This window comes from Papio anubis, chromosome 7, assembly GCF_008728515.1.
Source record: "Papio anubis isolate 15944 chromosome 7, Panubis1.0, whole genome shotgun sequence".
NCBI lineage: Eukaryota > Metazoa > Chordata > Mammalia > Primates > Cercopithecidae > Papio > Papio anubis.
This window is the reverse complement of record NC_044982.1, coordinates 37,157,369-37,268,105: the sequence shown is the minus strand read 5'-3', so window position 1 is coordinate 37,268,105 and position 110,737 is coordinate 37,157,369. Positions and strand designations below refer to the sequence as shown.

Sequence of the window (110,737 nt, the reverse complement as noted above, 5' to 3'; positions counted from 1 at the left end):
ACTAGAGAAAGACCTGCTTTTGCAAATAGGCAATGATCACAACCACCTCAGGGACTAGTGGCTCCTGATTAGGAACGGTCTAAAGTTAGCATGACAAAATCAGCTGTCAACTGTCAGCTTGATGAGTCTTCCGACTCCCTGAAGGATCTCTCTAAGGTCCGCCCCCCAGGACAGCTTACTTCCCGACCAGACTGCGGAAGATTGTAGAGATGAGTGGAGAGGCCTGAAATTGGAAATTCAGAAAACACATTTGCTCTTCTCCTTTGGGGATGCCCACACTGAGTGAGGCTGGGCACATTTGGCAGGATTTTACAAACTGGCATTGGAAAGCTGTCAGAGGTGGGAAATGCCCCCTTTTCTATTGGCAATCTTGTGCCCAGTCAGAAGCAGTCTAGGGAGGTGGTTAAGCAAGGGTTGTTAAATTTCACCAGAATTTAGTTTGAAGTACTGATTCTGTTTACATCCCTGGGCGAGCTCATTAGCATGTGTCAGAAATGCAGCTTCAGCGGCTCCAAATATTCCCCACTGCTCCCAGGCTTACAGAATGCCACCCTGACACAGCAGAGCCACTTCAGCTTCCTTGAAAGCTCCCCCTGCCAAGCAACCAGACAAGTCGTCCTCAACAAAGGCTTCTTTTGTGGCCCAAATATGCCCGGCTTTGAGAATGCATCATTCCCTCTTCTGCTCAGGCGGAGGGGAGAGGGTAGGGTAGCACATCCAGGTGGAGTGGAGCAGTGAACGTGCTCTGTGAACAGTAAAGTCCTATGGAGGAGTAAGGGTCATGGATGCATTGCCAGCCTCAGAAGTGTTCCTACTGGCTTTAGCACTATAGCTATGCAGTAGCCAAGACAGGATATAACTTTGTTATTGAATCTTTTTTTTTTTTTAACTTTTCATTATCAAAAATTTCAAGCATATGAAAAAGAAGAGGTGAAAGCCCACCACTCAGGTTATCAATTGATGGCTAATCTTGTTTCATCTACACCCTTCCACTGGATTATCTGAAGCACATCTCATATATGTCATTTTACGTGTAAATATTTCAGTATACACTCTAAAAGAGAACTTGAAAAAATAACCACAATGGCATTATCAAATCTAAAAATCACAGTAATTCCTTAATACTGCTGGAATCTTATACTGGTGGGCAAAGGAGCCTCCTGGTGCTATCTTCTCCTTTGCCCTCCATCTCCAACAGGAACAGTGCGCTGAGTGCAAATCAATGCAAAAGGCAAAGGATCAAGGCAAGGCAAGATCCCACCTATGCCAGGGTCATTACTGCTTTCTGAGCAGCTTTAGCAATTTAAAAATATTTCTTGAAATAGCTTAATAGATACAATTTTAAAAACCTAACAAACAGTCCTTATGTTTTTATCAGATCTTTTGGCCCTTACCAAAGGGCCAAGGACAGCCTATTAGAGAATCAAGAAGTGCCGAAGGTGAACAAGATTCCTTGCCTGAGAAGCTGGTGACTGGACTGCCCTGGGGTCCTTGGCCTCCACTAAGATACAGGGGTAACTTCACGGTAACATGAATGTTTTTAGACTTCTTTCTGGTAGTATTGTATTAATAGCAATTTTTTTTTTTCCCCCAGATGGAGTCTCACTCTGTCGCCAGGCTGGAGTACAGTGGTGCAATCTCAGCTCACTGCAACCTCCAACTCCCTGGTTCAAGCGATTCACCTGCCTCAGCCTCCTCAGTAGCTGGGATTACAGGCATGTGCCACCACACCTGGCTAATTTTTGTATTTTTTTAAGTAGAGACCGGGCTTCACCGTGTTGGCAAGGGTGGTCTTGGTCTCCTGACCTCATGATCTGCCCGCCTCGGCCTCCCAAACTGCTGGGATTACAGGCGTGAGCCACCATGCCCGGCCTAACAGCAATATGAAATATTGATGGGGAATACATTTGATTAAGTATAATGTACATATAGAAGGTGTGCAAAACTCTAAGAGTTTGTTTTATAATAATAGTTATCATTGGCTGGACGCGGTGGCTCATGCCTGTAATTCTAGAACTTTGGGAGGACGACGTGGGTGGATCATGAGGTCAGGAGTTCGAGACCAGCCTGTCCAAAACATGGTGAAACCTTGTCTCTACTAAAAGTACAAAAATTAACTGGGCATGGTGGCGCGAGCCTGTAATCCCAGCTACTCGGGAGGCTGAGGCAGAAGAATTGCTTGAACCTGGGAGGCAGAGGTTGCAGGAAGCCGAGATCGCACCACTGCACTCCAGCCTGGGTGACAGAGCAAGACTCTGTCTCAAATAGTAATAATAATAATAATAAAAAATAATAATAGTTATCATTCACCTGACACTACACTTACCCAAGGATTAAGTTAAACAGTGAAAATGAGGTGGAAACAGCATAACAGTTACTAGGACAGCCAGTCACATAAATGTGGAATTACCTTTATGGATGAGCAGGATAAGTAGGGCATCCCTGTGCAGGAGTGGCCTGCAGCGAGGAGTTAGAGCCCAAGTAGGAAGAGGAGCTTGTCTAGGCAGAGGGTGGCTGGGGGTTGGGGTGGCTATCAAAGCTGGCGATGGGCAGTGGGAGGTGAGGCAGTTGTCCTTGTTGGGAAGCCTGAGTGATCCTCCTATCCACAGGCTCTCGGGGCAACATGCTCTGTGTTGGCTGCAAACACTGACTCACTGATAGGGGGTCTGTTGACACAGAATCTTATACAAACTGTGGAATCCCAATATCTATAATGGTCTGTTGCAGGAATACTGGGTAGTATTTAGAGATGCTCACCATTCACATATAGGTCACAAGGCTCAACTACATAATTGTCTTAGTAGTGATCATTAGCTTTTTTTTTTTTTGAGACAGAGTCTCACTCTGTCATCCAGGTTGAAGTGCAGTGGCACGATCTCAGCTCACTGCAACAGCAACAACTCTGCCTCAGCCTCCCGAGTAGCTGGGATTACAGGCGCGTGCCACCATGCCCGGGATCATTAGTCTTTTATAAGAAGGAAAGAAGTAATTTCTCAATCCAAGTACCTGAAAAGATTCAGAGGGCCTGGCTTAGAGAAGCAAGGGTATCGAGGATACATTGAGGTATCAAGCAGGACTTTAATCTCTAATCAACTTCATTCAAATGAGCATTTGTCCTCAACAGTCTTTCAGTACCAGAACCTTCAAATCTTGTCCTAACACTCTGCAAGAAACATGAGATTTTCTCCTCTGTCATTATACCTGCAACCTCCTGTTGGGATTTGCAAAATAATTGGGATGAACATTGTGGCAATCCTTCCTGAAGTTGCATTGTAGGTGGAAGTTGGTGACCATGCTTCTAACAGGTCTCTGAGCTCACTGACAGTGTCAAGCACAAAGTGATCTCCAGAATGGTCAGGGCCATCACAGGGCAAGGACCCAGAAATGTTGGATACTCTTCAAACTACTCACCATGGAACAGACACTAAAAGACTCAACCATACTCTCTTTCTCGAACGCTAGAGAGGCAATATAGTTGGCCAAGCCCAAGTGTCCTGTAACAGAGTAGGTACTCCACAACAAATGCTTATAGGTGAAGGCGGGAGTTAGTATTACCATGACAACTCCTCCAACCCTGGGCTTCCAAGAAAGAAACAGTGATCTATCCCATTTCTCTTAAATTACAGTCCACACACTTTAACTTCAAACATCTACTGACAAGAACGCAGGGCCTGTCTCAGTTAAGTGATGTCATCAGTTCTTATTAACCTCTTCATACTCTCTTGAAAAGCATAAAGAAAATTACCTCTGGCACAGAAGAGACTTTTAAACCAATCTTTTCACAATATGTCTCAAATTGAACATCCGCTTAAGTGTATAATTACGAAAAAGAAAGGGTATGCTAGATATGTTGACATAGGATCTCTAAATGTAGCTGAAGGGGTTACTATTATCTTCAAAGGCAAAACATCTTTCTTAGGCTTACGAGACAAACTATGTAGTGGAGTAGACAGGAAAGCAAATCACTAAGAGATTATCTCCCTCTCTTTATTTTCTTTTTCTTTTCTTTTTTTCTTTCTTTCTCTTCCTTTTCTTTTCTTTCTCTCCTTTCTCTTTCTCTTTTCTCCCCTTCCTTCCTTTTTTTTCTCTTTCCTTCTTTTCTTTCTCTCTCCCTCCTTCCTTCCCTTCTCCTTCCTTCCTTCCTTCCTTCCTTCCTTCCTTCCTTCCTTCCTTCCCTCCCTCCCTCCTTCCTTCCTTCCTCCCTCCCTCCCTCTCTTCCCTCCCTCCTCTCTCTCTCTTTCTCTTTCTTTTTTGACACAGAGTCTCAATCTGTTGTCCAGGCTGGAGTGCAGTGGCACAATCTTGGCTTGGCTCACTGCAGCTGTGACCTCCTGGGCTTAAGCAATCCTCCCACCTCAGCCTCCTGCATAGCTGGGACTACAGGTATATGCCACCACATCCAGCTAATTTTTGCATTTTCTTGTAGAGATGGGGTTTTGCCACGTTGCCCAGGCTGGTCTCAGATTCCTGACCTCAAGTGATCTGCCCACCTCGGCCTCCCAAAGTGCTGGGATTACAGGCGTGAGCCACCATGCCTGGCCCTCCTCTAAGCTTTCTATCACTGAAATTCCCCTCAGACCATCACCTAGCTTCTTTCAACTTCTCCATCTTTCAAGTGTCCTCATGATTTCAGCCTCTCAGCCCCTCCTATCTCCTAGCCCATCATTCATTTGTCTTAATGTCTAGCCTAGTGTGAGTAGTCTTTCAATATTATGCTTGTTACTTACCTATGATTCCTTGTCAACTTAACAGTCCCCCAGCATTCCCTCCCATAAAAAATGTTATATTGCTCCATGTACTAAAGTTTATGCTCTTCTCTATCCCTACTGCCTAAGATCATTCTTGTTCAACTTTGTAGGCATTTATGTGCCTTGCACTGTTTAGTCAGATTTTATCACTATTTACCGTTCACCTACTATATACCAGGCATTTTCCTATGCTACCTCATGAAAAGCAGTATCATGTAGGATGTCTTGCTAGTCAAAGTGTGGTTACCTGGAAGTTTGTTAAAATTGTATACTGAGTCCACCACAGACCAACCAAATAAAAATCTGTGAGATACTCAGGTGTGCAACATTTTGAACAGTACTGGTATACTGCACATTAGAATGTCCTGAGGTTTTTAATTCATGTATTTTGAAGTTCTGTCATTGAGTGATGTGTTAGTCTGTTTTCTGTTGCCATAACAGAATACTTACTGGGTAATTCTTACAAACAATAGAAACTTATTTGGCTTACAATTCTGGAGCCTGGAAGTCCAAGAGCATAGCAATGGCACCTTGCAGGGGCCTTCGTGTCATCCCATGGTGGAAGGCAGAAAGCAAGAAAGAGAGCAAGAAAGAGAGCAAGAAAGAGAGCAAAGGGGACTGAATTCGCTTTTATGACAAGACCACTCATGATAACTCACTCACTCCTGCGGAAATGACATTAATCTATTTACAAGGCTCATACCCTCATGACCCAGTCACCTCTTATTAGGCCTTACCTCCAACACTGTTGAATGTGGGATTAAGTTTCCAACACATCAACTTTGGGAGACACATTCAAACCATAGCAGGTGCATATATTTCTAGGACTGTTATGTCTCTTGATGAAGTTACACTTTTATCATTACAAAGCATCCCCCTTCATCTCTGGTATTATTCCTTGTTATAAAGTCTCCTTGCCTTATATTAAGTATGGCCACTCCTGCTTCTAATGCTTAGTGTTTGCACGACATATTTTCCCCATCCTTTTCACTTTTATCCTATCTGTCTTAACATGTAAAGTGAATTTCTTATAGACTACATATAGTAGTGCCTTGCTTCATGATCCAGTCTGATAATCCTAGTCTTTTCGTTGATGTGTTTAGACCATTTATATTTAATGAAATTATTAGTGACTGAGTCTGAATTTACCATATTGCTATTTGTTATCTATTTTCCCATCTGTTCTTTGTTCTGGGGTCCTGGCACAGAGTAGATACTCCACAACAAAAGCCTATAGATGAAGGTGGGAGTTAGCATTACCATGGCAACTCCTCCAACCCCAGGTTTCCACATTATCCTGATATCCTACCTTCTTTTGGATTCTTTTTTTTTTTTTTTTTTTTTTAAATAATTTCTCTAGGGTTTACAAATAGAGATCTTTATTTTATTGTGAGGCAAGTTCTCACTCTGTTGCCCATGCTGGAGTGCAATCATAGCTCACAGCTGTGAACTTCTGGGCCTGAGTGGTCCTCCTGCCTCAGTCTCCTGAGTAGTTAGGACTACAGGCACATGCCACCACATCTGGCTAATTTTTAAATTTTTATTTCGTAGAGACAGGGTCTTGCTATGTTGCTGAAGTGCAGTCTAGAATTCCTGGTATCAAGTGATCCTCCTGCCTTGGCCTCCCAAAGTGCTGAGATTATTGGCATTAACCATCATGCTTGGCCCTCAAATAGACAGCTTTAACTTTTCAGTCTACCTTCAACGTTAAAAAACATTTCAACCATGTATTCCATTTCTCCCATTGTCCTTTACACTATTGTTGTCATACTTTTTACTTTTGAGATACTGTCTCACTCTGCTATCCAGGCTGGAGTACGGTGACATGATCACAGCTCACTGCAGCCTCCAACTCCTGGGCTCAAAGTGATCCTCCTGCCTTGGCCCCCCAAACTGCTGGGATTACAGGTGTGAGCCACCACACCTGGCCTAAGATCCATTTTTAAACTTTGCTATGGTAAGTCTATAGTTGCCTTAATTTAAGGGACCATTGGTCTTATTACAAAAGTATAACACTTTTGGAGGCTTCAGTGAATCCCTTGGTGACACAGGACTCTAGTGGTCAGATTATGTTTCCTCACCCTGTATGAGCTCTGAGAATTGTTCTGACTCCCCATTCTATGCCCAGCCTCCTTTCCTCCAAGATAGTAACTCATTTTACCCATTTAATGAGTTAAGAACATTTAACACAAACCTTTTCAACTTTCCATGTCACTTTTTCTTCTGAGGTTAATCATTCCATCAGTATCCTGTTTAGTAATACATTGCACCATTATGTTTCTTCAGGAACAGAGGTAGAAAGTTAACGCAAGGTAACCACTTAGGGGCCATGCTTCTCATAAGCAATCTGGTCTAGTAATACACTGCACTATTATGTAATACACTGACTCGCGGTCAACTTGGGTTAACATTGTAGCTCCGTTCCTGAGGAAACACAATGGTGCAGTGTATTACTAGACAAGACTGTTTATGAGAAACATGGCCCCTACAAGGTATATTATACCTAGACTGGGAGAAACAATGAATACCTGATGGGAAGACAGGGCCTTGTGTTTCTCTGAATACAATGACTCTTGTAAATGGGGCATGTTCCTAGCAGGGACCTAGAAACTATGTCCATGAAGCTATTACAAGAGTTAGTGGCTCCTGTTGTACATGAAGCTTCTAAGTTGGAGTAGCTCTTGCACTTACCTAAGTCTTATCTCCTTCTTCTGAGCTACTGTGCGTTTCCGTGTGTTTGGGGGATAGTACTTGGATGGCTCTGTGAACTGCCATGAGGACTTCTCCCATGGAAGAGAAACCCTTGATGATGCTGGGCGCGCAAGCTGTTTTCTTTTGATTAAATTGGTGCCAAGTGTGACCTCTTCAGGTCTTGTGAATCCAAATATTTGATTGAGCCTAAAAAGGTCCCTTTGACAAGAATTAGAGGTCCATTATTTAGCATAGCTATTCATATTATCAGGCTCCCCTTCAAGGTCTTTGAGGTTAAAACCTTGTCTTTTTCATCTAGCAAAATTTTGGTATTGCTTTGTGATCTGGGTGAATCACTTAGGCAATCTAAATCTTTTTTTTTTTTTTTTACCATTAATATATAATTATTTCCTATCTCAAAGGGTTGTTGTGATGATAAAGATGTAGAAATATTTCCTAGGCAGTAAAATGCTAGGTCTAAGTGTCAATACTAGTATCATTATGCTAACATATAAATTAATATTTCTTCTAATAGTATCCCTAGGTTGGGTGCAGTGGTTCATGCCTGGAATCCCAACACTTTGGGAGGCCAAGGAGGGTGGATCACTTGAGTCCAGGATCTCAAGACCAGCCTGGGCAACGTAAGGAGACCCCATCTCTACAAAAAATAATTTAAATAATTAGCTGGCCATGTTGGTGTGCACCTGTAATCCCAGCTACACGGGAGGCTAAGGTGGATCACCTGAGCCTGGGAGATTGAGGCTGCAGTGAGGCGTGATCGCACCACTGCACTACAGCCTGGGTGACAGAGTGAGACTGTCTCAAAAAATAAAAAATAAATAATAATAAAATGAACATGAACATAAAGGTATCCCTACAAATATAGTAACATTTATTAATCGATTTATGTATTAATCTTGATTTTCATTCCAACCTTCAAATGATTAGTTAAAACAATTTGATAAAGCAAGACCATCCTGATGTAAAGTTGACATCATACTAAGAAAACTACCCTGTCCTCTCTCCCCCAACCCAGCCTGGTCTGCTTTTAGGACAGTACAGAATTATTTGCTCATCCCTTAAGTCATTCTCTTGCTGAAAGTAAAACAGTTCACTACTACTTCTATCCCAACAATGGGAGGTAAGACATATAACCTGTTTAAGCATTTAGTGAGTTGCTGGAAATATTTTAAGCCAGAGAACTGGAAGGGAAATGAGATCATTGAACTCTCCTTTTTATACTCCTGGGACCTCTTAAATCAAGCACTAAAGGACAGAAATGGCCATTATCAAGAAATATTTTAGAAATTCTCAGGTATATAAATTTAGATTATAAATTTGGATTAGAGAATCGGGAATTTTATAATCTGGTAGGTTTCACCTTTATGTAGCAGTATAAAATATCACTTAATAAGCAGAAATCAAACCTGTTTTACTTGTGGTTGGGGAAAGGCCAATCAACACTCTAAATCTAACACAAGGATAGTGGTTGTACCTAGGCCAAACCACAGAAACTTTCATTGCACATGTCACCTTCACAAAAAGGCTACTTTAGGCTCTTTCTTTGTATATTTTGGGACATAGACAAATGCATATTTCTCTGTATTTATTTCAGTTCTATTCTTCCTTAAGCTTTTAATGATTCCAAACACTGCTCCCCTTCTTTTAGTTCTCATCACCCAACCTCTAGGACCCAGATACTTTCTCACATTCTTTCTCATTTTCCTCGAAGCCCAACACCAGAAATGGTACTACATCTGAGAATCAAGGGATCTCATTCCCTTCAGATCTGCTCCAGAGAATTAAAAAAAATAAAAATAAAAATAAAATGAAGCCAAAGATCCTCTATTTGTTAAAGAAATCAAACTATTTTAGCACAACAGGCCAAATGAGAAACAGGACAATCAGATTACTTTTGGAGCTATTTCTTTTTCTGTGAGATTATTTTATTTATTTGTTTTGAGACAGAGTCTCTTTCTGTCACCCAGGCTGGAGTGCAGTGGTATGATCTCGGCTCACTCACTGCAACCTCTGCCTCCCTGGTTCAAGGGATTCTCCTGCTCAGCCTCCTAAGTAGCTGGGACAGTAGAAGCATGAGCCATCATGCCCGGCTAATTTTCGTATTTTTAGTGGAGACAGGGTTTCACCATGCTGGTCTGGCTCATCTCAAACTCCTGACCTCAAGTGATCTGCCCACCTCAACCTCCCAAAGTGCTGGGATTACAGGCGTAAGCCACTACGCCCAGCCTATTTTAGCTTTAAAATTTGGTTGGTTTCACAGTGAAACATTAACTACAACTACACTTAATTTTGTCAGGTACCCTAAAATTGTAATAATCTCTTGGTACAGTGGTAACATTTCATTAACTAGGTTATTCTATAGAAAAACTGAGCACACATGAGTATGTTCTAGGTAAAATTTTGTCTTGCAAAAAACAACAAAACAGTTAAGGCCCTAATGTGCAAGTAGAGGCAGGAACACAGGGATATTAGACCAATCATGAGCCTTCCAAAAAACTTTCAATCTTATGCTGTGTCAAGATATTACTGGCTGTTGGTAAAGTGACAATGGCAGAATCAGAGAGTGCTCATGTACTTGCTGATTGAAAGTACACGATTGACATGATTGAAGTACACTCCAGCCTGGGTACAGAGTGAGACTGTCTCAAAAAAAAAAACAACAAAAAAAGAGACAAGACTATCTTATACTTTTTTGTGGTTTTTCCCTTGCCCTTACAGCTTCCCTACAGTAGTGGGTAACTAGTATCCAACTAAAGGCTCTGAAAAGGGCACAAAGACCGCCTAGAAAGAATACTTGATTTGATTAACACTAAGAAGTTCATCTGTCTGCTGCTGCTGCAGACAAGCTGTATCACCAGAAAGTCATTTATAATGTTTGCATCAATGGTAGGTACAAACCTTGGAGCTATAATTAAGATTCATTTAATTATGCTGGAAAAGTGAGGTAAAAGTATATTAGCTTCACATAAATCACAGCAAAATGTAAGCAAAAATAATTCATTTAAACTTTTCTTCAAATTCCTTTGTAGTAAGCTATTGGTTTTTACACTTACAATGAAAAAATGCTATGCAAGAAAATTCAATGTTCAAAGGCCAAAAAAAAAAAAAAAAAAAAAAGCACTCAGGGAGAAAATATAACTAAAGGACATTTATTTATTTTTACCAAGACTTTATCTTGAGGACATGGCTAAACTGCATTTCCACCCCCCACCCCATCTTGAAGAAGGGTTAGTACATGAATGTTATAAAGTAGATACGAACAGTTGAAGGACTGGAACCAACATTAACTGACGAAGAACCACTTTCATCTAAATCATCATAAAAATGTTTAAGTAAAAAAAAAAAAAAAGAAAAGAAAAGAAAAAAAGAGGGGGTAATGGGGGTTTCTGATTGAACAAGATCCTCACATTTCATCCAATACAGTCAATCTTGGCTAGAGTATAACAAAGTGGAAACAGGATTACTATGATACAAAACTTCCACTACAGCACGCTGTACACACCTGTGTTCCAAGCCCACCCCCACCCCCCCCCCCCAATGCTTCCAACACAATTATTTCCCAGCCTGTTGGGCCTGCCGACGAAGGAGCACGTAGATCTTCTCTTTAATCCAGTCTTTGTTATAAGGCTGGTATGTCTGGGTATCAGCTCGGTAACTGAGGAGAGAAAAAGAATAAGCAAAGTCACAGTGGTCAATCACTGTCAGGTGTTTAAATCCCCAAATTATAACTGCCCAATGATGGCACAGATGTGCACATTTCCAAAACTGAACTTAATGAAAAACTGAAAGAGCTACTTCCACAGCCGTTGAATTTTAAGTGACATGAACTTTGTATCACCTAGTACAATCTTACAGTGGAAAAAGAAAATATGACTTAGAACTTTTAAGCTAAACGCCCAATATGTTACATACCTACTTCTTCACAGAGTATGACCAGAAACCATGTGTTCTGTCTCCTACATAGTTTCTATTTTTATGGTTCCTTTAGTGATTAAAAAACAACAAAAAAATTGGCCAGGCGCAGTGGCTCATGCCTGTAATCCCAGCACTTTGGGAGGCCAAGGCAGCTGGATCACTTGAGGTCAGGAGCTCAAGATCAGCCTGGCCAACATGGTAAAACCTTGCCTCTACTAAAGTACAAAAATTAGCTGGGCATGGTGGCACACATCTGTAGTCCTGGCTACTCGGGAGGCTGAGGCAAGAGAATTGCTTCAACCGGTGGAAGTTGCAGTGAGCCGAGATCGTGCCATGGCACTCCCACGAGTGAGACTCCATTTCAAAAAAACAAAAACAAAAACAAACAAAAAACCAAAGAAACAAAAAACACTAGAACAAACTTTAGATTCGCAAAGTTTATTCCGAGTTAACTAAAAAAACCTTTAAAAAACATGTACTGGCAACAAAGATTTCTTGCTGATTTCCCTCCCCCTGTAAAGTATTAAGGAAATCTTAAACCTATATTTTAGGATTTGCTTTTTAAAATAAATAATGCTAGAGGCCTATGGAGAAGAATTATCAGAAGACATAGGAAGCTCCAAAATCTCTCTAATCAGAAGGGTAAGGAGTACACAGACTAGCATTAGCAGTAAAACTCCAATGAGACTGTGAGTAGTATCTAGTAAGATGTCACAGAGTACTGGGGTTGCTTTAAATTCTTACCTGAATTAACTCTTACAACCCTGTGAGTAGGTACAATTATCCCTGCTCCCCGCCTACCTCCTTTTTTGAGACAGAGTCTCATTCTGTCACTCAGTCTGGAGTGCAGTGGTACCATCTTGGCTCACTACAACCTCTGCCACCTGGGTTTTCATGATTCTCCTGCCTCAGCCTCCTGAGTAGGTAAGACTATAGGCGTGTGCCACCACGTCCGGCTAATTTTTTGTATTTTGTATTTTTAGTAGAGACAAGGTTTCACTATGTTGGCCAGGCTGGTCTTGAACTCCTGACCTCAAGTGATCCAGCCGCCTCGGCCTCCCAAAGTGCTGGGATTACAGACGTGAGCCACTGCACCTGGCCTCCTTTTTCATAAATGAGAAACCAAGGCTTTAAAAGTGAAGCAACTTATTCGCTAGGTAATGCTGGACTGGAGGTAGATTTTAAATACTCCTGAATCCAGAGTCCTCACTGTTAATCACTAAGTTAGAAACCTAACTACAATTTTTGGCAAAGGAAATAAATTCCAAAGTAGGAATGCTTTATACAATTAACATCATATCTTCCTCTGAACAGTATGGTCACAATCTGGTTTATTAAAAATGTACAAGATTCCCATTTTTAAAAATGCATAACCAAATTAAAAAATTATAAACTGTAATTTTTTCTGAAAACTCTGTCAATGCTTCCTAATTAAATAAGCTCTAAGCTAGTCTACTGCACAATGTGGCAGAAGAGACTATAACGTTTATATTAACACTGGAAAAGAACTTAAAAAGGAATAAAATTTCTCACAATTATCATATCTGGGTGGGACAGGCTTTGTTTATACCATTCCCCCCTAACAAAAATCACTCTGGTTTGTGAACATTTAGGAATCCATCAACTTGCATGCAATTTTCCAACTCATCAAATAGTAGGCTGGGTGCCAGCGGCTCATGCCTGTAATCCCAGCACTTTGGGAAGCCAAAGCCGGCGGGTCACTATGTCAAGAGGTCAAGACCATCCTGGCCAACATTGTGAAACCCCGTCTCTACTAAAAAAAAATACAAAAATTAGCTGGGCATGGTGGTGTGCACCTGTAGTCCCAGCTATTCGGGAGGCTGGCAGGACAATGCTTGAACCCGGGAGGCGGGGGTTGCAGTGAGCCGACATGGCACCACTGCACTCCAGCCTGGGCGACAGTGCGAGACTCTATCTCCAAAAAAAAAAAAAAAAAAGTAATAATGCCTTCTTTATGGAAAGCTGTGTGGTTGATGGCTGTTAACCGGTACTGGAAAATGAGACAATTAAATGTTACATACTTTAATAAAATGCCTAGTCATTGGCACAGATGAGTCTTTTAACCTATTGTTATGGTCAATGAATGTAAGTTTATATAAGAACAGAGGCTGTGGGTCTGGGCAGTGAAATCAGCAGCGTCTTCAGTGATACCAACTTCTCTTACTGATCAGGAATACCTCTCGTCATTACAATAACTGACGGTGAAAATGTCCTTTGTCTCTAAGCAAACAAGAAAATACTGCATCATCAAAAGGATATTATTTTCATCTTACAAAAAGCTTTTTTAAAAAACATACAGATCAGAAAACTGAAAAACTCTGACTCTGACTTTAAGTATACGAAATACAAATTTTCCATGCCTACATTTTATTATTAATACATGGTCAGTTTGCTGTGGGTTTAGCCATGTTACAAAGTAGATTCTTATTTATTCCATTTCCACACAAACTGTTCAAAAAAAATTACTTAAAAAAAGTCCTATGTCACTGCCATGTCAATTTAATAGAAGCAATGAGCACACAACCATCTACAAACCAAAAATGGACCCAGTCTCTGGTCTGAGGAGTAACGGCCCAAATCTTAGTCCTTGATGAAACAGAGGAGAGGACGTGCTGTTACAGGATGTGCTGTGGCAGTGGGTGACCTCTTTGGAAACAATACCTGATTTCTTCTGAACATTCAAATAACAAAAAGGACATAACCAAAGTCACCTGGGAAAAGTAGTTTTAAGTCCTAAATTTGATTCTGAAAGTTTTTCAGAGGCCAAAAAGTTTTCAACATTAGAAACAAACATAAATAGGTACAGGTTTTCAAGCTATGATAATTTATGGTTTTTAACAGTCTCTCTGAAACTATTAAAAGTCATAAATTATCATTAACCTCTCTTCTATATTTCTGGAACAACTGTAGGTGGGAAGAACTATCTAGGTAATAAAGCTTCCCCCCATTTTGCTTTAATATAGCAAATACTGTATTAAAAATCAGTTTAGTATGCTAGATATGGTTTCTAGTTTACATTTTAAAGTCCATACAGCCAGGCACAGTTGCTCATGCCTGTAATCTCACCCCTTGGGGAGGCTGAGGGAGCAGGATCACTTGAGCCCAGGAGTTTGAGACCAGCCTGGGTAACATAGCAAGACCCTGTCTCTAAATTTTTCTTTTTATAAAGTCTAGTACAAAGTTAGAAAAGTTATGTTCTGTCATTAATGACATACTTTTACGTTATTAACATGTTACTTATAACTGTTTTACTCTGTTCAATTTTCATATTGTTGAAAAAACCTGAACGCCTTTGAAATCTCACTTGAAATTTATAATTTATCTCACTTGTAGAAATTAAAATTCATATCATTCTACTCCTGGCAAATTTAAAAAACATGCTTGTAATTAAAAATAAAACTCTATCCTGACTTCTTCGATCTAGTTGAAAAGGGAGTTGCGGCATGTCTAATAATGCTGTGCTCAGCAAGCACTTGATCCTCACAAGGAGTCTTGTGAACTAGATTTGTCTCAATTTCACAAATGAGCAAACTGAAGTTTAGCAATACCAAGTGGCCTTGTCAAAGGGAGCTAGCAAATGGTGGAGACAGGATTCAAACCCAGCTATGTCTAATTCTCCGCTCCAGCTAGCTCTTAACCACAGCCTCCCAAGACGAGTAAAACATGATCCTTCGTTTCAAGTTTACTTCCCACTTACTGGGAGTAAGTACGACATCCCAAAAGCATCAGGATTAGATCGTGAATGTTTCAGTAAGGTTCTTTTATAAAATCATAAAGACAACCATTAATTTTTAATCAATGCAGAATATAGCTCTGTAATACAAATAAGGGAAATAGAAAATTATCAATAATTTTAGAAAGCTATGCCTCAAACAACATCATGAATGACGTGCATTTATATAATCAATATTTACTCAGCCCTAATTATGTACCAGAGGTGCAGCAGTGAACAAAAACAAAGCAACTTGTTCTTAAATTCTATCAATTAATATACACATTATTGGTAATTTCATATCCAGTGGATGATTCTGTCAACACCTAGGCCTCCCAATTCCATAAACTCTTTTCCTCTAATGATCTCATCTCCTACCATCTGTTGGCCAGATCCCTAGACCTTGTCATTACTAACAACTTCAATTTCCTAATTTCAAGCATGTCATTCTCTGACCACCACTTCCTAACACTCTAATGTGAGCAATCCTTGATCCAGTGGGACCTACAATTAACTTATCTACCTGTTTCCAGCACCTCCTCCTACACATCCAATTAAAGCTCATGGTCATTCAATCCTTGCTGTTATCCTCATATATGCCCTCAACCTTTAGCAACATCTTTACTCTCTACCTACTCCGCACCTGTAACCATCCAGGTGAAAGAGACTAGGATAAAAATCCCATGATCACAATGACTGATTTCACTTTAAATCATTATCAGATAGGTACATTGGAGGACACTTAATACGTCCCTGAATTAACTGCAGTTCCCTACTTCTTTCACCTTCCTAGCTTATTTCTTACTTTTCCACAAACCTGTAACACCTGTTTCAAATGGTGTCCTTGCTCCCTATCTTTCCGAGATAACTGAAGCATACAGAAGATAATTCCCCCCAGCTCCCAAATTTGCCTGTCCTCCCTTTTTCATGAATGAACTGTCCAAGAACCAATCTGAGCTATCAGTTTCTCCTTCTCTAGTAGATCATCCCATCAGCCTACAAACTTACCATTACTTTTCCCACCTTAAAAAAAGCAATTTCCTTTTCCAGCTACAACCCCATTTTTCTGTTCTTTCAAGCAAAATTCTTTGGGGGGGGGGGGGGAAGCAAGCCTGTAATAGCCACCTATAAATCCTCTCTTTTCATTCCCTTCCATACACTGAAATCTGTAAGCAGTTTTACTCCTGGCACTATACCACAACTGTTTTGGAAGCCATCAAATACTTCCACAGTGTGAAACCCAGAGGTCAATTAAATTCTCAGTCCTTACTTATCTGACCTATCGATGATACGATACACTTCTGCACTGGCTTCCAGGATATCATTGCTCCCTACCCCTCCAATCTCCTAAGACTCTCTCCTTCACTCATTCCTCTGCAGCCTCAAAGGCTTCCTTAATGATTTCAAACATGCCAGGCACCCGTACTTCAGGACTTCTACACAAGCTGTCCACCATCCCCTCTGTCTGGTATGTTTTTCCTATGGATGTCTGCATGGCTTAAAGTACCATGCAACATTCATTTGAATGTTCTGAGTGACCAAAGTGAAATGGCTACAACTGGAACACAATGAAGAAGTACACAAAATAAAACTCAAACATTCCAAGGAAATGCATGTTTTGGAACTTTTGGGGAGACAGCATGGTGCAGTCACATTCCAGGACTGGCTCCAGTGGTGATCCAGGAAGTGCCTATGAGTAAGACTTGTATATTTCTCATCACTGCTCTTTCAACTTCTAGCACAGCACTTGGCATGTAATAAGTATTCAAGTATCTGATGATTGAGTATTGTATCATAAGGTGCTAGTTAAATGAGCTGCATTTACCCTCAATTTCTGTTCACTAATGTAAAAAAGATTAGGTAAGTCTATAGTAATACTTTATGCTACTTGTTAGCAGTTGCAGAAGCAGATTATCAATACAAACTATAACAAATATGTTTAAAAATCTCATTATTACATACCAAAAAATATATATTTACACAGGGTAGGATTGAAATTAAATTCAATTTCAGCCCTACACATATTTAAGTTTTTGAAATGTCATGAAAAAAAGATAATCTTGGTTTTAATCCAAAACCAATGGCTTTAGGACAAAGACTGTAAAGGGAAAAAAATATTAGGTATAAGGAACAAAGAACAGGGACATGGAACGTCTTAATTAGGATCCTTACTGGATACTAACTATATCAATTAGCAAAGTTCTTTTTTTCTGTGCCTTTGGCTGTATGTTGCCAATCTCTTATTTCTGTAAGAGAAATATTAATTACTATACACTATGCAAATGCAAAGATCAGTGTCAGGCACATAGTTAGCTCCCAATACCTTAAATCACCTCAAAGAGACAGAAAAACAATAGAAAATACAAGATAACAGACATGTTGGCCAATACTTACACCAGGCAGCTGAGGTCTGCCAGATCATCGATGAAATCAAACAACTGACTGATGTCATATGTGATAGAGGGACTGTTGGGATTCATTCTTTTCAGATGTTCTTCATACATTTTACAAACACCTAAGAAAGGATAGGAAAAAAAGCAAAATCTTAAAATCGTATACACTTCTAGATATGAGCAGTGCTATATGTTGATATCATATTTACTTTAATAAAGTTGGGCTGGGGAAAAGATGATCGATTGATGGCTTTTGATTATTGCCACTAGCAAATACTTTTTTATTTTATAAATTCACCAGGTCAGGTGCAGCGGCCTCGCAGTTTAAGACCAGCCTGCCTGGGCAACACAGGGAGACCTCATCTCTACAAAAATTAAAAAATTAGCCAGGTGTGATGGCATGTGCCTGTGGTCCCAGCTACTTGGGAAGCTGAGGTGGGAGAATCACTTGGCTGCAGTGAGCCATGATTGCATCACTGCACTCCAGTCTGGGCAGCCGAGAAATTCACCACAATGTTGGTGTAACTATTTTGTGTCTTAATAATAAAATGATTACTTCAAACCATTGGAGCTAAGGGACTTTCAAGACTTGCCATCTGATGGCTCAAACAAATATCACTGTGGGTCTTAACAGGTTTTTCAGTAATTCTTCCTAAAGCCACAGAGCAAAAAAATAAAAAATCCAAAAAAAATAAAAATTAAAATTAAAAATTGGCAACAAGGAAAGAGATTATCCTAACGTGTATTTAAGATCCTGGACTATGGATTCACACAGACTTGAGTTCCAGCTCTGCCCTTGTCAAACCAAGGACAAACAACTCCATTCCCTGAACCACACCTGTCAAACAGAGTTAAGAGTGCCTCTTCATAGAATTGTGAGTTTATTTGAAATAATACATATAAAGCATTAGCACATGAACAAGGATGTAAGTACTGAAATATAATAAAAAAGATAATAAGCAAAATCATTAATAGCAAGCCCACATCACTAATTATAATTAGCTACCGAATACATTACCTATTTAGTTTTTAATCAATGATACTCTCCTTTCTTTTCTTTTTTTTTTTTGAGACAAGAGTTTTGCTCTTGTTGCCCAGGCTGGAGTGCAATGATGCGATCTTGGCTCACTGCAACCTCTGCCTCCTGGGTTCAAGCGATTCTCCTGCCTCAGTCCCTCAAGTAGCTGGGATTACAGGCACCTGCCACCACACCCAGCTAATTTTTTGTATTTTTAGTAGAGATGCAGTTTCACCATGTTGGCCAGGCTGGTCTTGAACTCCTGACCTCAGGTGATCAGCCCGCCTCAGCCTCGCAAGGGGCTGGGATTATAGGCGTGAGCCATCGCGCCTGGCCTGATACTCTCCTTTCTTATTCCCACAAAAGGAGAATATACCTTTTCAGTCTACTCCCACTGTCAACTATTTTAAGACTATTATGATGAATGGATAAGTGACATAAATGCCAGTTATCTAGAAAAAACATGTCCTATACTGTATACATAAGCCTTTTATTAGCTTATGTATTTTTAACTTTATAAATTTAACTTTATAAATTTCCTAGTAAAAATACTATTCAACCACAGAACTACCAAACAACTATCTTAGGGTTTTTGATTGCTACTGGCATACTACATTGTGATCACAGAATATCACCCATGAGTTACTGAATGGAAAGAAAACAAAAACTAGGAAAATAAATTCATGTATCTTAAAAAGGCATTGACCCACAGTTACCATACTTTTTTTTTTTTTTTTGAGATGGAGTTTTCACTCTTGTTACCCAGGCCAGAGTGCAATGGAGCAATCTTGGCTCACTGCAACCTCCACCTCCTAGGTTCAAGCGATTCTCTTGCCTCAGCCTCAGCCTCCAGAGTAGCTGGGATTACAGGTATACGCCACCAAGCCCGGCTAACTTTTGTATTTTTAGTAGAGATGGGGTTTCACCATGTTGGCCAGGCTGGTCTCAAACTCCTGAGCTCAGGTGATCCACCCGGGTTGGCCTCCCAAAGTGCTGGGATTACCGGCATGAGCCACCACGCCCAGCCTCCATTATACTTAATGGTTAAAGACGGAATGCTTTTCTGCTAAGATTACGAAGAATACCAGAATATTTACTGTTGCTACTTATATTCAACATTGTACTAGAAGTTCTAGCCAGGGCAATTAGGCAAGAAAAAGAGATTACAGGCCTTCAGATTGGAAAGGAAGAAATACAGCTATCATTATTTGCAGATGACATTATCTTGTAGATAGAAAATCCTAAGGAAACAATAAAAATCTATTAGAACTAATAAATGAGTACAGCAAGGTTGCAGGATATACGATCAGTATATGAAAATAAATTCTATTTCTATGGCTTAACAACAAATCTGAAAATAAAATTAAGAAAACTCCATTTATAACAGCATAAAAAATAAAACTCTTAGAAATAAACCTAACAAGGCCGGGCGCGGTGGCTCAAGCCTGTAATCCCAGCACTTTGGGAGGCCGAGGCGGGTGGATCACAAGGTCAGGAGATCGAGACTATCCTGGCTAACATGGTGAAACCCCGTCTCCACTAAAAATACAAAAAACTAGCCGGGCGCGGTAGCGGGCGCCTGTAGTCCCAGCTACTTGGGAGGCTGAGGCGGGAGAATGGCGTGAACCCGGGGGGCGGAGCTTGCAGTGAGCCGAGATCGCGCCACTGCACTCCAGCCTGGGAGACACAGTGAGACTCCGTCTCAAAAAAAAAAAAAAAAAAAGAAATAAACCTAACAAAAGAAGTACAAAAAGTGTACACTACACTATAAAATGTCATGGAAAGACTTTTTTTTCCCTTGAGACAATGTTTTATTCTGTTGCCCAGGCTGGAGTGCAGTGGCCCAATTACAGCTCACTGCAGCCTTGACCTCTCAAGTTCAAGTGATCCTCCCAAGGATCTGGGACTACAGGTACACACCACCATGCCAAGCTAATTTTTGTACTTTTTGGAGAGCAGGGGCTTCATCATGTTGCCCAGGCTAGTCTCAAAACTCCTAGGCTCAAGCAATCCGCTCACCTTGTCCTCCCAAAGTCTTGGGATGACAGGTATGAGCCACCATGCCATGCTTAATAAACGGAAAGATATTCCATGTTCATGAGTTGGAAGACCTGATGGCAATACTCCCCCAAATGATCTACAGATTCAATGCAATTCCTGTAAAAATCCAAGCTGCTTTTGCAGAAGGCAACAATCTAATCCTAAATTTGACACAGAAATGCAGGGGACCCAAGACAGCCAAAATAATCTCGAAAAAGAACAACACAGGAGGATTCAAACTTCCCGATTTCAAAACTTACTATGAAACTACTGCAATCAAGACAATATGGTATTGGCATGAGGATAGGTATCTAGATCAATGGAACAGAAATGAGAGCCCAGAAACAAACCCTCACATTTATGGTCAACCGCTTTTTGACTAGCATGCCAAAACAATTCCACAAAGAACAGTCTTTTCAACAAATGACGCTCAGACAAATGGATAGTCACATGTGAAAGAATGAACTTGGACACATCCCTACAACAGACCAGAGACTTAAAAGTAGGAGCCCAAACTATAAGACCCATAGAAAAAAATAAAGGCATTAATATTTGTGACCTTGGATAAAGCAATGGTTTCTTAGATATGACACCAAAAGCACAACAAAAACAAAAATGTGTAAGTTAAAGTTTATAAAAATAAAGAACTTTTGGCTCTAAAAGACACTGTTAGGAAAGTGAGAAGACACCACAAACTGGGAGAAAACCTTTATAAAACATCTATCTGATAAAGGACTAGTGTCCAAAAATATACAAAGAACTCCTAAAACTCAACCATAATCAATGAAAAATGGGCAGAAGATGTGGATACCTCAATAAAGATGTAGACAGCAAATAAGCATATGAAAAGATGACATTATATGTCATTAGGGAATTGCAAATTAAAACAATAAGATACCTTAGAATGGCTAAAATCTAAAACACTGACAACACCAAATGCTGGTAAGGATGTGGAACAGAAACTCATTCACTGCTAGTGGGAATGCAAAATGGTACTGCCATGTCTGAAGACAGTTCAGCAGTTTCTTACAAAGCTAAACATACTCGTACCACATAATCTAGCAATCACTCTCCTACGTATTTACCCAAATGAGCTGAAAACTTAGGTCTACACAAAAACCTACACATAAATGTTTATAGCAGCTTTATTCGTAATTGCCAAAAAATAGAAGCAAACAAGATGTTCTTCAATAAGTGAATGGATAACCAAACTGTAGTACATTCATTCAAGGGAATATTATCCAGCAATAAAAAGAAATGAGCTATACAGCCACACACACAAAAAGAAAGAACCATAAAAGCATACTGCTAGGTCATCCACGCGTGGGGGCTCAAGCCTGTGATCCTCAGACTTTGGGAGGCCAAGGTGGATGGATCACTTGAGGTCAGGAGTTTGAGACCAGCCTGGCCAAAGAGTAAAACCTGTCTCTACTAAAAATACAAAACAACAGGCGTGGTGGCGCAGGCCTGTAATCCCAGCTACTTGGGTGGCTGAGGCAGAAGAATCGCTTGAACCAGGGAGGCAGAGGTTGCAGTGAGCTGAGATTGCATCACAGCACCCCAGCATGGGTGACAGAGTTTAAAAAAAAAAAAAAAAAAAAGCATATTGCTAGGTCAAAGCAGCCAATTTGAAAAGGCTTCATACTCCACTAACTCCAACATGACATTCCAGAAAAGGCAAAACTACAGAGATGGTGAAAAGATCAGGGGTTTGGGGGTGGTGGCAAGGAAGGAGGTATAGGTAGGGCAATGGGGATTTTTGGGAGTGAAACTACTCTGTATGATACAGTAAAAGTAGATACATGTAATTATACATGTCAAAACCCACAGAATGTTCAACACATACAGTAAACCCTAACATAAACTGTGAACTTTAGTTAATAATCATCTATCAATATTAATTCATCAATCGCAACAAGTGTAATCAGACTAACAGAAAATGCACTAATAGGGGAAACTAAGAAGGGGAGGAAAGAAGGCGTATGCTGGAGCTCTGTACTTTCCAAACAATTTTCCCATAAACCTAAAACTGCTCTAAAAACATGGTCTTAAATAATCTTTAACTGCTCTTAAAAAATAGTGAGAGGGGAGGAGAAAAAAGATTCGATCTACAGAAGTTTTTTTCTACAAAAAAAAAAAAAAAAATAGAATAATAAAATTACCATTTGGCAATCACAACATGTGAGAACTTATTTAATAATCATTTTAACTTTTTTTTTGTTTTAGCTTTTTAAATGGGAAATAAATCACCATTTTTAATTTTTAGAATAAGAAAAAGAGCTACTAAGTCATGAAAAGACATGGAGGAAACTTAAATGCACATTGCTAAGTCAAAAAAGCCAGTAAGAAAAAGCCACACACGATAATGGTTCCAACTATATGACATTCTGGAAAAGGCAAAACTATGGAGACAGTGAGAAGAACAATGGTTCCCAGAGGTTGAGGGTGGGGTAGGAAGGGATGAATAGGTAGAGCACAAGCAATATTTAGGGCAGGGCAGTGAAACCATTCTGTGTGACGCTGTAATGGCGGACAAATGACACTGCGCATTTGGGAAAATCCACAGAAATGTAGGACATAAAGAATGAAACCTAGTATAAACTACGAACTTTACTTAATGATAATGTATCAGTAATGAATACTGGTTCATCACTGTTACAAATGTACCACACCAAAGAGATTCGTTAAAAATAGGGGAAATCGTGTAGGGGTGAAGAAAGAGAGTAATATGGGAAAACTGTAGTTTCTGTTCAATTTTTCTACAACCCTGAAACTGCCCTGAGAAATAAAGTATATTAACTTTTTTTTAAGTTAGACTTTATTAAAATCAGCAAAAGTTAATAAAGAGTATTGCAGAATCAAAGACCAAACATGATAATACAGGTTAGGAAACAATTTGCTAAGAGTTTGCATACAAAATCTACATCAATAGCAAGCAGAAATGTCAGCAGAGAAATGGATCTGAAAAGAGATGAAGAAAAAATGCCATGTTCTTCTTTAAGAATTAGTGCAGACGGCCAGGAGTGGTGGCTCCTGCCTGCAATCCTAACACTTTGGGGGGCTGAGGTGGGTGGATCACTTGAGGTCAGGAGTTCAGAACCAGCCTGGTCAACATGGTGAAACCCTGTCTTTACTAAAAATACAAAAATTAGCTGGGTGTGGTGGCACACACCTGTAGTCCCAGCTACTCAGGAGGCTGAGGAAGGAGAATCATTTGAACCTAGGAGGCAGAAGTTGCAGTGAGCTGAGACTGCACCACTGCACTCCAGCCTGGGTGACAGAGTGAGACTCTGTCTCAAAAAACAAAAAGAAACAAAGATAAATGCACTCGTATGTTTACTGCAGTACTATACACAACAGCAAAGTTATGGAATCACCTAAGTGTCCATCAATGGATGACTAGATAAAGGAAATGTGGTGTATGAGTATGCATACATATACATACCATGGATTACTACTCAGCTATTAAAAAAATAAAACCATGTCTTTGTAGCAACATGGATGGAACTGGAGGTCATTACCTCAAGTAAAGTAACTCAGAAAGTCAAACATCTAATGTTCTCATTTATTAGTGGAGGCTAAATAATGTGTGCACATGGACAGAGTGGAATAACTGACACTGGAGACTACAAAAGGTGGGAGAAAGGTGAGGGATGAAAAATCACTACTGTGTACAATGTACACCAGGTGATGGTTACACTAAAAACCCAGACTTGGTTGGGCGCGGTGGCTCACACTTGTAATCCCAGAACTTTGGGTGGCTAAGGCAGGAGAACTGCTTGAGGCTAGAAGTCTGAGACCAACATGTACAACACAGTGACCCCATCTCTATAAAAAAAAGAAACAAAAAATTAGCCAGGTGTGGCAGCAGGTGCCTGTAGTCCCAGCTATTTGGGAGGCTGAGGCAGGAGGACTGCTTGAGCCCAAGAAACTGAGGCTGCAATAGGCCATGATCACCACTGCACCCCAGCCTGGGTGACAGAGCAAGACCCTGTCTCTTAAGGAAAAAAAAAAAGGTCCAGACTTTACTACTTTGCAATATATCTATAGAAGACTGCACTTGTATCCCTTAAATCTATTAAAACAACCTATTAAAAACAGACACGCAAGTCTATAGTGCTTGAATTTAACCAGAATATATAAGGGATACCTGTAAAATATTTCTATACTATAACAAAATAACATGTGACAAATAATATAAGAATATTTATAAAACAAGCAGCTCTGGAAAGTCATTCACTATATACATTAGTTTAAAAAAACAAAACAAAACAAACACCTAATACTTGCAGCAAGGAGGATAGTATATACATAATTAATGTTTAAAATGTTCAACAGGCCAAGACTGGTGGATCACTTGAGGTCAGGAGGTCAGGGCCAACGTGGTGAAACCCCATCTCTACTAAACACATAAAAAATTAGCTGGCTGTGGTGGCCCATGCCTGTAGTCCCAGCAACTAGGGAGGCCGTGGCACAAGAATCGCTTGAACCTGGGGGGTGGAGGTTGCATGAGCCGAGATTGCATTACTGCACTCCAGTCTGGATGACAGAGCAAGACTGTCTCAAATGATAAATAAACAAACAAATAAATAAATAAATAGGATGTTCAATAATTACGGTCCATCCTAAATATCTGCCTTCCCGCCTAAAATTAGCAATTCAAGAAGTCTGGAGGTTTGGAAGTGATAAAGGCAGGGCCTGGGGTGGATGGACTATTAAAAAAAGAAATTTGGAAGGGGAAAACCCAGTTCCTAAATGAGACATTTTTCTACCCCTTGATTAAAAGGCAGGGCCTGGGGTGGATGGACTATTTTAAAAAAAAAAATTTGGTGGGGGAAAACCCAGTTCCTAAATGAGACATTTTTCTACCCCTTGATTAGTGTTAAACTTACCTTCCATGCATTCATTCACAGATTCGTAGTCAGCATAAGTTCTCCCTTCTGGCCTCTTAGTAGGCTGTACCAGCAAAATGGTGTGAGACTGCAGGGGGGAAACATGATTTCAATATAAGTTTCTATTTGAGAAATTCATAGTATGATAAAAAAAAAAAATCCCCATTTGTAATGCAATAATGATTGCTAGTTATTAAAATGTAATTAGAGAGGCCAGGCATGGCATCCCACGCCTGTAATCCTCATCCTCTGGGAGGCTGAGGGGTGGAAAATCACTTGAGGCCAGAAGCCTGAGACCAGCCTGGGCAACATAGCAAGACCCTGTCTCTAAAAAAATAAAATAAAATTTCCTGGGTGCATGCCAATTGTCCCAGCACTTTGGAAGTCTAAGGCAGGAGGATTCCTTGAGCCCAGGAGGCTGAGACTGCAGTGCACCATGATCACACCATTGCATCGAAGAGTGAGACCCTATCTCTTAAAAAAAAAAAAAAGTAATTAGGATACTTTTCCCACAAAAATATTTATGTCTTAGTCCAAGTGTAGGATCTAGCTGGATTCACAACTCTGCTGTAAGGTCTCCCTAAGTCTCCCAGTCCTACTGTATTTACTGCCTACAAGTTATTAGTATAAGCTACCTTGTCTTCCTTTTTCTTTTGTATCTTTTCTTCCCAACTAAATTATAAACCTGCTTAGGTTTTCTGTCTCCAGTGGTCACTTTCCATCTTTAATGCTCTTAAGTCATTAATAAAAACTCAGATGGGCTGATGAAAGGAAACAAAAGGGGAAATAGTGTAATAATCACAAGCATGGTTTCAATTTAAGTTTTTTTGCCAACCTTAGCATAAGAGCAAAGTCACATTTTATCCAGGGGTTAGACTTAACATTAAAGCAGTAGATAAATTAGCAATATAAACCATCATAAGAATTACCCTTAAAAATCCATTGAACTATTCACCTAGTAGATGACTTGCCTTACTGGGCTTTCTCATACCAAAACCAGGTATTAGAATCACACAGAATGTTAGGTTATCACACTACGAGAAATGTGAAATATGCCCGAAAAATAGCAGACAGACTTGTCTTCCACTTCATGCTCACTGGGGAACACGTTTTTGTTAGTGTTCAGTCACTAACAAGTCAATCTCAGTGTTTCTCAACCTGGGCTCTATTACATTTTGAGCTGGCTGATTGTTTGTGACAAATGTCCCTTAGGGAGCAAAAAATCTCATCCAGCTGAGAATTCACTGGTCTGTTGAAAATATGACCCATCCAATTTTTTGCTACCCGTGTACGGTTGATTAATTAAATGCAAGTATGATGCAACTCCACTGTAAACCCAGTCCCAAATCAAACTATTCACTTTTTTCCTTCTCTTCTGCTGTACTAGTATTTTTCAGCCAAAAACCAGAAAACAAAAATTTCCTAACAACAGGAACCCTAAACTGTTTTGGAATGAACATAATTTTTTTTTTTTTTTTTTGAGACAGAGTTCTTGTTGCCCAGGCTGGAGTGCAATGGCACGATCTCAGCTCACCACAACCTCTGCTTCCCGGGTTCAAGAGAATCTTCTGCTTCAGCCTCCCAATACCCGGGATTACAGGCATATGCCACCATGCTCGCTAATTTCGTCTTTTTAGTAGAGACAGGGGTTCTCCATGTTGGTCAGGCTGGTCTCGAACTCCTGACCTCAGGTGATCTGCCCGCCTCGGCCTCCCAAAGTGCTGGGATTACAGGCGTGAGCCACTGCGCCCGGCCAAAATGATCAGAATTTTTAACCATCAAATTGGAGCTGAAATAGCTGAATAAACAATGGAAAAATAGTACATTTAACATGACACGCAAAACAAAGGGTTATACTCTTCTCTCCCCATCAATAATTAAATCACTTTGACTAAAAGTTTGAGAGGGTGTGAGATAAAAACGAAACTTGGTGACAAGAGACGAAGGATTAACTCTCACCTATAACCTGAACAGTCAAAGCCTTTGTTAAATCGATTTAAAAGCCACAGAAAGCATTAGATTATTTGTTACACAGAAGTCTTTGTAAGCTAGCTACTCAAAAAGTTTCAATGAGTCATTTGTTAAGAAAAAATAATTTTGTAGAAACCACCTGCATTCTTGCAACAGAGCTTGCCCCTATACACTAGCTATCTCAACTACTATAATTGTATTCCAATTCTAATGCAAATTAAAGGACTAATTTGAAAGCGTAACAATGGAATAAGCTATACAGCATGTTGCTTTTTATATCTAGTCTTAAAATGAACACTGGGCAAAGTTTACTATTTTCAATACTTACTGCCCAAGGATTAAAAACCACTAAGAACGTAACATGATACATTTTTTAAAATGTGGTCATTTTTAAATGGCATTGCTTTCCTGCTCAAATTCTTTACAGATTATACCACCTCTCAAGCCAGTTTTGGTCACTTTCTTCGAATTGGAGCTTACAGATCATCCTAGTTGGATTCTAATAGAGCTGGTCTCTGAGCTGAGCCTACTTTTCAGTCTCCAGCCCCAAGAGGATATAAATACACATAAGAACAGGATCGAGGGCTGAGGGACGCGCCACATGAACTACCTAGAGGTCTCAGAAATAGGAAAAAAAAAAAAAAAAAAAGGCAGAGCACAGGAAAACGAAAGCTGAGAAAACACTACAAAGTAAATACGACCTCTCCTGGCCCACATGCTGGGTATAGTAAGCTGGATCTGTCAGCTTCGAGAAAAGGTTACACAACCCTGGCCCATTGTTCCTACAGCAGGCTAGAGCATTTGGAGGGAAAAAGCACCATCCCCGGCCGGGCCCGATGGCTCACGCCTGTAATCCCAGCACTTTGGGAGGCCGTGGCGGGTAGACTGCTTGAGGTCAGGAGTTCGAGAGCAGCCTGGCCAACATGATGAAACTCCATCTCTACTAAAATACAAAAATTAGCCGGGCGAGGTGGTGGGCGCCTGTAATCCCAGCTTGGGAAGCTGAGGCAGGAGAATTGCTTGAACCCAGGAAGCGGAGGTTGCAGTGAGCCGAGATCACACCACTGTACTCCAGCCTGTGCGATACAGTGAGACTGTCTCAAAAAACAAACCAAAAAAACCACCATCCCTATGCCTCCCTCTACCGAGTAACAATCGGGAGAGAGCTCATCCTCAGGTCCAAGGCACGCCTGACCCGAGCGAGCAGGCGGCCGCGCAACCGCAGGGCGGACTGGCGCTCCGGGGCCTAGAGTCAGGCCTGGCGTCTCTGCGGCGGGAAGAAGGATCCATCCACCAACTGGAGTGGCGGGGAGCATCACGCCGCGCTGCATGGGGCTCGTGGGGAGAGGAAAATGTATGGGGCTGGGGTCGCTCTGGAGGCCGGGGACTCGGACTCGGGTAGCCGCGGGGGCCTTTCTCACCATCGCGCCAAACTCTCCTCGCTGCAGCTGCTGCCGACACCGCCGCCGTTACACGAGCTTAGCCACAACGCCGCTAACAGCCAATCCCCGCGAGAGGAGCCGCCGGAAGTCGTCGAAAATTCAACGCAAAAGAGCCTTTTGGATCATAGAGGCACAGTCACTTCCGGCAGCTAGAGCAGATACTGACTCTGTTTCAGCCATCTTCGATAAAGGCAAAAAGGTAAGTAAGGGAAAGTTTCCGAGCTTTAGGAAGAACTATTTTCTTTCAAGACGCTGTCTTCCGTACTTTCGTTATTAAATATACGGCTCAAGTGAGCACCGGTGTAGAAAGTGACATCAGACATCTTTAATTAGCCCTACTCAAAAATGGCGGCAACGTAAGTATCGCGGGCCAGAGGTCGGTTGTAACCCGGAAGTGCCCTTGTAAAGGAGGGGGCGGTTAGACAATCCGGAAGTGGATGGAATGAAGAGGTGCCACTTGGCGGCCATGGCAGCTGTAGTATCGGCGACTCCGGGTCAAGGCCCGGCCGAGTGCAGTACCATGGGCAGCACCGGGTATAGGGCAGAGACAGCTTTGTGTCAACTTTGCTGCTGAACCCCTAGGACCCATCGTTAGAGACCTGCAGGACTCCTTTCCTCATCCCAGGCTCAAAGGAGAGTTTGCTGGGACTGGTGGGCTGGTTTCCTGCCCTGGGGGGCGGATCACCTTCGGGGCCGCCTCTTGGAGACAGGGGCGCCTAGGGAACGAACAGGTTCGCTTGAGTCACCCGCCGCCGCGTAAGACGTTGTGCCACTCTCATTCCGACAATCGAAGAAATCGATCATTCGCACATTTTCCCCATTGACTTTTCCCATCTCTGTTAACCCACGAGAATCGAATGACTGGCATCTCAGAACCCAGAGCCTGGGACCTTAGATTGCTGTAAGCTTTCTCTGGTGCTAATATCAGCAACAAGGGTCTGTTTCCGGGTACGTTCAAGAGGAAGGTGCCTCGTGAACACATCTGCTGGTGAGGAGGCCTAAAGAACTGGAAAGCCCACTCTCTTGGAACCACCACACCTGTTTAAAGAACCTAAGCACCTTTTAAAGCCACTGGAAATTTGTTGTCTAGTGGTGGTGGGTGAATAAAGAAGGGCAGAATGGATGATTTCATCTCCATTAGCCTACTGTCTTTGGCTATGTTGGTGGGATGTTACGTGGCTGGAATCATTCCCTTGGCTGTTAATTTCTCAGAGGTAAGAAATTCTCAATTTTCTGTCAGCTGTCGGGATGGCTGTGAGGTAGTAGTTTTAGTTGCAAAGGGAAGCTGCTTCCCTAGTTAAATCTCAAAGCTGAAGGCCTCATTAAGAAAGACTATCTTTTTAAAAAGATACGTAACACTTAATAATAGAAACAAACCTCATATTCAGCAGTGGAATTCTTAACTTAGGGTGGATAGATTTTCCACGGAAGATCCTGGAGTATTCCATAAGCAATTCCCTAGAATCGCTTACAAAAATTTGAGGTTCTGTGCGTTTACCTGGGGAGCGGCACCATAACATTTCTTTTGATTCTCAGAGGTTTCATGGAATCAAGATTCCAGATTGTTATCAAGAAAATAAACAGAGGGCTGGGCGCGGTGGCTCACGCCTGTAATCTCAGCACTTTGGGAGGCTGAGGTGGAAGGATCGCTTGGGCCCAGGAGTTCTAGACCAGCCTGGGCAACGTGGCAAGAACCCGTCCCTACAAAAATTTAAGAATTACCCAAGTGGTGGTGTGCTTCTGTGGTCCCAGCTACTTGGGAGGCTGAAGCAGGAGGATCCCTTGACCGCAGGTAGTTGAGGCTGCAGTGAGCCATGTTTGGGCCACTGCAGTGCAGCCTGGACAGCAGAGTGAGATCGTGTCTCCAAAAAAAAAAAAAGAAAAGAAAAAGAAAAAAAAGAAGGAGAAAGTTATTTGTCCTCATGAACTGAAATCAATATAACTTCTTTTTGAGAAAGTCAAACGCACCTTTCTGAGGAAAGCTGTTTTGTTTTGTTTTTTGGATGCGTGTACTAGAATGAATATAAGAAAAAACTAAATTAGATTGTTCTTAACTCACATTTCCTTTTAAAGAAGGGGAGCCTTGGAATTGATATTCTGAAGCTGTTTCAAATCTATTTGCTTAGCAATTAATTTTTTTTAATATGTTTTGACATTTTCGTTAATTTGATTGGCATTCCTTGAACAAACATTAAGCGAGGGTCCCGGGAAGATAGTCCCGGGAAGAAGAAGCACTGTTCAATGAACATGCCGATAGGTCCTTTAGGTAGGCATAAATGATTCACGAAGTGCACAGTGTTCAAAGATTTAGGGGGAAAATCTACTACAAGATTTCATGAGTTTGTCCTAGAGTTCAGCAGTAAAATAGGCCCTAGTTTCAATGCCATTCCTGAAAGTACTTTCAAAGGAGGCCTGAAGTAGAAAGGAGAAGTATAAATGAAACATTAAGTACACCTTGAAGAAACCTGAGGAAGAGGAGACATTACAGGTGAAAATAGCCTGTGGGTGGGAAAGAAGGTGGGACAAGGTGTTGTCAGTTTGAGGAAAAGTAAAGCCCATAGCCAGATGGAACAGAGGCTTAAATTGTTGCTGCTCTTTTTCTGTTTCCTTTTTAATCTGTACCCCTCCGCATCTAATGATAGCATTTTTAAAAATTATGTGCATTACCTAACCTCACTTAAAAAACTCAAGCTCGGTGCGTTGGCGCGCGCCTATAGTCGTAGCTACTCAAGAGGATAAGGTGGGAGGATTGCTTGAACCCAGGAGTTGGCCTGGGCAACATTGAGACTCCTTCTCTTAAAAAAAAAAAAAAAAGAAAAGAAAAGAAAAGAAAAATCATTGACATAGATGAGGAAACAGAGACTGGATAGGTTCATGAAGTTTATTAGAATCAGAAGAGAGGTATTTTTTCAGTCTAGCTTTTCTAACTCATACCAGTTCGTAGCCACTAAGCATTTTGGCAAAGGTACAAGATACATATACATGGTAGCCTGTGTGCGGAATCCAGCCTGCAGGCTGTTCCATTAGCAGAAAGTTTATTATTGTTGTTCTTTACCAGTATCTCCTCAAGGCAAAGGTTGGGTTGGGCTGAGTAGCAGCTGTTAGGCACAGTCCTCCTTGCCCTTGAAGCCTATTTCACTTATTTGGGTTACCTGCCTGCCCAGTACTTTGTGAACCTGCCGTGTTTCCTTTGACATTATCATATTTTCTTATAATTATATTAGAATTGAATTGACATTAGTAGGGCCAACATGTGTGAGATTTGGGTTGGTTTGTATATTTTTAAACTTATTGAAGTAATATTTATGAATAATTATAGTTCTGATAAGCAACCAGTAAAACTTTTTATTTCTATAAAATGCTTATAACTTTACCAATTTCAGTATTTTTTCAAACTTCCTTGAATGATTATTGCAATATGCAGATATATACTATTTCCTTTTTCACTGGAAGGAAATGTTTACAGGAGTGGTATTATTAACTGGGCCATTATAATGTAATTAGTATGTCATGTCATTTGTGGCTTTCTTAAATTGACGGTCAAGTGGTCTTTTCCAGCTGTAGGTCTTAAAATGCTATAAATCAGCATTCATAATATCTGTTTATTATTAGAGTAGATGCAATGCATTTTGAGCTATTAGAATAAAAAATGAAAGTTATATATAACTTAAAGACATCTTAGAATTCAACTAGAATTTCTGTCTCCTAGGAACTAAATATTTTTTCTAGGTAAAATATGCCGTTATGATGGACCAATGTTATAATGAAACTAGTGAGCTGGTAAATTTGTAAAAGTAAATTTCATTCATGGGGGACTGGAAAGCACAATTTCTTTCCTTAGATAATTCCCCAAACTCCTACACTGGATAAACGACTTGCCTTTTTAAGGAAGTCTGGCTTTCTTAGAGACTAGTATTATTATTTTACAGTTCACTTTCATTTATATCAGCGGTGTCCAATCTTTTGGCTTCCCTGGGCCCCATCAGAAGAAGAATTATCTCAAACCACATATAAAATACACTTAACACTAAGAGAGCTGACGAGCTTAAAAAAAAAAAAAATGCAAAAAACCCTCATAATGTTTTAAGAAAGTGTATGAATTGGTGTAAGGCTTCATTCAAAGTGCTGCTGGGTTGCCTGCGGCCCACGAGCCATGAGTTGGACAAGCTTGATTTACATGAAAAGATATGCTTTTTATTCATGTTTTTAATCTTGCTGCTGCTTTCTCATTCGATGCTTTTTCTTAAGAATTTCTCAGAACAGGAATAAAAGTCAGATGATCAATTATGGCAAGATTAGTATTTAAAAATAAGTTAAAATCAGGTTGTCTGAAATTGCAGTAGTGGTGGGGTCGGTCTGCCTGCCAGATGTGACCACCAAGAGGTTTATGTGACATTGATTTCTCTGTCAGTTTCTCTTCATCCCAAAACTACCTTTCTTGATACTTTTGTGGCCTTCTTCCTTGCACTTTGACCTGGCAACTGTACCTTCATGCCTTAAAAATTTATAAAACAAAGGAAAAAAAATCTGATTCTCAAATGCAATTGTAAGTAACTATGATAATCAGGATGTTAATTTTTTCAGTATACGGGAAAGAGAAACACTTTTAACTTTTAAAGGAGGCCGACCAGGCGCGGTAGCTCACGCCTGTAATCCCAGCACTTTGGGAGGCTGAGGTGGGCGGATCACCGGAGGTCAGGAGTTCGAGACCAGCCTGGCCAACATGGCGAAACCCCGTCTCTTCTAAAAATACAAAAATTAGCTGAGCGTGGTGGCACACGCCTGTAATCCTAGGAGGCTGAGGCAGGAGAATTGCTTGAACCCGGGAGGCGGAGGTTGTAGTGAGCCGAGATCCCACCATTGCACTCCAGCCTGGGGAACAAGAGCGAAACTTCATCTCAGAAAAAAATAAAAAAATAAAGAATAAAAAAAAAAACAAAGGAGGCCAAAGCATACTTTACAGAAATTAAGTCCCGTTTGGTAAGGGAGTGAGACACACTGGTTTACAGTTAACACTATCTTATGTTTTTTCAATTGAATTGCTAATGAGTAGTTTTCTTTCGCTCTAAATAACAATGTTACATAAGTAGGTTGAGAGCCTATATTACCTACTATAAACTCAGTGCTGCTCCAGTTGATAAATGGAGCTGATACAAAAACGGATGGCCCAAGTGGAATTTCAGATTGATTGTCTGAGGGTTGTTAGTCACCTGAGTATGTCTCCTCTTTGTCACAGAGCTGGTAACAGAGAGCAAGCTGTTTTTGGCTCAGAGCTCTACAGCAGTATTCCTCAAACTGCCTGGTAAAGGATCAGTTTTTGTTTTTAATTTTTATTTCAATCCATGCCAATACACTTATAAAAATGAAATAGTAGGAAAATGAAGTAAAAAAAAGACAGAAAATACAAGCCCAAATGTATTGTTGTTCAATTCAACAGATAAAAAATTGCTACTATAATTGTAATAATCATATTGCTCTAAAAATTTCTGAAGGCTTTATCTCAGTTTCCATACTTTTCTTATTGCAGTCCAGTCTGAGTTATAATGCCACATTTTTCATGCATTAAAACAGTAAAGCAGGCCAGGCATGGTGGCTCACGCCTGTAATCCCAGCACTTTGGGAGGCCGAGGCAGGCGAATCACCTGAGGTCGGGAGTTCAAGACCAGCCTGACCAACACAGAGAAACCCCGTCTCTACTGAAAATACAAAATTAGTTGGGCATGGTGACGCATGCCTGTAATCCCAGCTACTTAGGAGGCTGAGGCAGGAGAATCACTTGAACCTGGGAGGCGGAGGTTGCAGTGAACCAAGATTGTGCCATTGCACTCCAGCCTGGGCAGCAAGAGCGAAACTCCCTCTCAAAACAAACAAACAAACAAACAAACAAAACCCAGCAAAGGTGGGGCTAGTGGCGCACACCGGTTAGTCCCAGCTACTCCAAATGCTGATGTGGAAGGATCACTTGAGCCCAGGAGTTCAGGGTTGCAGTGAGCTATGAGTGTGCCTGTGAATAGCCACTGGCAACATAGGGAGATCTACTCCCTAAAATAACCAACAGCATAAATCCGTAAGTTGGCAGATGAAGGTAGTGCTATTCTTAGGGTGATTTTACAGTTGAATATGATTAATAATGCACTAATTTCAAAAGGGACTGTCTGAAACAATATCATTCAAAATCAGTGTTACTACTTGAACAAGCTATTAAAATCCAAGTCTCTTCTGTTAAATGACCTTCTAGAATTGTTGTGAGGTTGAAATAATATAAGCACAGGGTTAACACTATGTCTAGAACATAATAAAAACTTTCAAAAATGTTGAAGCAGATTCTCAATACTGATTAGAAAAACTTTTAAAGATTTCATTTTTATAACTTTGTTCTAATTTATAATTGTTAAACCTTTTATTTGGAAACAGACTTATTAATGGTAAAGCTCCTCCCCCTCCTCCCCTTCTCAGTCATGGAAACTTCTCGGCGATTTGGAATCCGAAGGTCTTCTTTTGGGGTTTGGTTTGCATTACTATTTACCATTCTATTTGGAGAGGCCAGAGCTTTTCCTCTACCCTCCCTGCTTTATAGTATTTTTCTTAGTATTTAACTTTCTTTTCTTCATTATATTTACTCTTATTTTAAGCTTTGTTTTGTTCTTTCATGTTTTAAAGTTTTGTGTCTGTATTAGTCCATTTTCGTACTGCTAATAAAGACATACCTGAGACTGGGTAATTCATAAAGGAAAGAGGTTTAATTGACTCACAATTCAGCATAGCTGGGGAGGCCTAAGGAAACTTACAATCATGGCAGAAGAGGAGGCAAACACATCCTTCTTCATGGGGCGGCAGGATGGAGAAGTGCTGAGTAAAATAGGGAAAGCCCCTTATAAAACCATCAGCTCTCATGAGAACTCACTATCACAAGAACAGCGTGAGGGTAACCATCCCCATGATTAAATTACCTCCCACCACATGGGAACTGCAACTCAAGATGGGATTTGGGTGGGGACCCAACCAAACCATATCAGTGTCTGATTATAATAACTGACTCATTCATAGTAAGTATCTTTAGGGGTTTGAGTTACCCTCAAATCAAAGGTTTATTGTATCTGAAGAACAAATTTGTTCAGTATGCTTCTGCCTCTACAATAGGTTCTCTTTGATGTAGATTTAGCAAAATTACATTTTTAAGGACTTTTATGTTGTCTGGTACATTGCTCTTACCCTCTTATGGTAATACAAGAGATTTTATACCTGTTTGGAATTTCATTTGTAAATTCTAAGATTTGGGCCAGGCGTAGTGGCTTATACCTGTAATTCCAGTGCTTTAGGAGGCTGAAGTTGGAAGATTGCTTGAGGCCAGGAGCTTGAGACCAACCTGGGCAACAAGTGAGACCCTGTCTCAGAAGAATGAACGTAAATTATAAGATTTTAAACTTTGCAATCTCAGTAAATTTATCATATCTGGAAAGAAATCATCAGCTTGTCTTTTCTCAGATTGAACTACAGATTATTGTTTCATAAGGATCTTTGATAAAACTAAGTTTGGATCAAATAAAATCCAGATACAATATGATTCAATATTGTTTTCCTGAAAAACTTTGTTTTCTCCAGGATACTATATTGACAAACGTAATTAAGACCTATCTGCATAATAATATTAATAATGTTTATTGAGCTCTTTCTGTGTACCAGGCACTGACGTACACTATCTAATTAATCCTCAGGACAAGACTGTGAGATACTGTTAAACCTCACTTTACAAATGAACAAGCTCAGGCTTGGAGAGGCCACAGACTGTGATAGAGGTGTGATTTGGAACTAAGTCATTTTGATTCCTATTGCCAAATCAATCACTTTACTACTAAATGTTGCCTTTCCGAATGAACACTGTGTGAAGAAGGAATGAAAATAGGATCTATCTAAATTGATGCCTTTAGCTCCCCAAATTAGGAACATCTTTCATACCTTCCACAGTATGTCTCATGCTTTCTGCCTAGTCAGTGGAGTAGAACTTGAGACTCCAGAGGTAAACAATCTCCAAATACCATTGAAACCTGTAAGAAATAAGTTAATATGTCTTAGATGCCCTTTAAATTAACACCTGCCAATTTGGAATCTGAAGTAGTTCCCATTGTGAACTATCCAAGATCAATTTCACACTTGACATCTTCACAGGTTAGTCATAAATTGTGCTGTTCAAGAAGTGACATCCTTTTCAAGAGAAGATGACCTGAAATGGATTCAGAATGTTTCTGCATATGATAGTCTTAACCTCTCCTCTAATTAAAGAATTTAGTGATGAGACTTTTGTTGAATGGCAAGGTCCCCTTCAGCTCAGTCTGGAATTTCCGGTAACAAGTACTGGCTGGGCGCAGTGGCTCACGCCTGTAATCCCAGCTACTTGGGAGGCTGAGGCAGGAGAATTGCTTGAACCTTGGAGACAGAGATTGTAGTGAGCTGAGACTGTACCATGGCACTGCAGCCTGGGCAACAGAACGAGACTCTGTCTAGAAAAAAAAAAAATAGTACTAAGTATGAGTACTGGTATTTCTTAAAACCTATAATGAAATTATGGAAATCTCAATCCTCCTTAAATACTAATATTCAATTTTTAACTTTATTGAAATAAAATGGAAATAAGTATTAGTTGGGCTGGAAATTCTTTTTTTTTTTTTCTTTTTGAGATAGAGTCTTGCTCTGTTGCCCAGGCTGGAATGCAGTGGCACGATCTCGGCTCACTGCAACCTCCCCCTCCCAGGTTCAAGCGATTCTCCTGCCTCAGACTCGCCAGTAGCTAGGATTACAGGTGCGCACCACCGTAACCAGCTAATTTTTTGTATTTTTAGTAGAGATGAGGTTTCACCGTGTTAGCCAGGATGATCTAGATCTCCTGATCTTGAGATCCACCTGCCTCGGGCTCCCAAAGTTCCGGGATTACAGACGTGAGCCACCACGCCCAGCCCTGGAAATCCCTATATGGAAATTCATTTTTAAATGAAAAGGTCTTGAGGGTAACTAATAGATAATTACATCAAACTATCTGTTGCGAACTCTGTATTTATCTAAGGTTATTCTTTTCCTTTTCCTTTTCCTTTACCTTTTCCTTTTCCTTTTCCTTTCCTTCCCTTTCCCTTTTCCCTTTTCTCTTTCCCTTTCCTGTTTCGCTCTTGCTGCCCAGGCTGCAATCTTGGTTCACTGCAACCTCTGCCTCCGAGGTTCAAGTGATTCTCCTGCCTCAGCCTCCTGAGTAGCTGGAATTACAGGCATGCGCTGCCATGCCCCACCAATTTTGTATTTTTAGTAGAAACAGGGTTTCTCCATGTTGGTCAGGCTGGTCTCAAACTCCTGACCTCAGGTGGTCTGCCTGCCTTGGCCTCCCAAAGTGTTGGGATTACAGGCTTGAGCCATCGCGCCTGGCCAATTGTCTTTTTCTTTTTTTTTTTTGTTTTGAGACAGAATTTCGTTCTTGTTGCCCAGGCTGGAGTGCAATGGCACGATCTCGGCTCACTGCAACTTCCTCGTCTCATGTTCAAGAGATTCTCCTGCCTCAACCTCCCAAGTAGCTGGGTGGTGCCTGCCACCACACCCAGCTAATTTTTGTGTTTTTAGTAGAGACAGAGTTTCACCATATTGGCCAGGCTGGTCTCGAACTCCTCGGGTGATCCACCTGCCTTGGCCTCCCAAAGTGCTGGGATTACAGATGTGAGCTACCACGCCCAGCCTGAGGTTAATTTTCTATTAACCAAAACATTGTACCCTAGCTCCTGCACCTTGTCGTATACTCCTTTCATTAATTATACATTTGACAGAGACAAATTGGGGAAAGAAGACAGATCCTAAAAGCCAAAAACTGAACAATTAAATATGTCTTGTAGAGGAGCAATTTAGCATAGTGTTTAAGATTATATATTCTGGGCCGGGGCAGTGGCTCACGCCTGTAATCCCAGCACTTTGGGAGGCCGAAGTGGGCGGATCATGAGGTCAGGAGATCAAGACCATCCTGGCTAACATGGTGAAACCTCGTGTTTACTAAAAATACAAAAATTAGCTGGGCGTGATGGCACATGCCTGAAGTCCCAGCTACTCGGGAGGCTGAGGCAGGAGAATCACTTGAACCTGGGAGGCGGAGGTTGCAGTGAGCCGAGATTGCACCACTGCACTCCAGCCTGGGCAACAGAGCGAGACTCTGTCTCAAAAAAAAAAAAAAAAAAGATTATATATTCTGGAGCTAGACTACATAGGTTCAGATTATGACTCTGCCATTGCTGGCTGTGTAAACCTGGGCAAATTGAACTTTCTATGTCTCTGTTTCCTTTTCTGTAAAGTGGAGATAATAGAAGTACCTACCTCATAAGATTGTTTTGAGGATGAATGAGCTAATATATGTAAAGTGACTATAATAGAAATGCCTGGCATAGTAAGTACTTAATAAATGTTACTATAATGATGATGAAAGAGAAGAATTTGGTAGCACCTCCCTTGTGTAGAACTTGGCCATCCAGAAGCCACATTAATCTAAAGGACCAGCAAAGTCTCTGATTAGCCAAATAGCCTGAAGAACAAGCATTTTGTTTGCTCTCTACTGTTCCTGGTTCTCATTTGGCTCCTGTGTATCTTTTTTATGTAATTCTGGTAGGCTAGTGAGCCAGTTATCAATTTATTTCCTCTCAGCTTTAAATTCAGTCTTCACTGACTACTCTGCAAAAACGCATCTGGGTCCCATAAATATTTTTCCTCTACCAGCTAGCACAATGTTATGCTTTGTCTGCAAGGGGTACTGGAGAGAAATTGTAAGTGGAAGTGGTTTTCTTTCTTGGTTCTGCCACACTTGCCCGGCGCCAATTCCTGTAGCACAGGCACCCTCCCCTGTGTCCAGTTCCTGCGATGCACCCAGCTTCTTCAGCACAGGTTCCTGCAACACATGTGACTGTGGCTTTCCCAGCCTCTAGCCAGGCTTCCCTGAGACCCAGCTCCTGCACCACCAAAGGCTTCTCCAGCCCCAGGCTCCTGCTGCACACACAGTTCCTCACGCACACAGCAGTTGGTAGTTTCCCCTGGCACTCCCCTTGGGCGGTTTTCTAGTCTTGCCGGTGAGCCGCTTTCCCATGAACAGTTTCCCCAAAACCTCGAGTACAGATTTCCAGCAGGTTCCACCAGCACGGCACTATAGAAACTTCTCTGCCATTCGCGGAGCCCCACCCATCCCCTCTTCACCAGGGTTTGGATCTCAGTTTTTGTGGGGCCTCTTCTTTGAGCACTCTTATCTCAGTGCTAGGATAGTAACTGCCCCATATATCTGCTATTATATTCTTTTTTTGGGAGGGAGATGGAGTTTCGCTCTTGTTGCCCAGGCTGGAGTGCAATGGTGTGATCTTGGCTCACCGCAACTTTCGCCTCCCAGGTTCAAGTGAATGATTCTCCTGCCTCAGCTTCCCAAGTAGCTGGGATTACAGATGCCTGCCACCATGCCTAGCTAATTTTGTATTTTTAGTAGAGACAGGGTTTTTCCGTGTTGGTCAGGCTAGTCTTGAACTCCCGACCTCAGGCGATCCATCTTCTTTGGCCTCCCAAAGTGCTGGGATTACAGGCGTGAGCCACCACGCCCTGCCCTGCTATTATATTCTGTATGGTTCTCTTTTAGTCAATTCCTCATAATTCTAGTCCCCTTTTATGCTTTCATAGGTATTCTTTTCTTTCTTTCTTTCTTTGAGATGGAGTCTTGCTCTGTTGCCCAGGCTGGAGTGCGGTGGTACAATCGTGGCTCACCACAACCTCTGTCTCTGGGTTCAAGCGATTCTCCTGCCTCAGCCTCCCAAGTAGCTGAGATTACGGCTGCCCACCACCATGCCCGGCTAATTTTTGTATTGTTAGTGGAGACAGAGTTTCGCCATGTTGGTCAGGCTGGTCTCAAACTCCTGACCTCAGTTGATCCGCCCACCTTGGCCTCCCAAAGTGCTGGGATTACAAGTATGAGCCACCATGCCCAGATTCCTTTTGTAGGTATTCTTTATGTTAAACTTTCTCTCTTCAAATTATTTTATGCTTTCTCTTTCATGAAAGGACCCTGACTGATACAGGTAGGTAACGGATCATAAATCAAATAAGGCTGAACAGAGAATTAAGCCAGAGTAAAATAAGACAGCCCCGGTGTCATGATATATGGCAGCTGACCTTCACTGTCAGTGCCTGGGAGTCATTAGGGAGAAGTGGGAACTGTGGGCATCTAAAGAGCACATATCATTTGACAACACTAAGTCTTCCTATTTTTCCAAAGCTGGAAATCTGGATTTTTATATTAAGTCTCCTGAATTTTACCCTTTGGCTACTTACTCAAATATTGCATCAGTGCGTGGGCCAAACAACCCATGTTTGTGAGTCGACAAGCCTCTGGACTGCCTGATTTCTAAACTCTCTGCATGTAGAAGGGGTGGGCAAGCAAGTAAAGGAAATAAGTTATAGCATGGTAGTGGGGGTGGGAGAGACTGAAAAAAATTTTGAATTATTACACAATGTTGAAGGGCAGTTGTTTAGAACCGCTTGCTAGAGGGGAAAACATCTCTATGTTCACATTAAAGACACTGTGTTCTTTAATTTGACTGTAGTATAATAATGACTACTTGTCAACTGATATGTCAGGTTCTACGTTAATTTTAACAGTAACCTGGAAAGGGAAGAATTCTTGTCCCACTTGTAGATAAGGAAAGTGGGCCTCAAGTTTAGTAAGTACAAAGCCCCTATTTATATAGCCTCTAATTAAATTAACAATTTTTTAAAAGACACTGTGGAAAATTTAGAAAATATGGTAATGTATAAAAGGAAAATAAAAGTATTATCCTACTGTTCAATTAGAATCACTAATAACATTTTTGTTTCTTTTTTTTTTCTGTTTGTTTGCATTTTTAACATAGTTGATTATGGTTGATATGTGTAATTTACATTCTCCCTTTTATAACCTGGTAGTATATCATAAGCATTTTCCTTTATTCTTAAAAACTTGTTCTAGGCATTTGTTGTTGTTGTTGTTGTTGTTAAGGCAAGGTCTCACTTTGTCACCCAGGCTGGAGTACAGTGGCATGTTTGTTTTGGCTCACTGCAACCTCCACCCCCTGGGCTCAAGCCATCCTTCTACCTCAGCCTCCATTACCTACCTGTATCAGCCAGGGTCCTTTCATGAAAGAGAAAGCATAAAGTAATTTGAAGAGAGAAAGTTTAACATAAAGAATACCTACAAAAGGAATCTGGGCATGGTGGCTCATACCTGTAACCTTGGTAGCTCGGACTCAGGCATGTGCCACCAGGCCCAGCTAATTTTTGTATTTTTTGTAGAGGTGAGGTCTCACTATGTTGCCCAGGCTGGTCTCGAACTCCTGAACTCAAGTAATCCTCTTGCCTTGGCCTCCCAAAGTGCTGAGATTGCAGGTAGGGGACACTGTGCCAAGCCTTGGGCATTTTTTAAAAATGTCGTCATTACATTCAATTACGTACAGAAATTCTTAATATGCATTTAATTTGTTTTTACATTTTTGTCATGATAATAGTGTTGCACGAATATTTTTTTGTCTCAAGTATTGACCATATTTCAGATTATTTTTTCAGGGATAGAATGATAGAGCTAAAGGGCATGAATGTTCTTCAGAAGGTTCTCAATCTATATTACCAGTTTTTAAAAATGCATTTTTCCAACAAATGCAAATAACACTGTATTCTCACAAACTTTATCATTATTCATTTTTAAAACTACTAATTTCATAGAGGAAAAGGTATATTTACTATTTTAGTCTGCTCAGTTCAGTTGAACTTCTTATGCATCAATGATATATTTATTGGCAATGCTTTTCCAGGTTACTTTTCAATGGATTTTTATTTGTTTTGACTTTGTAGTTACATCAAACAATCTTATGGGATTTATATTTAGTTTCTTTTATGTTTAGAAAGGAATTTTATGCAAAAAGAAAAATAAATTAATCTTATTTTCCAAGATTGGGACTACAGGCGCCCGCCACCACGCCTGGCTAATTTTTTTGTGTATTTAGTAGAGATGGGGTTTCACTGTGTTAACTAGGATGGTCTCGATCTCCTGACCTTGTGATCCGCCCACCTCGGCCTCCCAAAGTGCTGGGATACAGGCGTGAGCCACTGCGCCCAGTTATGTTTCTTAATTAAATGTATTTATATGAAATTGTATTATGAGCTTTTATTTTATTTTATTTCTGAGATGGAGTCTCGCTCTGTCACCAGGCTGGAGTGCAGTGGCATGATCTCGGCTCATTGCAACCTCTACCTCCCGGGTCCAAGCAATTCTCCTGCCTCAGCCTCCTGAGTAGCTGGGACTACCGGCACACGCCACCACGCCCATCTCATTTTTGTATTTTTAGTAGAGACGGGGTCTCACCATGTTGGCCAGGATGGTCTTGATCTCTTGACCTCGTGATCTGCCTGCCTCAGCCTCCCATAGTGCTGGGATTACAGGCATGAGCCACTGCGCCCGGCCTATGGCCCTTTATTAAGTATATTTGCATGCCTCTTGAGTGAAACTATCAATTCTGAATCAACTAATCACTGAAAATTCTTGATATAGTTACACTTACAAGGAATATATGAGGTCTATTTCCTGGCACAAATATTCTAAAGATACTCCGCTACATTTGTGTAATTGTTTATATCAGAGCCCAGTGGCCGGTACCAAGTCCCTAGTGCTTTGCATGGTGGTGGGCATTTAATTCCTTCTTTCAATAAATATTTAGGGGAAACTGCTGTGTGCCAGATACTTCCTTATAAATTGAGAATTCAGCAGTAAATTAAAGATCTCTGCCCTGACAGAATTGGTGATTTTGTGGGGAAGGGGTTACAGGGACAAACAATAAACATAGTGTTGAGTGGATGTTTAACTTCATTTGGTAAATAAATGCACTTAATTTCAAAGTGAACTGAAAACAATACAGTAGTTTTACCTCAGGCTGCCTTTCTTCGAAGGAAATACTACAAAGCTAGATGATTCATTCAGATTTACCTTGATGGTCTCTTCCTACAAACTGAAATTCTTTGTTTCTGAATGTTTGATGGTATTATAATTTCATGTTTGCACTTAGATCAGGATTTTCCAGCTTTTGGGTTCCATACATCAGTCATATATTTAAAATTTCAAAGAATCGGCCAGGCGCGGTGGCTCACACCTGTAATCCCAGCACTTTGGGAGGCCAAGGCAGGCGAGACCATCCCGGCTAACACGGTGAAACCCCGTCTCTACTAAAAACACAAAAAATAAGCCGGGCGTGGTGGCAGGCACCTGTAGTCCCAACTACTCTGGAAGCTGAGGCAGGAGAATGGTGTGAACCTGGGAGGCAGAGCTTGCAGTGAGCTGAGATCATGCCACTGCACTCTAGCCTGGGCTACAGAGTGAGACTCCATCTCAAAAAAAAATTTTTTTTTTCAAAGAATCGACACAGGATTACCTCCTTTTAATTTTGCCGTGTAAGGACACTAAAAATAACAAAAACTGGTCACCATAATTTCTTTAAAAAAAGGACATTTTAACCAAAATTAGGTAGGACATAATTTCAGAATAAAAAATAGTTCTTTACATTGAAGAAATAAAGCTTTATGATGTGCTCACTGTGTTGTCCTTATTTTATTTTGTCGTGGACCATTAGAAATTGTCAATAGAGAAGAATTATAACTATTTATAATTTTGTTTCTTCTCTTGATGTTGCTGAGGGATTTTGCTGATTCATACTGTTTTGAAAGGTTGCATGAGTGTCATCTTTTTTGGAGATAAATTTTTTTACAGTGGATTGTATGTATTACGCTATGCAATGAACATTGTCATGGAGTGCAATGCCGAATCTAATCATCCCTGTAACCAGTAACTAGCTTAGTCATGTGATCTTGGGCAAATCACTTCTCATCTTTGGCCTTCGATTCTCCATCTATATACTGAGAGAAAATAATTTTTTATATTTTCTTCCAGTTCTTTAATTTGAATTGATAACTTTGGTAGCTAATATCCCTATTTTTAAAACATGGGTCTAAAGATTAATAAAAATCTTTACTGTGGCTCTCTAAAAATTTCCACCAAACTCCTGTTTATATTTCATATTCTTTTTGTTTGTTTGTTTTGAGACAGGGTATCGGTCTGTCACCCAGGCTGGAGTGCAGTGGCACAGTCTCAGCTCACTGCAACCTCCGCCTCCTGTGTTCAAGTGATTCTGCTCTCTCAGCCTCATGAGTAGCTGGGACTACAGTTGTGCACCATCATACCCGGCTAATTTTTGTATTTTCAGTAGAGACAGGGTTTTGCCATGCTGGCCAGGCTGGTCTCGAATACTTCCTGCTTTTAAAACTTACCTCAATGTAGTTTTTCATGTGACCCCAGAGTAGAGTATTATGAAGCACTTGGTAAGTGCCTAGTAAATTGTGGGTTGATCCAGAATTGTGGACACCACTGGTTTCCCCATGATGTTATTGATATAAAATTGTGGTGAATTATTTTTAAGAAATATCTGAATGGCAGATGAGATTGTTTAAGGAAAATATTTGGAAGTGCCTTTCAGTGTTCGAATTAGATCTCTGACCTTGATTTCAGAGACCTGCCATGAAGAAAGAAGCCTTGTTAAAACTGAATGGTTCTAAAATGAATCCTTTCAGAAATCCTGGCTGACTATATTACTACCCAGTTAATTTTTTTATAAATAGATAATTTTATAGAGTGAAAAGTACATATCTTAATATAGTTTGATGAATTTTAGCAAATGTTTACAAATGTAACTCACATCCCAATCAAGATTTAGAACATATCTATTATTTTTGAAAGTAACCTGATGCCACTTTCCAGTGAATCCCCACTGTGTGGCCACCCTCTCATCCCTGGTCACCAGAGGCAGTCACTGTTCTGATTTCAGTTGTTATAGATTAGTTTGGCCTGTTTTTAAACTTCATATACATTGATTCATACAGTACATATTCTTTTGTGTAAGGCTTCTTTCACGCAAACATCAGGAAAATGTTTATGAGATTTATTCATTTATGTGCTATATGTAGCCGTAGTTTATTCCTTTTTATTGCCAAGTGGTAGTCCATTGTTTAAATATACCACAATTTGTTTATCCATTCTCCTGTCAATGGACATCTCCTCCAGATTGTGGCTATTCTTGATGTAGCTTCTATGAATATTCTTGTACAAGTTTTTTGTGGACATATGTTTTCATTTCTTTTGAGTAAATAATCAAAAGGGGAATGCTAGTTTAACTTTATAAGAGACTGCTGATTTTCCAAAGTAGTTGTACCATTTTATGCTGCCACCAGCAATGTGTGAGTTTTCCAGTTGCTGTATATCTTGTAATTATTTGGAGTTGTCAATCTTTTCAATTTTGGCCATTTTAATGAGTATGAAAAGATATCTTGCATAGTTTTGATTTACATTTTTTCTGATGACTAAATGGTGTTGAGCACCTTTTCATGAGCTTATTAGCCATTAATACATCTTTTGTGAAGTGTCTGTTCAGTGTTTTACCCATTTTTTAATTGGTTGTTTGTCTTTTATTATTGAGTTGTAGACGTTCTTTCTACTTCAAATACAAATCCTTTGTCTGTGTCATGGAGTCTGTTCTGCTTCCCAAGCCAGTACCCCAACCACTAGAATTCTCTCAGTTTACAAGTACCCAATAGCCATTCTGAATGTATAAGGGTTGACCTGGCTGTGTGCTGGGGATCAGGGGGGATTCTCCTCTTGCTATACAGCACATATTGGTTGGTGCTGACATTGCAGCTTTAGTTCCCCCTTTTTCAATAGATACATAGATCCCTTTCTTCCCCTCCAAACAAGGAGGGAGTAATGTTTCAACCAGCCTTTCAGCTAAAAAACTCTTTTCCCATAGAGATAATATTTACAAAAGCTAGTTAGGCTCCCAGCCTCTCAGTCAGAAGTTCCGTAATATATCAGAGATAATAGAGCTACTGTTTTTGCTAACTAACCTCTTTTTTATTGTTATTGTACTTTAAGTTCTAGGGTACATGTGCATAACGTGCAGGTTTGTTACATATGTATACATGTGCTATGTTGGTTTGCTGCACCCATTAACTCGTCATTTACGTTAGGTGTTTCTCCTAATGCTATCCCTCCCTCAGCCCCCACCCCATGACAGGCCCTGGTGTGTGATGTTCCCCGCCCTGTGTCCAAGTGTTTTCATTGTTCAATTCCCACCTATGAGTGAGAATATGCAGTGTTTGGTTTTCTGTCCTTGCAATACTTTGCTCAGAATGATGGTTTCCAGCTTCATCCATGTCCCTATAAAGGACATGAACTCATCCTTTTTTATGGCTGCATAGTATTCCATGGTGTATATGTGCCACATTTTCTTAATCCAGTCTATCGTTGATGGACATTTGGGTTGGTTCCAAGTCTTTGCTGTTGTGAATAGTGCTGCAGCAAACATACATGTGCATGTATCTTTATACTCACATGATTTATAATCCTTTGGGTATATACCCAGTAATGGAATGGCTGGGTCAAATGGTATTTCTAGTTGTAGATCCTTGAGGAATCACCACACTGTCTTCCACAATGGTTGAACTAGTTTACACTTCCACCAACAGTGTAAAACCGTTCCTGTTTCTCCACATCCTCTCCAGCATCTGTTGTTTCCTGACTTTTTAATGATCGCCACTCTAAATGGTGTGAGATGGTATCTCATTGTGGTTTTGATTTGCATTTCTCTGATGACCAGTGATGATGAGCATTTTTTCATGTGTCTGTTGGCTGCATAAATGTCTTCTTTTGAGAAGTGTCTGTTCATATCCTTGGCCCACTTTTTGATGGGGTTGTTTCATTTTTTCTTGTACATTTGTTTAAGTTCTTTGTAGATTCTGGATATTAGCCCTTTGTCAGATGGGTAGATGCAAAAATTTTCTCCCATTCTGTAGGTTGCCTGTTCACTCTGATGGTAGTTTCTTTTGCTGCGCAGAAGCTCTTTAGTTTAATTATTTGTCTATTTTGACTTTTGTTGCCATCGCTTTTGGTGTTTTAGTCATGAAGTCCTTGTTCATGCCTGTGTCCTGAATGGTACTGCCTAGGTTTTCTTCTAGGGTTTTTATGGTTTTAGGTCTAACATTTAAGTCTTTAATCCATCTTGAATTAATTTTTGTATAAGGTGTAAGGCAGGGATCCAGTTTCAGCTCTCTATGTATGGCTAGCCAGTTTTCCCAGCACCATTTATTAAATAGGGAATCCTTTCCCCATTTCTTGTTTTTGTCAGGTTTGTCAAAGATCAGATGGTTGTAGATGTGTGGTGTTATTTCTGAGGCCTCTGTTCTGTTCCATTGGTCTGTCTCTGTTTTGGTACCAATACCATGCTGTTTTGGTTACTATAGCCTTGTAGTGTAGTTTGAAGTCAGGTAGCGTGATGCCTTCAGCTTTATTCTTTTGGCTTAGGATTGTCTTGGCAATGTGGGCTCTTTTTTGGTTCCATATGAACTTTAAAGTAGTTTTTTCCAATTCTGTGAAGAAAGTCATTGGTAGCTTGATGGGGATGGCAGTGAATCTCTAAGTTACCTTGGGCAGTATGGCCATTTTCCCGATATTAATTCTTCCTATCCATGAGCATGGGATGTTCTTTCATTTGTTTGTGTCCTCTTATATTTCGTTGAGCAGTGGTTTGTAGTTCTCCTTGAAGAGGTCCTTCACATCCCTTATAAGTTGGATTCCTAGGTATTTTATTCTCTTTGTAGCCATTGTGAATGAGAGTTCACTCATGATTTGGCTCTCTGTTATTGGTTTAGAGGAATGCTTGTGATTTTTGCACATTGATTTTGTGTCCTGAGACTTTGCTGAAGTTGCTTATCAGCTTAAGGAAATTTTGGGCTGAGACGATGGGATTTTCTAAATATACCATCATGTCATCCGCAGACAGGACAATTTGACTTCCTCTTTTCCTAATTGAATATGCTTTATTTATTTATCTTGCCTGATTGCCCTGGCCAGAACTTCCAACACTATGTTGAATAAGAGTGGTGAGAGAGGGCATCCCTGTCTTGTGCCAGTTTTCAGAGGAAATGCTTACAGTTTTTGCCCATTCAGTATGGTATTGGCTGTAGATTTGTCATAAATAATTTATTATTTTGAGATATGTCCCATCAATACTAGTTTATTGAGAGTTTTTAGCAGGAAGGGCTGTTGAATTTTGTCGAAGGCCTCTTCGGCATCTATTGAGATAATCATGTGGTTTTTGTCTTTGGTTCTGTCTATGTGATGGATTATGTTTATTGATTTGCATATGTTGAACCAGACTTGCATCCCAGAGATGAAGCCAACTTAATCTTGGTGGATAAGCTTTTTGATGTGCTGCTGGATTCAGTTTGCCAGTATTTTACTGAGGATTTTCGCATCGATGTTCATCAGGAATATTTTTCTAAAATTCTCTTTTTATTTTGTTGTGTCTCTGCCAGGCTTTGGTATCAGGATGATGCTGACCTCATAAAATGAGTTAGAGAGGATTCCCTCTTTTTCTATTGATTGGAATAGTTTCAGAAGGAATGGTACCAGCTCCTCTTTGTACCTCTGGTAGAACTCGGCTGTGAATCTGTCTGTTCCTGGACTTTTTTTGGTTGGTAGGCTATTAATTATTGCCTCAATTTCAGAGCCTGTTATTTGTCTATTCAGGGATTCAACTTCTGGTTTAGTCTTGGGAAGGTGTATATGTCCAGGAATTTATCCATTTCTTCTAGATTTTCTAGTTTATTTGCTTAGAGTGTTTATAGTATTCTCTGATGGTAGTTTGTATTTCTGTGGGACCGGTGGTGATATCCCCTTTATCATTTTTTATTGTGTGTATTTGATTCATCTGTCTTCTTTATTAGTCTTGCTCTAGGAGTCTATCAATTTTGTTGATCTTTTCAAAAAACCAGCTCCTGGATTCATTGATTTTTTGAAGGGTTTTTTGCATCTCTATCTCCTTCAGTTCTGCTCTGATCTTAGTTATTTCTTGCCTTCTGCTAGCTTTTGAATGTGTTTGTTCTTGCTTTTGTAGTTCTTTTGCAATGTTAGGTGTCGATTTTAGATCTTTCTTGCTTTCTCTTGTGGGCATTTAGTGCTATAAATTTCCCTCTACACACTGCTTTAAATGTGTCCAAGAGATTCTGGTACATTGTGTCTTTGTTCTCATTGGTGTCAAAGAACATCTTTATTTCTGCCTTCATTTCGTTATTTACCCAGTAGTCATTCAGGAGCAGGTTGTTCAGTTTCCATGTAGTTGAGCGATTTTGAGTGAGTTTCTTAGAGTTCTAGTTTGATTGCACTGTGGTCTGAGAGACAGTTTGTTGTGATTTCTGTTCTTTTACATTTGCTGAGGAGTGCTTTACTTCGAACTATATGTGGTCAATTTTGGAATAAGTGTGATGTGGTGCTGAGAATAATGTATTTTCTGTTGATTTGGGGTAGAGAGTTCTGTAGATGTCTATTAGGTCTGCTTGGTGCAGAGTTGAGTTCAAGTCCTGGATATCTTTGTTAACCTTCTGTCTCATTGATCTAATATTGACAGTGGAGTGTTAAAATCTCCCATTATTATTGTGTGGAAGTCTCAGTCTCTTTGTAGGTCTCTAAGGACTTGCTTTATGAATCTAGGTGCTCCTGCATTGGGTACATATATATTTAGGATAGTTAGCTCTTCTTGTTGAATTGATCCCTTTACTATTATGTAATGGCCTTCTTTGGCTCTTTTGATCTTTGTTGGTTTAAAGTCTGTTTTATCAGAGACCAGGATTGTAACCCCTGCTTTTTTTTTTTTGCTTTCCATTTGCTTGGTAGATCTTCCTCCATCCCTTTATTTTGAGCCTATGTGTGTCTCTGCACGTGAGATGGGGCTCCTGAATACAGCACACTGATGGGTCTTGACTCTTTATCCAATTTGTCAGTCTGTGTCTTTTAATTGGGGCATTTAGCCCATTTACATTTAAGATTAATATTCTTATGTGTGGATTTGATCCTGTCATTATGATGTTAGCTGGTTGTTTTGCCCGTTAGTTGATGCAGTTTCTTCCTAGAATTGATGGTCTTTGCAATTTGGCATGTTTTTGCAGTGACTGGTACCAGTTGTTCCTTTCCATGTTTAGTGCGTCCTTCAGGAGCTCTTGTAGGGCAGGCCTGGTGGTGACAAAATCTCTCTGCGTTTGCTTGTCTGTAAAGGATTTTATTTCTTCTTCACTTATGAAGCTTAGTTTGGCTGGATATTAAATTCTGGGTTGAAATTTCTTTTCTTTGAGAACGTTGAATATTGTCCCCCACTCTCTTCTGGCTTGTAGAGTTTCTGCTGAGAGATCTGCTGTTAGTCTGATGGGCTTCCCTTTGTGGGTAACCTGACCTTTCTCTCTGGCTGCCCTTAATATTTTTTCCTTCATTTCAACCTTGGTGAATCTGACTATTATGTCTCTTGAGGTTGCTCTTCTCGAGGAGTGCCTTTGTGGTGCTCTCTGTATTTCCTGAATTTGAATGTTGTCCTGCCTTGCTAGGTTGGGGAAGTTCTCCTGGATAATATCCTGAAGAGTGTTTTCCAACTTGGTTCCATTCTCCCCATCACTTTCAGGTACACCAATCAAACGTACATTTGGTCTTTTCACATAGTCCCATATTTCTTGGAGGCTTTGTTCATTTCTTTTTACTCCTTTTTTCTCTAAACTTCTCTTCTCACTTCATTTCATTAATTTGCTCTTCAATCACTGATACACTTTCTTCCACTGATCAAATCAGCTACTGAAGCTTGTGCATGTGTCGTGTAGTTCTCGTGCCATGGTTTTCAGCTCCATCAGGTCATTTAAGGTCTTCTCTATGTTGTTTATTCTCGTTAGCCATTCGTCTAATCTTTTTTCAAGGTTTTTAGCTTCCTTGCAACGGGTTTGAACATCCTCCTTTGGCTCGGAGAAGTTTGTTATTACCGGCCTTCTGAAGCCTACTTCTGTCAACTCGTCAAAGTCATTCTCCATCTAGCTTTATTCCGTTGTTGGCGAGGAGCTGCAATCCTTTGGAGGAGAAGGGGCGCTCTGGTTTTTAGAATTTTCAGCTTTTCTGCTCTGGTTTCTCCCCATCTTTGTGGTTTTTATCTACCTTTGGTCTTTGATGACGGTCACCTACAGATGGGGTTTTGGTGTGGATGTCTTTTTTGTTGATGTTGATGCAATTCCTTTCTGTTTGTTAACAGTTTTCCTTCTAACAGTCAGGTCCCTCAGCTGCAGGTTTGTTGGAATTTGCTGGAGATCCACTCCAGACCCTGTTTGCCTGGGTATCACCAGCAGAGGCTGCAGAACAGCAAATATTGCAGAACAGCAAATATTGCAGAAAAGCAAATATTGCTGCCTGATCCTTCCTTTGGAAGCTTCGTCTCAGAGGAGCACCTGGCTGTATGAGATGTCAGTTGCCCCTACTGGGAGGTATCTCCCAGTTAGGCTACACAGGGGTCAGGGAACCACTTGTGGAGGGAGTCTGAGGAGGCGGTCTGTCCGTTCTCAGAGCTCAAATACCATGCTGGGAGAACCACTGCTCTCTTCAGAGCTGTCAGACAGGAACACTTAAGTCTGCCGAAGTTTCTGCTGCCTTTTGTTCAGCTATGCCCTGCCCCCAGAGTTGGAGTCTACAGAAGCAGGTAGGCCTCGCTGAGCTGTGGTGGGCTCCACCCAGTTCGAACTTCCTGGCCTCTTTGTTTACCTACTCCAGCCTCAGCAATGGCAGACGCCCCTCCCCCAGCCAGGTTGCCTCCTCAAAGTTCGATCTTGGGCTGCTGTGCTAGCAGTGAACAAGGCTCCACAGGCATGGGACTCGCTAAGCCAGGAGCGGGATATAATCTCCTGGTGTGCTGTTTGTTAAGACCGTTGGAAAAGCACAGTATTTGGGTGGCAGTCTCCTGATTTTCCAGATGCAGTCTGTCACGGCTTCCCTTGGCTAGAAAAGGGAAATCTCCTGACCCCTTGTGCTTCCCAGGTGAGGTGATGCCCCACCCTGCTTCGGCTCACCCTCCATGGGCTGCACCCACTGTCCAGCCAGTCCCAATGAGGTGAACCTGGTATCTCAGTTGGAAATGCAGAAATCTCCTGTCTTCTGTGTCGATTATGCTGCAAGCTGCAGACCAGAGCTGTTCCTATGGCCATCTTGGAACAGACCACTTGCTTGCTAACTAAGCTCTTAAACAAATAGATAAAGTACATGATGTACCATTAAATTATTGAAACTTTTTCATAAGCAACATATATAATTATTCCCTTGTGGTTTTGTTTTGAAAAATGGGGTCTCTTTATGTTGTCCAGGCTTGAGTATAATTCAGCAAGATCATAGCTCACTACAGCCTCAGCCTCCCCATATCTGGGACAACAAGTGTGTACTACTATGTCTGGCTTCCTGTAGTTTTTTATTATTTTTTATTTTTTTAAAGACAGCTCTTATTATGTTGCCCAGCCTGGAGTGCAGTGATTATAGCAGATGTGGTTATAGCACACTATAGCCTTGAACTCCTGGGTTTAAATGATCCTCTGCTTCCACCACCCGAGCAGCTGAGACTACAGGTGCACACCACCGTGCCTGGCTCTCTTTGCAGGTGTTTTTGTTTTGTTTTGTTTTGAGATGGAGTCTTGCTCTGTCACCCAAGCTGGAGTGCAGTGGCACAATCTCTGCTTACTGCGACCTTCACCTCCTGGGTTCAAGTGATTCTCCGTTCTCAGACTCCCAAGTAGCTGGGATTACAGGCACACACCACCATGCCTGGCTAATTTTTGTATTTTTGTAGAGATGGGGTTTCACCATGTTGGCCAGGCTGGTCTTGAACTCCTGACCTCAGGTGATCCACCCACCTAGTTGTAGTTTTTAAGATCATTTTTCATACTTCTAAGATCCCAGGAAGTCGTATTAGGGTATACTGCTGCTTCAAGAAACTTTGAAACTAATCTTTTTGTATGACAAGACGGAGTCTCTCAAACTTGGGTAAAAAGACAACATTTGGGATTAAGTTGGATTAAAACCACAGAAGAATTTTAGCATTGATATCTAAATACATTTTTTTCATCGTATGAGTAATACATGTTTATTGTAGATAAATTATGTTTTATAAGTTATGTATTTATATATTGCAAATTATAGATTTTAAGTAAAAAATTGTTAATGTTTAACGTAATTTGTTCTACTTACATATATATTTTTTATAAATATGAGATTATCAATACATACTGATTGCCATCAGCTTTTTCCTCATAGCAGCATATCATGACTTCCTATATCTATTAACATTTTTATTTCTTAATTTTTAATGGCTGAGTGGTGTGGTACTCTTGATGAAATTTATAGTTTATTTAGCCAGTCTCCTTTATTGGACATTTATTTTCAGGTTTGCATTAGTAATAAGCACAGTGGTCATCTTTACACAATTCTTTCTTAGGGTGAATTTCTAGAAGTAAAATTTCTGGATCAAAGAGTTCACATTTTTGAGGCTTTAAATCTAAATGCCAAATTGTGGTCTCCAAAAGTTGTAGCAATTCACATTCCTTCCAGTATTAAAGTGTATTCATTCTCCCTATCATGGATAGTAGACATTTTCCCAAATCATTGTTAACCTGGTCATTTAAAAAATTTCATCTCAGTCGGGCACAATGGCTCACGCTTGTAATCCCAGCACTCTGGGAGACCAAAGCAGGCGGATCACCTGAGGTCAGGAGTTGGATACCAGCCTGGCCAACATGGTGAAACCCCGTCTCTACTGAAAATACAAAAATTAGCTGGATGTGGTGGTGCACACCTGTAATCCCAGTTGCTCGGGAGGCTGAGGCAGGATAATTGCTGGAACCTGGGAGACAAAGGCTGCAGTGAGCTGAGACCACGCCACTGTGCTCAAGCCTGGGCAACAGAGCAAGACTCTGTCTCAAAAAAAAAAAAAAATTCATCTCTTTGTTTTAATTGGCATTACTCATGAAATTGATCATTTTTTAGCTTCACCGTCTATTGTAGATGTTGGTCTCACAAATGAGCAGCTCACAGTCTTGATTACAGATACCTCAGAAACTTTTCCCCATTCATTAATCAAAGTTCGCAATGATTTGTTTTCTCCCCAGGAACGACTGAAGCTGGTGACTGTTCTGGGTGCTGGCCTTCTCTGTGGAACTGCTCTGGCGGTCATTGTGCCTGAAGGAGTACATGCCCTTTATGAAGATATTCTTGAGGGTGAGAAAGAGAAGAACCTTATTTGAGATATGTTATTGACTTGGAGGGTTAGCAGGATGAAGCTTAGTGCTGTTTTCTGAGCACAGTTCATGTTTACCATAGAGTTCTACCTTGAGAAGAATTGTTGAGAGATATCTTGATATCTTTGATATTGAACACATCCTTAGCAGTTTGTGAACTGAATGCCCCAAATCATGAATACCACTTAATGTTTATTTGCCACAGTGCATGAATATGAGTCATTTTAAGTTATGACAGTTCTTTTTTAATGCTTACTCAAACACTTCCCAAATGCCACTTGATAGTGGCTGCATTTTTGCTAATTTAAAAATATATAGATATAAATATTTAAATTTAAGGACCCTTTACAGTAAACTTTATAGATAATTGGTGAGGACCCATGCAGTAACGGATAACTGAAAAATTAAAGAGGCCTTTCCTGACCTTAATAGCAACAAGCAGAGGGAACAGTAGAGCTGTGTGAGAGTAAATGCTTGGTGGTCAGCTTGGTTCACTCACCAGCAAAGTAATTTGGTCCTTCACACAGCTGAAAAGCATACTTGATTCACATTTGTGACTTAGCAAAATCTGATTACTACATGTCATGAAACTTCACAGTTTCCTGTGAAGGATTGACACCACAGCTGTTAAATCCGTGAACTGAATCCTCAAGCACCAAGTCTACCGGATGTTAAGAATAGTATAAAGAGGTAGGCACTTCCAAATTTCTTACTAGATACAATATAATAAATACTTTTTCACATCTTGGTAGAGGAAAAGAACTGTGTCCTTCATCCAGAATGATGATGCTTTTAGGCCGGGGTTTGATGGACAAAGAGTTTTGGCAGATATAAATGAGGATTGCAGAAGTGTTGCAAGATAGGACGGGGCTGAGGGGTGGTCAGCTGTATTGGGGAACAATAATAAATCAGTGGTCTCTACCTTACAGCAGTGATCTCTGCTTTTTTATGGTCACACATCCTACAGGGGGAGTGGGGAATGATTTACATGCACTGTTGCACTGATTTAATGTGTACATTATAAAATACACTCCTAAAATAGGAACTTTTTGAGGCCTGAGATTTAAAGTAAATATACATAGAAGAACAATATTTTCTTTCATATTCTAGTGGGTCATCTTGAATTTTTCTGGGATATGATTCCACTATAGAAATCACTATCCTAGTATTTGTCCTTTTATGAATGGAACTTTGTTTTCTGAAGTTGTCTGATAATGAAAATTCCTTGAGGAAGAGGTACATTTTAAAAGTATAATTTCCTGACTTTCAGCCTAGGTTCCTTAATCTCCTGGAAGGATCCTGGGAATATCTTTTTTTTTTTTTTTTTTTTTGAGACGGAGTCTCGCTCTGTCAACCAGGCTGGAGTGCAGTGGTGCAATCTCGGCTCACTGCAAGCTCCGCCTCCCGGGTTCACACCATTCTCTTGCCTCAGCCTCCTGAGTAGCTGGGACTACAGGCGTCCGCCACCACACCCAGCTAATTATTTGGAATTTTTAGTAGAGACAGGATTTCACCATGTTGGCCAGGATGGTCTCAATCTCCTGACCTGGTGATCCGCCCTCCTCGGCCTCACAAAGGTAATGTCTATTTTTAACAAGTTGTCTGCAATTCTTATGAAACAAGTTTTAGAAACACTGGAGTAGAGGAAAGAAGTGCTTCAAGTATAGTTTCTTTGTGTTATTTTTAATATCAATTTGAGATATAATTTACAAACTATGTTTCAGATATAGTTGGGGGTTTTTTGGGGTTTTTTTATTTGTTTGTTTTGAGACAGGGTCTCACTTTGTCGCCTAGGCTATAGTCCAGTTTTGCGATCACAGCTCAAATCTCTTGGGTTTAAGCTATCCTCCTGCCTCTGTAGCTGGGTCTATAGACACACACTGCTATGCCTGGCTAATGTTTAATTTTTTTTGGAGCAATAGAGTCTCCCTCTGTTGCCTAGGCTGGTCACCAATTCCAGGACTCAAGCGGTCCTCCCACATTGGTCTCCCAAAGTGCTGGGATTACAGGTGTGAGCCACCACACCCACCCCAGGTGTAGTTTAAGACTAAAATTATCTACCATGTGTTAGGTTGTATGTAGAGAAAAACTCTCTCTAACCATATTTTCCCTCTGCTCTCACATGACAACAATCATAAACACAGAAGAAAACTTCTGTGACCAGATGCGTGAGATATCTCCCCACTACCAGGCAGTGGACACCAGCCAGGTGTCCTCCAATTTAATTTAATTCTGATGCTGTCTACCTGGAGGCAGTGTCAGATCCCACAGATAGAGGACTCAGTCCCCAAGACCGCTCCCTTCTTCACCCATCAATTGCAAGCCTGGGCCTCTGGAACTGACCAACTGGCTTAAAGTTAGGGTTCCCACAACCCCGTCTTTGGGTTAATTTGTGAGAGTGGGTCACAGAACTCAGAGAAACACTTACATTTACCAGTTTACTAAGAATGATATTTTAAAGGATACAGACAAACAGCCAAACAGCCAGATGAAGAAATACAAAGACTAAGGTATGGAAGGGTCCTGGGTGCTAGAGCTTCTGACCCTGTGGAGTTGGGGTGCACCACCCTCCTGGCACATGGATGAGTTCTTCACCTTTCTGTCAGCCCTGATATGTGTTCAGCTAGCCAGAAGTTCCCTAAACCCTGTCCTCTTGGGTTTTTATGGAAACTTCAAGACGTTAGCATTCCTCCCATCAGGGTTTAGGATCGTACCCTCTCATGGGAGCTTAAGACCCCAAGTCCCGCCTTGGGGCAGGTGAAAAGAGGGCAGGAGAAGGTCGGAAGCCTGCTCTTGAGGCCTAACACACCCAACAGTATAACAAAAGACTGCAACAAGGGCTATGTAAGTTATGAACCAGGAACTGTGGACAAAAACCAATATATACACATACATTTGTGTGTGTGTATGTATATGTATATGTGTGTGTAGTGTATATACTTATATATACTTTGTATACATGTGTTTACATATATATACATAGGTACACACACACATAAAATAACACCATAGGTTGCATTCCCTTATTTTCAGTTTTCCTGATTTTTGACCCAAAATAATTTTTTTTTTTTCCCAGACAGGGGCTCACTCTGTCTTCCACGCTGGAGTGCAGTGGTGTGATCACTGCAGCCCTGACTTCCCCAGGCTCAGGTGACCCTCCTACCTCAGCCTCCCAAGTAGCTGGGACTGCAGGCGCATGACACCACACCCAGGTAGTTTTCAGATTTTTTAATAGAGACAGGATTTCACTATATTGCCCAGGCTGGTCTCGAACCCCTGGGCTCGAGTGATCCGCCCACCTCAGCCTTCCAAAGTGCTGGGATTACAGGTGTGAGCCACTGTACCCAGCCAGAATAATTTTATGGTGTCATTTGAAAACAGATTACAAAGTGCTTTGTAGGTCTTTTCTGAAAATAAACATTCTCTTTAACCTTTCATCATAGATTAATTTCTAGCCCTAAGTCATTTAAATTTTTTAAAAAATATTTTCATTTATATATTTTACATTCACTCTTTTGGTGTACACATCTACAAGTTTTGACAGATGCATAGAGAGTGATGTTATCACCACTGCAATCAAGATACAGAATAGTTTTGTCACCCCAAAAAATATGCTTGTGCTGTCCATTTGTAATAAAATCTTTTCTCCACTCCTAACCCCTGGCAACCACTGATCTCTGTCTATATAGTTTTGCCTTTTCAGAATGTCATAAATGGAATCATGTAACCTTTGGGTCTGGCTTCTTAGCATAATGCATTTGAGGGTCAGTATATGAAGGGAAAATGTGTATTATGGAAAAACTATGCATGGATTTCAGAAAACTTTTTTGCACTAAAATAAGCTTGCGCTAACTTTTTATAGCATGTCTGAACAGGATCTACTTACACTAAGAAGGTTAAGGCAGCAGTTTGAAAAGAGCCCATATCAGAGCAACATGGATTCTGCTCAGATTGAAACAAGAACAAACATCAAATTTATGGGGAAGGTTGGGTGTAAGAATGGTAAAATCACTGATGGTTTACAAAAAGTTTATGGGGACCGAGTGCGGTGGCTCACGCCCATAATCCCAGCACTTTGGGTGTCAAGGCGGGCGGATCACGAGGTCAAGAGATCGAGACCATCCTGGCCAATATGGTGAAACCCCATCTCTACTATTAAGACAAAAATTAGCTGGGCGTGCTGGTGCATGTCTGTAATCCCAGCTACTTGGGAGGCTGAGGCAGGAGAATCGCTTGAACCCGCGAAGCGGAGGTTGCAGTGAGCCGAGATCACGTCACTGCACTCCATCCTGGCGACAGAGCAAGATTCTGTCTCAAAAAAAAAAAAGTTTATGGGGACAGTGCCCCAAAGAATTCAGCAGTTTACAAATGGCTAACTTGTTTTAAGAAGGGACAAGATGATGTTGAAGATGAAGCCTGCAGCAGCAGACCATCCACACCTATTTTCTTTTTTTTTTTTGAGACGGAGTCTTGCTCTATCGCCCAGGCTAGAGTGCAGTGGCCGGATCTCGGCTCACTGCAAGCTCCGCCTCCTGGGTTTACACCATTCTTCTGCCTCAGCCTCCCAAGTAGCTGGGACTACAGGCACCCACCACCTCGCCTGGCTAGTTTTTTGTATTTTTTAGTAGAGACGGGGTTTCACTGTGTTAGCTAGGATGGTCTCGAGCTCCTGACCTCGTGATCCGCCTGCCTCAGCCTCCCAAAGTGCTGGGATTACAGGCTTGAGCCACCACTCCCGGCCTACACCTATTTTCAAAGAAAAAATTAATTTTGTTCATGCCTTAACTAAAGAAGACCAACAATTAACAGCACAAAAATTAGCCAGCCCCATAGCCCTGTAAGTTGGTTCAGCTTACACAATTCTGCCTGAAAATTTTACATTGAACAAACTTCCCACTCAGTAGATGCCAAAACGGTTGTGGCCAGATCAGCTGTAGACAAGAGCAGAGCTTTGAATGGAAATGGGACCCAAGTGGGATCAAGATCCTGGAGCATTTTTTTCGAAGAATTGTAGCAGAAGATGAAACATGGCTTTACCAGTACGATCCTGAAGGCAAACCACATTCAAAGCAATGGCCACTGAGAAGTGGAAGTGGTCAGTGAAAGCAAAAGTGGATCGGTTAAGAGCAAAGGTCACTGGCAACAGTATTTGGGGACGTGCAAGGCATTTTACTTGTTGATTTTCTAGAGTGCCAATGAACCATGACATCTGCGTATTATAAGAGTGGTTTTTAAAAAGTTAGCCAAAGCGTTAGCAGAAGAATGCCCAGGAATGCTTGATCAGAGAGTCCTTCACCACGACAGTGTTCCTGCTCATTGCTCTCATCAGACAAGGGCAATTTTGTGAGATTTTCAACAGGAAACTTTTGGGCACCCTCTTTATAGTCCTAAGTTGGCTCCTTCCGACTTCTTTTTGTTTCCTAATCTTAAAATCTATAAAGGGTACCCATTTTTCTTCAGTTAATAATGTAAAAAAGATTACATTGACATGGTTAAATTTCCAGGACCCTCAGTTATTTAGCGGTGAACTAAATAGCTGGTATCATCATCACTTACAAAAGTGTCTCACACTTGATAGAGCTTATGTTCAGTAATAAAGTTTGTAGTTTTAAATTTTTTAATCTTTTAATTCCATTTTTCCACAAGCTTTTTGAAGTCCCCGTATCTTGTTCTGTGTATCAATAGTTTGTACCTTTTTTTTCTGAGTAATATTTCGTTGTTTGCATGAACCATATTTGTCTATTCTTTCACCAGTTGGAAGACATATATATGGGTGGTTCCTGGTTTGGGTGACTATGAATAAAGTAACTATTAATGTACAGGTTTTTGTATGAACATGAGTTTTTATTCTTCTTGCATACTTACAAGCGCCAGCCTGGGCAATATAGTGAAACCCTGTCCTTACAAAAAATTAGCCACGCGTGGTGCTGCACACCTGTAGTCCCAGCTACTTGGGAGACTGAGGTGGGAGGATTGCATGAGGCTGGGAGGCAGAGGTTGCAGTGAGCTGAGATTGTGCCACTGCACTCCAGCCTTGGCAACAGAGCAAGACGAAAGAATACTTACAAGTAGGATTGCTGGGTCACATGACAAATATGTGTTTAATTTCATAAAGAAACTGACAAACTCTTTCTTAAATGACTGTAATATTTTGCATTCTCATCAATAATAGGTGAGAGTTCCAGTTCTCCCCTTCCTTGTTAACACTTAGTGTTGTCTGTTTTGTTTTAGTTTTTTATTTTAGCCATTCTAATAGCAGCATAGTGATATCTCAGTGTGGTTTTAATTTGCATTTCCCTGTGATGATGCTGAACATCTTTTCATATGCTTAATTGCCATTGTTACAGCTTCTGTGGTGATATCAAACATTTTGTTCATTTTAAAAATTGAGTTTTCTTCTTATTGAGTTTTGAGAATCCTTTATATATTCTAAATACAAGTCCTTTATCAGATATGTGTTCTACAAATATTTTCTCCTAGTTCGTGGCTTATCTTTTCATTCTCTTAACAGTAACTTTTAGAGAGCAGTTTTTAATTCTGATGAAGTTCAGTTTATCAGTTACTTCTTTTGAGATTTTGCTTTTGGTGTCATATCTAAAACCCCTTGCTGAGCCCAAATTCACAAAGATACTATCTCTTTTGTTTTCTTCTAAAACTTTTATGATTTTCAGTTTTACATTTAATTCTATGATTTATTTTGATATAATTTTGAATGCAGGTGAAAGTTCATTTTTTGGCATATGGGTGGATGTTCAGTAGTTCAACACCATTTGTTGAAAAAAAATCCCTTCTCTATTGAATTGTCTTTGCACTTTTGTCAAAAATCAATTAACTGTATTCATGTTGGTCTATTTCTGGATTCTCTATTCTGTTTTATTGGTCTGTATGTTTACCTTTTACCGGCACTACGTTGTCTTGATGTAGCTTTATAGTGAATCTTGAAATCAAGTAGTGGAGTCCTTCTTTGTTCTTAGTTTTCTCTTTTTTTTTTTTTTTTTTTTTGAGACAGGGTCTCACTCTGTCACCCAGGCTGGAGTGTGCAGTGGCATGATCATAGCTCACTGTAACCTTGAACTCCTGTGCTCAAACAATCCTCCCACTTCAGCCTCTCCAGCAGCTAGGACTACGGGTGCATGCCACCATGTCTGGCTAATTATTTAAACTTTTCATAGAGACAGCCTCACTCTGTTGCCCAGGCTGGTCTTGAACTCCTGGACTCAAGCGACCCTCCTACCTTGGCTGGGGTTATAGGCATGAGCCACCCCACCCAGCCCACTTTGTTCTTATTTTTCAAAATTGTTTTGGCTTTCCATAAACTTCTTTGCCTTTCGATAAACATTTTAAAATCAGCTTGTCAAATATCTATAGAATAAATCATGCTGGGATTCTAACTGAAATTGAGTTGAATCTATAAATTTGGGGGAGAATAGACATCTTAAGAATATTGTATTTTCCAGTTCATGAGCCCCGTATATCTCTCCGTTTATTTAGATCTTCTTTGATTTATTTCATCAGTGTTGTAATTTTAGCATACAGATCGGCAGATCGTTTATTGATTTATGCCTAAATATTTCAGGTTTTTAGTAATTGTAAATATTACTTTTATAATGTTTTCAATGTTTAGTATTCTAGTATATAGGAAGTTCTAGTATAAGAAATTTCATTTCGTATAGGCGCTTTTTTGTAGATTCCTTGGGATTTGCTACATAAATAATCATGTCATCTGTGAATAGGGACAGCTTAACCTTTTCCTTTCCTAGCTGCCTTTTTGTTTGTTTGTTTGTTTGTAACCTTCCTTATTGCATTGACTAGACTATCCATTATGAGATTGATTAGGAATGAAAATGAGCATTCTTGCCTTACTTTCATTCAGTCTTTCACCATTAAATATGAGGTTAGATATAGGTTTTTTATGGATTCCCTTTTTCTCTCATGTTGGCCAAGCTGGTCTCAAGCTCCTGACCTCAAGTAATCCTCCCACCTCGGCCTCCCAAAGTGCTGAGATTGCAGGCATGTAATTCTTTTCTTTTTTTCTTTTTTTTGGCGGGGGGAACAGAGTCTCGCTCTGTTGTCTAGACTGGAGTGCAGTGGCATGATCTTGGCTCACTGCAACCTCCATCTTCCGGGTTCAAGCAATTCTCCTGTCTCAGCCTTGCAAGTAGCTGGGATTACAGGCGCCCACCACCGCGTCTGGCTAATTTTTGTATTTTTAGTGGAGACAGGGTTTCACCATATTGGTCAGGTTGGTCTTGAACTTCTGAACTCAGGTGATCCACCTGCCTCGGCCTCCCAGAGTACTGGGATTACAGGTGTGAGCCACCGCACCTGGCCTGTTCTTTTCTAAGAATTTAGGCTAGGCATCGTGGCTCACACCTGTAATCCCAGTAATTTGGGAAGCTAAGGCAGGAGGATAACTTCAGACCAGGAGTTTGAGATTAACCTGAGCTACATATCAAGACCCTCTATTTACAAAAAAAATTTAAAAATGAGGTGGGCGCAATGACTACAAAAAAATTAGGTGGCCGCAGTGATACACACAGCAGGAGGTTGAGGCTGCAGTGAGCCATGATTATGCCACTGCACTCTAGGCTGGGTGAAAGAACAAGACCCTCTCTGAAAAAAGAATTTAATGCTATAAATTTCTTTCTAAGCACTGCTTTATTTGCATCTCAGAATTTTAGTGTGCTATATTTTTATCTTTATTTAGTTTGAAATATTTTCTAATTTCTCATGCAACTTCCTCTTTTACCCATGTGTTACTTAGAATTGTGTGATTTAATTTCCAAATTTTTGAGTGGTGTTTTTTTAAAATTTGGTTGGTTGCTTTGTTTTGCCCCTGATTCTGTTACTGATTTCGAGTTTAACTTTATTATGGTAAGAGAATATACTTAGTATGATTTGAAAACTTACAAATTTGTAACTGCTTTTTTAATGGTCCAGAATATGGTTTATCTTGTGGAATGTTCCATGTACACTTGAAAAGAATGTACATTCTCTTGTTCTGTAAATTTCAGGTCAAGTTGTTTGATAATATTAGTCTTCTATATCTTTACTGATTTTCTGCTTCTATCTGTTACTAAGACAGGAGTATTGAAGTCTTCAAATATGATCGTGGATTTTTCTGTTTCTCTTCATTTCTATTAGCTTTTGCTTTATGTATGTTGAAGCTCTTTGGTTAGGTACCTACATGTTTAGGAGTGCTATGCCATGGTGAATTGACCTTTTTAATCATTGTGTAATATCCCTCTTTATTCCTGATAATATTTCTTGTTCTCAAGTCTACTTCATCTAATTTTAATATAACCATTCAGTTTTCTCTTGATCAGTGTTTCCATGGTTGTATCTTTCCGCACTATCCTTTTAGTTTTAGCCTGTGCCATTCATTTAAAGTGGACTTCTTACAGATGGCATATAGTTGTATCTTTTTTAAAAACTCTAGTTTGACAACCTCTGTCTTCTAATTGGTGTGTTTAGACCAGGGATTAGCAAACTTTTTCTGTAAAGCATCAAGTAGTACATATTTTAGGCTTTGTGAGCCATGTGATCTTAATTTGTACTTCTTACCTCTGCCATTGTAGCCAGATTCTCTGATCCATTCCTCTGTCCTTTGCAGTCTACTATTTTCTTTCTTTTATTTTATTTATTTATTTATTTTTGAGACAAGGTCTTGCTCTTTTGCCCAGTCTGGAATGCAGTGGCGTGATCTGGGTTTGCTGCAACCTCTGCCTCCCCAGTTCAAGCAATTCTCCTGCCTCAGCCTCCCAAGTGGCTGAGATTACAGGGGTGTGCTACCACGCCTGGCTAATTTTTGCATTTTCAGTAGAGATGGGATTTCACCATGTTGTCCAAGCTTGGTCTGGTACTCCTGACCTCAGGTGATCCACGTGCCTTGGCCTCTGAAAATTCTGGGATTATAGGCGTGAGCCACTGTGTCTGGCCATTTCCAATCTATTGTTGATCCCATCCAGTGAATTTACTACTTTAGATATTATATTTTTCAGTTCTAAAATTTCCAGTTGGTTTCTTTTTACAGTTTCTGTTTCTCTGCTGAGGACATTCATTTATTTGAGGATTTTTTACCTTTAGGCCAGGCACAGCGGGTCATGCCTATAATCCCAGCACTTTGGGAAGCCCAGGTGGGAGGATCACTTGAGCCTAGGATTTCCAGACCAGCCTGGGCAACATAGCAAGACCCTATCTCTATTTTTTAAAAATTATTTTTCAAAAAGTATGTTTTTAGCTTAGAGAACATAGAGTAGCTGCTTTAAATAAGTCTTTGAATGTTCCAGTATCTGAGTGATCTGTGGGTTGGGTTGATTGTCTTTTCCCTTGGTAATTGGTCAGAACTTTCTGTTTCTTTGTATGTCATATAATTTGGTTGTATGCTGGACATTTTGAATATTATAACTTGAGAATCTGAGTCCTGTCAAAATCTCTGAAGAATGTTTGTTTCTTTTGTTTTAGCAGAAGGTTAACCTATTTAGATTCAGTCTGAAAGTTCTGTTTTTTGTTGTTGTTTTGTTTTTTGCTGATGGTTCTCATTTTAGCTGAGTTTTCAAAGCCTTTACAATGCTGCTTTGGCTATATCCTGTGTATACTGAGTTCAGGGGTGAGCCTGGGACTTGTGCCATTTATACATAGGATTAACACCTCCCTCAGCTCTTTCCTCTCCAGTGTTCCTTTCACATTCTCTTGCAAACAGACCCCCTTTTTCCTGGTCCTCTGTCAAGAAAGACAAGGTTTCTCTAGAGTTTTGGCTGCATGTGTTGCATATGTGGCTGCATGCAACACTGCATGTGTTGCCACCACATAGTTCTGTGTAACTTGGGCTTCTGTCAAAGGAAAGTAAGAGCAGAAAAGGCAGAACAGCATAACCAGGTTTCCCCCTATACACTTCAGACCACTGGAGTCCCTTTTTCTATTTGCTCTGGCTGGAAAGATGGGGTTTTAACTGCCTTTGTTGCTACCATGCAGTTCTGCAACTGGGTTTGCTGCAACCTCTGCCTCCCAGAAAAAGAGGAGGTAAAGAAAAAAAGGGGAGACTTTCCTGTACTTCACTACATCTTAGCAGCCTCTTTTCCTGGTCCTCTGGCCAGAAGGACAGGATCTCTCTAGAAGTTTTTGCTGCTTTCCGTTCACTTGCTGTTGTTTACGTTTTGTAGTCCTGAAGTAGCTGTTTTTTGGTGTGTTTTGTTCAGTTTTTGTTGTAATCAGTGGGTGATCGACGTCAAAATGCACTTACTCTAACATGGCCAGCATCAGATGTCTCCAACATTCCTTTTAAAATTTAAAATGTTAATACCCCTGTTAAAGAAATTTTTTGTTGTTTTTTTGAGACAGAGGCTCACTCTGTCACCCAGGCTGGAGTGCAGTGGCACGATCTCAGCTCACTGCACCCTCCACCTCCCAGGTTCAAGCAATTCTCTGCCTCAGCCTCCTGAATAGCTGGGATTATAGGCACCTGCCACCATGCCCGGCTAATTTTTGTATTTTTAGTAGAGATGGGGTTTCACCATCTTGGCCAGGCTGGTCTTGAACTCCTCATGTCGTGATCCACCCACCTCAACCTCCCAAAGTGCTGAGAAGAGTAACCCAAAACAAATGTGTGAGGTAACCTACCTAACCATGATATTACCTTTCAGCTAAGCTGTCTCCAAATATTTTACATCTTCATACTGATGAGTTTAGACATATCATTGTAATTTTGTTTTTGCTGCTGTACTCTCTCTTTTCTTACCCTCTTCCCTTACTCCTTTTTTGTTGTTGTTGTTTTTTTAGACAGCGTTTTGCTCTTGTCATTCAAACTGGAGTGCAGTGACACCACCTTGGCTCACTGCAACCTCCACCTCCTGGGTTGAAGTGATTCTCCTGCCTCAACCTCCCTAGTAGCTGGGATTTCAGGCACCTGCCACCATGCATAACTAATTTTTGTATTTTTAGCAGAGACAGGGTTTTGCCATGTTGGCCAGGCTGGTCTTGAATGCCTGACCTTAGGTGATCTGCCTGCCTTGGCCGCCCAAAGTGCTGGGATTACAGGCATGAGCCACCACGCCCAGCCCCCCTCTTTCTTTATTGTAGACCAAACCAACTTTTCTTCATACTTCAAGAAAGAAGTTTGTATACATGTTACTACAGCCTATGGTTTCATTCTTCTGTGGACCTTATAATTATGATAATATATTGTTTTCAGAACTCAGTATATCATGTTAACTAAGTGCTCTGATGCTTTAATAAGCATTATTAAATACTAATTAATGTAAAAAGGAACCTCTTACTCATATGTAATTATAGCTCTAAAATCACTGGAATTAGATGATTATCAGCTTTCATGTGAAAAAAAAAACTATAGAAACAAATTTTAAGAACTTCAAAGATTATTGGGTAATGCAGCAGTTTACTGTGGAGCCAAAATCTGAAAACATCTCAAAATTCTTTGGACTGTTAGAATTGGTGCTTTTAGGAAGGTAGACTATTGGGTCAAAGATGAAAATATAAATGTGATGTATTGTCAAAACTGCTCTTGTCAGACATGGCTCAATATAGATTATCTCATTCATTTTTATCTCTTCTGTAGGAATGCCATGTGTCAGATTCTTTATAGAGGTATGATTATCTGTGGCTTTGTCTATCACTTTACTCTACATTTAAATAAAATGTAGGGGGCCCTAGCCAGAACAATCAGGCAGACAAAGAAGATAGAAGGCGTTCAGATTGGAAAGGAAGAAGTAAAATTGTCTCTGTTTTCAGATGAGATGATCTTATACATAAAAATACCTAAGGACTCCATCAAAAAATTATTAGAACTAATAAACAAATGCAGTGAAGTTGCAGGATACAAAACCAGCATACAAGTATCAGTTGCATTTTTATACACTAACAATGAACTATTTGAAAAAGGAACTATGAAAACAATTTCATTCAAAATAGCATCAGAAAATAAAATAAAATAAAATACTTGGGCATAAATTTAACCACGGAGGTAAAAGATCTATGTGCTGAAAACTATAAAACATTGATTAAAGAAATTGAAGAAGATATAAGTAAGGTATTCTGTGTTCATGAATTGAAAGAATTAACATTGTTAAAATATCCATGCTACCCAAAGTGATCTACAGATTTAATGCAATCCCTATCATAATTCCAGTGGCATTTGCTATGGTTTGGGCATTTGTCCCCTCCACATCTCGTGTTGAAACGTGATCCCAGTGTTGGAGGCGGGGCCTGGCGCGAGGTGTTTGGGTCAGGAGGGTGGATCCCTCATGCACATACTGGTGTGTCCCCTTGCTAATGAGTTCTCTCTATAATTTAACTGGAGAACTAGTTGTTTAAAAGAGCATGGCACCCCTCCCCTCTCTCGTCTTGTGACATGTGACTCCTTTTCCCCTTCTACAATGATCGGAAGCTTCCTGAGATCCTCAGATTCATGCTTCTTGGACAGCCTGCAGAACTGTAAGCCAAATAAACCTTAATAGAAAGAACGATCCTAAAAATTCATATGCAACCACAAAAGGCCCTGAAGCCTGGGTAATTTATAAAGGTCGTTAAAGAGGTTTAATTGGCTCACAGTTCAGCATGGCTGGGGAGGCCTCAGGAAACTTAAAATCATGGCAGAAAGCCAAGGGAAAGCAAGGCACCTTCTTCACAAGGTGGTGGGAAGGAAAAGTGCTGAGTGAAGAGGGGAAGGGCCCCTTAAAAACCATCAGATCTCGCAAGAACTCACCATGTAGCACACCTGTAAACCCAGCTACTCGGGAGGCTGAAGCATGAGAACCACTTGAACCCTGGAGGCACAGGATTGCAGTGAGCTGAGATCATGCCACTGCACTCCAACCTGGGTATAGAGCGAGACTCTGTCTCAAAAAGAAAAGAATAGTGTCAGGCATGGTGGCTTAAGCCTGTAATCCCAGCGCTTTGGGAGGTCAAGGTGGGCGGATCACTCGAGCTCAGGAGTTTGAGACCAGCCTGGGCAACATGGCAAAACTCCATCTCCACAAAAAAAATATAAAAATTAGCAGGATTTGGTAGCTCACATCTGTAGTCCAGCTTCTCAGGAGACCGAGGCAGGAGGATGACTTGAGTCCAGGGAATGGAGGTTACTGTGAGCTGAGATTGCACTACTGTACTCTAGCCTGGGTGAAAGGGCCATAGGCTGTCTCAAAAAGAGAGAGAGAGAGAGAAAGAAAGAAACAGGAGAGTGCGTTGTAACTGTTGTAAGGTTGGATATTATTTTGTGAAACTGTTTTGTTTTGTTTTGTTTGTTTTATTTTTTTGAGACAGAGTCTCGCTGTGTTGCCAGGCTGGAGGGCAGTGACGTGATCTCGGCTCACTGCAACCTCCGACTCCCTGGTTCAAGCGATTCTTTTGCCTCAGCCTCTTGAGTAGCTGGGATTATAGGCATGTGCCACCATGCCCAGCTAATTTTTGTATTTTTAGTAGAGATGGGGTTTCACCATGTTGGCATTGATCTCCTGACCTCGTGATCTGCCTGCCTTGGCCTCCCAAAGTGCTGCGATTACAGGCATGAGCCATTGCACCTGGCCTGTTTTGTTTTTAAGAGAGAGGGTCTCTAGGCTGGGCACGGTGGCTCATACTTGTAATCCCACCACTTTGGGAGGTCGAGGTGGGAGGATCATCTGAGCCCCAGATTTCAAGACCAGCCTAGGCAACATGGGGAGACCCCATTTCTACAAAAAAATTTTCAGATTAGCTGGTTATGGTGGTACTTGCCTGTGGTTTCCCAGTTACTTGGGAGGCTGAGGTAGGAGAATTGCTTGAGCCCGGGAGGTGGAGGGTACAGTGAGCTATAATTTGCACCACTGTTTCACTCCAGCCTGGGTGAAAGATGAGACCTTGTCTCAATTTTTTAAAAAAGGGTTAAACTGCTTAATCTGATTATAAATTATAAATATCTAGTATGTTATTCTCTATTCATGAAATATAGCAAAGGTAAGCATTTTGGCCTTGAAGCATTATGTTTTAAGTGACAAATATGTTACTGTAAACTGGGATTATCAACTGGCCAAGTATCATTTACTGCAATTCAGAGTCTCCCAACCTCCATATTTCTAGAACTGAATTTAGACTGAAGGATGTGCCTCTTAAACTGCTCTGCCCTTTTGGTTTCTTGCTGGCAATTGTCTGCTGATATTTGATAAAGCTAAAAATTTTCTACTCAATTTGTTCCTTATTTGAAATTTTTATATCAACCTAGGTATAAACTAGATGAATTTGATTGCAATTATTTTCATTGTTACTGCTCTTCATTTACCTATTTTCATCAGAATAAAACAGTGTATTTTCTGGTGAGATTGGCGTGAATTTCTCAGAGGAATATTTGGGGATGGTGTCCCTTTGGGAATATGATTGCTTTCTTGCATGGTGATTTGCTTCCACTTCCCAGGTTTTGAGAATAATAGGCAGTCAGAAGGTCTGCATGCCAAAGGCAGAAGACATTTGGGAATTTTTTCATCATGAACTTTAAGTTGAAGGAGTTAATGATTGGCTGGATTACAATATAGAAAGTGGATGTCTTTACAGTAAAGTAAGTAGAGCTTGAAATACAAAGAATAGAAACTCCTACGTGAAAATGTTTTTAGGGGAAAAACATATTTTCTCTTTATGGTTTATTCTGCTCTAGGAAAACACCACCAAGCGAGTGAAACACATGATGTGATTGCATCAGACAAAGCAGCAGAAAAATCAGTTGTCCATGAACATGAGCACAGCCACGACCACACACAGCTGCATGCCTATATTGGTGTTTCCCTCGTACTGGGCTTCGTTTTCATGTTGCTGGTGGACCAGATTGGTAACTCCCATGTGCATCCTACTGACGGTGAGTGGCTCCAAGGCTTTCTGGGCAGTGCAATACATTTGCAGTTTAGAAAGTTAAAAGTGATCAAATATTTTAGTCTGTATCAGTGGCCGTATTTAGTGCTAAAACTCTTGTCTTCCTTGGGTTCTACTGAACATTTAACTAAGTGGGGAGAGCTAGTGAGTTGTGGCATGTGGCACAAATAAGTGTTTATTGGTTTATTACTTTGCTTGTCTTAAAGCTGCCACATTTGGTTGAGAGTCTAGGGCAGAAGTTCTTAACTTAGTTTTTTGCTATGGAGCCCTTAGGAAGTCTAAAGACTGTGGACCTTTTATTGGAATATTGTTTTTAAATGTATAAAACATAGTACATAGAATCACAGAGAAAACCACCTATGTTGAAATACAGTTACTAAAACAACAGAACAAATTTGTGATATAGTAATGTATATCTTTATCAGTGCATTAAATAATGAGATAATACATTTAAATCCTAAACAAGTTAGAGTTGAATTTTATTTTCTAGGACATTAGTATGCTAGCTATTACATAATAATATGCTTGGCTTAAGAACATTAAATTATGAGGTAGTCTGTAACAAGGCAACATGTATGTCAAGTTAAACATCTAGTTGATTTTGAGTTTTTGTTTTGTTGGTTATTGGTGTAGAAAATCTTGGATTTACAAAGGTATTTTCTTACAAATGTACCTAAACGCATTTGTAGCTTGCTTTTTAAGGAATCATAAGCTTCTCGAAAGGACAGCTAGAATTCCCCAAGACTTTTCAAATTTAACTCCAGTCATAGTTACTATTTTGTTTTAAGATCAATGAATTCATCTTTGGCTAGGTCAACATTTTTTGTACGATTTATATTAATAAAGGATTCTGATACATGATACACATTGATCCCATGGTGATAGAAATAAATTTGAGAGTTATAAAACTTCTCCAAGGATTGATTTGTAGACATCTTTTTTTCAGATATGTCAGCAGGGAATTTTGCAGATAGGAAATATTGGAAAGTGACATAAATATCTTGGTCCCCGGTGGGAGAGCACTGTGACTGTCGCTGTTTGGTGGCTGAGTGGCTGTTAGATGCAGAGCTACTTGATCGTTGTCCAGCTCTGCCACATGAGCATCTGCAGACAGGAAAGCTGTAGTCATGCAGCATGGCAGCAGTTCTCTAAGTCCTTAAAGTAGTGATGAGTGAAAACGATAATTTAAAGATAATCTACAACCGTAAAATAACCTGATTAGTCTGATTTCTACTGGGCAGTAAAAATAGTGCTGATACTGCTTATGGTTTATTGTCTACATTCATAACTAAAGGAAATGCAGGGCCAGTTGCAGTGACTCACCTGTAATCCTAGCACTTTGGGAGGCCAGGACGGGCGGATCCTTTTGAGTTCAGGAGTTTGAGACCAGCCTGGGCAACATGGCAAAACCCCATCTCTACAAAAAATACAAAAATTAGCTGAGCACAGTGGTGCGCACCTGTAGTCCCCACTACTAGGGGGACTGAGGCGGGAGGAATGTTTAAGCCCAGGAGGTTGAGGCTACAGTGAGCCGAGGTCACGCCACTGTACTCCAGCCTGGGTGACAAAGTGAGACCCTGTCTCAAAAATAATAATGATAATAAAAGTAAAGGAAATGTGGCCAGGCGTGGTGGCTCATGCCTATAATCCCAGGACTTTGAGAGGCTGAGGGGGAAGGATCACTTGAGGTCAGGAGTTCAAGACCAGCCTGGGAGACGTGGTGAGACCCCATCTCTACAAAAAATAAAAAATTCACCAGGTGTGGTGGCACACACCTGTAATTCTAGCTACTAGGGAAGCTGAGACAGGAGAATTGCTTGAACCTGGGAGGTGGAGGTTGCAGTGAGCCAAGATTGTGCCGTTGCACTCCATCCTGGGAGACAAGAACGAAACTCCATCTCAAAAAAAAAAAAAAAAAAAGAAAGAAAATGGGAATCCATGAGCCCACCTGATATATCATATATCTGTTATATAATATATTAGAATTAATAATATAATTAACAATACATATATAATATATGTATATATAATTATATTATATATTATAATATATATGTGTATATATAATTATATTATATATTAATTATATTATATTTATATATATATATTATATATATGGGGAAAGAGAGAGCACGCATTTGCTTATAGTAGAATGCTTAATGCCAATTGTTAAATGTAGAAAGAGTGCTGGAGTTGGAAAAATTGCTCACTTTTGCAACCCTCAGTAAAGGTTGACTCAGGTACACATCATCAATGAATATTAAATGTAGGGGGCAAATTTTTATTTCCTTATTGGGTTCAAGGGGAAAGAAGTAGCTAAATGAAGAAATCAGGTGATACCTTGATTGGATAGTCAAAATTAAGGTCACAAGCATTCTGCTTTTGATACAGCCAAGTAAGCTCTCAGATCAGCCTCCTTACAGGTAACTAAAAACACTGGACAGAATTCAAAAAACCACAAGCTAAAGACAGTGGAGAGCGACCCAAAGCAAGCAAATTCTGGAGGGGAGTCAGCACTTGGAACAGGGTGCTTTTCGTATTTTTACTGCTTTTAGTAGTCAGCACCCTGTGGACAGCTAAAGCTCTGATAGAAAACTCAATCTTTCTAGACTGAAGAACCAGAGGACAGAGTTCAGGAGTTTCAATGGTTACAGCACTGAAAATAAGGGAGAATCCTAGAAAGAAGAGAAACTCACCCCCAAATTCTGTATATGAACTGCCTCGGTCTCTAGCTGACCCTGAACCATGCTTTCATGGGCAAACTCCAGGTAACTCAACTGAAGATAATTATGAACTAAACTGGGCTGGCTGCAGTGGCTCATGCCTGTAATCCCAGGACTTTGGGAGGCCAAGGTGGGTGAATGGGTTAAGCCCAGGAGTTTGAGACCAGCCTGGTCAACATGGCAAGACGTTTTTTCTACAACAAATACAAAAATTAGCTGGGTGTGGCAACCTGCGTTTGTAGTCCCAGCCACTTAGGAGACTAAGGTGGGAGGGTAGCTTGAGCCCAGGACAGGGAGGTTGCAGTGAGCCAACGAGCCAAGATTGTGCCACCGCACTCCAGACTGGGCAACAGAGGGACGCCCTGTCTCAAAAAACAAAAACCAAACAAAACACACACACACACACACACACACACACACGCACACACACAAAATTAAACTGAAAATTGAGCAGCAACCCAAAAGGACAGTTTGCAGTTTTAATCCAACCAAATTACTTAAAGCAAAACAAACAAAAAGGTCACTCTTTGGAGGAATATAACAAAGTCTGACTATCCACGAGATAATGTTGGCAATGTCCAGGATATAATTCAAAATTAACACCACCAGTGAGCAGCAGATGTACATCCTGCACCTCTAGATGTGATACCTGAGAAGCATCATCACCTTTATAACAGTTCATCCAGGAACCCATAGTCTAAGGACCTACACACAAAAGTTTTTTATTACTAAAAAAACAAGAAAGAAAGAGAATATGTTTTCCAAAAATGGCAATGTCATAAAAGTCAAAGGGAGAGAAAATGTTCCAGATGAAAAGAGACTAAAGAGTTACAACACAGTGAAATGTGTGATTCTCTACCAGAGCCTTCCTGGAAAGGAAACATGCCCTGAAGTAAGTACTTATTGAGCAGTTGACAAAATTACAATATGCAAGAAAATTAGAAAAAGTGTCAATGTTGATAACTGTACTGTGATTATGTAAGAAAGTATCTTTTCTCTTAGAAAATACACATTGAAGTATCTGGGGATAAAGGGTTTTTGATGTGTGTGTGCTACTTACTTTTAAATGTTACAGAAAAAGAATGTGTGTGTGTACAGAGAGCGTGAGTATAAATGATGAAGCAAATGGGGCAAAATGTTAGTCATTAGGTCCATCTGAGAAAAGGATGTATGAATTTTTTATAACTATTCTTGCAACTTTACCGAAGGTTTAAAATTATTTCCAAATTAGGGTTTAAACAAATTATGGGATTGAGCTTAAAACAAAACAAAATAATTTTGGTCTAGAAGGGTTTTTAATCTCCTTGTATTTACTATGTGTTAATATTTTTTTCCATAGAGTTATATTTTTTAATAAAATCTTACCTTGGAAAGTTGATGTGGGAATAAGTGGTTTTATTCACATGCCTTATTCCAAACAGCAGATGAGAAGCACCGTTGGGTGGTATTGGACTCTGGCTGCATTACATAGTTGGCCACACCGGGCTCCAAGACATTTTTCTTGTGATTCTTGCCAGTTTCAATTTAAAGTAGGCTGGGCGTGGTGTCTCACGCCTGTAATCCCAAGCGATTTGAGAGGCCAAGATGGGAAGATTGCTTCAGCCCAGGAGTTTGAGACCAGCCTGGACAACAAAGCAAGACCCCGTCTCTACAAAAATCTTAAAAATTAGCTGGGCACGGTGGCATGTGCCTGTAATCCCAGTTATTTGGGAAGCTGAGATGGGAGGATTGCTTGAGCCCAAGAATTCAGAACTGCAGTGAGCTATGATTGTGCCACTGTACTTCAGCCTGGGTGACAGAGGAAGACCCTGTGTCTTAAAAAAAGAGAGAGAGAGGCTGGGCGCGGTGGCTCAAGCCTGTAATCCCAGCACTTTGGGAGGCCGAGACGGGCGGATCACGAGGTCAGGAGATCGAGACCATCCTGGGTAACATGGTGAAACCCTGTCTCTACTAAAAAATACAAAAAACTAGCTGGGCGAGGTGGCGGGCTCCTGTAGTCCCAGCTGCTTGGGAGGCTGAGGCAGGAGAATGGCATAAACCCGGGAGGCGGAGCTTGCCGTGAGCAGAGATCCGGCCACTGCACTCCAGCCTGGGCGACAGAGTGAGACTCCATCTCAAAAAAAAAAAAAAAGAGAGAGAGAGAGAGAGAAAGAGAAACAAGGATGGTCGAATTTCACACTTGTGAACCTATAGTTGAGGGAGTTGTAAGTTTCTCCTACCTGACCTTATTCATGGTCAGGACAGTGTTGTGAGTTCAAGAACAGACAGTAACTGCAGAAGGTAATGACCTTTTCTGTTTTCTGATCCTGGGAAGGGGTGAGTGGCTCTAGTTTCCCTCTGACATCCTGGTTTTGTGTGTGTGTGTATGTGTGTGTGTACATATGTGAATGTTTGCTTATGCGAGAAAGGAAGGGGACTGGGCACAGTGGCTCACACCTGTAATCCCAGCACTGGGAGGCCAAGGCGGGTGGATCATGAGGTCTGGAGTTTGAGACCAGCCTGGCCAACATGGTGAAACTTTGTCTGTACTAAAAATACAAAAAAAAAAAAAAATTAGCTGGGCGTGGTGGCGGGTGCCTGTAATCCCAGCTACTTGGGAGGCTGAGGCAAGGAGAATCACCTGAACCTGGGAGGCAGAGGTTGCAGTGAGCCAAGATCGCACCACTGCACTCCAGCGCAGGTGACAATGCAAGATTCCGTCTCAAAAAAAAAAGAAGGAAGGAAGGAAGAAAGATATCCTGAGCCATCTGTACTTTCTCAGAATCCTTGATCTGCCAAAGAGAAATGTGGAAAATAATGAAATGGTCACTTCACTTCTATGTGTTTCGAAACATGTATGTAAATGTAAACATGTTAAATATGTAAAATAAAATTTTTCCTCCTCACTAAGTTGAAAGAAATTTCCATTTAACAAATGATTTTTTAAAAAAAAAACCTGATTCTAAAGATATATATGGTGATTGGCGGGCCAGGCACAATGGCGCAGGCCTGTAATTCCAGCACTTTGGGAAGCCAAAGTGGGAAGATGACTTGAGGTCAGGAGTTTGAGACCAGCCTGGACAACACAGCGAGACCCATCTCTACAAAAAAGTACTTTAAAAATTAGCCAGGCATAGTGGCACTTGCCTGTAGTCACAGCTACTCAGGTGACTGAGGTGGGAGGGAGAATCACTTCATTTCGAGGCTGCAGTGAGCTGTGATCACACCATGTCACTCCAGCCTGGGCAACAGAGCAAGACTCTGTCTCTAAAAAAGTAAAATGTATGGGCCCAGTAGTGCCCTGTAATCCTATACAGAGAATTAAATGTAGCTTGTGTTCCTTTATCCTTCTTTCTGTTTTATCTCTGAAGTCATTGTTTTTGCTGGCTTTCATGTGTGATGACCTGGTTTTACCTATTTTCTGCAGAGTTTTATGGATTATAAAATGTCAATGAAAGTATATTTATTAAATTTATGCTAAGTGACCGTCTTTATAGGTTTATAAAAGCTTTCTAATTTTAAAGCCTCTAATTGTTTAAGATCCTAAGGGTAACTGGACGATAAGGCTTTGTATAAAGAAAAGGCCAGAGCCAGCTTGCACACAGTGTAATTTGACTGTTCCTTCCAGTTCAGGGTAACATTGAGCTGTTTGCTGGCTCAGAGTGATTAGGGTCTTTAGCTTCCCTTCTTTGCAGTGTTTTAATAAGAAAATATCATTTATTAATAAGAGGTAATATGTCACTTTACTTGTGTACTTTTTCCATTGTAAACCCCTTCCTTTTGTGTGCTGGACTCCTAAGAAGATTAAATCCCCTATAACTTACTTGACTGATGTTCATCTGTCATTTTACCTGGCATTCTGATGTCTGCATCTTTTAACTTTACTTATTTATATGTTTCCTATCATAGCACTAACATCTTTATTTAATACACACAAATACTTTTCTCACTCTTCAGCAAGGATTTATTAAGTAACTATTGGGTGCCTAGTGCTGTGCTACATTCTGTCAGACATGTTAAAGGAAAAGAGAGGTAGAAAAATTAATGCTTTAGCATTTATAGTCCATCTGGGGATATAAAACATTTAGGTGAAAATGGCTTTCTATATCTGAGGTGGTAATATAGAAGAACCTTTGAAGTAGCGTGTGGAGACTGCCCGCATAGATCACTAGGTCTAGGCAAGGGGAGAGTTGCTTTGAGCTGGAATCAGTTTTTTAAATTTATTTTTTATTTTTATTTTGAATTTGTCTTGAGACAAGGTCTTGCTCTGTCACCAGGCTGGAGTCCAGTGGCATGAGCATAACATGTTGCAGCCTTAAACTCCTAGGCACAAGTGATCCTTCTGCCTTAACCTCCTAGATACCTGGGACTACAGGCATGCACCACCACACTTGGCTAAATTTTAAAAATTTTGTAGAGATAGGGTCTTGTGATTTTGCCCAGGCTGGTCTCAAACTCCTGGCCTCAAGAGATCCTCCTACCTCAACTTCCCAAGCTGCTGAGATTACAGGTGTAAGCCACCATGCTTAGTCTTCAATTTTTTATTCTTTCTTGAGGTTCTGTAGTTAGACTTTGAATGATGTCCAAGTTTTGGGTTAACAAGCTGGTAAGTTCAGTATGTGCCAAGAATTACAGGTGAGGAGACTTGGGGAAAGGAGAATAAGAATGTTTTGTTTGATAGTGTTAAGCAAACTGGTTTAACTAGACTGGACATTGAGAAATAAGTTGGAACTAGTTGATAAAGGGCTTAAGAACCTACCTAATATAGCAGTTTGCCCTGAATTTGAAAAGCAGCAGATTCTTAACTGGTAACTGACACATCAGAAAGGTGGTGGGTTTTTTTGTTTGTTTGTTTTTGAGACGGAGTTTCACGCTTGTTGCCAAGGCTGGAGGGCAATGGCATGATCTCGGCTCATTGCAACCTCTGCCTCCTGGGTTCAAGCAGTTCTCCTGCCTCAGCCTCCCAAGTAGCTGAGATTACAGGCTCCTGCCACCACACTCAGCTAATTTTTGTAGTTTTTAGTAGAAACGGGGTTTCACCATGTTGGTCAGGCTGGTCTCAAACTCCTGACCTCAGGTGATCCACCCGCCTCAGCCTCCTAAAGTGCTGGGATTACAGGTGTGAGCCACTGCGCCCGGCCAAGGATGGTGTTTTCAAAAGATGAGTCTGACACAGATGTGTAGGATGAATTATATTAGGGAAAAATGAGAGTAGAGAACCTGTTGCTAATTTAGGTTTGAGTGATGAAAATTTAGGTTAGGGTGATGGCAATACAAATGTGACAGATGTTAGAATGAAGATAAAGTTGCAGGATGCCAGGAAAGAGATAGATAATGACAGTTAGAGAGGTCTGGAAATAAATGATCAGAGGCCATAGAGCACTTGCCTTGGAATAGTAGAGGAAGAGGATTAAGGAATAGGAGGAAGTTGGGGCCGTTGGGGGTTACACATTTCAGTGATTTTTCTGTTAAGGTAAGGCTGAGTCAGATGAAGAGTTCCCTCTTAGCCACCTCTTCAGGACAGGGAAATCTTCTAAGGGTTTGAAGCAGAAAGAAAAAAGATAGTGGCTCAGTGCGGTGGCTCACGCCTATAATCTCAACACTTTGGGAGGGTGAGGCGGGCAGATCATTGGAGGTCAGGAGTTCGAGACCAGCCTGACCAACGTTAGTGAAACCCTGTCTCTACTAAAAATACAAAAAATTAGCTGGGCATGGTGGTGCCTGCCTGTAATCCCAGCTACTGGGGAGGCTGAGGCAGGAGAATCACTGGAGATGATTCAGGAGGTGGAAGTTGCAGTGAGCTGTGATCAAGCCACTGTACTCCATCCAGCCTGGGTGACAGAGTGAGACTCCATCTTGAAAAAAAAAAAGAAAAAAAAAATTAGAAAAAAGATAGCAGTGAGGAAAATAATAATCTACTTTAAGAGCTTTCACTTTCTGTTCTGGAGGTGAAATTCTTTCACCTCTAGACCAGTGTTTGAATAGTTTCTGTCTCACATAGCTTAACGCTGTCTTTCTCATTTTCACTTTAGATCCAGAAGCAGCAAGATCTAGCAATTCCAAAATCACCACCACGCTGGGTCTGGTTGTCCATGCTGCAGGTAGGGTTGGATTGCAGTGGAACTTCTTTGTTTTCTAAACACTAAGGTCACACAGGGGAGAGACCTAGTGTTTATATTTCAGGGACTGTCCTCATTGAATGCTCTTGGACTGGCCTTTGAGGAAAGCATTTCTTAATGAAGTCCTCTGACACAAGCACAAGCCTGGTGTGCTCAGTGTCACGGGTTTGCAAGCTAAGAATGGTGTCTATACTTTTTAATGGTTAAAAAAAAAAAAAAAAAAAGAGGAACATACTGTAGCACTTGAGAATTATATAATTCAAATTAAGGAAGTTTTATTGGAACACAGCCTTGCCCATGTTATTTGTGTATTATCTGTGACAATGAATTCGATTAGGGAAAAATGAGAGTAGGGAACCTATTGCTAATTTAGGTTTGTTTGAGTGATGAAAATTTAGATTAGGGTGATGGCAGTAAAAAATGGAGAAAGGCAAATGTGACTGATGTTAGAATGAAGATAAAGTTGCAGGAAGCTGAGGAAGAGATAGACAATTTGACAATTATCCATCCCTTTGTTTTTGTGCAACAGTGGCAGAATTGAACAGTTGCAAGAGACCAAATAACTGCAAAGCCTGAAATATTTACTGTCTAGCTCTTAAGAAAAAGTTTGCTCTTTTCATTCTTGGCTCTAGAATGTCATCTGTAAAAGAGCCGTGGCACTTTTGTCCTGAACAGCTCTGTTACCTGTTTATACACAAAGCACTGTTTAAGCAGAAGTGGTATGCAGTGGAATGCAGAGGTCTCAGCATGGCTGACAGGGTACACCTTAGAATCACTCAACCACTAAACTGCTATTGTTGTCCTAGTTAATAGTATATTCTGTTTCCTAGTTGGCAAAGAAAGGCTGATGGTGAAAGCTGTGGTAGCAGCAGTGTCTACCTGGCCCTTTCTAAGTGTAATATTCTTTTCTAACAAATTTCATTCATTCAACCAACGTTTACTCATTATGTAGTAATCATCTATATAGAGTTCTAGTCATACTTAATATTTCTCATGGTTGTTGTCTTTTTCTTTCATTATTTCATTCTTCCTTTCTTCCTTTTCTTTTTCCTATTCGTTTTGGAGAATTGAATAAATTTGTTCATAGCTTCTTGTTCCCATTTTCTTAAGCATTTATTTGAGGGGTTTCTTTTTTTGTGTGTAGTCATATACACAAACTGTCAAATTCTCCTCAGACTTTTATATTTCATAGTAATAATTTTTGTTCAAAAGTATTTTTCTTTTCTTGACTGTTTCTTTTTTTTACTATCCAAGAAACACACAAATAGGATCTTTTGTTGGCTTAGAACGTTAATTCCTAAGAGGCATAGCTCAGCATTGGTACTCTGCCTGGTTTTGTTTTTTGGTTTTTTTGTGGGTTTTTTGTTTTTTGTTTTTGCGATGGAGTTTTGCTCTTGTCACCCTGGCTGGAGTGCGATGGCATGATCTCGGCTCACTGCAACCTCCGCCTCTTGGGTTCAAGTGATTCTCCTGTCTCAGCCTTCCAAGTAGCTGGGATTACAGGTGCCCACCACCACACATTTTTGTATTTTTAGTAGAAACGGGATTTCACCATGTTGGCCAGGCTGGTCTCGAACTCCTGACCTTAAGTGATCCGCCCACCTCGACCTCCCAAGGTGCTAGGATTACAGGCGTGAGCCACTGTGCCTGGCCTTTTGTGAGTTTTTCTTTGTATGAGAACTCATAGTCAAATGGCATATACTTCTTGATATAGAACCAATCCATACTTCTAGAGTGATAATAAGAGATGATTTTTTATTTCCAGGCACCAGCTGCTTTTGGTCTGGTTTCCTTCTTGATGCATGCTGGCTTAGAGCGGAATCGAATCAGAAAGCACTTGCTGGTCTTTTCACTGGCCGCACCAGTTATGTCCATGGTGACATACTTAGGACTGAGTAAGGTAAGCTAATCTATTCCCAGCTATCTAAACAAGTGTCTTGTGATCTCTTAGAACTTATGGTTTCTTGGATTGAATTTTCCAATACATTACTCTCTCAAACTAAAGATAAAATTAGGAGTAAAAACTGTACAGGGTAAATATCTTAATTCCAATTTGTCCTCTTTGTAAATTTAGCATTTCCTTATTCATTTGGTTTGAAAACTTCTTCCCTGTTAATCAATTCCAAGAATATTAGCATAAATATGATAGCCCTTCAATATTTAAAATAGTGTAACTTAACCAGCCATGCTAGTTTCATTTGACAGATATCTAATAAGTCAAATCTGTCCATATTTAATGTGAGGTAGACACATGAAGCATGAGTAACAAGCGATGTAGCAGCTTTGAGAAGAGCAGCAGCTGGGCAGAGATTGCTGTCAAAAGTTTAAAAAACTGACATTGATTACTGAAGTGATAGAGTAATCTGTTAAAGGGAACAACATACTGCTCACTGAAAGAAGAGAAGGCTCTTCAGGTAAATGGAAAGGGTTTTTATAACACACTGTTAGCAACCAAGATCATCAAACCCTTGCTTAACAGGAACTTAGCCATTCTTGGTCTCATTTTTCACATGTTCCTCTTCTCCCAGCTCTCATGTCCCCAGATAGCAACTGTACAGTACTTTCTATTGAATACTTTGTACTGAACATAGCTTCAGACCTGAGGTAACATGTGCTCTTCCGTCTCCAAGCTGGACCTTTCCATGCCTTATAATCCTGTCTGGGCTGTAGTTCTTAGCAACAACCCTCCACATTTTACCCAAATGTCAACTGGCAGGCAACTAGAGGAAAATCTTAGAAACAAGCTGACTCAGGGCTAGTTGATGGGAACTGCTTTCCCCAACGCCCTCTCTAAAGGTCATTGATTCTTCTGAGTGTCAGTCAATTCAGTATTTGGCAGTAAAACCCATATTAATAGGAACATGTGAAAAATGAGATAAAAAATGGCTAACTTCCTGTTAAGCAAGGGTTTGTTGATCTTAGTTGCTAACAGTGTGTTATAAAAACCCTTTCCACTGGGCACGGTGGCTCACGCCTATAATCCCAGCGCTTTGGGAGGCCGAGGCGGGTGGATCACGAGGTCAGGAGATCGAGACCATCCTGGCTAACACAGTGAAAGCCCGTCTCTACTAAAAACACAAAAAATGAGCCAGGCATGGTGGCGGGTGCCTATAGTCCCAGCTATTGGGAGACTGAGGCAGGAGAATGGCATGAACCCGGGAGGCAGAGCTTGCAGTGAGCTGAGATTGCGCCACTGCACTCCAGCCTGGGCGACAGAGCAAGACTCCGTCTCAAAAACAACAACAACAACAACAATAAAAACAAACCCTTTCCATTTACCTGAAGAGCCTTCTCTTCTTTCAGTGAGCAGTATGTTGTTCCCTTTAACAGATTACTCAATTACTTCAATAATTAATGTCAGTTTTTTTAACTTTTGACAGGAAGATACTGATAATTCTGGAGACATGGAGTTACTTGCTGCATCTATGGCGTGTCCTTTTCTTAAAATTTTAATTAATTGTCTTAGTCTATAGGTCTACTTTTTTAATAGAAAAGGTTGAAATTAGTTTTATAAAGATTAGCTTATGAGATACACATATATGTGTGTGTGTGTGTGTGTGTGTGTATATATATATATATTTTTTTTTTTTTTTTGAGATGGAGTCTTGCCCTGTCACCCAGGTTGGAGTGCAGTGGCGCAGTCTTGGCTCACTGCAACCTCTGCCTCCCAAGTTCAGACGATTCTCCTGCCCCAGCTTCCTGAGTAGCTGGGATTACAGGCGCCTGCCACCACACCCAGCTAATTTTTGTATTTTTAGTAGAGGCGGGGTTTCACCATGTTTGCCAGGCTGGTTTCGAACTCCTGACCTCATGATCCGCCCACCTCGGCCTCCCAAAGTGCTGGGATTACAGGCATGAGCCACTGCGCCCGGCCACTTATGAGATATTTCTAAGCTCTATGAGGGCAACTACTGCATCTGGATTACCACTGTATCTCAAGCACCTGGTACAGAGCCTGGTGCATAGATGATGCTTGTTAAATATTAGTAGAATAAATACATTCATGTCTGAAATTTAATATCTGCAATAATATGTTGTCGATTCTATCTCAAGAATAATACAAGCCAAACCTGTTGAACCAGCACTTAAAGTTCGTTTTATAAAGCAATCGTGAGCCAGGAGCAGTGGCACACATCTATAGTCTCAGCTACTTGGGAAGCTGAGACAGGAGGATTGCTTGAGCCTGGGAGCTCCAGGCTGTCATGTATTATGATTGTGCCTGTGAATAGCCACTCAACTCCAGCCTGGGCAACATAGCGAGACCTCATCTCTAAAGACAGATACGATTGATGAATGGATGGATAGAATGATGGAACTGTGGTGAATATAGTTAATAATAGCGTGTGGTACATTTCAAAATTGCTAAGAGTAAATTTCAGATGTTCTCACCACAAAAAATGATAAATATTTGAGATAACAGATGTTAGTTTTATTTAATTATTCCACATTCATGAATCATAATGTCACTTTATACCCTATAAATATGTATAATTATGAATTGTTGATTTACAATACATTTTTTAAAAAATCAATGCATACATCACTGATATTCTTAAACCCTTATTTGGAAGCTTCCCATGAAGAGCTTAAAATTGCTCTGTTCTCTAGATGTCCCCAGTGTCCTAGACAGCACCAGTTAAGAATAGTGAGTGCTTTTTAATTGGGACTTCTTCCTGACCCTGAATTTTACTTGACTTAGTTTTTCCTCTTTCTCTCTTCTAATCCACAGAGCAGTAAAGAAGCCCTTTCCGAGGTGAACGCCACGGGAATGGCCATGCTTTTCTCTGCCGGGACGTTTCTTTACGTTGCCACAGTACATGTGCTCCCTGAGGTGGGCGGAATAGGGCACAGCCACAAGCCTGATGCCACGGGAGGGAGAGGCCTCAGCCGCCTGGAGGTGGCAGCCCTGGTTCTGGGTTGCCTCATCCCCCTCATCCTGTCAGTAGGACACCAGCATTAAATGTTCAAGGTCCAGCCTCGGTCCAGGGCCGTTTGCCATCCAGTGAGAACAGCCGGCGTGTGACAGCTACTCACTTCCTCAGTCTCTTGTCTCGCCTTGCGCATCTCCACATGTATTCCTAGAGTCCAGAGGGAGGTGAGGTTAAAACCTGAGTAATGGAAAAGCTTTTGGAGTAGAAACACATTGCAGTTAGCTATAGACATCCCATTGTGTTATCTTTTAAAAGGCCCCTGACATTTTGAGTTTTAGTGTTTCTCTTAACCCTATTCTCAGGGAAGATGGAATTTAGTTTTAAGGAAAAGAGGAGAACTTCATACTCACAATGAAATAGTAATGAAAATACAGTGTTCTGTAATTTAGCTATGTCTCTGTCTTCTTAGTTTAGAGGTTCTGCCACTTTATTCATTGATTTTTAACATGGTTCCCACCATGTAAGACTGGTGCTTTAGCATCTATGCCACATGCCTTGATGGAAGGTCATAGCACCCACTCACTTAGATGCTAAAGGTGATTATGGTTAATTTGGGATTAGGGTCAGGAAAATTACAGCAAGATACATTGAAAGCTCACTTTATACTCAAAAGAGATGTCCACTGAAAGGGGATGTCTAGAGGGGCTTAAACAGCTCCTTTGGCACGTGCCTCTCTGAATCCAGCCTGCCATTCCATCAAATGGAGCAGGAGAGGTGGGAGCAGCTTCTAAAGAGGCGACTGGTGTTTTGTAGCATTCCTTTTCAAGTGCTCCTTTGCAGGATACCTGTCTCCACATTCTTAGAGAGGAGCCAAGTTCTAGTAGCTTCAGTTCTAGGCTTTCCTTCAAGAACAGTCAGATCACAAAGTATCTTTGGAAATTAAGGGATATTAAATTTTAAGTGATTTTTGGATGGTTATTGATATCTTTGTAGTAGCCTTTTTTAAAAGACTACCAAAATGTATGTTTGTCCTTTTTTTTTTTTTGGTATTACTCTTAGCAGATCAGCAATCCCTCTAGGGACCTAAATACTAGGTCAGGTTAGGGGACACTGTGTCTTCTCACATAACCACCTGTAGCAAGATGGATCATAAATGAGAAGTGTTTGCCTATTGATTTAAAGCTCATTGGAATCATGTCTCTTGTCTCTTCGTCTTTTCCATGCTTTTCTCCTAACTTTTCCCTCTAGCCTTTCCTCCCCACAATTTGCTGCTTACTGCTGGTGTTAATATTTGTGTGAGGACAACCACTTCTCGAACTGTTATAATGAAGATAATAATATCTTTATTCTTTATCCCCTTCAAAGAAGTTAACTTTGTGTCAAATGCCGCTTTGTTAAGCCCTTCAAATACCACCTCCTCATGTGTGAATTGACACAATCACTAATATTCTGGTAATTTAAACAATTGAGATAGCAAAAGTGTTTAACAAACTAGGATAATTTTTTTTCATATTTGCCAAAATTTGTGTAAACCCTGTCTTGTCAAATAAGTGTATAATATTGTATTATTAATTTATTTTTACTTTCTGTACCATTTCAAAACACATTACACTAAGGGGGAACCAAGACTAGTTTCTTCAGGACAGTGGACGTAGTAGTTTGTAAAAACGTTTTTTATGACGCATAAGCCAGCATGCCTATGATTTATTTCCTTCGTGAATTTGTCCCTGGATCAGCAGCTGTGGAAATAAAGCTTGTGAGCCCTCTGCTGGCCACAGTGAGGAAAGTAGCACAAATAGGATACAGTTATATGTAGTCACTGGCAACAATTGCATACAATTTTACCACGAAGAGAAGGTATAGTATGGAAAGTCCAAATGACTTCCTTGATTGGATGTTAACAGATGACTTGTGAGAGACTTGAGGTTTCATCTGGTCCTTCAGAACTCTGTGGTTGCCTAGATTCTCTCTGGAAACTGACTTTGTCAAATAAATAGCAGATTGTAGTGTCTGGTTTGGTTTGGACAGTAGTGCTTTCTATCATATTGTTGTGTGCAGTGGTCAGTAATTTGTTCTACTGGCCAAAGCCTCTTTCAGCAGTGCCTTGCCATCATGCTTAAAAGTTTGGCTAGTATATCTTGCTGGATGGAGCCTTGAACTCTGGCAAGCATTGAACCATCTGACTTCCAAATTTGCCTTCCCCTCTGGACCTCACTATTAACAAGCAAACCTTTCAGGGCCCTCTTAGCTCTCAGAAGCTATGTATGGGCTTTCCCAGATTTTAAAGCTGCTGCCTTGAGAACTACTCATTTCTCTCCTGGTCAGCAGGCAGAAATAGCCATACTAATCTCATAGGGCTCAAATGCATCTTCAGGCAGCAGGGAACCAAGCAGCATGGCACAGGCCTTCTTCACTGGAGGAAGAGCTTGCTGATGTGGTGGGCAGTGTTCCAGGAGAGGCCGTGTCCGTGTTTACTTCTTGGCACATTTCAGTTCCATTTTCCTCTTATTTAAAACTGCCTCTTTAGATGTGGATGCCTTAATGCTGTAACACATTTGAAAACATTGGCAATACTTAAGTTGCTGCTGTGATTACAGATGGAATTATTGGCTACCAAAGAGATGCAATTGATGATGAAAAGTATGATTCTTCCTTCCATATAACCAAAGTTAATCTTAATTGCAATTTGACTCCCTTTCCTTGGTAGGGATAGACTTTCTTCAGATTCCAAGTACTCTTAAATGGCAAATTAAGTTAAAGAATACTACTGCTCCATTCCCCTCACTTATTCTCCAGTTGATTGCTTGTCAGTTCTCATTTCACGAAAGCAGTGACGTTCCAGGTTTGATTCAGTTTTCCTGTGCGCACTGTTGCCAAATTTTTTTTTTTTTAGCAAAGATTCTGCACTGGAACATAGATAGTTGGAAACAGTACCACCTACAGAGGCTATGTGTTTTCTCTTTCTCCCCCCTTTCACCTCTTTCTTTCCCAATTCAAAACAGCCAAGTGAGCCCTGTTCTGGTATTTTGAATCATTAGAAAAAAGAAAGGGAGTGGCTGTTTTGAGTTGTCCTTTCTTTGCAGAAAGGAGAAAATGTGATTGTGTTTTTTTACCAGCCTACTTCTAAGTGTCACTGCCTGGTTTTTCTCTTTTTCAAGGATTAGAAGTAAGAGGACACACCAGCATCGGAGTGTATTAAGCCCCTGAAACACATGGTAGCTAGGGACTGAACACGGGAACTGTATGACAGCAGCACAAACCCCCAAAGAACCTTCCTGCCTTGTGGGCCCCTGAGCCCCTTGGGAGACTGAGAATAATGACCAGATTCATCCAGAACTGCTGCAATGTTAAGTGAAAATCCTCTGTAGTTGTTCAACAGAGGAACCTTCCTTGCATTAGAAAATTTCTGCTCAATACAGAATGGTCCACATCACCCAAAGTGCGCTGTTGGAGATGCTGTGAAATTAAAACCAGTGATGTAACCTCTTTGTACCTGAGACATCTAGATTCACCTCAGGAGACCTGAAGGAAATGTGTGACTTGTGGGAAAGAACTAGACAACCATTTAGGAATTCTCTAGATATACTCAGCCTAACCCAGTGGCTTAACACAAGGAGACTGGCTTTGATCTTTTTTTCTTGTGGTATCTTCCAGCAAGTTAGAAGTCTCATGGGATAAGACTTCAGTTCCCCAGGTTCAGTAGCTGGAACAGCGATTTTAAATGTCCCTTTTTCTGGATCCCTTGTAAACATGAAATCATTCCATGGATGGCTGCCTTATAATTTTGTCTCTTTCCACTTTAATTGTGAATGGTTAAAAAAAATGCTGTTTTCTGATATTAAATTTTTATTAGTGCATACCTTAATCTGAGTGGCTCATTACTTATCCTGTTGGCAGTTTGTTTGATGACCAGAATTGACCTATATTTGAACATCAGAAAAGGGAATGAAAGGTTGTGATGGGCGGTAGAAAGATCTACCTACCACAGGCATATCCTTTAGGGAAGGGAGGGAGAAAGGAGAGAGGGGAAATTAAGGACTTGATACACCAGTCTGCCCTGAAAGACACAAATGCATTGATAATTTTTTTTGCCTTGCTGTTGTTAGCAAATATTATTTATTAAGGTAGCTCTCTTTACTCTCAGAAAAGAGAAACAGGTAACAGATCCAAACCACAGTGGATTCATTTCAAAGGGCGGAGTTGTTATATGAGTAGGTAGATGCTATGAACAACTGACCCTGGAAATTAAAGAGATTTGATTAGAAGTGTGACTTGTGATTTTGGTAAATGTTTTTCTCCCTCTGTGGACTTGTTTAGTCATTAGATTTCATTAAATACTGGTCCACTTTGTGCTGGTTTCCTATATGTATCACCTATGTAGCTAGTTACCAAGATTGTGCTCACGCCTGTAATCCCAGCACTTTGGGAGGCCGAAGCTGACAGATCACCTGAAGTCAGGAGTTTGAGACCACCCTGACCAGCATGGTGAAACCCCATCTCTACTAAAAATACAGAAATTAGCCAGGTGTGGTAGGGGGTACCTGTAAATCCCAGCTACTCGGGAGGCTTCCCTGAGATCAAAACACACACACACCTGCAATACACACCTGGGCTTAGCCAAAATAGCCACCAATCCTTTTCTGTTTAGTGTCATTTTTATTTTATTTTTTTCTTGCTCACATTATCTTTTTTTAATCTGGGTGCTGGTTACAGGGTTATACCAGGTGAAAAAGCAGTGAACATGATTTGTGCTTTTTACCTTATGTAATAGCTCAATAAAAAGTCTTTAAAAATCAATGTCACCAGTTGTGATGGTTCACGCCTGTTATCCCAGCACTTTGAGCAACTGAGGTGGGAGGATTGCTTGAGCCCAGGAGTTTGCAACCAGCCTGGGCAACATAGTGAGACCCCCATCTCTACAAAAAAAATTTTTTTAATTAGCTGGATGTGGTGATGCGCACCTGTGGTCCCAGCTACTTGGGAAGCTGAAGTGGGAGGATTACTTGACCCCAGGAGGTTGAGGCTGCAGTGAACTGTGATCGCACCACTGCACTCCAGCCTGGGCAACAGAAGTAAGCAAGACCCTGTCTCAAAAAAAAAAAGTCACTAATATTTAAAAAAAAAAAATTGTGTTCTAAATGAAATAATCAAATCCAGTGCATGAACCTGGATTGGAGGTTCCTTTTTGATTGAACCAGATCAGAAATTTGAAAGTTCAAAAAACATGTTGGGGATGACAGCTGCACAGTTCTGTGAACCTACCAAAAACTCTTGAATTGTACATTTAACAAATGGGAACTCAACATTAAGGGCACGTTCCTCCACAAAACTGCCCTCAGACACCAGCAGCAAGTTCAGGGGTCCCCAGGCCATCCTTACTTCTAACTAGCTGGCTGCAAATTTGGAGTTTCCCACAGCCTCTCTCTGCTCAGTAATTTGCTAGAACAACTCACAGAACTCCAGAAAAAGCTATGTTACGATTGCAGTTCTATTATAGCAAAAAGGACAAACCAGAAACAAGAGGTGCCTGGGGCAAAGTCTGGGAGGGTTCCAAATGTGAAGCTTCCCTCATTCTCAGGGACACATTGCCCTCCCAGTGTCAAAGCATGACAATACTCTGACCAGGGACCTCTCCTGAGCTTTGGTATCAAGAGTTTTTATTGAGGTTTCGTTATTTAGGCATGATTGAATCACTGGCTATGTGGTTGAACTCACCCTCTAGCCCCCTTTTCCTTCCTGGAAGTTGGACTGGTATCACATGACTCAAAAGCCCCAACTCTAACTACATGGTTGGCTTTTCCGTGTGGCCAGCTCTCAGCCTAAGTCTCTTGCAAACAAACTATCCAGGGGTCCTCCATGAGTCACTGTGTTAGCAGAAACTATCAAGTGGGATCCCAGGGGTCTACCATGAATAATGAATACTCCTATCACTCAGGAAATTCCAAAGGATTAGGGGTTACTTCCCAGAAACCAAAGACAAAGGCTGCCTAATTCTTTACTACACAGATGGTCAGAGCTGGACACTTTTAAGATGAAACCTGGCCAGGTGTGGTGGTTCATGCCTGTAATCCCAGCACTTTGGGAGGCCGAGGTGGGTGGATCACTTGAGGCCAGGAGTTCAAGACCAGCTTGGCCAACATGGCAAATCTCTGTCTCTACTAAAAATACAAAAATTGGCCAGGAGTGGTGGTACACGCCTGTAATCCCAGCTACTCGGGTGGCTGAGGCCCAGGAGGCAGAGTTTGCGGTGAGCTGAGATCGCACCACTGCACTCTAGCCTGGGTGACAGAACGAGATTCTGTCTGGGGAAAAAAAAAAAAAAAGTGAAACCTGAACCAAGACTTGAAAGAAGTGAGCCAAGTAGATACCTGGGAGGAGAATATTCCAGGCACAGCAAATAGCTAGAGCACAGGTCCTAACATTAGAGCTTACTTGGCTTGTTCAAGAAAAAGCAAAAAGACAAGTGCAGCTGGAATGGAGTGAGGAAAGAATAGTTGAAAAGGAAGACACGTGGAGGGCCTAATTAAACGGACAAAGTCTCAATGCAAGCACTGACAGATAGTGGAATGAAAGAGTCCAGCAGTAAGAAGCGGAATTATTTAGGAATCTAAAATATGGCTAAAGATGACTTAAGGAAAAAAGAAAAAGCCACAGCATAGAAAAACACAATGGTAAAGGTTGGAAATGTTAAGAAAAGCAATCAGATTAAATGCTAGGTTTATACCATATATGCAGTAAATGGTAGCTAGACAAAATAGTGAAATGGTAAAAGAAAAAAAATGGATAAAATGGCAGTCAGTGTAAAGTGATACTACATTTCTAAAGGGCATATCAAGAGTTTGAATTTATTTATGCTTTTTATCCCAGGTCTTCCACCTTTGGAATTGATTATAAGCAATTACATGCCTAGAAATGTTTATGGGAAATGTATTTTTAATAGCATAAAATTGGAATTAGCCTAAATATACAATCATATATATCATTGAGATTATGCCAGCAGAGGAAAAAATATGATGTAATCTTATGTGACTGAAAGGCGGAACAAAATTTTGTTTATAGTTAGAAATATTTACCTGTGTTAATATACTCTAGTAAAAATACATAAATTGAGTGACAAGGACTTTCAGTTATGAGTAACTTATTTTCTTGTTACTAAATGGCATATATTTGTGATTATGCCGCTTTGTAACTTTTTTTTTTTTTTTAGAGACAGGGTCGCCCAGGCTGGGTTGCAGTGGTGGGATCACAGCTCACTGGAACCTCGAACTACTGGGCTCAAGCAACCCTCCCATGCCTCAGCCTCAGCCTGTAGTCAGGACTCCAGGGGCACACCACCAGGCTCAGCTAATCATTTTATTCTATTTTTCGTATGCAGAGATGAGGTCTCACTATGTTGCCTGGGCTAGTCTCGCACCCCTTGGCTCGAGCAGTTCTGCTCTGGCCTCCAAAAATGCTGGGATTACAGGCATGAACTATGCTGCCATGTCCCATATTTTTTATTCATAAAATTTTTTTGTATCTCAGAGAAGGAAATCTTTCTACTTAAGCCCTCACTAAACCGAGTTCATCCCACTCTACTGAAACTTAAGATTCCTGTTTCCAACTCAAAAGGTCTTTTCTAGGTTGTCATTCCCCTCTAACTTTCTGGCCCCTGGACATTATTAATTACCCTCTTTGAGAGCAAGGCAGTAACTCCTCAGGAAAAGCAGGATTTCTCATGCAAAGCCTCCTCCTAACATGGTTCTATCCCCTGGCACCAAAATGTCACTTCACTTCCTATCACCCAGGGCTGTTTCTTATATACCAATATATTACGCACAAATGACAGAAATACAAACTCCTCCAGGAGGAAACGAAAGACTTGGTTTAAGGGTTCAAACACTGCCCCTTAGAGCAATCACTGCATAGCCAGAAATGTAGGTGGGATAGTCAATCTGGTGAAAGGGGAAGATAAGGCCCCATGTGGTGTCTCATGCCTGTAATCCCAGCATTTTGGGAGGCTGAGGCAAGAACACCACTTGAGGCTAGGAGGTGGAGACCTGCCTGGGCAACACAGCGAGACTCTGTAAAGAAAGAAAGAAAGAAGAAGGGAAGAAAGAAAGAAAAAAAGGCAAGGGAAGGGAAGGCAAGGGAAGGGAAGGCAAGGGAAGGCAAGGCAAGGGAAGGCAAGGGAAGGCAAGGCAAGGGAAGGGAAGGCAAGGCAAGGGAAGGGAAGGCAAGGCAAGGGCAAGGGAAGGCAAGGCAAGGGCAAGGCAAGGCAAGGTGGCTCATGCCTGTAATCCCAGCACTTTGGGAGGCCGAGGCGGGTGGATCACGAGACTGGCCTGGCCAAGATGGTGAAACCCCGTCTGTACTAAAAGTACAAAAAAATTAGCTGGGTGTGGTGGCACGCGCCTGTAATCCCAGCTACTCCAGAGGCTGAGGCAGAGAATTGCTTAAACCTGGAGGGGCGGAGGTTGCAGTGAGCCGAGATCGCGCCACTGCACTCCAGCCTGGGCAACAGAGCGAGACTCCGTCTCAAAAAAAAAAAAAAGAAAAGGAAAGGAAAGGAAGGGAAGAAAAGAAAGACAAGAAAAGAAAGGAAAGAAAGAAAAAGAAAAGAAAGAAGAAAGAAAAGAAGAGAAAGGAAGGAAAGGAAGGGAAGGAAAGGAAGGAAGGAAAGAAAGGGAAGAAAAGAAAGAAAGCCAGGCATGGTGGCACATGCCTGTAGTCCCAGCTACTCAGGAGGCTGAGTTGGGAAGATGGCTTCAGCCCAGGAGGCAGAGTTTGCAGTGAGCTGAGATTGTGCCACTGCCCTCCAGCCTGAGTGACAGAGCCAGACTCTGTCTCAAAAAGAGGTGGGGGGTGGGGGAGATGGAGTTTCAGGTGAGGGTCAGTAGAGCTGCTTATTATCAGCCCTCAAATCTGAACTATTTGTGAACAGGAGGCACCTCAGAAGCTCCTTGGAATTTCACCACTAATAAATGATTTCTGAACAGGAGTTACATCTTCAACCATGGTGGAACGATGTCTATCCAGTGAGCCAAATTCCTGTAGTTCTCCAATGCCTCATCTTGATACACAGCCTTCTGTGCTGGTTTCGATCAACCCCACTCCTTACAGAAATAAAAGCCACATTCTTGAATGTCAATAGGCCAAGAAATAAACACAGTTATTCACGAAGAGGTCAGGCATTCACACGTTCTGGGAGGACTTGTGGAGTTAGTTAAGACAAGGGAGATAGCTCATGGATAGGACCATGGTTTTATCCAGTGTTCAGAGCCCTGACTTAAACAATACCAGATTGATTAAATTATAGAAAAGCAATACAATGGAATACTATGTGATCAAAAATGTAATTACAAATATGTTCATGATTAATTTCAGGTATGAAAAGCAGTTTACCAGACTGCATGTGGCAGATACTCCTTTCAAAAAGTATAATATAAGGATAGTGAAAAAGAAGGGCAAAGATAAATGAATACAACTAGTTCAGAAAATTATACCCTCAAATTTCAACTGTAATTATCTCTGGATTGTGGGGTTGTGAATAATGTTTGATTTATTCTTTTTATTATAAGTACTTTCACATTTGTCGATAATCACCATGTATTTCCTTTTTTCTTTCTTTCTTTTTGTTTTTTTTTTTTTTTGAGATGGAGTCTCACTCTGTCGCCACCCAGGCTAGAGTGCAGTGGTGCGATCTCGGCTCACTGCAAGCTCTGCCTCCTGGGTTGACGCCATTATCCTGCCTCAGCCTCCTGAGTAGCTGGGACTGCAAGCGCCCACCACCACACCTGGCTAATTTTTTTCGTATTTTTGGTAGAGACGGGGTTTCTCCGTGTTAGCCAGGATGGTCTCGATCTCCTGACCTCGTGATCTGCCCACCTCGGCCTCCCAAACTGCTGGGATTACAGTCGTCAGCCACCGCACCTGGCCTCCTTTCTTTAATTCTTTCTTTCTTTTCTTTCTGGGTCTTGCTTTGTCACCCAGGCTGGAGGGGCAGTGGTGCAATCATAAGCCCATAGCTCACTGCAGCCTCAAACTCCTGGGCTCAAGTGATCCTCCCACCTCATCCTTCTTAGCAGCCAGGACTACAGGTGCATGCCACCATGCCCGGCTAAGTTTTTAATTTTTTGTAGAGATGGAGTCTCACTACATTGCCCAGGTTGGTCTCAAACTCCTGACCTCAAGCCATCCTCCTGCCTCGGCTTCCCAAAGTGCTGGGATTACAGGCATGAGCCATTGTGCCCCACCTGACAATCATCATTTATTTCTATAGAATTAGGGGTTTTTTTTTTTAAGTAATTTGTTAAATGGAATTTTTTTTCAACTTAGGAAGAGAACTTTTATTTTACATTCAAAATGTGCATGTTTGCATTCAAAACACATAGAAGTGAAATGGCCATTTCATCATATTCCAAATTTCTCTTTGGCAGATCAAGGATTCTGAGGAAGTAGAGATGATATGGAAGAAAGATACCCTGAGAGAAGGCTGGCTTTGCACCAGCTCCATCCTCTTCCTTCCTTTCTTACATAAGCAAACACTCACACGTGTACACACACACAGAGAGAAGGGGGGATGTTAGAGGGAAACTAGAGTCCCTCACCCCTTCCCAGGATCAAAGAACACAGAAAAGATCATTATTTTTGCCAGCTACTCTCTATTCTTGAACTCACAACACTGTCCTGACCATGAATAACGTCAGATTGGATACATTTACAACTGTCTCCTTGAACTATAGGCTCACAAGCTTAACATTCAACCATTCTTGCTTAAGTTGTTTCTCGCTCTCTCTCTTTTTTTTTTTTTTTTTTTAAGAGACAGGGTCTCTCTCACTCTATCGCCCAGGCTGGAGTGAAGTGGCAAGATTAATAATGTAGCTCACTGCAGCTTCGAACTCTTGGGATCCTCCTGCCTCAGACTTCTGAGTAGCTGGGACCACAGGTGCACGCCAGCATGCCTGGATAATTTTTAAATTTTTATTTTGTGTAGACAGGGTCTCACTCTGTTGCCTAGGCAACACAGAATTATTGGCCTTAAGCAATCCTCCCACCTCACCCTTCCAAAGTGCTGAGCTGACTGGTGTGAATCACCACTCCCAGCCTTAAGTTACCTTTTTTTTAAATTTTTTTTTTGAGATGGAGTCTCACTCTGTTGCCCAGGCTGGAGCACAGTGGCATGATCTCGGCTCACTGCAACCTCCGCCTCCCAGGTTCAAACGGTTCTCCTGCCTCAGACTCCCTAGCGGCTGGGATTACAGGCGCCCACCTCCATGCCTATATTTTTGTATTTTTAGTAGAGACGGGGTTTCATCATGTTGGCCAGGCTGATCTCGAACTCCTGACCCCAGGTGATCCACCCGCCTCGGCCTCCCAAAGTGCTGGGATTATAGGCGTGAGCCACCATGCCCTGCCAAGTTGTCTCTTAATATCAGTAATCAGTAACTAAGGTCTGAGGTTTCCTTTAATTACAGTTTTTCATTTGATCCTCAGCACCAAGCTGCAAGCCCAGTATTAACATTTTTTTTTTAAATGAACAAAGTAAACTAAGACAGGCGTTAAGAAACTACTAAATGGCCGGGCACGGTGGCTCACGCCTGTAATCGCAACACTTTGGGAGGCGGAGGCGGGCAGATCACTTGAGGTCAGGAGTTCAAGACCAACCTGGGCAACATGGTGAAACCCTATCTTTACTAAAACTACAAAAATTAGCCAGGCATAGTGGTGCACGCCTGTAGTCCCAGCTACTCGGGAGACTGAGGCATGAGAATTGCTTAAACCCAGGAGGCAAAGGTTGCAGTGAGCTGAGACTGCACCACTGCACCACTGCACTCCACCCTGTTTTTCTCAAAACAGAAAAAAAAAAGAAAAAGAAACTAGTAAATGGCTGAGTTGGTATTTGAATTCACGTCTGTCTGACTTTAAAGTGTGTGCAATCCTACAACATCACTGTGTCTACAAGGGAAATGCTGCCTCTGCCCTCTCCTGAAGAATGTAGAAAGAAAGAGGCAATGTGGTATATTTCATGGAAAAAGCATCTTTGAAGAAAGAAAGCATTAACTCCTTGCACATGATCATCCTTATCAGAAGCAGCAGTAGTAGCATTATTTTACATGTAGTCCTCCCCAGTAACTCAATGAGCTATGTGCTATAATTCTCTCTCTTTCTTCTTTCTTGTCTTTTTTTTTTTTTTTTTTTTTTGAGACAGGGTCTTACTCTCTTGCCCAGGCTGGGAATGCAGTGGTGTGATCATGGCTCACGGCAGCCTCTACTCTGGGCTCAAGTAATCTTCCCACCTCAGCCTCCTGAGTAGCTGGGACCACAGGCACATGCCACCACTCCCGACTAATTTGTAAATTTTTATTTTTGTAGAGATGGGGTCTCCCTATGTTGCCTAGGCTGATCTCAAACTCCTGGGCTCAAGGGATCCTCCCATCTCGGCCTCCCAAAGAGCTGGGATCACAGGCATGAGCCACCATGCCTGGCTTATCCCCACTTTCAAATGTGGAAACCAAGGCACATCTCTGAAGCTGGAGCTCAGGCGTTCTGGCTCCTGAGTCCACACACTTAACTACACTATAGAGGTCACAAGGTCTGAGATAAACTGGATCAAACCAAGAGAGAGTAGCTCTGGAGTCTAGACCTGGCCCAAGGACAAACTGTACCACCTTGAATAGGGACGGTTTTCTCATTCAGGACTGGGCATCGCAGGGGGTGACCAGCATCCAGGACCTCAGAGTCCCAGTCATCAGAATCACGCTGCCTCAGGATGTGTCGAGTCCTGGACTCCCCACACTTTCCCATGCCAAAGGTGCCTAAAAGTAAAGGAGAAAGAACCACCACCCATGGTGGTCTAGTATTCAGCCGAGAGATGTCAACCCATACACCAGAAGCTCCTTGATATCGCACTTTTGCTGACTTTGTCTTCTCCTTCATAATCCACATTTATTTTACCACAGATATAATGTTTAAAATTAATTACCAGATAAACTCTTAGGCTTCCAAACTTTAATCTTCCTTCCAAACCTGGTAAAATGGTTGCTCCATGGAAACGGTGAGAAAATGTTTCACACACTTTTACACAGTCACAGATAAGTGTGTATCCACTTCTAAATGGTCCCAGCCACACACTCAACGACCCGCACTGAGTCAGAACCAAACACCACACACCATCACAACAATCACCACGCACAGCCATGGTCACTTGCCCACTCGGTCTCTCACCCACAGCCAGAGAGAACCACATACAGGCGGCACACCCAACACCACAGCCCTTCAAGCAGCAACCCAGGGAATCAAACACCCACCTCCCACCAGCCTACACATGTGTGTATGTCTGTCTTTAATTCTTCAAAGCTAGAGCTGCATCCTCCGGTAAACTGTTTATAATGTAAGAAGTAAGCAACCTTGAGTCTTTGTCTTTGTGTCTGGAATGCTCTTCCCCCTCCTTCAACTCTGGATGCAATGTCTCCTTCCATTAGGCTTACCAGGACCACAGGAGTTAAAACTGTAATCTGTCCCCACCCCCATGTTCCATACGCTGCTCTACTTCTTTTTCTGTAGCGTTGATCACCGTGTAATGTGCTTTATAAAGCAGCCATGCACCACAGAGCGATGTTTCGGCCAATGACGGGCGACGTTTATAACGGTGGTCCTATAAGATCATAATCCTGCATTTTTACTCTACCTTTTTCTATGGTTAGACACACAAACACTTACCATTGCATTGCAGTTGGCTACAGTGTTCAGAACAGTAATGTGCTGCATAGGTTTGTAGCCTAAGAGCAAAAGGCTGTACCATACAGCCTAGGTGTGCGGTAGGCTGTGCCGTCTAGGTTTGTGTAAGTGCCCTCTATGGCGGGGGTCCCCAACCCCGGGCCACAGACCAGTACTGGTCCTTGGCCTGTTAGGAACTGGGCCACACAGCAGGAGGTGAGCGGCAGGTGAAGAAGCATTACTGCCTGAGTTCTGCCTCCAGTCAGATCAGCGGCAGCGTTAGATTCTCACAGGAACATGAACCCTACTGTGAACTGCACCCACGAGGGATCTAGGTTGTGCACTCCTTATGAGAATCTAATGCCTGATGATCCATCACTGTCGCCCATCACCCCTAGATGAGACTGTTTAGTTGCAGGAAAACAAGCTCGGGGTCCCACTGATTCTACATTATGGTAAGTTGTAAAATTATTTCATTATATGTTACAATGTAATAATAGAAATAGAGTGCACAATAAATGTATTGCACTTAAATCATCCTGAAACCATCTCCCCCCAAACCCCTGTGTGCGATAAAAATTGTCTTCCATGAAACTGGTTCCTGGTGCCAAAAAAATTGGGGATCACTGCTCTATGGTGTCCAAACAAGGACAAAATTGCCTAAGGACATGTTTCCCAACCCCACCCTCCCACCAGCCCTCCCTTCCCGCGCCCCAGCTGCAGCCCTGATCCCTGGCAGGAACAGCCACTGACTCTGTGTGTGGGTAGCTCCACCTCTGCCTCACACTTGGTGAGGGTTGCTTGGGAGTTAGCAGTGTCAGAAAGGGCATGGAACTGAGTATACAGGTGGGAAATTAACTGGGTTCAGGTTACTAACTCAGTACTGACCAACCACAGCAAGGAGCTGATTTAGGAATCAGAAAACCCAGATCCTAGTACTGGTTCAGCCACTGATTTTTGTTACGATGTTAGCCACTGCCCAATTTTGTAATATTTGGATAGGAATGTGAGTAAAACTTTGTGTCCCACTCTGGTTGCCACCAGAACGGAGGGATCCTGACAAATTCAGGAGCCATCAGAGGAGGGAGCCCAGTGGAGAAGGGGATCGAGAGGGAGATTGGGGCCTTCGAGGAAGCTAGAAGGAACTGGATTGCTTGCCTATGTCTGGAATGCTCTTGAGGGCAGAATTTGATAACCATCTTCAGATACTTCAACTACTGTCTCACCGAAGCTTCCACTCCTGACCTCTTGTTTCCTTCCAGCCCTCCAGCCCCCATCTGAATTGGGTGTTCACTAGGCTAGGGGCAGAGGGTGGGAACAGCAGTAGAACCTATGTTGTATTTTCCTCTGTCCCTGTCTTCGCCCTGCTCAGTACCTGAGAAAATGAGAGGAGCAGGGACTCCTCTTTGGAGCCGGCCAGGCACCCTCCCCACCCACTCAGCATGGAAATAAAGGAAATGCTGAGTTATTTCAAGGGAAATTCCAGGCACCTAGCTAGCCCTGAGAAGTAGGTGAGCAACTTCGTAAGAAAGAAGGCAAAAGTAGCCTAAAACGATAACCAAGGAAGTTAGAGTCTCAGAAAGTTTGGTTCCCTTTAGAAACTAAAGATAATACCTTACCATATTTTCCTGAGTTGCTTTTCACAAACCCAGAACCACACCAAATGATCTGCTGGCACGTAGACCTCAGACAGGGGGAGATGAGGACTGAACTCTGACCACCTGTTCACGCTCATGGGCCAGAGCTAATATCCTTTTCTGCTAATACCAAATTTTTAGACAAAGTTTTGCCTCCTTTACCAAATGAAAATCAGAAAATCTCTGTGAATTCACCTGTGACCTGTGCCCCATCCACCTTGAGATGTCCACCTTTTAAGTCAAACCAATGTATAGCCTCCATGGATTAATTTATGGTTTATGACTTTGCTTGTAACCTCTGCCGTTAGAAAGTCTTGCCTGTAAGCTGTCTGGGAGTTCTGGTTTAAAGCATGAGCTGCCAGATTCTCCTTCCTTGGCACCCTGCAATAAATGCCTCACTTTCTCTGACTGCAATCCACATGGCAGTGTTTGGCTTTGCTCCGCTGGGTGTGCGGACACAAATTCAGTTTAGTAACAAAGCCAGAAAAGAACATGCTATTGAATCTGGAAAAACAATTTCAAGAAAGTATGATGCAGAGAGTTAGATGTCCTGGCCACCCCCTTCTTTTTTAAAAAAGAGATTGGAGATCTCATTCTGTCATCCAGGCTGGAGTGTGGTGGTGTAATCACAGCTCAATGCAACCTCGAGTTCCTGGGCTCAGTTGATCCTCCCACCTCAGCCTCCTAAAGCTCTGGGATTATAGGTGTGAGCCACTGTGCCTGGTTAACTCCCTTTTGATACGTGAAGACAAGAGTGTTTTAAAGTAACTTGCCCAAAGTCTTCTCATTGAATAAAGATGGAGCTAACGCCAGTGACCAGACTCTGGCACCCAGTCCAGTGAATTGCTAATTCTGTTCTAGATAAGGGGCCAGCACCTTGGCTCTCCCTTAGATGTTCTGGGAGAGTGTGTGAGATCATAGCAATAAATGGCTATGGGCTTACTGGCCAGACTCAGCATATCTGCCTCTTACAGTTCCCAAAATATACTTGCTCTTAGAGGCCAAATTAATGTATGTTCTAATTCATGCATCACCCACAAGAGGGAGCACTGAATACCTTCAGGGTGTCTGCTGAGTGTGCTGCCCACAGCGATGCCAGTGGGTACTAAGAGCCAATGTTAGTGCTGTAGAGTAGCTGGCAGGCTGACAGGGTGGCATGGTTTTCCAGCCACTCCCCAAAACACTTCTGCATTGGCAACATTGGGAGTGAGTGATTACTGGGCAGTGAGACAGTGGGGAGGGTGGAAGCCTAGCAAGAGGCTGGCCCTGCTGATGAGAACAGAGCCTATCTAGTCTAGTGCCAGGGAGCTCAAGTGGAGAGAGACTTTGAAGTGGGGGCCTTCTTATGTAGCTTCAGGCTGTGCTTCCCTACAGGCAGGAGAGACTTCCCACAGGGGCCCTGGGGTACCCTGCTCCCCAGCACACCCAGAGAGGGGTCAACTAGTCTTCTGTGCCCACATGCCCTCGTGGCTCTCCCTCCCCCATAGTCCTTTGGCCTACTGGCTTCCCACCTTCATGTGGTGCCTTGTACTCCACCTCAACTCTCTCCTGGGTTGCCCTGGGGGAAACCTAGCCCTGCACAGGTAGAGGAGCCTAAGGCCCATTGTGGCCTTAGGAAACACAATCAAAGTGGGAATATAATTCAGCCAAGGGGAGGAGGAAGTGGCATCAGAAAAGGCATCACTGGTGGGTGCAGTGGCTCACGCCTAGAATCCCAGCATTTTGGGGGCCGAGGCAGGTGGATCACTTGAGGTCGGGAGTTCAAGACCAGCCTGGCCAACATGATGAAATCCTGTCTCTACTAAAAATACAAAAATTAGCTGGGTGTGGTGGTGTATGCCTATAATCCCAACTACTCCGGAGGCTGAGGCATGAGAATCACCTGAACCCAGGAGGTGGAAGTTGTGGTGAGCCGAGATCAAGCCACTGTACTCCAGCCTGGGTGACAGAGTGAGACTCTGTCTCAAAAAAAAAAAAAAAAAAAGGCATCACTGCTGGGTGTAGTGGATCATGCCTGTAATACCAGCAACAGGAGGATCTTTTGAGCTCAGTAGTTCAAGGCCAGCATGGCCAACATAGCAAGATCCCTAGGCCCTATTTCTAAAAAATAAAAATTAAAAAAAATTATTAGTCAGATTTTTTGGCATGTGCCTGTAATCCCAGCTACTTGGGAGGCCAAGGAGAGAGGATTGCTTGAGCTCAGGAGTTCGAGTCTCAGTGAGCTAAGATGGCATCACTGCACTCCAGCCTGAGCAACCCTATGTCTTAAAATAATAATAATAATAATGATGTTTTAAAAGAAAAATAAAAGACATCACTAAAGAAGTCTTTGGGCTGAATGTTGAAGAGGGGCTTGGGGAATAAGAGAAGCATTCTAGACTGAGGAGATGGCAAGTGAGAAGATGTGAAGAGCATGGTGCCTTCCCAGGCTAGCAGAACCCGCGTGGCTGGAGCAGAGGGCCAGGGGAATGACCGTGCGTGAGCGCAGACAGGGGCCAGGGACTAGACTGTGAAGGGTGTTTGTATTAGTCTGTTTTCACACTGCTGATAAAGACATACCTGAGCCTGGGAAATTTACAAAAGAAAGAGGTTTATTGGGCTTACAGTTCTATGTGGCTGGGGAGGCCTCACAATGATGGCAGAAGGTGAAAGGCACGTCTCATATGGCAGCAGACAAGAGAAGAGGGCTTGTGCAGGGAAACTCCCCTTTATTTTATTTATTTATTTATTTATTTATTTATTTATTTATTTATTTAGAGACAGTGTCTCCCTCTGCTGTCACCCAGGCTGGAGTGCAGTGGCACAGTCTAAGCTCACTGCAACCTCTGCCTCCCAGGTTCAAGCAATTCTCCCGCCTCAGCCTACTGAGTAGCTGGGATTATAGGCACGTGGCGCCACAGCCCGGCTAATTTTTGTATTTTTAGTAGAGATAGGGTTTCACCATATTGGTCAGGTTGGCCCTTTTTAAATCATCAGATCTTATGAGACTTATTCACTATCACAAGAACAGCACAGGAAAGACCCACTCCCATGATTCAACCACCTCCCACTGGGTCCCTCCCACAACACATGGGAATTCAAGATGAGATTTGGGTGGGGACACAGCCAAACCATATCATTTTGCACCTGCCCCCTCCCAAATCTCTGTACTCACATTTCAAAACCAAACATGCCTTCCCAACAGTCCCCCAAGTCTTAACTCATTTCAGCATTAACTCAGAAGTCCACAGTCCAAAATCTCATCTGAGACAAGGCAAGTCCCTTCCACTTATGAGCCTGTAAAATCAAAAGCAGGTTAGTTATTTCCTAGATACAATGGGGATACAGGCATTGGGTAAATACAGCCATTTCAAAGGGGAGAAATTGGCCAAAACAAAGGGGCTACAGGCCCCATGCAAGTCTGAAATCCAGCAGTGCAGTCAAATATTAGAGCTCCAAAATGATCTCCTTTGACTCCATGTCTCGCATCCAGGTCATGCTGATGCAAGAGGTAGGTTCCCATAGTCTTAGGCAGCTCCACCTCTGTGGCTCTGCAGGGTACAGCCCCCCTCCTGGCTGCCTTCACTTGCTGGTGTTGAGCATCTGCGGCTTTTCCTGGTGCATAGTGCAAGCTGTCAGTGGATCTACTATTCTGGGGTCTGACCCTCATCTCACAGCTCCGCTAGGCAATGTCCCAGTAGGGACTCTATGTGGGGGCTCCCACCCTACATTCCCCTTCTACACTGCCCTAGCAGAAGTTCTCCATGAGGACCCTGCCCCTGCAGCAAACTTCTGCCTGGGTATCCAGGTGTTTCCATACATCTTCTGAAATGTAGGCAGAGGTTCCCAAACCTCAATTCTTGACTTCTCTGCACTTGCAGGCTCAACACCACCTGGAAGTTGCCAAGGACTGAGATTGTGCCCTCTGAAACCATGGCCCAAGCTGTACGTTGTCCCCTTTCAGTCCCAGCTGGAGTGGTTGAGATGCAGGGCACCAAGTCCCTAGGCTGCACACAGCATGGAGACCCTGGGCCCAGCCCATGAAACCACTTTTTCCTCCTAGGCCTCTGGGCCTGTGGTGAGAGGGGCTGCTGTAAAGACCTCTGACATGCCCTGGAGACATTTTCCCCATTGTCTTGGGGATTAACATTTGGCTCCTCATTACTTATGCAAATCTCCATAGCTAGCTTGGATTTTCTTTTCTATCACATTATCAGGCTGCAAATTTTCTGAACTTTTATGCTCTGCTTCCCTTATAGAACTGAATGTCTTTAACAGCACCCAAGTTACCTCTTGAATGCTTTGCTACTTAGAGATTTCTTCCACCAGATACCCTAAATCATCTCTTTCAAGTTCAAAGTTCCACACATCTCTAGGGCAGGGGCAAAATGCTATCAGTTTCTTTGTTAAAACATAACAAGAGTCACCTTTGCTCCAGTTCCCAACAAGTTCCTCATCTCCATCTGAGACCACCTCGGCCTGGACCTTATTGTTCATATCACTATCAGCATTTTTGTCAAAGTCATTCGGCAAGTTTCTAGGAACTTCCAAACTTTCCCACATTTTCCTGTCTTCTTCTGAGCCCTCCAAACTGTTCCATCCTCTGTTACCCAGTTCCAAAGTCACTTCCACATTTTTGGGTAACTTTTCAGTGGTGCCTCACTCTACTGGTACCAACTTTTGAGTGTGGACAGGGGCCAGGGTCTAGACTGTGAAGGGTGTTTGTATTAGCCTGTTTTTACGCTGCTGATAAAGACATACCTGAGCCTGGGAAATTTACAAAAGAAAGAGGTTTATTGGACTTACAGTTCCATGTGACTGGGGAGGCCTCACAATCATGGTAGAAGGTGAAAGGCATGTATCACGTGGTGACAGATGAGAGAAGAGAGCTTGTGCAGGGAAACTCCCCTTTTTAAAGCCATCAGATCTTGTGAGACTTATTCACTATCACAAGAATAGCACCGGAAAGACCTTCTTCCACGATTCAACTACCTCCCACCAGTTCCCTCCCACAACACATGGGAATTCAATATAATATTTGGGTGGGGACACAGCCAAACCATATCAGCGTTAGAGCCAAAGTCAGGAGCTAGGGAGCTGGGGTCAAGGCAATGGGACCCAGCAGGGGGCTTTACACAAGAGACTTGCAGGATCAGCTTGGGGCCTTGAAAAGAGCACACATGATGGTGGGGAGCTGTATTCTTTAGGGAGTCAGCTGTTGGTGGGGAGAGTCACCAGAAAATGCTATTGCACAGTCCTAGTGAGAAAGGTGAATATGAGCCAGGCATGGTGGTGTGGACCTGTGGTCCCAGCTCCTCAGGAGGCCAGAGCAGGAGGATCGCTTGAGTCTAGGAGTTAGAGGCCAGCCTGGGCAACACAGGAAGACCCCATCTCTAAAAAAAACAATAATAACAAAAAAAGTTAGACATGAAGCAAGTTGAGAGTAGAAGGAGGGGAGGAAGGAGGAGTTCCTTCAGAACATGAAAGTCCAGAGAAGCCCAGTGATTGTCTTTAGTTCATACAGCTGGTGGCAGAGCCTGGACTTAAACTTACGTTAACACTAGAATCAGGTGACCAATCTGCCGTCTAGAGACTGCTTTCACATACATTCCCAACCCCCTCAGCACACACACACACGGACTGTTTTATAGAGGAGGGGAAGCTGAGGACCCGAGAGGTCAGTCTCTATTTGGTTGGCAAATTGAAACAGAAAATGGCAGCAGTTGACCAGAGGCTAAGCGAGGACAAATCGGTTCAGTAAGCATTTGCTGAGCACCCACCACATGCTCTGAACTATGTCTTCAAGGACCTCCGAGTGTGAAAGGGAAGCAAACATATACAGAAAAACTCCAAACAAGGCAGACAGACGTGTGTTAGAATGGGCGACGGACAAGGATCCACAGGAAGCCAGAGGAGGGTATGGTTTCAGCTGAAATTCCACAGGCTTGTGGAATCTAGGGCAGGAGGCTGAATGGTGGAATGAGGCTTGGAGGAGGGAAAGGGGTTCCATGGACGACACTTGATTTTGCGGCAGGGCCTGGCCTGGAGCCCAGGTCTTTCTGCCTCTTCTGCTTCTTGGTCCCTCAGGGATACTTGGGCTGGGCCCAGCTGACAGACAGATGCCGGTGCTGAAGACAGAGTCTCAGCATTCCTGGGTCCTTCACTTGGCACAAGCCTGGGAACAAGTAGACACGGTGTGGCCTGCCTGAGGGTGGGGTCAGGGACAGAGGGGCAAGGAGCTGAGGAGGTGGCACTATGGGAAGAGCCACTTCTGTCCAGGTTACTGGGAGCTTCTGTGGCTCATGGTAGTCCAATGATGTGACTCCAGGTGACTTTTGTCACCATTTTCTATTAGGCCATGTTTCCTGCCCCATTGCTGGTTTTAGTGGGCTAAGTAATACGCTTGTGTGTAAGATTTTTTTTTTTTTTTTTTTTTTGAGACAGAGTCTCAGTCTTGTCTCCCAGGCTGGAGTGCAATGGCACAATCTTGGCTCACCGCAACCTCCACCTCTCAGGCTCAAGCGATTCTCCTGCCTCAGCCTCCTGAGTAGCTGGGACTACAGGCATGCACCACTATGCCTGGCTAATTTCTGTATTTTCAGTAGAGATGGGATTTCGCCATGTTGGCCAGGCTGGTCTCAAACTCCCGACCTGAAGTGATTCACCCATCTTGGCCTCCCAAAGTGCTGGAATTACAGGCTTGGGCCACTGTGCCCAGCCTGAAGTATAAGATTGAAGAGATGGATTCCCCACAGTATTCACACATTTCCTTACCATGGGCTAGTCACTTAAAATGGCCATGCTAATACTTGTTTTATGGAACAGTGGTGACTGTCACATCTGCCTGCAGACTATGGATAAAAGCAACATTATAAAAATGTATGTTCAAGCCTGGGCAAGATAGTGAGACCTTATCTCTTAAAATAAATAAATAAATAAATAATAGCAAAATGTGGCCGGGCGCAGTGGCTCATGCCTGTAATCCCAGCACTTTGGGAGGCTGAGGCGGGTGGATGACGAGGTCAGGAGATTGAGACTATCCTGGCTAACACGGTGAAACCCCTTCTCTACTAAAAATACAAAAAATTAGCTGGGCGTGGTGGTGGGCACCTGTAGTCCCAGCTACTGGGGAGGCTAAGGCAGGAGAATGGCATGAACCTGGGAGGCGGAGCTTGCAGTGAGCCAAGATGGCGCCACCGCACTCCAGCCTGGGTGACAGAGCAAGACTCCGTCTCAAAAAAAAAAAAAAAAAAAAAATAGCAGGATGTGGTGGCATGCATCTGTAGTCCTAGCTACTCAGGAGGCTGAGATAGGAGGATCACTTGAGCTCAGGAGGTTGAGGCTGCAGCGAGCTGTGGTCACACCACTGTACTCCAGCCTGGGTGAGGGTGATACCCTGTCTCTAACAAAAATGTATGTTCATTATTAGGAGTCTATCCCTGAGCACAGCTAAAATTTGTAGCACTCGTAGAATTGCATCATCAGTTCTACAGAAGTTGAGCCCTAGGTGAGTTGGCAATTGAGAAAAATTCCTGAAAAGAGAGGAAAGACTGAAAGTGGTCTAGTATTTCCTAGACTGCACTTTACTTCACATGACAGTGTGCTGCAGGGTGAAGGGGAAGGGCTAAGGACTCAGATCAAACTTCGGCCTGTCACTTTCCCTCATTCAACACCTATTTAGGACCTGTATCATGTTCTAGGAAATTACTAGCTATGTGACTTAGGTAGACAGCTCCATTGAACTTTATTTTTCTCATCTGGAAAACTAAAAATAGTATGTATATACCTCATGGGTCTATTGTAAAAATTAAATGAAATGTGTCTGTTGTAAATAATGTATTAGAACATCAGCTCTGTGTCTGAGCAGTGTAGGGCACTTAGGGATCCTGAGTTTTCACCCCTGACTGGTCTCACTTACTTCCTGGCAAGACTGGGCAGTCCTGACCCACTTGGTCTAGGGTACTGGATTGGCACCTGGCTTGTTCTGTCTGCTGCAGAACTCATCCAGGCATTCAGCACTCCTACCAGCTGGGGTAGAGAACACAATGGAAGCAGAAACAGCTTCTCCCAAGGCTGACCTGGTGCAGTCTGCACTGTTTAGGCAAGGGGAACAGAAGCCACTCAAGTATCTAGTGGTTGATCAAACTCCTGCTGTTTGCCTCAGAGCCTTCCTTCCACCCAGCCTTAACTGCTGTTATCTAAGGTCTATTCACATGTCCTGTATGCAGAGCCAAATAGGTGAAGATTGGTTGCTCTTTGTCATTGAAGAAACCAATGCTCCCCTTCTCCTGTTGAAGGAATCAGCCTTCCCCAGTATTATCTGGGCTCACTGGGCCCTTCTGTGCAGGACTTCTTTTGAATGATTGCAGGTATCCTGCCTTTCTGGCCCATGGCTCACAAGCTCACCACTAGTCCTCATCACCAGCAGCCAAAACTGCAACTGACCTGATTCAGCAGAAAAGAAATGAATGTATTAAAAGGATATTGGGAGAACCAGGGAGCCAGGCCTGAGGCAAAGCTTCCAGGAACCACACCTAAGGCGAACTGCGGAAGCTGTTGGATGAGAATGCTGCAGCTGCCCCCGAGTTCTTGCTGCTGCTGTTTATGCACTGCTAGGAGCCCACCTCCCGGTGACTGCTGCAGCACCCACCCTGCGTGCTGCTGCAGCCCCAGGAGAACACAGCTGTCACGCAAGGCATGTCAGATGCATGTGCTGCCATGTTCCCTTGAAAAGTACATGCCTGTATATGCTTTTTCCTCATGTTTGTTACCTGCAACTCAAAGTCAGGTGCCCCTGACTGGTGAACTCCAGACCACAGGCTTCTAATACAAGTTTTCTAGCTTTCATCTTAGAAAAGCAGGACACCTGTAATCCCAGCATCTTTGGAGGCCGAGGTGGGAGGATCACTTGTGGCCAGTTCAAGACTAACCTGGGCAACATAGCGAGACCCCCATCTCTCTAAAAAAAAAAAAAAAAAAAGGGCCGGGCACGGTGGCTCATGCCTGTAATTCCAGCACTTCAGGAGGCCGAGGCGGGCAGATCATGACGTCAGGAGATTGAGACCATTCTGGCTAACACAGTGAAACCCGGTCTCTACTAAAACTACAAAAAATTAGCCGTGCGTGGTGGTGGGCGCCTGTAGTCCTAGCTACTCAGGAGGCTGAGGCAGGAGAATGGCGTGAACCCGGAAGGCGGAGCTTGTAGTGAGCAGAGATTGTGCCACTGGACTCCCGCCTGGGGGTGGGTGGGGCGGGGAGAGAGAGAGAGAGAGAGACAGAGAGAAGGAAAGAAAGACGGGAGGGAGGGAGGGAGGGAAGAAGGAAGGAAGGAAGGAAGGAAGGAAGGAAGGAAGGAAGGAAGGAAGGAAGGAAGGAAGGAAAGAAAAGAAAAGAGAAAAGAAAGAAAAGAAAAGCAGGGCTCCTAAAGTGGGAAGATTTGCAAGCATTAGACCATGTGTCAGAAATAGAAAAAATATATACAGAAAATGTCCACTTTGTACTCTGGCCTCAGGCTCTCATCGTCTTCCCAGTCTCATCTCCTCCCACCTGATGGACCCAGGCCCAGGGCCCTGTGTTAAGGCTTGGCCTGAGATGTTCTGCATGGGGGCCTGAAGAGCAAGGAATTCAGACGGGCACCTCAGGACAGTGAGCAACAAGGGAGTGCTGCCTGGGCTTGGGAACCCCGGAGGGGGTTAAGGGAAGAGTAGCAGGGTGGTGATTAGCTACAGTCATAAAATGGGAGATCTAGGATGGCCTTGGGGAACATCTAGTGGGCGTCAGGCATCCAAATGCCTGCAGAGAGGGGCCAGGCAGGTCAGACATAGGGGATGATGGGGCCTGTGGGGATGCCCCTTTAGGCATTACATTCAAAAACTTAAGTCTACTGTGCAGAGGTGATAGGAATGATACAAGTGGTTGTTGTTGGGGGGCTGATCGGCTACAAAGGGGCATGAAGAAACTTTGTACAGGTGATGCAAGTGTTCTGTGTGTTGCTTTGGGTGGGGTTACATCGTATATACCTTCATCAAATAAATAACTTAGATTTGTGCTTTTTACCATGAAATATACCTCAATTTTAAAACTTGGGGCAAATTCATAAAGCCTGTCTGTAAACTGATATGGCTCTCGGGCTAGCCATTTGCAAACTTCTGTTGCAATCCGACTTCCAGAGGCGGCCTTGGCTCCTCATACAGGAAAAGCGCGACTGCGGCGTGGTCTGGCTGGCAGCCGCTCAATGCGCGGTCTCCACGCCTGGCAGGTGGCGCGGGGCAGGCAGCTGTGCCAACCTAGCATTTCCACCCGCCGGGAGGAGGCGATCCCCTGGGGCCGGCCGGCGTCTCCCTGGCCTGAAAATGAGCGGGTCACCCCAAACGCCAACTCCGAAAGGAGCGGAAGCGGGTGGAACAGCCGGCCCCAGGGAGCGCGGGCCAGGCGCGCAGATAAATCACGGACACGCACTGCACTGATAGCTCCAGACTGGCGTTGAGTGCCAAATGCCGATACAGACCCGGTCAAGTTCCAGGAAGAGAAATCCGATCCGATGCGCCCGAGGCGGCGGGGAGCACAGCGACACCCACCTGACAGGGGAAGGGGGGCACCCAACCTTGATGGAGCCCCTCCCCAGGCGGGCACTTCGGGCACTTCCCGAAGTCCTACCTGGCCACCCGCCAGCCTGGGTAGGCACCAGCATCAGGAATCGCCTCTTCAAGGGGGAGAAAAGCCAGGCCGCCGCAGTTCACGGAGCAATAGGGACTGCGGTGGAATTTCAGGCCGGGGTGTGGGACCCCAAGCCCTGGTTCAGTCCTCTCCTCTATCCTGAGGCGAG

The 110,737-nt window shown here is 41.9% G+C and overlaps 2 protein-coding genes across 2 annotated transcripts; one reads left to right on the top strand and one right to left on the bottom strand.

Annotated features, from left to right (window-relative positions):
- Positions 1-10,588: 10,588 nt before the first annotated feature.
- ERH (ERH mRNA splicing and mitosis factor) lies at positions 10,589-29,244 on the bottom strand. The gene is made up of 4 exons (XM_031668039.1): positions 28,844-29,244; positions 25,452-25,539; positions 17,503-17,623; positions 10,589-11,115 (listed from the first exon to the last, which is right to left on the bottom strand). The coding sequence occupies exons 1-4, from the start codon at positions 28,844-28,846 to the stop codon at positions 11,013-11,015; spliced, it is 315 nt and encodes a 104-aa protein (XP_031523899.1). The 5' UTR covers positions 28,847-29,244; the 3' UTR covers positions 10,589-11,012.
- Positions 29,245-29,867: 623 nt separating this feature from the next.
- Positions 29,868-88,463, top strand: SLC39A9 (solute carrier family 39 member 9). The gene is made up of 6 exons (XM_031668971.1): positions 29,868-30,078; positions 54,929-55,037; positions 70,695-70,892; positions 79,641-79,744; positions 81,475-81,627; positions 84,457-88,463. Exons 1-6 carry the CDS (start codon positions 29,983-29,985, stop codon positions 84,685-84,687), a joined length of 891 nt encoding a protein of 296 aa, XP_031524831.1. The 5' UTR covers positions 29,868-29,982; the 3' UTR covers positions 84,688-88,463.
- The last annotated feature ends 22,274 nt before the right edge of the window (positions 88,464-110,737 follow it).

Excerpts from the sequence above, each read along its gene's own strand:
- SLC39A9 (XM_031668971.1), top strand. The coding sequence starts at position 29,983 with ATGGATGATTTCATCTCCATTAGCCTACTGTCTTTGGCTATGTTGGTG. Across the intron at positions 30,079-54,928 it reads TGGCTGTTAATTTCTCAGAG|GAACGACTGAAGCTGGTGAC; the intron begins GTAAGAAATTCT and ends TTTTCTCCCCAG. Across the intron at positions 79,745-81,474 it reads AGTGGAACTTCTTTGTTTTC|ATGATTTTTTATTTCCAGGC; the intron begins TAAACACTAAGG and ends TGATAATAAGAG.
- ERH (XM_031668039.1), bottom strand. Across the intron at positions 17,624-25,451 it reads TGTGAATGAATGCATGGAAG|GTGTTTGTAAAATGTATGAA; the intron begins GTAAGTTTAACA and ends ATCCTTTCTTAG. Across the intron at positions 11,116-17,502 it reads GCAGACCTCAGCTGCCTGGT|TTACCGAGCTGATACCCAGA; the intron begins GTAAGTATTGGC and ends TTCTCTCCTCAG.